The sequence below is a fragment of the Vicia villosa genome, linkage group LG7 (genome assembly GCF_029867415.1).
Source record: "Vicia villosa cultivar HV-30 ecotype Madison, WI linkage group LG7, Vvil1.0, whole genome shotgun sequence".
Taxonomy (NCBI): Eukaryota; Viridiplantae; Streptophyta; class Magnoliopsida; order Fabales; family Fabaceae; genus Vicia; species Vicia villosa.
The window spans coordinates 77,066,509-77,210,687 of record NC_081186.1 but is presented as its reverse complement, the minus strand read 5'-3'; the positions used below and the strand labels follow the sequence as shown (position 1 = coordinate 77,210,687).

The following is a 144,179-nucleotide window of genomic DNA, read 5'->3' as shown; positions in this document are numbered from 1 at the left end:
CGGTGCTGAGCTAAGCGATCTTCAGCGGCGACGGTTGTGCAACGGTCTTCGTCAACGGTGGTGATGTGATAGATCCGGTGTTGTTTGTAGACCGGTGGTGCGGCTGTTTCCAGCAGGGTGCAGATCAGAACACACTGTACACAGAGGCAGAATGAGACATCGTCGCGGAGGATGGACGGAGGTCGGTCGGATCTGCGGATGCTGTTAGAGAAAAAAAACATAAAGAACAAATTAACATAGTGTTTGTTTTTTCCTTGTGTTGTGTTTGTTGATTTGATTAAGAAAATTGTAGAATATATTTTATGTTATATGATGGCCATTGAAGTAGTGTGTTGATGATGTTGTTTGATTTTAAACAAATGATTTTGAAGAAAAATGAGATTATTGTTTATTGAAGGTGCGCTGAATTGTAAACAATATAATGATATTTTCTAATAACAAACACCATCAGACTAATACTTGTTATATGGTTAACAACAAAAAAAAAAAGTTAATAAAAAAAAATACATTGTTAGCATGAATTGTAAGACTGAATAGAAATTGGATAATTATCGATCAAAAAAATAACCAACAGATACATAATATGATTTGAACAGTGTATAAATAAAAATTAAAACAAACGATAAAATTGAAAATAAGAGGGTGGAGTTATTGTATAGAATATGGTTAATTGTTGGTATTTGTGGTAATGGTATAGTGATGAGTGTAAGAAAATGTATGTGAGAGGATGAAAAGTGTATAAGAAAATATGTAGAAATTGGTAACCATGAAAAAATTGTATTTTTGTTGGTATGTACAGCACGGAAAAAAAAATAAGGATTAGGGTTAAAATTTGTTAGTGAGAAAGGGGAGTGTAGAGATGTCCTTTTATAGATTGGAAATTAGGTCAAAACAATCCTAAAAAGGAAAAGATCCAACCCCCAAAGGCCCATGGACCTTCTTCGTCCCCAAGATTAAGAACTTGGACGTACTTGTGTCCAGGTGCGTCATGGTGCAAGAGTTGAACTCGTGACCTTTTGCTTGATAGTCTTACTTCTTAACCAACTCAGCTATGTTATTTATTTGAAATAAAGAGCCAGTTGAAAGTATGTGAAGCATTGGTCAACATTTCTATTTATTAAAATGTAATAATTTGATATTAAACTATTATATTTTAAAACAAATTTTAAATCGGATATTTATAAAACTCAGGATGTCAATGTAAATGAACCCAAGATTTTATAAAAATCCAATTTTGAAAATAAATTCAAAATTTTTTGTCACTAAAAAGTGTGGGCAAATTTTGGGGTATGACAATGGTCGTGGAAACCGCCACAATTTTCTTAAAATAACAGCCACAATTTACGCGCTTTTTTGTAGTGCCAATATGATGTTAGTCTGTATTTTCCACTTAATGTTATGTTCTCTTTGTCTGTGTGTTGGCACTGTAGGGCTTTGAATGCTTTTGTCGTACACTTGTGGCATTTGTGATAGCACTCCTAAGTCTTTGTGATTAGGATTTGAACGTTTTGGTCGTATGCGTATGGTATTTGTGACAACACCTCCGACTCTTCATTATGTTTTATAATCACAAGGAAAAGAGATACTTTATTAGAAATTTATTCTCTAATGTAATAAAGTTGTAGATCATAGCAGTGCATATAACTTTACATATTGACTAAATTAAAGTTAACCAAGTGGCTTAGCCACTACTTATTGACTTTTAAGGATGTGATAGCTGGCTTTGATTGGCTTTTTGAACATATGTGGCCAGGGTGATCTGCCTTACCTAGAGGGGGCTGAATAGCCATGTCTCTTAACTACCTGATTAGGGAAGCCACGTTGATATCTATAGTTTTTCCTTTACCCTTATTATTTTCCTACTGTTGCACCCCAATTTTTGACCTCTGAGATCCCATCATTTTTCTAAGTATCATGATCATTATCATTATCATTTATCATCATGCATATTTTTATTTACTAACAAAAAATAAAAAGAAAAAAAGTTTGTTGCTTGTGTGTTAAAAAGACAGGAGAATGATCAAGAGAAAGCTGAAGAATTCAGGGTTTTGAGGCCCACAAGAGGTTCAACATTCTCTCAAGATTCAAAGGTTCCTTCAATCAATATTCAAGTCCAAGGATGGCTCAGTTTAAGGCAGACAACTCTCAAGATCGCCAGAAGCGCCAAATTAGGGTTTTTGTTTTTTTTCCAGGAGAACGAGTTTTTGAGACCTCAAATGGATTTCATGGATCTTCATATGTCTCAAAGTACCACCAGACAAATTTTCAAACTTCAATTCGCTCGGACGCACAGTCAACAGCTCAAACAGTCAACAGACGACCAGTTTGACCAAAAAGTCAACAGACAGTCAAAAATGCAATTTTTTGTCAACATCCATATTTTGTCAAAAGATTCATCATGTGATCAATGGTTGATCATAATTCATCAAGAAAAGTTCAGAAATCGACAAAACTCAAAATTGCAAAATTAGAGTTTTTTTACCTAAAAGTCAACTGAACTTTGACCGACCATAATTCTCTCATAATTTATCAGAAAAATTCCAACCAAAGCTCATTCTCAAGGAAATTCAATTCTCTACAACTTTGATGTTGGGACCAAGGTCAAGAAATGCTTCCGCCTAGGAGATATAAGCCAAAACATTACAGGTCATTTTCAAAGTCAACAAAAAGCAGTTTTTTGTCAAAGCCCATATCATCAAGATAACTTCTCCAAATGCAAAAACGCTTCCAAAGTGGCTTGTAGAGGACATCTTGGGCTTTCCAAAAAGTACAAGAACACTTTCATAGGATCAAAATTGAGGGATATATGCCTTGATGAAGTTGACCTTTTTTGGAAGAATGCATGAAACAAGTAATGACCAAAATTTGATTTTTTTTCAAAAAGGCCAATTCTTTTGTGATTCAATCTTGATTCTCATATGTTTAAAGGGCATCCACGACCCATACATCATTCATGACATTTTTATTTCATTTTAATTAAATTTTATTCATTTAAAGTTTAATTAAAGTGAGATAATTCAAAGATATTATCAAAGATGCTTATGGTTGCCAATCAAGACCAATTCAAGATGCTTAAATATATTATTGCAAGATTGAAGAGAATAATACTTGAGTGTTTTAACCATGGTTAAGAAATACACTCATTGAAAATATTCCATTATCATATTTTTTCCACAAAATCAATCATGACAATTTCCACTTGCAAGGCTTCCAAGATCAAACTCTTTGCCTATAAATAGAGCTTCATTTTCTTCATTCAAGAGAGAAAAAAGAGGAGGAGGAACAAGAGAAGAATAACAACACACTCCAAAAGCTTAGCATAAGTTTTATATTTTTCAAAAGTTTCAAGAAACTTGTAAAAATCAAGGCTCATTCAAATAGCCACTTTCAATCAATTTCAATCACTCTATTCCACTCTTGGGACATCATAGAGTAAGTACAATGTAATTTTAATATGTAGTAGTGTTAGGAGTTCATGAATTAAAAACTCCATATTTATGCATATTTTCAATTTCTCAAAAAAAAATGTTTTAATTTTAGTTTTAAGTTGATAAAATGTTTATTTAATTTTTAACATAAAAATATTTTATTTCTTTTCATAATTAATTTATATTGCTTAATTAATTAGTAATTATGTAAATATTGCTTTTTAATTATTTTTAACCAATCAAAAAACTCTAAAAAATATTTTCCTTTTAGATTTAGGTTTATATTTTTTTTATAATCTAATTTTTGACATATAAAATAATATTTTTCTTGTTAAGTTTAATTATTTGTATAATTATTTGTTTAATTAGCTTGTTAATTAACTTAAAATCAATTCCAAAAAAAAATCACAAAAAGAATGAATTAAGTTTAATTTGTTTTATATTTATTTTTGTATATTATTTGATATTGTTTCTTATCTTTTTCCTTTGTCCCGAATCAGAATAAAAGATCAAATATGGCAGAGATTGTATGCAGTTGTTTTAAGACTTTTGGAAATTTATCGTGTAGTCGCTATGATTCTATCAAGCTTCTGATAAATTTTCATTAATTTTAAATCCGAGATCATCATTCACTCACCATCGATCTTCACTAACATCGTGAATATACTTGACTAGCTTCAAGATGATTCACGTGCTAACATACTAACAATTGACTTTAATTTTCGCATTTTATTATATTGTTCTTTATATTTCTTGCTTTATGCTTTATTTTATTATTTATTATTTATATTTCTGTTATTTTTTCTTTGTCCACTTGGACATATTATTTATATTTCTGTTATTTTTTCTTTGTCCATTTGGACATATTATTTATATTTCTGTTATTTTTTCTTTGTCCACTTGGACATATTATTTATATTTCTGTTATTTTTTCTTTGTCCACTTGGACATATTATTTATATTTCTGTTATTTTTCCTTTGTCCATTTGGACATATTATTTATGTTTCTGTTATTTTTTCTTTGTCCACTTGGACATATTATTTATGTTTCTGCTATTTTTTCTTTGTCCACTTGGACATATTATTTATATTTCTGTTATTTTTCTCTTTGTCCATTTGGACATATTATTTATGTTTCCGCTATTTTCTCTTTGTCCATTTGGACATATTATTTATGTTTCCGCTATTTTCTCTTTGTCCATTTGGACATATTATTTATGTTTCCGCTATTTTCTCTTTGTCCATTTGGACATATTATTTATGTTTATGCTATTTTTTCTTTGTCCATTTGGACATATTATTTATGTTTCTGTTATTTTCTCTTTGTCCATTTGGACGTATTATTTATGTTTATGCTATTTTTTTCTTTGTCCAATTGGACATATTATTTATGTTTCTGCTATTTTCTATTTGTCTATTTTGCTAACGTACAGGAAAGATCTTATAAATTGAGAGTAAGTAACTCCTAATTGCTTGCTCAAACACTTCCATTTTCAAACAACGTATTTTCAAAACTTCTCATCTATTTTCAAAACTTTCATCTGGTATTTGAAGGGCATTATTCCCGGTGAAACTCTTCAGAGACCTATGTGACCTATTGTCCATCTTCACTTCTTCTATTTTCAAATCAACAAAGCATTTAAAAAAGTGAGCTAAGCAATTAAGAGCCCATGGATAACCATGAATACAAAGGGTGCTTAAAACCTTCCCTTTGTATAACCAACCCCCCGAACCCAAAATCTGTCAAAAGGTCTTTTTTCTGTTCTTTTATGCCTTTCCTAATATAGCTGGATAAAATAAAAGTCGGTGGCGACTCTTGCAAAAAAATAAAAAAAATAATAAAAGAAAAAAAGAGCAAGGAGTCAGTTCGCCTCAAAAAACCGAGTTTACACCTACTACAATGCTTAGTATATCATCTTCGCTCTATATAGATTGGTGCTTATCCTCACAAGCTCATCGTGGACATTATGGTATTTCGGTTTGAGGTAGACCGAGGACGCCATTGCGTTTAGTTTCGTTACAAAGGGTATTCCCATGATACATTTTTAAATGCTTTTTCAATAAACTAGCAAAAATTTTGAGTCGAGCATCTTGGTATTTCTTCCTTCCTCAGAGTGACTGTTAGTTCAATGTATCCCCAAGGATGGGTTACTATGTCGTTAAAGACTTGAAGGTCATATCCTTCGTAGGGCCATAATTTCTCTTTCTTTAGCCCCAACTTTTAAAAAAGGTCCGAGTAGATGATATTCCAGTAACTGCCACTATCAAAGAGGACTCGAGAAACTTCGAAATTTGCAATTATGGTCGTGACTCTTATGGAAATACCAATACTTGCACTTTTCTATTTGAGACGATTCCTTGACCGATTATGGATTCCTGATTCTGACATCCTTGAACTCAACATTTGCTCACTACTTCCAAATATTCTAAAAGAAGTGTTATCCTTTACAGCCGCTGCTGGTCAGTTATATCAGGTGGAGGCGATGGTGACGGTGACACGTTGTCATACCCCAAAATTTGCCCAACATATTTATTCATATTTTAGTCCATCTAACTTTCAAACGCTCAAAGATACACAAGAAGGAAGCATGCAGTCTCTCTCCTCAACAATCAACCCGTAACTAGGGTTTTGATTCTCTCAAAGTAAAATCAAGTTCTAAGACCTCAAATGGATCCCATGGCCTCTCATATGCTTCAAAGGACCCTCATGCCAAGTTTCGAGCTCTGATTCAAAAGATTGCTCACTTAATGGCCCAAACAATCAATAATCGACTGGTTGACCTAAAAGTCAAACTATGGTCAAACCACAGTCAAAACTTCTGATTTTTGGTCAACATACTCATTATGAAGTATCATTCACCATTTGATCAAGGATTGATCATGGTTCATCAAGAAAAGATCAGAAATCAACGAATTCAAAAGTTTCTAAATTAGGGTTTTCTAGGTAAAAGTCAACCGAACTTTGACCAGTCATAACTCCCACATGGAACATCATAAATTTTCCATCCAAAGCTCATTTTAAAGGAAATTCGATTCTCTAAAACTTTGTCTCTCACATGCCAAGACTAAAAATGCTTCATTTGAGAGATATGGACCAAAACATTATAGGTCCTTTTCAAAAGTCAACCAAAAGTCATTTTTTTCAAAAGAACATACAAGGAGCATGGAAAATTATTTTGACATGAGACAAAAGACATTGGTTAGAGGACTCTTCAAGGTTTCTAAAAAGGCCAAAAACTTGAAAAAATGTGGAAGCATGAGAAAATGGCAAGGTGCACAAGTTCACCTATTTTTAAGGGCATGTATTAAAAGAAAAGGGCCAAAACTCCAAAAATTTCCAAATGGGTCTATAATCTTTTTATCCTAGCATTATTCTAAGCCCATGCACGCCCCAAAACAAGAGTCTCTTTATTTTTATTGTTTTAATAATTATTTCATAGTTTTTAATCACTTTAAATCATAAAAAAATTATATAAAATAATAACATCAATAAGAGATTTTATTTGCTTTGATTCCAATCAAATATAACTATCCAAATATCCAATATCAGATACAAATTTCGTGCAAGGAGATACTTGAAGCAAAAGATACATATTGAGCCAAGTTTAGAAAGATTGGATAAAAACCAAATCAAATTTTTCTCCTAATCAATGGTTGATTTTTTTTTCAATTTTATTGACCTAATTCTAAGCCCTATATATACAAAATACACTCAGCAAATAAGGACGATTTTTGGCAGCTATAGAACTAGGGTTTACCCTTCAAAATTTCAAGACAAAAGTTGCACCATCGGGTTTGGAGTTGCATCCTCTTTCAAGAGTTTTCAAGCATTCCATCGTCTCCCTTGGGTATCATAAGGTAACTCCAGGTAACTCTAAAACATTGATCACGCATGGAATGCATACATCATGAACAACAACTTTGCTCATATTTTCCAATTATGTATTTTACATGTTATCGCGTTTTGGTTAAACTTAGTGTTTATAACGTGTTTCTAAGACCATTTAGAGCAGGTTTGTATCATTAGTTCAAAGCTTTGAAGCCCTGAACGCACATCACCATTGTTAGGGCACAATGGAGAGAACCTTGCGTTCTCTATGATAGGGAACGAATCAATCAAAAATATTGACATATTTGAATTCAGGGGACCTTAATTAGTAGATCTGGGCTTTTCTTTGTTTTGGTTAAGGTTGTTTTGCAGGTTTTTTAAATTCAAAGGTTTTTCCGCTGCTGAATCCGCAGCAAAAATCGCGGATGAATCCGCAGGAAAAGGGATAGAGAAGATGAACAGTGTTGGTAACCAAGAACTGTGCGCGTGGAAAGCTGTAATTGGACAGTCAACAATACTCAAACCTCTCTCCAGACGTGGCTAGTCCCGATAAGCTGGTCAAAAAGTCTCCAGCCACTCTTTCGTTCCAATTGGTCACTCAAAGTACATTGGGCCCACGCGTTGACTGGTCCCATTTACTATCCTATTTTATATTTAATTTGTGTTTGCTATTCAAATGACAACATAATTGTGTAGTACACTTGGCAAAGCAACACCTAGATCGAGTATACAGACATGGGTTCGAGACCCAGGAGCAACACCAAATTTTTTTTACAAATAAAACATGTTGTACGCGTGATGATCCTGTATTCACACCTCACGCACGCATATGGTGCATATTCTCATCCTGGCCTTTTGATTCATCAAGCTTCAGATCTGACGTCCCTGGGAGCGCAGGACCACCATGGACATTCAGAAAATCACCACACCAGATTCCAGCTAAGTTTATTTTATTTTTTATTTATTTATTTCAAAATTACACATTCTTTTCTTTTCTTTATTTGTTTTTACTATAATTTATTTATTTATTTATTTATATTTACTTAATAAATTAGTATCTAGATAATTCTTTTTTTATAATAATTATTCATTTAATCGAAACTCGATTTTCGTTATAAACCTTTAATTTTAATTTTTATTTATACGCTTAATTAATTAAAATATTAGGTTTAACCCTATAATTATTAAATTATATTCTAGCTCATCTAGCTATCTTATCGAACTTTCATTTCCGTTAGCCTTTTAGGGTTTGTTCAATCCCATTCATTTATTTCATTTGCCCTTTGGGATAAAATAGGGTTTATGCCCATAGTTAACGAATCTTAAATGCACTAACGCTTCTCTTCTTCATGTCCATTCTTTTTTGGGTTAATCAGAAATCCTCCGACTACGCGCCACGCCAGATCAAAAAAGCTAAGCTTCTTATTCATTTCTTTATTTATTTTAACGTCATTTTATTTTTATTTTAAAATAGGGTTTGCCTCGAGTAATCAATGAATCATGCCTACACTCACCCTTATTTATTTTCCTCTTAATTTGTAGAGTTGATCAAGGGTTCGAGGAAGATCGAGTCTCAAGATAATTATTCATCCCTCTTATTTTCTTTGTCTTTTAATTTCCCCCATCCCCGCAGGTGTTTATTGTAATAGCGTAGGACATTTATTTTCTGCCTTTAATTCCCGTAATATTAATTGTTGTGGTTAGTAATCTTAGGGAGTGCAAGCCTTGAATTAAGGTAGATCACTAAATTATAAGATAATATATCTGAATTAACCACCTGATTGTGCCACACACACACCTTTAGGGTAATCCCTCTGTTGCCTTGTTGCCTTATTACTGTTGCCTTGTTGCTTTAATTTTCGTTGCCTAAAAATAGTCAAAGTCCCTCGATTCCGAGGATACGTAAAGCAATACTGCCTCAAAGTTATTGAAACTCCCTTGATGTTGCCTCGGTAAAATGATGATTTGTCCCCATTGCTAAGGTATCCTCGCATGATGCCTGAAAAATAAAATGACTATTATATCTTTCCCTTAGACTACCTGCCCTATTTATGGCAAGGGACAGTCTTGTGGCGAACGATTATTCTCGATGACCCGAACATCCAATTGAAAGACATCCTACCCTCGCATGGTATGGATAGACCCTTTCGCCTGAAAAAGCTAAAAGAACGATCTTTCAAAACTTAGGGTAGTTGCTACTAATTGCTTGCTCTAAAATTCAAATTACTTTTCCCACTCTCTTCAAAATCAAAATTCAAAAAGACTACGCTTATTTACAAGCTACAGTTATTCTTCAAAAATATTTTCAAACATTTCAAACAATTCAAAAGTGAGCTAAGCAATTAAGAGCCCATGGATAACCATGGATGCAAAGGGTGCTTTACACCTTCCCTTTGTATAACTTACCCCCCGAACTCAAAATCTTTTAAAAGGTCTTTTTCTGTTCTTTTAGCCTTTCTTATTGGATAAAATAAAAGTCGGTGGCGACTCTTGCTATCCGCACATTTCGATAAAGTCAGTTCACCGTATTACAGAACTGGCGACTCTGTTGGGGATGCTTTTGATTAAAAAGAGGGGTTACCTTAAAGTTTAGGATCACTTTAATTGTTTGATTTGTCTGCTTTATATTTCAAAGGCTGTTTTGGGTATTTACTTGTGTGAAAGATCCTAACCCGAATCTGAGAACCTTAGGTAAATGGCATGAGACCAAGGAGACTGCACAGCGTATACTGATGTGGTTGATATGGTGGCCATCGTTAGTGTGACACATTGGTTTGTCCTGGTGTTCCTTGGGATCCGACTCGAGGAAACACATGGTTGCTGCGTGGTGTCATTAAGCACTAATTTGCCCTAGAACCCTAGTTGAACTTGACTTTGGCCTACTAGAAAGTAGCGAGATGGCTGGCTTTGGTTCCGACTGCAGTTGGTTGATACTCGAAGCTACACTCATATGGACTGGACTTTCAGGACCTTCTCGGTTGGCGATTCGATTGCCGAGCTGAGATAAGCGCCTTCGAGAAAGGTCAATGATATGAGCTCCCTAGAACCCGATCTTTATATAGGACAGGTTGAACCGACTTAACTTCAGTGGGGAGGGTACTTACCTACAAACCTCATGCAAGCCTTTAAACCTAAGGATACGTGTGTGACTTGTCTGTGCTTGTGTAATACGGTGAACTGACTTTTTATCGATCGAAAATGTCGCGGTAAGCAAGAGTCGCCACCGACTTTTATTTTATCCAAACAAATTCGGAAAGGCAAAAAGAAACAGAAAAAAACCTTTTTAAAGAAATCTAAGTTCGGGGGGTAATTTATGCAAAGGGAAGGTGTAAGGCACCCTTTGCATCCATGGTTTTCCATGGGCTCTTAATTGCTTTGCTTGCTCGTTTGTTCAGAAAATGTAGATGAAAGAGATAGGGACTTTAGCTCGTAAATGAGCGTAGCCCTTTTGAAAAATTATGAGAAAGAATATAATGAAAGTTTGAGCATTGCAAAGCAATTAGGGGCAATTACCTTAAACTCAGATGATAGGTCTCTTTTTAGCCTTTCAGAATGAAAGGGTCAATCCTTGCCATAAGAGGGCAGGAAGCCTTTCGTTTGGAGGTTGAAGGGTCATCGAAGCATCCTTTGCCATAAGACTGTCCCATGCCATAGGAGGGCAGGTAGTCTAAGGTCAGGATCAGAATAAGCCATTTCGTAGGCAGCCAGAAGATACCTCAGCCTTTTTCCGTGGGCAACTTCCGAGGGTCGAGGTCATTTTGGTGTATCGAAGGCAGCATCATTTAGGGTCGTATGACCTTTTAATTATCGAGGCAACAGGCTGAGGTATCCTCGTTTTCGAGGGACATGGCTTATTCTGCAAAAAACACGAGGCAACAGGCAACAAGGCAACAAAGAGGGTTACCCAAAAGGGTGCGTGTGTGCAACAATCACGTGATTATGTTCAGATATTTATCTTTTAATTAGTTATTCTAATTCAGTTTAAGGCTTGCACTCCCTAAGATTACTAACCACACAATAATATAAAGCGGTAAAGGGGGCGGGAAATTGTAACCAGCGGATCCCTTATCAGGGTTTGACACAAATAATAATAAAAAGCATAAAATAAAATGAGGTTTAGGGTTACCAACAACGTAGCTTTAGCAATTGCTAAACCCTGAAAAGGAAAAAGACAAGACAGAAAACATATGGTGAGTGCATTATCAAATTCGAGGGCAAAGGGATTAACCCTAAAAGAAAATAGGATAATAAATTAAAAATAGAACAGGGATAAGGTACTTAGCTTGGCATTTGCCTGACAGGGTTGAGGGTAAGGGTTTGCCAGAAGCATTGATTCTGACCATTAGGAATGAGCAGAGAAACAAATAAAGTGTGAGTGTATTATCAGATTCGAGGGCGAAGGGATTAACCCTAAAAATAAAGAATAAATAAATATAAAAATGATAGTTAAAAAAGTGAGGGTACTTAGCTTTGTATTTGATCTGATATGGTTAGTAGTCGGGAGAGATCTCAGGGTTAACCCTGAAAAAGACACAGAAAGGAAATAAATCAGTGTATGGCATGCTCTTCATAAACCCTGATTAGGGCACAAAATTAAAATAAGAAAATACAAAAGATTTAATTAATTATTGGTCTCACGACCTAATTAATTAAATCGGGATAATTAAATCGAGTGTAAAAATAATTTTATGGAATTTTTGGAATTTAAATAAAATAAATATGATTTTTTTTAAGATTTTTAATAATTAAATCAATTTAGATAATAATTTTATAAATAATATGAGTATTATATTTTATATAATATAAATAAATAATCAACATGAATTTATTTATAAAAAAAATCTATATAACTTATATGTATAAAATTAGTTTTTGTTTGAAGAAAACATATATATATATATATATATATATATATATATATATATATATATATATATATATATATATATATATATATATATATATATATATATATATATATATATATATATATATATATATATATATATATATATATATATATATATATATATATATATATATTAAATGAAAAAGAAGTAGATAAAAGAATTAAAAAAAATTGTAAAATACTCAGCTGGATCGTATGCTTCGCGCGCGTGATGTGCATGGTAGACCTGCGGCTGTAGTTCGTTGGATTGTAAGAGCGTGAGATCTGATGGTGGAACGTGGAGGGAGCATGGCATCTGCGTGAAGCGTGTTGCACAGGATCCAGCAATTCCCTTCCCCAGATGTGCGCGCTTCCCATTTGAATCGGACCACTCGCGCGATGACACGATGTCATCTTCTACCTCTGTCCGTCGCCTTAGCCTCTACCTACGGACACCCCACCGTAGCTACAAACCTGCACTTACGAATAGGGCAAAACGCAACAAGAAATATTTCGCGACCCTATAGGCCTGATCGTCTGAGTCTCACGATTTCAATAGGACATGTAATTGGTTCTAATTTTGCTTAGAACAAAAAACCCTCTTTGAAGGTCTCAAACCCTAACAATGGCGTTAAGACCAAAACAGCTTATAAATACAATTAAATCTCCAGAATTATTCAGAGTGACAAGAGTAACATGAATATGCATCAAGGATATGTTAAATATGCGTGTATGATCCATTCCGATTCAAAGTTCAAAGGTTCAGAATTTCGACTTACAGTGGGGTGTTTTGGCGTTGTTGAATGCGTACGATGATCTGGATCGGTTCAGAATGCTTTCAGGAACGTGTTGGGATGAATTGCAAGCCTTGAATTGCCTTACACCAACAATTTGAAGTTTGACTTTTTTATGGACTTTTGGACTCGAATTAGGGTTCTTTTAGCTGCAGCCTCCTCCCCCTTGCCATCTGCACTTGTTTTGTATTTATATGAGACTGACTAGGGTAACTAAAACCTGACCAAATCTTCTTGAATCTTGAATTGCAAGTTTGAGAAATTTGATTGAAAATATGCTTTAGAAATTTCCAATTATGGCCGATATTGACTCAATCTTCTCCCAATCATATTTGCACGAAATTACATTGGATATGGGACATATTTTATGATAAAAATAGATCCCAATCATATCTTATACAAATATTTGATTTTCTCTTTAATTTATTTGATTTTAATCCTTTTTAAATGAATTAAAAATTCATAATAAATCAAATAAAACTTATAATTTCGTGGGAAAAGGTTTTGGGCCTTGGATGACTTGTGTAGCAAGATTGGATCAAGAGAACTTGGGCCCTTTTGCAAAAAGTATTCAATTCTTTCACATTTTCTTTCCAAAATAGTCCAACTTTAACAAGGCCTATCTCTCTCATTTTTTGAGGTATGGAAGTGTTATAAGACTTTTTAGAAACCTTAGAGAGTCCTCTAACCAGTGTCTTTGGTCTCATATCAAAATAATTTTCCATGCTCCTTGTGTGTCCTTTTGAAAAAAGTGTCTTTTTGTTGACTTTTGAAAAGGACCTATAATGTATGAAGCCATATCTCTTAAACCATTGACCTATGAGCTCTGATTCTTGGCCCATTGGATAGAGGAGTGAATTCCCTTCAAAATGGGTTTTGGTGGGAATTTTTCTGATGAAGTATGAATATTTGGTGAATTTTCAAAGTTTGGTTGTCTTTTCAGTTCATGCCCAAAATAGTAACTTTTGACTTTTGACTTTTCCGATCTTTCATTGCATCGTCATGATCAACCCTTGATCAAATGATGATTCTAGGGTTGTAAGGATGTTGTTGACCAAATATCTTGAACTTTGACTGTATTTTGACTTGAAATGACTGTTTTGCCCTTGAGAGTCGACTGTTGACCTAATCAGGATTTGAGGGACCAACTTTGCTCTATTTGACTGGAAACTTTACATGGGGATACTTTGGGATGTTTGTGACCCTATGGATTCCACCTTGAGCCATTGATTCAATGATTTTCTTTTGAATGACCTAAACCCTAATTCAGGGCCTTGTATAGGAGCGTGTATTTTGGAGCTTTGTGTTTTGATTTGATTTTGTGCAGGAGAAAATGTATGGGCAAATTTTGGGGTATGACAGCTGCCCCTGTTCAATTATCTTAAACCTGAAGATGTAGAGTGGTTTGTATGCCAGTCGGTATCTGAAGGTGGAAGATGATTGGACACTAGAATACCAAGAAATTTGCCCTAGCTGATGTAGGGACTTTTGTCGGAGATGGGCTTGAAGATGCCATCCAGCAAATCATGCATTAGATTCGGTTTGGAGTGTTTGAGAAGTATTTGTTAGAGATTGATCGTGTTAGCGTTGTTCGTGATGAGAGAAACGGGTCATACATTTAGACCATATATTAGACCATATCTGAGGAGGGATATCAGAACGAGTTATTCATTAAACCATATCTGAAGGTGAAGACCAGAACGAGTCATACATTAAACCATATCTGATGGATAATTCCAGAACGAGTCATACATTTAGACCATATCTGACTAAAAATACCGGAACGGGTCGTATATTAGATCATATCTGATGGATAATGCCAGAACGAGTCATACATTTAGACCATATCTGACTAAAAATACCGGAACGGGTCGTATATTAGACCATATCTGAGGGATAATGCCAGAACGAGTCATACATTTAGACCATATCTGACTAAAAATACCGGAACGGGTCGTATATTAGACCATATCTGATTAAGAATACCGGAACGGGTCATATATTAGACCATATCTGATAAAGAATGTTTGTTTGTTAGGGTCGATGAGTTATTTGACGAAGTTTTGGAATGTAAAAAAGACTTGTCAGAATGAATCTCCAGCTCGATTATATCTGAGAGGAATGATTGTCGAGGTAGAACCTGAAAACAAAGTATGCAATGTCATGATGCATGTAATGAATGAGATGGGATTCTCAAAATAAATGAGAAACTTGCATGAAGTGATGTATGCGATGTATGAATATGTTTATGACATGTGATATGCGGATATGATTTATGTTGTCCTGATTTGAGAAAATAAATCTCTATATCCTTGTGATTTTATTGTCGGATCTTGTCTTGAAGATGCTCAGCTGGTGATTTATGGTTTCTGCTTGGGGATGATCAGTAACTTGATATTCCCTGATTGGGGATAAAGGGAAACCATGTTGGGGAGCCGTGCCTTTGTTGGGATAGGAGTGTTGGAAGACATCTTCTTAGGGATTACTCTGTGGGGATATGATCTTGCGAAATCAGCTTTGTGGGAAGACGCGGATGAAAGTTGCCCTCAGTATTATAGTAACTACCATTCCTGGATTTGATTAGGACACACCGCTGAGTATTGATCAAGATGTCTAACTGGACTTGCATAGATTTGCCCCTGCTAGTAGGAACTTTGGAAAGATTCGCCTCGCGAGGACTTTATGAGATGTTTACTATGGGCGATATGCCCCCAGTAATCATAGGCTCGTGACAATGTCTCACGTTGATTGGGGAGTAGCTTTAGATATGCTTGGATGCATGCCCCTGATTGTTCGAGCATCCATGAGAGATTCTTCGATTCTTGACTTGATTGCCCCAGATTGATCGGGAAATAGTTTGAAACCCACTTGGGATGTACGCCTCTTGACTTTTTGGCATTTGAGAGATTCTTGACCGGATTGCCCCAGATTGATTGGGCAAAGCGTGTCGTGCCTCTTGTATATGTAGGAGACATTGCTTCTCGGAGTAATCTTGTCTGTCGGGATAGCTTTCAGTCATTAGTTGTACCCTGTGCAAGTTCTTTCTGATGCTAACATTTGAAATTATGTAGCAGAATATGTTTAATAATTAATTCATGAGATGCAATGCATATGTCTGTCTTGAGTTTGTTGAAAAACATTAAAATTGGATATGTAAAAGCATGATGTTTATAAAAACGTGATGTTTGTAAAAACGAAGTGTCAACTCAGCATTTGTGGTAAACCTTAAGGAGTCAGGATACCTTTTTTGTGACAGTATGCTTTCGAACTAACCATGCTTCAGTTAGGACTTTTAAGGGTTGTAACGTGGCTTGGTTCACGGTTTAAGAAACGAAGGATAAAGGCTCAAAAATTGATTGTACCCACCCCTCTTCGTGATGATCTTCGATCCTAAGCTCAGTTAATTCAACTTGTGCATTCAGGTTCCAAGAGACTTTTGGATTTGCACCTTTGATAATGATGATGGTTCACAAGCAAGGAAAGCTTTTGAGATGGCAGTCGCTTCTTCCTTTTGGTAGTCACAATATTGTGTTGTTCAGGAATTTATTGACTTCTCTTTTTTCTTTTTGATATCCCTAACTTTTGCCTGAACTGTCTATTTTGAGATCACAGTCAGCGGGACGCCTTGATTTTTACCTAAATTTTCTTTTTGATTTTTTTGACTTAGCAGGCTTTTGTATGTTTTTCATCATTTTTTTTTGTTGAAAGATATTGACTGCCTTACTTAATGATTGATGAACCATCATTGGCTTTTGATTGACATCTCCAACACTTCCTTGATGGGTGTGGATGAACGCTTGTGATTGAAACCTGTATTGAATGATTCTCTTAAAATAGAATGCACAGCTAAATTGACTGAGAACTACCCTGCCCCAGGTTATGATCAAGGGTTTTAACAAGAAAGAAACTTCTACTTCTTAGGCTCAAAGGGGTTGACGAGGGATTAACATCCTTATATCTCCACTGTTTAGGAATTGAAACAATGCCTGTACATCATCAGCATAGTCTGTTCAAAAGCATATTGTATGAGGTTGCGGTATCTTTTTCGTCATCCTCCCTCAAAAGGCTTACAACTTAACAGGAGTTGACACAAAACATATGCAAAGTAAAACGCAATTTAAAATGAGTGATAACGAAATAATGTATTCAAGACAAACATAGGCAATGCACGGGTGATAATTATTAAAACAGATAATGTCTGTCATAGGTCGAATGTTTTAAACAAACAGAATAGAAATTGCAAATGAAAGTAAATCTAATGATCTAAATAGTTCATCCTTCTAGCCATTCATAGTATTAACAAACTTGTTGTGATTGGGCATGGTTGCAGGGGGGTCGAACTCAATTTCTCCGGCGTCGATCATATCCTGGATCTTGTTCTTTAATGGCCAACAATCATTAGTGTCATGTCCAATACTATCAGAGTGATAAGCGCATCTTGCATTAGGATTATATTGATGAGATAAGGTGTTAGGCTTCAGAGGAGGATCCTTTAAAGTAATCAACCCTGCTTTAAGCAACTGTTGTAACGCTTCGGCCAAAGTTATGTTGATCTTTGTGAATTGCCTTTTAGATGCACCTTGTTTACGTTGGTTGCCCCTTTGTTGTGTCGGCCCTTGATTGGAGGCTAGGACCGTCCCCACAGTATTAGATTCATTCCTCTCATTGTGCGCTTTCTTTGAGGTATTAGCATACGTAGCCACTTGAATTTTACCGCTTCGAATACCGCTTTCAACACGTTCCCCAGTCAGTATGAGGTCAGTGAATCCAGATGACGAACTTCCCAGCAAATGGCTGTAGAAAGGACCAGACAGTGTATTCATGAACATATCAACCAATTCTCTATCATTCAAGGAGGGTTTGACTCTTCCAGCTAGATCTCTCCATTTTTGAGCATACTCCTTGAAACTTTCCTTGGGTCCCATAGACATGCTTTGTAGTTGTATGCGAGTAGGTGCGAGGTCAGCATTGTATTGGTATTGCTGGTAGAAAGCAACAACCAAATCTTCCCAAGTACGGATGTTGGTACTTTCCAGTTGATAGTACCATTCGAGTTGAGTTCCAGATAAACTCTCTTGGAAGAAATGGATCCAGAGCCTCTTATCAGCAGTGTGGGGCTGAATCTTTCTTACATAAGACCTCAAGTGCATCTTTGGACAAGAGACTCCATCATACTTAGCAAAGGCGGGAGTTTTGAATTTTGGAGGAATAACTACCCCAGGAACGAGTCCTAGTTCTTCAAAATCCAGCCCAGGTACCTTCTGAATTTCCACGCTTCTCAGGCGCTCTTCTAGTAGTCTATACTTCTCATCAGCATAATCCTCATCTTGAGGATACTCATCTTCCTCTTCTTCTTCTTCCTGGCCATCAGAACCTACATGGCTTCCCTGATTGTTCTTGACACTAAGATCATCTCCTTCCTCTTCCTCTTCCTCATCTTTAGGAACTGTTTCTGCAGCCTTCTTGGGACGACCCTTGAATCTTCTTCCTAGGTTGATCACTCCTTTGGGCTTCTTGGTCTTTTTCTCCTTCTTAGTCAGAAGGGTTTTCAGCTCGTCTTGCCCCTTGGATAAGTTCAGGATCAGATCTTGAAATTGGGCATTCTGAGCTTGAAGGTCTTTAACTGATTGCTCGAGATTCATGATGCTGAAATAAACAGCGGGGGAAGTAAGAAACCTGTGGCGGGAACCTATGATGCAATGTTATGAATGCAGATGCAATATTTTCAAGGATCTTTAGGAAATTTAGTTTGCGACATTAGAATGGTTTGGTCGCGTCTTTTTTTGAAGAAATCCGAATTTTGTCTTTGAACGTCTTTCTTTGAGAATCAAGCTCACCATATCGAGTGGGTCATCGCCTCTGATTCGGGATACTTCTGAGCTGGGAGGTATGTGGCCAGAGGAAAATAAATCCTCTTTCCCCTTGATTAGGAAATCAGTCCTTGATAGGGGTCCCTGAAATTGTGCGCCCTAAATCCCTGAGATCCTTGAAAGGGTTAGTTAAATCATGTTATGCTTATGATGTCATGATGTCATGCGAATGCATTTCATTAGGCATAGTGTGAGATAGTAAGGACAAACAAGTCCTTTCAACAAAACCTGCGAGGAAACGAAGGTTAGTAGCAAACACAAACAAGTCACGCAAGTCACACAATTTTTGACTTTAAGGCTTGCATGGAGTCTGATCAGGTGTCCTTCCCAAGGGTATTTCTATGGATAAGGGGATTACAGCAACGGGTTCTACCAAGTTACTCAGAATTGTCAGCCCTCCTAAAGCACCCTCGAACATGATACATACATACCATGCAATGATACTTTGAGAAAGAACCTATCTGAGTTGTAGTATCGGGTAGCGACTATGCTCTCAACATACATCAAGAGTAGTCCCCCCACTACGTTCCTAAAAGTCAAGATGGGTTAAAGGTAACTAAAGGTCCTTAAGCTCCGACTCACCCACGGACATCCGCACGAACCTCCCTCATACAAGAGAAGCATGCAAACACCCATAGAGGCCTAACTTAAGCGCGAACTCTCATATTGACCAATCCTCCACATACATGAAGGAGGTCGCCATGACTATGCCACTTCCTATCTTAGATGTACTTGAATCCGGGTGTAGGATTCGTCCTTCAGTTAATTCCCAAAACAGCCCTGAAAAATAAAGCAAGCAAAGCAAACAATAGAATACAATTAAGTGATCCTAAACTTTTAAGGTAACCCCTCTTTTTATCGAGAATCCCCAGCAGAGTCGCCAGTTCTGTAATACGGTGAACTGACTTTTTATCGATCGAAAATGTCGCGGTAAGCAAGAGTCGCCACCGACTTTTATTTTATCCAAACAAATTCGAAAAGGCAAAAAGAAACAGAAAAAAACCTTTTTAAAGAAATCTAAGTTCGGGGGGTAATTTATGCAAAGGGAAGGTGTAAGGCACCCTTTGCATCCATGGTTTTCCATGGGCTCTTAATTGCTTTGCTTGCTCGTTTGTTCAGAAAATGTAGATGAAAGAGATAGGGACTTTAGCTCGTAAATGAGCGTAGCCCTTTTGAAAAATTATGAGAAAGAATATAATGAAAGTTTGAGCATTGCAAAGCAATTAGGGGCAATTACCTTAAACTCAGATGATAGGTCTCTTTTTAGCCTTTCAGAATGAAAGGGTCAATCCTTGCCATAAGAGGGCAGGAAGCCTTTCGTTTGGAGGTTGAAGGGTCATCGAAGCATCCTTTGCCATAAGACTGTCCCATGCCATAGGAGGGCAGGTAGTCTAAGGTCAGGATCAGAATAAGCCATTTCGTAGGCAGCCAGAAGATACCTCAGCCTTTTTTCGTGGGCAACTTCCGAGGGTCGAGGTCATTTTTGTGTATCGAAGGCAGCATCATTTAGGGTCGTATGACCTTTTAATTATCGAGGCAACAGGCTGAGGTATCCTCGTTTTCGAGGGACATGGCTTATTCTGCAAAAAACACGAGGCAACAGGCAACAAGGCAACAGAGAGGGTTACCCAAAAGGGTGCGTGTGTGCAACAATCACGTGATTATGTTCAGATATTTATCTTTTAATTAGTTATTCTAATTCAGTTTAAGGCTTGCACTCCCTAAGATTACTAACCACACAATAATATAAAGCGGTAAAGGGGGCGGGAAATTGTAACCAGCGGATCCCTTATCAGGGTTTGACACAAATAATAATAAAAAGCATAAAATAAAATGAGGTTTAGGGTTACCAACAACGTAGCTTTAGCAATTGCTAAACCCTGAAAAGGAAAAAGACAAGACAGAAAACATATGGTGAGTGCATTATCAAATTCGAGGGCAAAGGGATTAACCCTAAAAGAAAATAGGATAATAAATTAAAAATAGAACAGGGATAAGGTACTTAGCTTGGCATTTGCCTGACAGGGTTGAGGGCAAGGGTTTGCCAGAAGCATTGATTCTGACCATTAGGAATGAGCAGAGAAACAAATAAAGTGTGAGTGTATTATCAGATTCGAGGGCGAAGGGATTAACCCTAAAAATAAAGAATAAATAAATATAAAAATGATAGTTAAAAAAGTGAGGGTACTTAGCTTTGTATTTGATCTGATATGGTTAGTAGTCGGGAGAGATCTCAGGGTTAACCCTGAAAAAGACACAGAAAGGAAATAAATCAGTGTATGGCATGCTCTTCATAAACCCTGATTAGGGCACAAAATTAAAATAAGAAAATACAAAAGATTTAATTAATTATTGGTCTCACGACCTAATTAATTAAATCGGGATAATTAAATCGAGTGTAAAAATAATTTTATGGAATTTTTGGAATTTAAATAAAATAAATATGATTTTTTTAAAGATTTTTAATAATTAAATCAATTTAGATAATAATTTTATAAATAATATGAGTATTATATTTTATATAATATAAATAAATAATCAACATGAATTTATTTATAAAAAAAATCTATAAAACTTATATGTATAAAATTAGTTTTTGTTTGAAGAAAACATATATATATATATATATATATATATATATATATATATATATATATATATATATATATATATATATATATATATATATATATATATATATATATATATATATATATATATATATATATATATATATATATATTAAATGAAAAAGAAGTAGATAAAAGAATTAAAAAAAATTGTAAAATACTCAGCTGGATCGTATGCTTCGCGCGCGTGATGTGCATGGTAGACCTGCGGCTGTAGTTCGTTGGATTGTAAGAGCGTGAGATCTGATGGTGGAACGTGGAGGGAGCATGGCATCTGCGTGAAGCGTGTTGCACAGGATCCAGCAATTCCCTTCCCCAGATGCGCGCGCTTCCCATTTGAATCGGACCACTCGCGCGATGACACGATGTCATCTTCTACCTCTGTCCGTCGCCTTAGCCTCTACCTACGGACACCCCACCGTAGCTACAAACCTGCACTTACGAATAGGGCAAAACGCAACAAGAAATATTTCGCGACCCTATAGGCCTGATCGTCTGAGTCTCACGATTTCAATAGGACATGTAATTGGTTCTAATTTTGCTTAGAACAAAAAACCCTCTTTGAAGGTCTCAAACCCTAACAATGGCGTTAAGACCAAAACAGCTTATAAATACAATTAAATCTCCAGAATTATTCAGAGTGACAAGAGTAACATGAATATGCATCAAGGATATGTTAAATATGCGTGTATGATCCATTCCGATTCAAAGTTCAAAGGTTCAGAATTTCGACTTACAGTGGGGTGTTTTGGCGTTGTTGAATGCGTACGATGATCTGGATCGGTTCAGAATGCTTTCAGGAACGTGTTGGGATGAATTGCAAGCCTTGAATTGCCTTACACCAACAATTTGAAGTTTGACTTTTTTATGGACTTTTGGACTCGAATTAGGGTTCTTTTAGCTGCAGCCTCCTCCCCCTTGCCATCTGCACTTGTTTTGTATTTATATGAGACTGACTAGGGTAACTAAAACCTGACCAAATCTTCTTGAATCTTGAATTGCAAGTTTGAGAAATTTGATTGAAAATATGCTTTAGAAATTTCCAATTATGGCCGATATTGACTCAATCTTCTCCCAATCATATTTGCACGAAATTATATTGGATATGGGACATATTTTATGATAAAAATAGATCCCAATCATATCTTATACAAATATTTGATTTTCTCTTTAATTTATTTGATTTTAATCCTTTTTAAATGAATTAAAAATTCATAATAAATCAAATAAAACTTATAATTTCGTGGGAAAAGGTTTTGGGCCTTGGATGACTTGTGTAGCAAGATTGGATCAAGAGAACTTGGGCCCTTTTGCAAAAAGTATTCAATTCTTTCACATTTTCTTTCCAAAATAGTCCAACTTTAACAAGGCCTATCTCTCTCATTTTTTGAGGTATGGAAGTGTTATAAGACTTTTTAGAAACCTTAGAGAGTCCTCTAACTAGTGTCTTTGGTCTCATATCAAAATAATTTTCCATGCTCCTTGTGTGTCCTTTTGAAAAAAGTGTCTTTTTGTTGACTTTTGAAAAGGACCTATAATGTATGAAGCCATATCTCTTAAACCATTGACCTATGAGCTCTGATTCTTGGCCCATTGGATAGAGGAGTGAATTCCCTTCAAAATGGGTTTTGGTGGGAATTTTTCTGATGAAGTATGAATATTTGGTGAATTTTCAAAGTTTGGTTGTCTTTTCAGTTCATGCCCAAAATAGTAACTTTTGACTTTTGACTTTTCTGATCTTTCATTGCATCGTCATGATCAACCCTTGATCAAATGATGATTCTAGGGTTGTAAGGATGTTGTTGACCAAATATCTTGAACTTTGACTGTATTTTGACTTGAAATGACTGTTTTGCCCTTGAGAGTCGACTGTTGACCTAATCAGGATTTGAGGGACCAACTTTGCTCTGTTTGACTTGAAACTTTACATGGGGATACTTTGGGATGTTTGTGACCCTATGGATTCCACCTTGAGCCATTGATTCAATGATTTTCTTTTGAATGACCTAAACCCTAATTCAGGGCCTTGTATAGGAGCGTGTATTTTGGAGCTTTGTGTTTTGATTTGATTTTGTGCAGGAGAAAATGTATGGGCAAATTTTGGGGTATGACAGCTTGCTACTAACCCTTTGGTCTTCTTACAGGTTTTTCTTGTGGGACTCACTCGTCTTTACTATCTTACGCTTTGCCTGATGCATTACATAACATCATGACATCATGACATCATACGCATAACATGATTTAACTAACCCTTTCAAGGATCTTAGGAATTTAGGGCGCGCAATTTCAGGTGCTCTTATAAAGGACTGAACTCTTATCAAGGGGCAAGAGGATTTACTTTCCTCTCGCCACATACCTTCCAATTCAGAGGCGATGTACCTATCAAGGGGCAAGAGGATTTATTTTCCTCTAGCCATGTACCTTCAAATTCAGAAGTCCCCGAATCAGAGGCGATGACCCACTCGTTATGGTGAGCTTGATTCCCATAGAAGAACATCCAAGAATCAGAGTTCTTTAAACGAAGACGTGACTAGATCATTTTCTAATGTTGCTAACTAAATTCCTAAAGATCCTTGAAAACATTGCATCTGCATTCATAACATCGCATAACAGGTTTCCTATAACAGGTCTCTCATCCTTCCTCGCTGTTTATTTCAGCACAAATGGATCTCGAGCAATCAGTCAGAAATCTTCAGGCTCAGAACAACGAGTTCCGAGAGATGATCCTTAACTTGGCCAAGGGGCAAGAAGAATCGAAGGCACTTCTGATCGAGAAGGAGAAGAATCAACGTAAGCATCAAGGAGGTAAAGATAATCGGAAATCCAAACCTAAGCGAGCATTTACTCCGTTGCACGTGCCACTGTCTCGAGTTTTGCAACAACTGCTCAATCAAAACTTGATAACTCTATTGCCTCCATATTCATTTCCTACCGATCCCACTCCTGGGTACAAGTACCATGCAAGATGTGCTTATCATTCGAATAGTCCTGGTCATGATACAGAAGATTGTTGGCAATTGAAGCGCAAGATTCAAGACCTCATTGATGACAAGATCATTGACTTTAACTCACTTGAGAAGCCTTACATGGCTAACGATGTGTACAATCTGAAAGAGCGTAATGAACACAACTAATCTGTGGGGGCAGTTCTGATCTCCACACCGACACCACAACAAAGTCGTCTAAACAAGCAAGGCACGCCTAAGCGTCAGTTCGCAAAGATCAATATGTCACTGGCTCAGGTATTGCAACATCTGTTGAAGAAAAACTTGATTACTACAAGGGATCCTCCCGTGAAACCCAATACTTCCGCTCCTAGCTATAAGCCTGATGCAAGGTGCGCATATCATTCCGATAGTCCTGGACATGACACCAATAGTTGTTGATCGTTAAAGAACAAGATCCAAGATATGATTGATGCTGGTGAAATAGAGTTCAACTCTCCCAAGACTCCTGTGGTGATCACCACTCCCATGACTAATCATGACAAGACTGATTGATGTCTAGACGGGCGAACTTTTGGATCATTAGTTTTACTTTCATTTGCGTAAATTCTATTCTATTTGTTTAAACATTCGACTTATGATAGACATTATCTGTTTTAATAATCATCATCAGTGCATTGCATATGTTCGTCTTGAATAAATTATTTCGTTATCACTCATTTTAAATTATGTCTTTACTTTGCATGTGTTTTGTGATACTCAACTCCTTCTAAAGCTGTATACCTTTGAGGGAGGATGACAAAAACGATACCGCAAATCCATACAGTGTGCCTTTGAACAGACTATGCTGACGATGTACAGGCATTGTTTCAATCCCTAAACAGTGGAGATATAAGGATGTTAATCCCTCGTCAACCCCTTTGAGCCTAAGGAGTAGAAGTTTCTTTCTCATACAAATTAAACCCTTAATCACAACCTGGGGCAGGGTAGTTCTCAGTTAATTTGGCTGTGCATTCTATTTTAAGAGAATCATTCAGTACACTTTTCAACAAAGGTTTCAATCACAAGCATTCATCCTCACACATCAAAGAAGTGTTGGAGATGTCAATCAAAAGCCAATGATGGTTCATCAATCATTAAGCAAGGCAGTCAATATCTTTCAAAAAAATGAAAAAACATATATACAAAGAAAAGCCTGCTAAGTCAAAAAACAAAAAGATGACTTAGGCAAAAATCAAGGCATCCCGCTGATTGTAAGCTCAAAATAGACAGTTCAGGCAAAAGTTAGGGATATCAAAAAGATGAAAGAAGAGAAGTCAATAAGCTCCTGAACAACACAATGTTGTGACTACCAAAAGGAAGAAGTGACTTCCATCTCACAAGTTCTCTTTGCTTGTGGACCATCATCATTATCAAAGGTGCAAATCCAAAAGTCTCTTGGAACCTGAATGCATAAGTTGAAATAACTGAGCTTAGGACTGAAGATCATCACGAAGAGGGGTGGGTACAATCAAATTTTGAGCCATTATCGTTTGTTTCTTAAACCGTGAACCAAGCCACGTTACAACCCATGAAAGTCCTAATTGAAGCATGGTTAGTTCAAAAGCATACTGTTACCAAAAGAGTATCCTGACTCCTTAAGGTTTACCACAAATGCCGAGTTGATATCACGTTTTTACAAACATCACATTGTTACAAATATCGTGTTTTTACAAATATCACGCCTTTACATATCATGTTTTAACGTTTTTCAAAAACTTAAGACAAACGTATGCATTGCATCTCATGAATTCATTATTAAACATAATTCTGCTACATAATTTCAAATGTTAGCATCAGAAAGAACTTGCACAGGGTACAACTAATGACTGAAAGTTATCCCGACAGACAAAATCACTTCAGAAGCAATGTAAAGGGGCATGGCACGTTTTGCCCAGTCAATCTGGAGCAATCAAGTCAAGATTCCAAGAATCTCTCAAACGCCAAACAGTCAAGTGGATCTTAAACTATTTCTCGATCAATCTGGGGCAATCAAATCAAGATTCTGAGAATCTCTCAAGGGTGCCAAGACAATTAGGGGCATGCATCCAAGTAGATCTGAAGCTATTTCCCAATCAACATGGGACATTGTCTTAGGCCCATGATTACTAAGGGAATGTCGCCCATAGTACACATCTCACAAAATCCTCGCGAGGCGAATCTTTCCAAAGTCCATGCTAGCAGGGGCAAATTTATGCAAGTCCAGTTCGACGTCTTGATCCATATTTAGTGGTGTGTCCTAATCAATATAAATCCAGGAATAGCAAGAGCTATAAACCACTAGGGGCAATGTTCAAATCATCCATGCCTTCCCACAAAGCCGGTTTCACAGGATCGTAGCCCCACAGAGTAATCATTAAGAAGATATCTTCAAATGTTCTCACAAAGACTCATTTCCTCAACTGAGTTTACATCTTCGACACTGCTAATTCCCCGACTCTTTTCTCTACTCCAAACAGGTTTATTCATCCTTTCTATCCCCAGTCATGGTATATCAATATCAATCGTTCATCCCCAAGTAGAAATCATAAATCCCCAGCTGGATATCATCGAACGAAAAACAGGAATCCTCTTTTCATTATCTCCAACGGCATACATGGATTTACTTTCTCAATCAACAGTTGCTATACAAGAGTTATCAATATGCTTCGACTATATAGTCCATCCCTGCATCATTCATAAATACATGCATAACATACAATACTATTGTTTATTTCGAGAATCTCAATACATGCATCATGATATTGCATAAAACTAATCTTTCCTTTTCAGGTCACTTCATAATCAAAAGAATATCATCATCCGAGTACGATGCAAATACAATCGTATCAACAATTCGATCTCAATACTCATCCAAGACAAATACAACTCTGACACTTAACTCCGGGTTATTCTTCACATATAATTCAGAAGCAATCAAAGAACTTCATATCCTTTCTAGGAGCCTTTCTAGGTCGGTCCTATTTAAAGCATATCACAACCTTTCTAGGTAATCTTTTCTAAGATGATTCATATCCTTTCTAGGAACCTTTCTAGGCAATCTTTTCTAAGATGTTTTATATCCTTTCCAGGAACCTTTCTAGGTAGTCTTCTCTAAGACATTTATCATCCTTTCTAGGAACCTTTCTAGGTAATCTTTTCTAAGATGATTCATATCCTTTCTAGGAACCTTTCTAGGTAATCTTTTCTAAGATGCTTTATATCCTTTCTAGGAACCTTTCTAGGTAGTCTTCTCTAAGACGTTTATCATCCTTTTTAGGAACCTTTCTAGGTAATCTTTTCTAAGATGACTCATATCCTTTCTAGGAGCCTTTCTAGGTAATCTTTTCTAAGATGATTCATACCCTATGTAGGAGCCTTTCTAGGTAGTCTTGTTTAAGACATATCATGTCCTTTCTAGGAGCCTTTATAGGTTAGTCTTATTTAAGACATATCTCAACCTCTTTAGGTAATATTCCTTTAAATATTTATCCAACATTTTCTAAAGACATCTACTGCCCTTTCAATGAGTTTTCTCAATTAATCTTCTACAAAACACTTTTTCCCGAGCTTTGTTTAAAGCCTAATCTCTTTTACCTCAGTCAATGATCTATCTATTCAGGAACTTTTCCAGGTAGTCTTCTGTAGACATTACTTCATCTATCCTTCAGGTACAATCAACAAAGCATCTGCTTTATACAAACATTTGATGGCATCCTCAAGCCCATCTCCGACAAGCGCCTTTCAAAACTTCAAGCCCGAATATAGTCTAACGTAATACTTATCCTGACTTTCGTATTTATCTAGATCAGATGGCATCTTTAAGCCCGTCTCATACATCTTTTCCAACACTTGGATGGCATATTTAAGCCCGTCTCTAGCAAAAGTCCCTGTTTCAGCTAGGGCAAATTCCTGGGTATTCTAGTGTTCAATCCTCTTCTACCCTCATATTCCGACAGGCACACAAGCCAATCTACATCCTCAAGTATAAGAAGATTGAACAGGGGCAGCTGTCATACCCCAAAATTTGCCCAACATATTTATTCATATTTTAGTCCATCTAACTTTCAAACGCTCAAAGATACACAAGAAGGAAGCATGCAGTCTCTCTCCTCAACAATCAACCCGTAACTAGGGTTTTGATTCTCTCAAAGTAAAATCAAGTTCTAAGACCTCAAATGGATCCCATGGCCTCTCATATGCTTCAAAGGACCCTCATGCCAAGTTTCGAGCTCTGATTCAAAAGATTACTCACTTAATGGCCCAAACGATTAATAATCGACTGGTTGACCTAAAAGTCAAACTACGGTCAAACCACAGTCAAAACTTCTGATTTTTGGTCAACATACTCATTATGAAGTATCATTCACCATTTGATCAAGGATTGATCATGGTTCATCAAGAAAAGATCAGAAATCAACGAATTCAAAAGTTTCTAAATTAGGGTTTTCTAGATAAAAGTCAAACGAACTTTGACCAGTCATAACTCCCACATGGAACATCAGAAATTTTCCATCCAAAGCTCATTTTAAAGGAAATTAGATTCTCTAAAACTTTGTCTCTCACATGCCAAGACTAAAAATGCTTCATTTGAGAGATATGGACCAAAACATTATAGGTCCTTTTCAAAAGTCAACCAAAAGTCATTTTTTTCAAAAGAACATACAAGGAGCATGGAAAATTATTTTGACATGAGACCAAATACATTGGTTAGAAGACTCTTCAAGGTTTCTAAAAAGGCCAAAAACTTGAAAAAATGTGGAAGCATGAGAAAATGGCAAGGTGCACAAGTTCACCTATTTTTAAGGGCATGTATGAAAAGAAAAGGGCCAAAACTCCAAAAATTTCCAAATGGGCCTATAATCTTTTTATCCTATCATTATTCTAAGCCCATGCACGCCCCAAAACAAGAGTCTCTTTATTTTTATTGTTTTAATAATTATTTCATGGTTTTTAATCACTTTAAATCATAAAATAATTATATAAAATAATAAAATCAATAAGAGATTTTATTTGCTTTGATTCCAATCAAATATAACTATCCAAATATCCAATATCAGATACAAATTTCGTGCAAGGAGATACTTGAAGCAAAAGATACATATTGAGCCAAGTTTAGAAATATTGGATAAAAACCAAATCAAAATTTTCTCATAATCAATGGTTGATTTTTTTTCAATTTTATTGACCTAATTCTAAGCCCTATATATACAAAATACACTCAGCAAATAAGGACGATTTTGGCAGCTATAGAACTAGGGTTTACCCTTCAAAATTTCAAGACAAAAGTTGCTCCATCGGGTTTGGAGTTGCAGCCTCTTTCAAGAGTTTTCAAGCATTCCATCGTCTCCCTTGGGTATCATAAGGTAACTCCAGGTAACTCTAAAACATTGATCACGCATGGAATGCATACATCATGAACAACAACTTTGCTCATATTTTCCAATTACGTATTTTACATGTTATCGCGTTTTGGTTAAACTTAGTGTTTCTAACGTGTTTCTAAGACCATTTAGAGCAGGTTTGTATCATTAGTTCGAAGCTTTGAAGCCCTGAACGCACATCACTATTGTTAGGGCACAATGGAGAGAACCTTGCGTTCTCTATGATAGGGAACGAATCAATCAAAAATATTGACATATTTGAATTCAGAGGACCTTAATTAGTAGATCTGGGCTTTTCTTTGTTTTGGTTAAGGTTGTTTTGCAGGTTTTTTAAATTCAAAGGTTTTTCCGCTGCTGAATCCGCAGCAAAAATCGCGGATGAATCCGCAGGAAAAGGGATAGAGAAGATGAACAGTCCTGGTAACCAAGAACCGCGCGCGTTGAAAGCTGTAATTGGACAGTCAACAATACTCAAACCTTTCTCCGGACGTGGCTAGTCCCGATAAGCTGGTCAAAAAGTCTCCAGCCACTCTTTCGTTCCAATTGGTCACTCAAAGTACATTGGGCCCACGCGTTGACTGGTCCCATTTACTTTCCTATTTTATATTTAATTTGTGTTTGCTATTCAAATGTCAACATAATTGTGTAGTACACTTGGCAAAGCAGCACCAAGATCGAGTATACAGACATGGGTTCGAGACCCAGGAGCAACACCAAATTTTTTTTACAAATAAAACATGTTGTACGCGTGCTGATCCTGTATTCACACCTCACGCACGCATATGGTGCATATTCTCATCCTGGCCTTTTGATTCATCAAGCTTCAGATCTGACGTCCCTGGGAGCGCAGGACCACCATGGACATTCAGAAAATCACCACACCAGATTCCAGCTAAGTTTATTTTGTTTTTTATTTATTTATTTCAAAATTACACATTCTTTTCTTTTCTTTATTTGTTTTTACTATAATTTATTTATTTATTTATTTATATTTACTTAATAAATTAGTATCTAGATAATTCTTTTTTTATAATAATTATTCATTTAATCGAAACTCGATTTTTGTTATAAACCTTTAATTTTAATTTTTATTTATACGCTTAATTAATTAAAATATTAGGTTTAACCCTATAATTATTAAATTCTATTCTGGCTCATCTAGCTATCTTATCGAACTTTCAATTCCGTTAGCCTTTTAGGGTTTGTTCAATCCCATTCATTTATTTCATTTGCCCTTTGGGATAAAATAGGGTTTATGCCCATAGTTAACGAATCTTAAATGCACTAACGCTTCTCTTCTTCATGTCCATTCTTTTTAGGGTTAATCAGAAATCCTCCGACTACGCGCCATGCCAGATCAAAAAAGCTAAGCTTCTTATTCATTTCTTTATTTATTTTAACGTCATTTTATTTTTATTTTAAAATAGGGTTTGCCTCGAGTAATCAATGAATCATGCCTACACTCACCCTTATTTATTTTCCTCTTAATTTGTAGAGTTGATCAAGGGTTCGAGGAAGATCGAGGCTCAAGATAATTATTCATCCCTCTTATTTTCTTTGTCTTTTAATTTCCCCCATCCCCGCAGGTGTTTATTGTAATAACGTAGGACATTTATTTTCTGCCTTTAATTCCTGTAATATTAATTGTTGTGGTTAGTAATCTTAGGGAGTGCAAGCCTTGAATTAACGTAGATCACTAAATTATAAGATAATATATCTGAATTAACCACCTGATTGTGCCACACACACACCTTTAGGGTAATCCCTCTGTTGCCTTGTTGCCTTATTACTGTTGCCTTGTTGCTTTAATTTTCGTTGCCTAAAAATAGTCAAAGTCCCTCGATTCCGAGGATACCTAAAGCAATGCTGCCTCAAAGTTATTGAAACTCCCTCGATGTTGCCTCGGTAAAATGATGATTTGTCCCCATTGCTAAGGTATCCTCGCATGATGCCTAAAAAATAAAATGACTATTATATCTTTCCCTTAGACTACCTGCCCTCTTTATGGCAAGGGACAGTCTTGTGGCGAACGATTATTCTCGATGACCCAAACATCCAATTGAAAGACTGCCTACCCTCGCATGGTATGGATAGACCCTTTCGCCTGAAAAAGCTAAAAGAACGATCTTTCAAAACTTAGGGTAGTTGCTACTAATTGCTTGCTCTAAAATTCAAATTACTTTTCCCACTCTCTTCAAAATCAAAATTCAAAAAGACTACGCTTATTTACAAGCTAAAGTTCTTCTTCAAAAATCTTTTCAAACATTTCAAACAATTCAAAAGTGAGCTAAGCAATTAAGAGCCCATGGATAACCATGGATGCAAAAGGTGCTTTACACCTTCCCTTTGTATAACTTACCCCCCGAACTCAAAATCTTTTAAAAGGTCTTTTTCTGTTCTTTTAGCCTTTCTTATTGGATAAAATAAAAGTCGGTGGCGACTCTTGCTATCCGCACATTTCGATAAAGTCAGTTCACCGTATTACACACGTCATTTGAAGATCCTCCATCGTGGCCTCGTGGGAAGGCCCAACATCATCTGCATGCTAAAAAATTGGGATTATCCGAGGGTGGGATACTCTAAAGTACCACTCTAAATAAACGTTGAGACTCGGCCCAAGAAAAGACACTCTAGCTACATTTTCTATAATAGCAACGACACTACTGATAATGTTAGACCTAAATCGTCTATCAATGCCCTCAGATGGCACATATGGGTCTGGTCTAGGGATGCCCTGAACATACCCAAAGTGGTGTAGACACCTCTCAGGTGAATATCTAGCCACAAAACTCTCCCATCACGGATAACTCAAAAAAAGGCAATGTCATCAAACTTCCTATGCATTTTGTGGTCTACGTAAGGTGTCCATATGATATCGTCAAAGGTCAGCGCATCGATCCTCCACCTGTACTCCTAAAGACCTCTTGAATGAGAATGTCCAGCCCTCCAATCTGGTGGCCCGTTGCAATCCATCACAAATTGACGAGAAATGTTCGTATATGTAACGTTGCACAAGAAGAAGAAATGACATATACAAAATGTCTTTGATAAATAAGAATTAAAGAAATAAAACATAATAATTATTCATACCTGAAATAAGCTCATTTAATCGGCAAGTTATCTCGTCTTAAATACAATTTTCTCTCAAAGGCAGTATATGATATTGTCAAAGCAGCACACCCCATGCCTGCCTAGTCGAGATGCTCAAATTCAGCAAACATGGATATGTATCTTGCATCAATGTATATATGAGACCTATCTGCTAAGATAGTACATCATACAAGATACAACAAGTATACCTCATGAGGTGAGAACCAGTGGAGACTACTCTACCCACCTTAAGATGCAACTGCTCTTTGTCATCTGCGATGTTCCCACTAGAAAACTCTACAACTGCTCTCTAACCATCGGTCAATGTATGAGCAATCTTGTGGTCTCTTCCTCTGATTCTTACTAGAGCAAAAAATATTAAAAAATACAAAAATTGAACTATCAAATATTTTTAAAATCCAAAAATGAACATATACATACCGACATTTTTGAAATGTCTGGTATTCTACATGCATTTTTACCGATATTATTTTGTCAATAATTTTAAAAATACCATTAAAATATATATAGAATATCGAATTTTTAAAAATACCGATAAAAAATATATAAAATAATGAACATTTCAAAAATACCGATAAAAATATTTGTTTTTCTTCTAAAAATTCGGTATAGATACTAAATTTACGATATGAATGCAAGAAATTTAATAAAAAAACCGCTTACTTTTAAGTATCTTGTAGAAGCTTAAAAAAAGAAAATTTCTTTATCCACCTCCCTATGGGGGTCACCCCTAGCGAAATCCCCAAATTACCCCTGCTTCGGAGATGCATCTCCGAAGTAATTTTTTTTTAGATTTTTTTAGACTTCGGAAATGCATTTCCGAAAACACCAAAAAATTGGTGTTTTCGGAGATGCATTTCTGAAATGCATGAAAATTTAAAAAATACGTTATTTTTTACAATCAGGTAATATTTCGGAAGTTCATTTCCGAAAATAATTCTTCATATACCATTTTCCCTCCTTCACTATTTCATCATTTTTCTCCAAAACAAACCCAAACCCTCTCCAAAACATCCATCAAAATCAAACCATTTTTCGTCTCAAAATCAAGTTTCAAACCGTTGATCACGTTAAAGAGAGCATAGAAAGCTAGAATTTGAGGTAAACATCTCTCATTTCATCCTCTATTTCACTACATTGATTGAAGAAATCTGTGCTGAAAACTGCGATGGTTCGGAAGTACATTTCCGAAATAAGTTACCTAACAAATTTCGGAAATGTACTTCCGAAATCATCCCTGGCAGTAAAAAAAACAGTTTTGCCAATTTTGCTAATTTTTGCATATGTTAGGTATGGTGCATCCGGACAACATTGTCGACGATGACGTAGTAGTTCCGAAAGTTGTCAATGTTAATAACGATCCGGTTATCGACGTTAAATCTATGATCGATGCGGTAGATGTACGACAACAATTTACAAATGATCGGAGCTTCGCTAGTCGTGAACAATTGCTTGATTGGGTTCGTAGCGAAGCTAGTAAACTTGGATTTGGCATTGTTATTTTAAGGTCCGACAATGGAAATAGTAGACGGAAAGCTTTTGTCGTTTTGAATTGTGAGAGGGGTGGGAGTTATGTATCAACAAACCGGGTGTTAAAACACGAAGACACGGGATCGAGAAAGTGTGGGTGTCCGTTTAAGTTGCACGTGACTCGGAGGGTTGATGATTTATGGCGTTTAAGCGTCATTTGTGGAATTCATAATCATGCCTTGGATGCCAAGTTACACGGGCATCCAATGGCGTGTCGTTTGTCCCGCGAAGAGAAGAATGTTATTTCAGATTTATCGATAGTCAAAGTGGCGCCTCGCAACATACTTGCTGATTTGAAGCGGAAAAAACCGGATAACGTTTCAAATATCAAGCAAGTTTACAATGAACGAAACAATCTTAAAGTCTTGAAAATGGGCCCTCGGTCGGAAATGCAACAACTTTTGAAACTATTAGGCGATAACCAATACGTGTCAAGCTTCCGAACGTCCGAGGACAAAGTTACGGTGCGTGACTTTTTTTGGACTCATCCCGAAAGTATCAAATTGTTCAACACATTTCCAACCGTTCTTGTGATGGATTCGACGTACAAGACCAATAAGTATAGACTTCCTCTTCTAGAGATAGTCGGTGTGACCTCGACGGACAAGACATATTCGGTCGGATTTGCTTTTTTGGAATGTAAAAAAGAAGATAACTTTAAATGGGCTTTAGGAATATGCAAGTCTTTGTTGGTTGATCAAAAGGTTATGCCAAGTGTCATTGTTACCGACCGAGACAATGCTTTGATGAATGCAGTCGACCGTCTTCCCGACATCGACCGCATTACTTTGCCGATATCACATAACGTGCAACGTGAGAAGTAAGCTCAAACCCGCGGTTGGCAAGAAAGATAGGTCGGATGAAAACGGTAAAGTCATCAAAGCCGGTGTTGTGGTGGATAGGATTATGGCCGCATGGAGGGAGATTTTAGATGCACACACCGAAGAGTTGTATACCGAGAAATTGGTACACTTTAAGTCTTTGTGCGTTTCCATTAAGACTTTTTGTCATTATGTCGAATCCATTATCCTTGACAAAGTAACGAAAAAAGTTATTTGTGCTTGGACGGATCGAGTAAGACATCTTGGTTGCACCACGACTAACCGAGTTGAATCCGCACATGCGGTGTTGAAGAGATGGTTAGGTGATAGCAAGGGAGATTTATGTCGGGGATGGGACACCGTGAACCAAATGCTCCAAAATCAACACAATGAAATTCAAACATCGTTCGGTCGGAGCAAGACGGTTATGGAACACCGGTTTAAGGGCAAAAATCTATTCTTGCAATTGATTTACAACATATCCCGTTCGGGTTTGAATTTTATGTTTCATGAAGCGAAGCGGGCGGAGACAACGGGTCTGGATAGTTCTAAATGTGGGTGCACCATTAGAAAGACATACGACCTTCCATGTGCTTGTATACTTTCTAAAAAAATGAATTTGAATTCACCGATACGCATGGACGAGGTAATCGACCATTGGAAGAAGCTCCATTTTGATGATTTTTACCCACCATTATAAGTCTATAAATACAACACACTCTTCTTCATCCTCTTCACACCACAAAACACAAATGACACAAACCTACCCCCACCTAGCATTCGTCTACTTCACCAGTGGCTACCCGATGTCGTTCCAATTCCGCTTCTCGCGCGACACGCCGTTTGCGGACTTGATAACGTCGCTCAACACGCTATTGCTATAGCCGGAAAATCGGAAGGTTGTCAAGCTTGAGTACCGCTCGCCATCGCTTAACGACGACAGAGACGTTGAGTACACACCATTCGAGGTCAAGAACGACGAAGATTTAGCGGTTTGTGGGCAACTTTCGACCGATTTTCTTCGAAGGGTCCGATCGAGTTGGATGCGAAACTTCAAAGATCGGGGGACGACGTTATCAAAATGTTGACTCATCCTCACCTACCCGTGTTTAACAATATGTAACTTTAATCTTATGTAATGTGATCGATGTAATCTTCATCCGTTAAATAAATCGAATCGTTGTTGTTTGTTATTTTTCTTCTGTCCCGACTTTATTTCGGAAGTACATTTCCGAATTCTTCCAAGGGGGTGAATTCGGAGATGCACTTCCGAATTCACCTTTTTTCTGGAAAAAAATATTATTTCGGATGTACATTTCCGAAATCAGTTTTTTTCATAAAAAAAAACACGTTTTCGGAAGTACATTTCCGAAACCACCTTTTTTCTCATAAAATAAATGACTTCGAAAATACATTTCCGAAACAGGGGATATTTTGGAGATTTCACCGGAGGTGACAAAGAAAGTAAGGAGGTAGGTAAAGAAGAGTAAGGAGGTGGGTAAAGAAGATTCCTAAAAAAATGCGTAGAAATTAAAACTTTAGCAACATACTGCACTCTGCTTCTTAATTAGGGATTCGCAATTTCTTTTTTTCTGTTTCATTCACGGTTTTCACAAATAAAAAATGCAATTTTTATTTATTAGGGATAGAAGTCATAACCATTCATAGATGCCTCGTTACAAAGACGAATCCCTTGCTGTTCGTGTCTACACTGTCTCCGACGAATCAAGGTCCGTTTCTTTCATCCTTTCAACTCACACCCTTGTATATGGTTGTCACAAGTTTATTTAATTTTCTCTTTATTTTCGAGTATTCAGATATTTGATTGTAAGGAACGTTCCAGCACTAGGTTGTGGCAATGATTTGCTGCAACTTTTTTCATCCTATGGACAAGTTGAGGAGTAAGTCCCTTAACAACTTTGCTGATTCCTTCTTGTTGTTGTGCTTGTTGATTTTTATGTGAGTGTTTATTTTGTTCTCTATTTAGGTGTAAGCCAATGGATGCTGAAGACTGTGAGCAATTCACTGATGTTTATTGGATCAAATTTTGTCTTTTCAGCAATGCCAGGTTTTCCCTTTGTTAGATAAAGTAGTTCTATTATGAGTTTGAGTCTAGGATTTGATGTAGGGAGTACATGCCATTCTTACAATTTTCAGGTTTGCGAAAAGAAAATTGGATGAGTTTGTTTTCCTTGGGAACCGACTACAGGTTTCGTATGCTCCCCATTTTGAGACTTTGTCTGATACAAAGGATAAATTGGAAGGAAGAAGAAGAGAGGTTTTAGCTCGATTGAACCGTAAGTGTAAAGCTTACTTACCATGGTTATTACATTTTAAATATTGGCATGCTATCTTGGACTTACAACTGCTTGTTTCATGAATTGTTCAGCTAGAAGATCTAAAGAGACTATAGCGTCAAGCTCTAGGCCCCTAATTACTTCAAACACCAGTTTCCTGTCAGAACCTTTACATACTAATTCAAGGTTATATATTTTTCTGAATGAATTTTTCAGTTCTTTCTTCCGTTGGAAGCTAAAGCAATGTGTGTAACCATAAGGTGTATAATTGATTTTTTTTTTCGTAAATGTAGGAAAACAGAATTTGAAGGAAGGCCGGACAACAGTATTCTTCCCAAAAGAACGGTCTCATCTAACGAGGTTTGTTGTTTCTTTTTAAAAGTATATGCATGTGAAGAATTTTACTCTTTTCTACTTACTATGTATCCTGTGACGTGGACGAATTGTTTCGTAGGATGAACAAAATCCTCTCTTGAAATTAATATTGCTAGAAAGTCTGTTAAAGCATTTTGATGCAACTGGAGATTTTTTTATCAACACGTATTTTAAAAATGTTCTGCTCTCTTCATATCTCTGATGGAAATTCATTTTTCATGGTTGTAATTTTTGTTTCTATCTGTTAGGTGCTGGATTGCTAGGTCTAATATTATAATTTACCATGATATTGTAGTTACTAATCTTGCTTTAACTAGTAATATAGGATGTTATGTGCGAAGAAAAAAGGTTTCTTGGTTTTTCGTATATTACTCTATGCTAACATGTTCGATAAACAGGATTATTTTTCCTCCCACTCCATGAATCAAACAGTGAGGATTGTCAGGGATAAGCTTGATAAGGTAATGCACCCTCTTCTGAATATGATTTGGGGTCTTCTATAGTGTTGAGCTTTGAAAAAATTTGCTCTTCTCATCCAGATTGAATCCAGTGGCGAACATCTACAAGATGGATCCACATCCAAAAAAGCACGAGTTGATAATAGGAGGAGGATTTAATGTGTAAGAGAAGTATAAAGTTTAATATAATTGTGATGTTCTCCTAGAGTGTGTTTGAGAGGTTTTAGGAAGGAAAGATCCCCCTCTCTCCTGTTTTCTTCCAGATCAAGATCAATCTCCTATTCGGGTTTGATGGAATTAGTGTTGTAAGGTAAAGCAATTCGCTCTCACTCTCTTTTCACACTCTTTTATCTCTACCAATGAAGCCTTATTTCTGCTTGTGATTTGTGTGTATGGATTTTAGTTGATGTTAGTTTCTTGTCTTTTGCACAGGGATGAAAGCGATTTATCAATTCCATTGGAGTGTATTGCTCCTGCATTTACTAACCTAGGGGTAGATATTTAACTTGTTCTTGTTAGTTTTTTGTGTTGTATGAAATTTGTGATTGAAAGTGGCAACTGTCAAGATTAAAGTACCCTGCGATTCTTATTTTTATCTACGTAATTACTGTGTTCTTGTTAGCTGGCTTCTGGCTGAGTTATGTTTTCTATTTTACGGAAATAGTTGTCTTTGCAAAATGAGACAAAAACTCTGTTTTACATAAATGTACAGATCAAAAGGTTAAGCATAGTTGCATTTGTTCATTTTACTCGTGTGCTGATTTGGTTTTCATGTAATTATGTTATTCAATAGATGCTTGTCCAAGTAGAGAGGTACTTGTAACTTTGGTAACTTTCGTCTATCTCTCATTAAATCAATCGATTTTAATAATCCATTCATCTTTGTAATTGCCTAAAGTTACAAAGTTGCGGTAATAGTAAAGTTATTGAATCCTTACCCGAGCAAAAGTGAGTGAGATTATATATTTTTGCTTGATACATCTCAGTAGTAACAACTTGAGCTCGTTTGTGCTTATATCCTCTTTATTTTGGTTTCAATTAGGGTGGGGTTGATATAGTTGGTACTTGGTAGTCATAAATAACTTTGTGTTCTTATGAATATCTGAGAGCTTTAAACATGCGCTTAAGGCTAAGAAATTAAATTGTTCTGTGATGTTTGGAACACTGCAATAGGCTCCAAATTGTTGTGTTCATACACTCAGATTAGGCTTAGTGTATTAAAATTATTCTGCATAGAATAACTCTCATGCTTAAATTATTAGAGTTTGATTTAACTCATCATTACAAAACCGGCTTATAAAGTGAGGGGTGCCGTTTTATATAGACTATTTTAATGTTCTATCTCTAACCAATGTGGGATTTAAGATCTTCCTAATACACCCCTCACTCCCAACACTCTTTTTGAGTTTGGTGCGAAATATTAAAGATGGGTGACCCATGGTCTGATCAATACAAAATCGGCTTGTAAGGCGAGACGTGTCGCTCTATATAAATTCTTTCAATGTCTTATCTCTAATAAATGTGGGACTTCTAACCAACATGGACTTAGGATGTTCCTACTAGGAATGGATAAGCCCGTATATTATAATTAGTAGCACTTACATCAGATGTGGACTTAGGATGTTCCTACTAGGAATGTATAAGCCCGTATATTATAATTAGTAGCACTTACATTAGATGATTGCTCGCTTTCTATATGTTTGAAGGTAATTTCTTTTCGCACCTTGTTACCTTCTCCCAAACTCTTGACGAAATGTAAAAAATGCTCCATGTTTTTGAAGATACATCTTTGAATGCACCATTTCTTCATTTTACCTAAATTAAATTCGAAGATGCATCTCCGGTTAAACCCTAACTTTTTTTAAATACAAAAAGGGTGATTTTGGAGATGAATAATATCCAAAAAAGGCCACTGATTAGTTTTTTTAAATACGTAAGGTTTATTCGGATATGAATATCTAAAAACATACCTAAACTAGAAGTAAATCAGAATTTTTTTTATCAAGAATTAAACCATCATTGTTGAGGTTATGTATTAGTTATGTATTAACTTAACTCAAGGGGTGAGAAAAGAAATTGCCATGTTTGAATATGCTAAAATTGGGGCAAATAAAAGTACTGTATTTGTGTAGATTGAACCATTATTCTTATATTGTAAGAAAGACATTTGTTGTAGTTTCTTATATAGAAAACATTATGTTTCCTATAAATTTGTTATAGAAAAACATTGTTGTGGTGTCGACCAATTAAAAGACATTTTAGTATCTACTGAAAAATTGAGTTTAGAGTTCCTTAATGATTATAAAAAAATATATATTCCTTTGATGATTTATTTTTTTCCCTATGTACAAACACTTTGAAATATATTTATAGGAAAGATAACATTCATGAAAGAAATAGAGAGAAAGTTTCCAACTCGTGTATATGGATAACAATCAAAATATCAATTTGACTACCTTAAGTCTATTTATAGGCACTAAATAATTAATAATTTACATCAATTAGTAATTAACTTAACTCTTATATCTTTTATATTGATCAATTTTAGATGATCAATATAAAAGTACATTAAATTGAAGAAAAATAATACAATGTGAGATGTCGTAAATACATATGTCGAAATCAAAGCCATAATACTATACACTTAACCATTAAACAAAATTCATAAGCCATGGCTTAACCATTCAACCGAAGTTAACAACGTTCAACTTATGGGGTAGAAATTAACACCAAAGTCAATTAAGGACACTTTACCATTAAGAGTACAAAACATTCAAGACAGAAATAAAATAGTAAATGTTAGAAGGTCTAATAGCTTCAAAGTTAAGCAACAATACTCAAGTTGTGTGTTAAAAGTGCCTTACACACTAGAGGACCAACAATTTTACTAGAAGACGATTAAGTAGCATGGTTGATGGGTAAAGACTGAAGCAAGAATATCAATATTGTGCTCAAAATGAAATAGTACATCAAAGATCAATCGAAAAACAACCAAATGCAACCTGCACAACTGTGAAACCACTACTTAAAATATTGACGACTTTCATTTTTGTTTCAAATACAAGAGATTTTTCATCAAGTTTCAAAATTCAAATCGAATATATGCCTTTCACTACTTCCCTTCATCACCGGCATCGAGAAATTTGTCTTTGGTTCCAACACAAGCTTTATAATTTTGCAAAAACCTTCACGAGGATCTGAAGTAGATCATGACACTTTCGAACAGATAGAAAAATAATTCGAAAATAGTTTTTTTTTTTTTTTTGCTTTCACACCGGTTTCGACCTACATAGTAGATCGATTAATCCGACTCGTACTACGGAGGCACGTGCACTGGCCAAACATTGTTTCTGTCAGGAATCTAGAAATTAGAATTTTGATCAAACATTTATTCCGTTAGTTACTTGCTATAAATTAAATTCTTTATTTTATTGCTCAATAAATATTTGTTTTAATTTTACTTTTGAATAAATATAGTAATAATAACTAAAAAAATTTAACGAATACAATTACTATATTTTGAATCTTTTTAAAAATTACTAATTTATAAATATTAATTATTTTAAACTTAATTAATAAATATAAGTTGAACCACCTCATTCATCCACGAATTCTATTTTCGAACATGCAAACTTTGAACATCGAACATGCAAAGTTAGTATCATAAAATTTGGAAATATGTTTAGTACAACTGCCGGAAAACAATATTGTTATGTTACACACTTTATTGGTTTTTTTTTTTTTATATATTACTCTTTCTCTTTCTTCTCTTCTTCTCAAATCACTCACATAAACTCTTTTTAGCTCTTAGGTTCTTCTGATCAACTCACTGTTTCTCATTCCACTCTCAAAAACATTGTGGTTTTAGAACAAAACCACAATGACTGATAAATACAATGTTGAATCCGCTGAAAAATATGCAAATGAGGCTCAGGTTTTTGACACAGTTCCTAAGTTTTAATCTTTTTTTGGTGTTTTTCTTTTGCAATTCTTTTACCTTTTGTTTTTGACCCTTCGTTCATATTGCTCGTTGCTAATGTTGTTTTGCTGTTGTTGTTTAGGCTTTGCCTATTGCCAAAGCAACGCCTATCTACGAGCAGCTTCTGCAGTTATTTCCAACAGCTGTGAGTGTTCTTGTTGAGTGTTTTGAACTTTTGATTATGTTATATAGTGAAATGCTTCTGTTAGTGCTAATAGTGAACTACAATAGATTTTAACGATTATTTTGATTTGTATCTAGGCCAAGTTTTGGAAGCAGTATGTGGAGGCTTGCATGGCTGTAAATAATGATGATGCTATCAGGCAGATTTTTAGCCGCTGTTTGTTGAACTGTCTTCAAGTTCCTCTATGGTATGTCGTTTGTTTATTCAGATTATGACAATGGTTGATATATATTAGTTTCTTTTACTCCCTTTTGGATATGCTGTTTGAAAGTTTTTGATCAAACGTGTAAACAATGTTGTTATTTTAATCTTTCACCTTGTTTCTTATCCTTGTTTATAGGCGGTGTTACATTCGTTTCATTAGAAAGGTCAATGACAAGAAGGGCACGGAGGGTCAAGAAGAGACCATAAAAGCCTTTGAATTTATGCTCAACTATATCGGTAAGTTGTTTCTCATTGTCCCATTAGTTTTGTATTTCAGTTTTCCTTGGATTATTGTAATACCTATTTAGGAGATGATGATAGAAACTCGCCTAAGGTGGTTCGGTCATGTGAGACGAATTCTAATATAAGTTACAGCGAGTGGAAGATTTATGAGGCCTCGTCTAGAAAAGTGAATAAAAAGATCGAAGATTGTGTGTTTGTATGCGTGTATATGCATGTATCTATTTATGTATGTACATTGATACATCTTTCTAATGATGTGCTAACAGGAGCAGACATAGCATCTGGCCCTGTGTGGATGGAGTACATATCCTTTCTAAAATCATTGCCGGTTAGTTAATATTGTGTTTTCCGCAATTCTTGTTGCATAATTTGGTGCCACTTTTCAACTTTTTTTGGGGTCAATTTCAGTTGCAGCCTGTACATGAACAAGAAGAATCATATCAGATGACTGTTATTAGGAAAGTCTATCAGAGGGCTATTATTACTCCTACCAATCAAATCGAACAACTTTGGAAAGACTACGAAAATTTTGAAAATTCTGTCTGTCGTCAGTTGGTAATATACGGGTCTTTATTTAATGCTCGATTTGTTTATACGTATTCATGATTACGTTTTTATTCAAAAGGCATACTTTCTAATGATAAGGTATTTTGCAGGCTAAAGGACTGATATACGAATATCAACCAAAATATAATAGTGCGAGGGCAGTTTATAGGGAACGGAAAAAGTATTTTGATGAAATTGATTGGAATATGCTTGCTGTACCACCAACTGGATCCGACAAGGCAAATTTCTGTTTTTTTAGCAAATATTGTTGACCATTGTTAGCAATCTATAAATGATTAAGATGTTATTTGAATAAAAAAGAATGAGTTAATGGTTTTTATAACTCTTATATTATCATAATTTTTTGAGTTTGTTACTTTTGACAGGAAGAAATGCAGTGGATGGCATGGAAAAGACTTCTATCTTTTGAAAAGTAAAAATCATGCATCCTTTTTACTTTCTCTTAAATTTAATTTTGAGTTTATCTGTTGATGCGGACCAAGATTCACCCTCAATTTGAGCCAGACCGACCTATGGCCACCCCTAAGGACAGCGAAGATTTTCACTTTGGCCGGACTTATACTTAGCTTATTCATGAAGAATGGAGAGATAATGATTGAGTTGAAACACTTGAAAGCGGATATTATTTGAATTTTGTACAATTCCATAATATACATGAAGTACAGAATTAAGAATCCGAAAAACTCATAGTTTGAAACCGATACTATTTCTGTTCTATCAGTGAAAGCTATAAAAACATATCAACGAAAACAGAGAAAATAGTGAATGAATATGAATGTTCTAGTTCTATTCTATGTATTTCATTTCTATATTCTTAATCCAAGATTCTAAAAAGAACTTTCGAGAGAATTGAGATACAAAACCATTTTTGAGACTCCATCGCAGCTTTTAGAGTTGATCTTTTACCAAACTTATCGTCTTGAAATGATTGCTTGGTTAGTCTAAAGTTTTGTACTCAACCATTATTCGTTTCAGAGGAAATCCACAGAGAATAGACATCCCTTCCTCCAACAAACAAGTTATATTTACTTATGAGCAGGTACTAGGAAATAAAATTACTCGTAAAGAAGTAGGATTCGGAGTATCGTCATCTGCGTGTTTTATTTACATTGGTGTTATTTATTTCTTATATCATTTATGGAATTTCTCACTGCATTTTACTGGTTGCAGTGTCTCATGTATATGTACCATTATCCTGATATATGGTATGACTATGCTACATGGAATGTTAAAGGTGGCTCGGTAGATGCTGCAGTTAAAGTATTTCAAAGGTCTTTGAAGGCTCTTCCTGGTTAGTGGCATTTTTCTTTTATTAATTCCACTTAATCTCGCCTATCTTAATATTTGTTGTTTAGCCTGTCTTAATCTTTGGTTAATACTTTATATTAGTTAAGGCGGCTCCAGTGTTATCCTTTGGTAAAGTGTGCTGTAGCTCTTAATTATACACTTTCATGTGTCTTACTCGACCTTACATGATAGGAAGATTCCTATCAAGACTATAAAACTAGGGTTTTCTAACTAAAGGGGAAGAACACTACAAGCTAAGAGAATAAAAGATAAAATAAACTTTGATTTTTCATTGATTTTTTTTGTAATGTGTCAATGACACTACATATATAATGTTACTAATGGGCCAATAATTAAAATGCCCAAATACTAGTGGAAACCCAATTCAATAACAATTGAACTAAAATACCAACTAATATAAAACCTTAACTTAATAATTCTAATTAAACTAAAATTATTAAAATATAACTAAATACTCTCGATCATTGCCGCGGGGTTCACTTGAACCTTGTCCTCAAGGTTCTAAAATAACTCCCGAATCTCATTGCTTAAACGGATGATGTCTCCCAAATCTAATATATTCAGCTTCAGAAAGCAGGAGTATACTGATCAAGTATCACATGAAGTCTAGAGATATTTCCATGATCATCAATATTAATACCAAAATATTCCTCTAGCATTGCAACCTTTTGTTTCAGCAGATCTGTGTTCATTTCTGCGATCTTCTCTTTAAATGTGTCATCATCATTACTTTCTGAATTTTCCTTCAGTGCCAATATAATCACGTCTTTCACGGGGGCTGGATCACTAAGCTGGATGGCATTGAAATGGCCAAAACGGCTCAGAACTTGCTGATACATACTCTCTTTGCTCAAGTTTACAACATTTGCAAGATAAAGATGAGTTTTATGCTGAAGCAAAGCAAAAATATCATCTTCCATTCCAACATATGTACAGTGCTTTACAATCTCCAATATTCCAGGGTCATAGGTCTTATTGATCTCTTCAAGAAGCTCTTCTACACTAGTGAGTTCTATAGAATTTTTTTGGATCCTTCTTTGTCTAATTGAGGACCTTACTGCACTCAATGTGACATTCTTTTCTAGTTGTCCACTAGGCATAACTTGCATGTAGGCATGTAATCTTCCTGCAGGATCTAATGAATCTGTTCTAATGAACTTATTCACTGGCGCTTTTGGTGCTCTTGAGCCTGGTGGGGTAGGGCTGGGATTATCCTCCTTGCTCTTATTGATACGAGAAATAGAAGATTGTCCAGCTGTTTGATCTTGAAATGTCCGTGCTTCATTGGAACTTCTCAATGTTGCTTCAATCACCAATTGTATCTTCTCAATGATAACTTCTTGATTTAATAGGCTCACCTCTCTCTTTGTTGGATGCACATTGACATCAATATTCTCAGGTGGTAAAACAATTGAAATATATATAAAAGGCTTAGATGCTTTAGGTAGTGTCGCTGCATAAACAATTTCTATAGCTCGCTTCATCGCAAACCACTCAACCAGGCTATCATTTATGAAAAGCACCATAGTGGTTTTCTTGGCAGCATAGTTAGCATTAGACACATAACCATTCAGCTCAAAAACTGAAGAAGACGGAGCATCGTCTGAAGCTTTAACTTCAACCAGATTGCGAGCAGCTGAGACCCCATAAACTGTTCTGATGGAATCGAGTGTTGAAGATGTGGCCATGGTGTGAACATCTGCTTTAACAGCTCCGTGCTTTCTGCAAGAGAAACTGACATTCGTATGATGAATCGCAAACCGACTGACAACGTTTACTATCTTTGAGTAATCATCCAAAGAATTTTGTAGTGTCTTCTTCCTTGCAGCCATGTTATAAAATAGATTCTCAACCGTGGTAGGAGCTGGTGGAGGCATGACGCTATTGGCATAGTCAAGATTGAAATCCGGTGATTTCGGAGGGACCAAAAAATCGACATCAATATGAAACTTGTCGTCGTTGAAGGGACCTGGATAGTAGGTCATGGCAATGATGCACAACAACTCTGCGGCGAAGAATCTGGCAGCAGCTCGTTCTGGCATTTCATCAAACAGATGGTCTCCAGAAGTATCAATGCCCAGAGAGAAATCAACAAAATTAGCAGCAACTGCTACTGCAGTACCATTAGACGAGTCACCCTGTACACGATTAAGAACAACAGGATTTGTAGATGTTCCAAAATGCGTAATTTCGCCACTGACTTCATAAGCTAATTTGTCAACAATGGTAGGTCCAATACAATTAGCACTGGATTCAACATGAGCAGAAACAACAAGAGACATAGAAGAAGCAGGTTCATGCGTCCTTTGTAAACCATTGAAGTACGCAGGCACAGTAACCACAACCTTAGTTATTTTATCATTCAAAAACTCTGAAGCACCATCGACAAGCTTTCTCAAGACTTGCGCAGAAATTTCTTCAGCTGCAAAATATTTACCGATAGCGGGACAATCGAGTTTAACGTTACCGTTATCATATCTGGTGGCTCTATAAGAGACCTTCTTTGACTCGTCGTCAACCTCAGACATCTTCCTTACGATAGACCTCTTGGCAGAGGAAAACTTGTTCTCGGGATTCACAACCGCTTGCCTCGTTGCAATTTGACCGACCAACCTATCACCGTTCTTGGTAGACGCCACCACAGACGGCGTGGTTCTCTGACCCTCAGCGTTGGTGATAATAGTCGGTTTTCCACCTTCCATGGCGGCAACAGCAGAATTGGTGGTTCCCAAATCGGTAACAATGACTTTCTCAGTGACGACTCTGAGAGTGAAATCCTTCTTAAAGGTTTTGCTGCTCAATTTAGGGAATGTGGCGCGGGTGAAGGAAGAGAAATTGCAATTGACTTGATTATCGAAGAATAGGGTTTTGGAAATATCAGAAAGGGACAAATTGAGGGAGGAGAGACGGTTTATGGATCTCACGGTGTTTTTGAATCTTTTCTTAAAACAAGACACTTGCAAATGTTTCTTAAAAGAGGGATGAGTTACTTGGAGATACTTATCAAAATCTCTTTTATTTTTTGAATAGGTTTGATATTGATGACAAAGTGTGAAAGAGGTGTTTGTTGGTTGGAGTTGTTGATGATAACTATTATAGTCATATGAATAAGAAGATGATGAATAAGATGAATATGGGTTAGGGTTAGATGGATGTGGTGAATATCCATGATTTGGATATAAACTTGGTGATGATGATCCATGAATGTAACAAGGTGTAAATAGTTCCCATGGAAATGATGGAAAGGATGGTGTGGTAGGAGTTGTGAAAGAGGGGTTTGTGGCATAGGTAGGAGGAATACTCCATGGATGATATGAAGGTGTATGATAAGGATAATCCATAGGAGGATTTGAGTACATGATGAAAGCACCAATTGATAGGAAGCTAATCCTACCAATTGATAGGAAGATTCCTATCAAGACTATAAAACTAGGGTTTTCTAACTAAAGGGGAAGAACACTACAAGCTAAGAGAATAAAAGATAAAATAAACTTTGATTTTTCATTGATTTTTTTTGTAATGTGTCAATGACACTACATATATAATAATTAGGGGTGGCAAAACGGGCCGCCCGCCCCGCCCGCCGCCCACCCCGCCTTATGCCCGCTAAAAAACGAGCGGGGCGGGCATGTCCGCATAGTAAAATGGGCATCAAAACCATGCCCGCCCCGCCAAGATGGCGGGTTGGCGGTCGGCGGGCTTACCCGCCTATTTTTATTTTAATAGATTAATATGCTTTTTTTACCTTTTAATTAAACTTTTCACTTATTTTTTAAAACAATTTTTTATAAAAGTAATTTTTTAACAAATTTACTCTAAAAAATATTACATATATTTATAAATATATGTATAAAATAAACCATCAAGAATTACAATTACTAGAATTAACTAAAAAAAGAGTGAGTTTTGAAGGAGGAGCGGGTTTTGGCGGGCGGCGAGCTTTGGCGGGGCGGGTATGGCGGGCGACGGGTTTTGGCGGGGCGGGCTTTGGCGAGCGGCGAGCCTAAAATCCCAACCCAACCCGCCATTTTTTGGCGGGTGCGCGGGCGGCCCGGCGGGCCCTGGCCCGTTTTGCCACCCCTAATAATAATGTTACTAATGGGCCAATAATTAAAATGCCCAAATACTAGTGGAAACCCAATTCAATAACAATTGACCTAAAATACCAACTAATATAAAACCTTAACTTAATAATTCTAATTAAACTAAAATTATTAAAATATAACTAAATACTCTCTATCATTACATTTCTTACCTCTCAATTCCTCGATTTGTCTTTTCATTTGTGAACAGATTCGGAAATGCTACGATATGCCTATGCAGAGCTAGAGGAATCCCGTGGAGCAATCCAGGTATTTTTTAGGCTTGATCATACTTTAGTAAAGGCCTCCGAATGGGTCATTTGATATCTTATTCCTTGTTTTTTCGACGGGTCTTCATTGGTTATATTAATCCTTAGGATTTCTATTTCGTTTTATTTCAGGCTGCAAAGAAAATACATGAAAACGTATTGGGAAATGGTGACAATGCAACTGCACTTGCACATATTCAGGTATGTGATTTTTGTTTGTTTAGTATGTTCAATAGTAGTCCATGAAAATGATATGACATATGTTTCATGCTACAGTTTATTCGTTTTCTAAGAAGAACTGAAGGTGTTGAAGCTGCTAAAAAGTACTTTCTGGATGCTCGCAAATCCTCAACTTGTTCATATCATGTTTACGTGGCTTACGCGTCAGTGGCCTTTTGTCTTGACAATGATCCTAAGGTCTTTACCATTTCCTTTCTTACATGTTCTATCCTTCATAAGATTTAACAAAGTACTTTCTATTTATGGAGCCTTACACTTAGTTTTTAACTTCTAGAAAATTAATTCAGATTATCTTTGCAGATGGCTCATAACGTTTTTGAAGAGGGATTTAAATGCTTTATGCATGAGCCGGTCTATATTCTCGAGTGAGTTCTACTTTTTCCCATCTATGATTAGTCTCGTCAGTTAACTCCTCCAAAATATAGTACTAGTTTTTTTAATCTTATACGCGTGTTGTTTTTAACTTGTATTTTGGAGGATACATTATCTTATCTCAATAGTTGTACTTTTCTTCATTTCTCGTAACAATAACTCTTTTCCTACCAAAAAATAGTATTGAATATTAAGAATATTTCCCCGATGTTTCAGATATGCTGATTTCTTGACACGTTTGAATGATGACCGAAATATACGTGCTTTATTTGAGAGGGCATTGAGTTCACTTCCTCCAGAGAAATCGGTTGAGGTATTTTATACTTATGAATGTTCCCTCATTGGTATGAAGCATTAAGCATCTCTGATAATATAATCATTTTATGTGCTTAATCAATTGAAGAATATTCAATAGTTGTTTTCTAGTGTTCAATTTGCATATAACTAATCTACTTGCAGATTTGGAAAAGGTTCATTCAATTTGAGCAAACTTATGGGAATCCTGCTAGCATGCTCAAGGTAGGAGTACTCTATGGATTGGATTAAAGCGATGCTTATACCTGTTTTGATAATTTATCCTTGTATCATACGTAGGTTGAGCAAAGAAGGAAAAAAGCGTTTGGTGAAGATGCAACAACAGCATTAGAGAGTTCTCTGCAAGATGTTGTATCACGTTATAGTTTCATGGATCTATGTCCATGCTCTTCTAATGATCTTGATCATTTATCCCGACGAGAGGTATCAGTTGCTTGAACCTGTAAATTGCTCAGAATTTTCCCATCTTTCACGAATTCTTCTTCCGTGTTTTATATCGTATTTCCTTTTGATTTCTACCTTTTTAGTGGCTTGCCAAAAATCTCAATAAGAAAGTGGACATGTCTATTATTCCTATCGGCACGACTCTTGCAGGTATTATACTCATTCTCGCACTTGGTTTCTCAATGTTTTTTATTATGCGGTTAATGATACACTATTAATGCAGATAAGGGATTTGCTGCAAACGTTTCAAATACGTCTTCAAAGGTTGTCTATCCTGATACTTCAAAGATGTTGGTATATGATCCAAAGCAGAATCCGAGTACAGGTTCTGGCACAAATGCATTTGATGAAATTCTTAAAGCTAGCCCTCCTGCTTTGGTTGCATTTTTAGCAAACCTACCCACAGTTTATGGTAATTTTCAATATTTCTGTTAACTACAATTTCACATCAATCACACCGTACATTCTTTTCACTATTTTATATGCAATCTAGAAACAGCAAAAGTATACTTTTTGGATATGTATCGAAAAGTATCAGTATCAGATAAGTATCAGACACCTATAGATACTTTTCTATTTTTAAAGTATATCTTAAAGCTTTCGAAAATTGTGTTTTGAAATATGCAGGTCCAACTCCAAATGTGGATATCGTGCTATCGATTTGTTTGCAGAACGACCTTCCAGTGGGACAAAGTGGTAAAACTGGGATTCAATCGCAATTGCCAGGAGGTCCTGCTCCTGCTACAAGTGAACTTTCTGGTAGCAACCATTATGGGAAAAGAAAAGAATTAGACGGTATGTGCATAATCCATTTTTGGACTTATTTCTATAAGCTCTCTAGAATAGACACAATCACACAATTCATCAAATAAACAAGAATGTGCTTTTAGCTTTTTTTATTCTAATGTTTTGACATCAAACTCCAATTTTAGCATGATTGATATTTGTTATTATAATGTTTAGGACAAGAAGATGATGACACTACATCTCTCCAAAGCCAACCACCTCCTCGCGACGCTTTCCGGATACGACAGTTCCTGAAAGCTCGAGCCAACAGCACATCACAAACGGGATCAGTTTCATATGGAAGTGCACTTTCTGGCGATTTATCTGGCAGCACCGGTAGATAACTTAAGTATTGCATTTACCAGTGGCAGGGCAATAAATTATTGGCTGTAGCAACTAGCAACAATGAATGATGTAATTCTTTTGGTCTGGAGTATGTAAATATGGATCCAAATCACATTTTCTAATAGACAATACAACTGTAAATATGCTTGAAAATTAAAAATATAATATAATTATTGACTACTACACGATGGTGCATGAACATTGTCATCACTGGAAAAAAAAATCCGTTTCATCAGGAACAGTTGAGTAAACTAATCAGGAAAATAGCCATGAACCCTCTCATTGAAACCATGTTTATATGAAGATGTAAATGTAGATTCATCCAAATATTGTGAAGCATATGGATAATGGTTAATATTCAGCGTTTCTTCCTGTTCTTCTCACAATTTTCAGTACCTTACTTTGGTCTACGTATTTTGTAACTGTTACCTTCTGATTTTTCCATTTCTATCTTCAAACTATCAACACCTGCGTGCATACTAGCTGTCAATATTATTATTTTTTTTTATTTTTTTTGTAATCAATACTATTATTTAAATTATATAAATAAATCAATAAACATATCATTTTTTATAAAGTATGTTACCATTTAGTGTAATATTTTTATTCAAATACACAATAAATTAGCTGATGTAATAACTATAGATGTCTAACATCTTATCAACACCTGCAATCTATTCCTTTTATTCTCCGATGAGTGATTTATTTGGAATAAAATGATATCTCAAAATGAATGATCCATTTCAATTTTCAATTATACCCTCTAATTTATAAAACTTCACCATTCCCAATATATGATAAGGGTATTAGAGTAAAAACAATATTCTCCCTTTTACTTTTATATACTTTTTTTAATCGGTGTGAAATGATGTGTTGGGTTACTCATTGTGGGACGGAAGGAGTATAATATAAAAAAATCATATGTTCTCGAAAAGACTTATTTGCCTCTCTGCCTTTATAGCATGCCACGTCATCTATTTTTCTACATTTCAACTACAACTTTTCAGTTTTTCAATTCTTCTTCCTATTTCAAATTTGAAATTGACGTCTCAAGTTTCAACTCTTATTCTGACTCTGTTTTTGTCCTTTCTCTCTCTCGCACGACTTATTTCTTCCTTCTTCATCTTCTTTTTCTTCCTTCTTCCACTTTTTCTTATTGAAATCGAATAGAAACAAGCGATAATTTGCGATATTGATTTACGATTCCAAAAAGAAAAAACAATTTCGCTAAAGAAGCCCTAGTCGAAGCCGAAAACCCGATTGATGTCATCCTACATATATCGCTTTGTATATTCTCAAAGCTATGGTTCTAGATCTTGAAGGTTTTAGAACTCCCGCTCTTGAATCGCTTGATGCGGCGTTGGGGATTTCTCTTGCTGAGGAAGAATGTGGTGATGTCTTGTTTAAGAGAGTTGAAAAAGCTCTGTTATAATATGGACTCAAATATTATTATTTGAGTTCCTCCCTAAAAGGATTTTTTTTAATTATTTTTATACAAAATACGATAAAATTTTATATTATTTTAAGTATAGTACATTTTTAAGTATTATATTAATTTTTATAAATATTATAAAATATTTTTAAACATAATATACGTGAAAACTGTATAGAATAATTCTCAAATATCTAACTTAAGATAAAATAATAGAATATGAGGAAATTATGAAATAAAAAATAAAATAATTGAATATTAATTTGTTATATTAATTTATAGTATTTAAAATATATAAAATTTAGTGAGGTGAAAAAAATTATTGTGTTTTAGAGAAAGAAAAAAAAAACCTTAAAAGACCATAAACCCTAACGGAATAATTTTAATGGATAGCGGACATTTTAAGATTGGGATCAAAAACCCTAAAAAATATGAACTATAATTTTGGCAATTTATCATCCTACCCTTATACACTCTCACAGGCCCTTCCCAAAATTCAAAAAATGCCCCTGTTTTAAAAAATGCATTTCCGGACATACCAAATTCTATTTTCTTGAAAATGAAATTCGGAGATGCACAACCGAAGTTATTTTAAGGGTATGTTTGGAGATAACATACTTTTTTAAAAAAAGAGAAAACTAGTTCGGAGATGCATCTCCGAACTAGATGGACATATTTAAAGGTCGCGTCAGACCTTCCCTCTTATCCTTTTCATTTTTCAGAAAAACAAAAGTTTCTCTCTACCTCTCAACCCATTACCAGTATACATTCAAAATCAAATTTAAAAGCTACATTTTCGTTGCGAGAGGACTAGTCAGCACTAGAAGGCTACGACCGTCCCCACTCTGCCTCACGACAGGGAAACATCGGCCTCTAGGAGTTGACATTCTCGGGGTCGGGATCACAGATCGTGCGACCCATGATGAGGATGAGAGAGTTGCACCAACATCATTTCCTTATACTCGGGATGGTTCGCATGTGGGACCAACATCATGTGCAGGTATCTACCCTAGCAGTGCATGCGGCAGTTGGGGTATGTGCAGATCATTCCCAAGTCACTCTTCCAGGCTGCTTCTATCTATACTGTCATTCTCGCAGATTTTGAGAATCATCTGATGCCGGTGGAGTATCAGACACATGAGGCCACATCTCAGTGGAGTTATGTTGAGGGTTACATGACATGGTTCTATAAAGTCACACCCTTACATAATATAGGATGCTCTTGGACGTCCACCTAGGCCTGCTCATGAGGAGCTTTTGAAAGATCAGCAGGCATTGGACGACAATGTCGTTGATTTGTTGTTGAGCAGTCAGAACATTATGCGGCTTACATGTCATGGCATCGACTCTGGAGTGTTTGGGAGAGGTGGAGATGAAGCGGTCGCCCTAACAGAGTTCATTCTTTCTGAGGCACAGTGCTGTGGCGTACCATAGGCAGATGAGGAACCAGAGTGTTAGGATTAGGAATACACAGTAGAGTATTTTGTTTAATTTTAATCAACTTTGAGAATAATGGTTGTACTAATATATTCGAGTTATATAATATTTGATTTTATTAAAGCTTTACGTGGTTGTATAGTATTCATTTTTATTAATCGTTGAAACAAATAGCGGCATTCTTAATGGAATTGAAATTAGATGGATTGAAAATACCACAATACTTGAAAAATTGATTCTGAAAATATTAAATAGGCAAGAATTCAGGTATGCATCTCCGAACTAATTTTCTTAAGGACAAAAGGTGACTTCAGAATAGCATCTCTGAACTGAAATTTGCCAAGAAATGATATTTTGTGCGTTTGGAGATGTATCTTTGAAGTAACCCAGGGACATTTTCGAATTTTCAGAGGTGCACCCCATAAAACAAGGGTGGATGAGAAATTGCCCTAATCTTAAGGTCTAAGCACTATCATTTTTCGGGCTTGACGGATCGGTCCATATGGACTAGTCTATTTTGATGGATGATTTCTTTATTTATTAGTTTTATTGTATATATTGTCTATATAATAAAATTCAAGTAATATAAGTGTCCACTTTTGCTTTTGGGGTGAAACTCTTTCAAACCTTTATTACAACAGAAATACAAGAGGAAAAGGACTATTACAGAATAGAAACACTACAATATAGTTAAAAAAGCAATAGAAATCCCAGAGATGATATTCTTATTTCATCTTTTCCCTTATTATAACCTATATCCCTCTGGTGATTGAGAATTGAAAATCCAAACCAACAACTTCTACTACATTTATGGAAGAAAAAAAAGTTGAAACAAGCCTCTTTCACTTTCATCTTTTGGCTTATATGAGATTGGAGAAAGTGTCAACATATCATGCATTCTTAATCTCATTCAAGTCCTGACATCTTCCTGAAATGAAGGACAAACTGATAAACCTTTTCAGGGTCAGGAAGAACTTTCTTCACAGATTCTCTTTCCAAGCTTCTCTTAATCCAAGCTGAGAATTTTGGTGAGTGATCTTCAATTTTGAAACCACCAAGTGTCTCATATGCCAAAAACCATGCAGAATGAGGAATGGCTATGATGTCAACAAAACCGAAAGCTTCACCACCAAAATAGTCTTTCTCTCCAAGAGCTTCTTCTAGATGCTTTATAACTTCAAGAAAGTCTCTTGTTCCCACTTCTCTCTCTTCTCCATTGCTAGCCCAAATGCTCCTCCCAGTTTCAAATACCTTGCATCACAAGTTATCATATCAAAATCATATATCTTACACAAATTTAAATAATTTTTCGAGTATTTCATCGCAACTAACCTTTTTGTCGATGAAATCAGCCAAGAATCTAGCTTGTGCAACATCATAAGCATTAGCCGGAAGCAATGAGTTGGAAGACCAAACCTCATCAATGTAGCTAACAATGATAGCAGATTCAATGACAGGTTTGTCATTGTGCAAAAACACAGGAACCTTTTGGTGAATAGGATTTGACTTCAAAAGAAGCTCACTCTTTTTTCCAAATATATCCTCTTCATTGGCCACATAGCTCACACCTTTCTCTTCCAAAGAAATTTTCACTCTAGCACAAAATGGACTAGCCCAAAAGTCCAAAACAACAACATTGTCTCCCTTTGACATGTTAACAATGAAAATTCTTTGGACTCTTACTCTTTCTTCTTTACTACTTGTGATGTCTTGAAATTGTGAGAGAATTATTGAAATTTATAGGAAGGTATAGTTAAAAAATTTAGACTACGATGTTTACTATGTGTTCTTTGTATTGTATCTTCCTTCAAAATTGATGTTACTACAATGTTGTAAGTGTCCATATCTATGTTATTGTTTGGACGTAGGATAAGAGGAGCATATACTAGAGATTATCAAATGGCCGGCAAAATGCTACTATGTTTTTTGTTTCATTTCTTGGCGATCTATCCAAACTAGTAGTACATAGTTTAATTTTCTAATTACAATTTATGTTCATTCTATTGAAAGTTCTCTCTTCCCATGATTGAATATAATAGAGACCCTTAGTCATAAATTATTACTAGTGGTTCAAATTTGAGTTTTAGGATTAGTTGTGATTTACTCAAAAGATAACTAACTTGGGTTAATAAGATTCAGAGTGTGTTTGGTTTTACGGTGAAAAGAATTGATTTTTAATAAATTGGTTATATAAATTTGATTCTAATTAAAATGAGCTGGAGGTAAAATAATTTATGTTTGGATAAATTTATGTAGAAGTGAGTTGAATAATAAATTTCAATATAAAAATCACGTTTAAACTTAAAAGTTATAAATTTTAAGTTTCAAGTAAAAGCAATTTTGGAGGCAGAATCAATTATATTTTAGAAAAATCAAACATATCAAAATCTTTTAAAAAAATCAATTATACACCTCTAAAATTATTTTTTACTTGTTTAAAATTTAAATCAAACATATATTTATGGTCAGTTTGGTTCAACAGATGGGAGAGAAAAGAAATTAATAGAGGGGAAGAAAGGGGAAAGGAGTGAAGAAAATTTAATTAAATATATGTTTGGTTCAAAGAAGGGGAGGGGAGATATTTTTAACAAGACGTATGTTTGGTTCACAAGAGGAGGGGAGGAATTTTAAAATCAAATTATATTTTTATCCTTATAAATATTATTATTTTTACTTAGTAAAAATAATTTTAAATAACAATATTATAGAGTAAATTTCATCAAATAAAAACTTATCATACTATAACAGTAAACAACACATATTAGTTGAAATTTAAGAGGGTTGGCCCAGCGGAAGGGAGCTTGGGTCCCAAGAATTTGTTCCCTTTGGAGTCTCGAGTTCGGTGGTGTCCGGGACCAAACACAAATCCCAAACCCTCAATCTAATCCAATAAAATAATTTTGATTAATTTATAAATATCCTCTCTTCTTTCCTCCCTTCCCTTCCTTCCAATCAGTAAAATTCTTTTTTTTTTATTCTTTTGGATTTTACATGTTCCCATTCGCAATGAGATTTTGTCTCATTCAATTTTGTTTGAATAAAGTAACATTCATTTGTTGGTAAGTTATTGTTAGTGGTTTCGTTTTTGCTAAGTTGATGGATAGGTTTTTTTTTTTTGTATGTATATAACTAAAAGACTTGGTATGGTTATGCAATTTCCATCTTTATAAATTTCTCATAAAGGAGTCACTGGCTCACTGCTTATTTAAATACTTATTGGATTGTGAAGAAGATAAAGGTGAAAAAATGATTTATTTTTTAATTAATTTTTTTCTAGGTTAAGATTAGTTGACTCATTATGTTCAATTTTGTCAACTAGATTGTTACATTAGCACAAGTTAATATTTTTTGGCACAACTTAATATAAATGATCAAGTTGACTAACACGATAGTTTTTTAAGACTGAAAAGTAATATTTATTAGATAAGCAAATAAAGTAAAATCTTAAATTAAAATAAAGTAAAATCTTAAATTAAATTTAAAAAATATGGGGCTAATTAAGCCTTATTCTTAATGATAGAATTAGAAGTTGCATTTTTCATTTTCTGATGTAACTAACTTTTGATTAAATGAAGAAAAAAGGGATTATGCACTGACAGTATAAAATATTTTTACACTGTCAACCAATCACCACTCATGTATCCAATTAAACCAATTTTTTATTTAAAAAAAACTTAATGACATGGCACATTTATGATTTTCTATTAGATGACAGTGTAAAATTATTTTACACTGTCAGTGCACTACCTTTTAACAGATAATTACAAATTGATGTAATTATTTGTTTTTATAGTAGTAAATTGTTTGACTTGCTATAGCAGGTTTTTATACACTTAAATAGATGTCAGTCTTAATGCTAGGCATAGATCTAAACTATTCTTACTCTAATGCCTCCCCGGTAGTAAGTTGTTGTGCCATAAATACTTCTTCTGTCATCATGATCTGAAGCTCAATTTGCATCATAGAAGACTTGGATAGATGGAGAGAAACTGGATGGAAGCGCATAAAGGTGGAGTCCATGTTCAATGGGGCCTTTGAGATACTTAAGATTCTCTTAACTGCAACTCGTTGTGACTCAAGAGGGTGTGACATAAGTTGGAATACTTTATTCACAGAATGGGCAATATCAGGTCTTGCTATGGTAGCATACTACATAGCTCCCACAACAGACATGTACATATAGGGATCAGGTAAGGCATGGGAGTTATTCTTAGTTAATTTACAAGTAGATTGCATGGGAGTGTGCACATGATTGAATTCAAGCATGTTTATTTTCTTAAGGAGTACCAAATTTATTTGAACTAAGTCAAGAGAAAGTAATTATGTGTTGCTTACTTCACTTCAGTACCTAGAAAATAGTCTAGGTCACCAAGATGTTTGAGAGAAAAAACCTTATTCAGCTTTGTGATGATGTCTTGCAAGAGAGATGTGGAACTGCCTATCAGAATGGCGCCATCCACATACACAAATAGATATATGGTGTGGCCATTGGAGAAATAAGTGAATACATAATGATCACACTTACTGGCTCGGAATTAAAACCGAATTTTAAAGCAGTTTTGAGCCTCTCAAACCACTGTCTAGGGGCCTGTTTGAGGCCATATAGAGCTTTGGTTGAGCTTTCGCAACAAGGATGAATTGGAATTTTTAAAGCCCTTAGGTTGTTTCATATACACTTCTTCATCAAGAACCCCATTAAGAAAGGCATTATTAACATTCCTTAATGTGAGTAGACTGACTCGTGAGAGTGCTCAGTTGGAGATGGTGACAATTGCGAGGATAGACCTTGTGATAATCTTGCTCAAGGTTATGAGAAGGTGAATGAGATGATGAAGAATAAGTGATGATATGACTCACTTCATCAGATGTAATAGAACTTGGTGGAACATGAGTGAGATTAAGGGAGATTAAGTCTGGAATTGGTTGGTTGCAAGTCAAAGTTCATGTGCCAAAAGCAGTATTTCCACCTCATCTAGATCCATAAGACCAAATTTTCCCTCAATAACTGATACAAATGGTGCAAACTCAGAAGTTAAACCTCAAGGATCACTTCTATGTGATGAGAGCGTGGAATCGCATCACCAATTAAAGCTAGGGAGTCAACAATAGTGCGAACCTTGAGAAGATATTCTTGAACAATGAAACTATCAAGAATTAGCACATGAAGCTCCGCCTTAAGATGACGTGCTCTCGTACGAGTTTGTTTTTGAAAGTAGTTGAATAAACGATCCCAGGGTTGATGCGCATAAGAACAACCAAGCACATTCGAGAGAATTTCATTTGAAAGTGGTGGCTGAAGTTAAGAGAGTAGCGTCTGATCTTTTTGTATCCAATGTGAGCACTCAAGATTCACAGTTCCAGTGTACGAGCTTCATCATCCAAAAATTGAAGACGGATATGAGTACATACCATGAAATCAATGAGATTATGAAGATTGATATATGATTCAATATGTTGGTGCCATAGATGAAAGTTCTTTTCATCAAGCTTATGTGGGATTCTGAGAGAGAAATGAAGACAACCAGAATCTTTAGTAGAATTCGTGATCACCGGTGTTAGAGTAGTCAAGATATGAGCAGAAGAGGAGCGATTGCAATTAAGGTGGTATCACAACCATAGAACGGACCTAGATCATGACCTAACAATCTGATACCAAGATAGAATTAGAGTTTGACCTAACTCATTCATACAAAAGCGGTTTGTAAGGTGATGAGTGTCACTCTATATAAATCTTTTGTAAGCTATATCTTTAACTAATATTGAACTTAAGTTTTTTCCATTACACCCTCTCACATCCAACATTATTGGATTTGGTGCGTGGATATAAATAGTGGGTAGCTTGAATTATCAATATGTGAAACTTGATTCTTTTAATACACCTCCTTACACTCGACACTATTGGACTTGATACGTATGTAAATGGACGGTCCAAACCAAATCGATAGGTTCGTGTTTTAATACACCTCCTTACACTCGACACTATTGGACTTGATGCGTATATAAATGGACGGTCCAAACCAAATCGATAGGTTCGTGATACCATAATAGATTAAAATAATTAAAGTTGCACTTTCCATTTTCTATTTTAACTATTGATTAAATAAATAGATAGTTACAAATTGATGCAACAGTTTGCTTTTATATTTGCAATCAGAGCTGCTATAGACTCAAGCTGACATTTGCTGTCAGTTTTGATGCTAGGCATAGATCTAAACTATTCTTACTCAAATACCTATCTAAAACAACTGATTCAACATTCTAAACTGATTCAATATTCTAAAGCTGTTGAGTGTATGTTTATTTTGAATGAAAAAAAATCAGTTAATGAAAGCAAGCTGAATGAGCGCATCATACTTACACTCAAATATATTTGGTCTAAACTAATTAGCTAACACATCACAAATGGATCAATATTTAGTACAGACCACCCACCCTTTACATTTACAAATAGTGCCCTTGATTGGATTTTTGGAAAAATATATCATCTGGTAACATAAACATATACTATCATTACACTTTGGAGTGTAAAATTGAAAACGAATTGGGAAATCAATATAATATGAAACCATTCTGTACATGTATATACAAAAGAATTGCATTTTGTTTTTTTTCAGTATAATAGAATACTAAAATAATTAAATTTATCCCTACTGCACAGCATTGGCCTCTGAAACTTTCAAACAAACACACATGTGAAGAAAATACTCAGGATTCATTAAGTTGTTAACCACCCAAGAAAAAGGTGTTTCCGAGCTCGGTTCTATTCCTTGAATGCGTACACACTTGATTTCTGCAATCTCAGGTGTTTGGCCAGATGATGCTGGATCATGTGTACATTCTCCCTCTTCTCCTTCACTTTGGTTTATGTTTGCATCTCCTTCGTTGACAAATGAACTTTCCGGAAAGTACTCAGGCAGAAGTCTTTTAACCGCATCAGTTAAGCTAAAGTATTTACCTGCATCCATTGACCATCATGCAACATTAAGAATGTGGATTACCACCATATCCATCTACAGATAAAATAAAGAATATAGAAAGACATGGAAGATATTCAACATAAAAACTTTATGGAGGATTTTTTTTTTCCTATGAGACGTGACTTACTATCTTCCTTATGAATCTCAACAGGTCGGTTGATATATGAGACTTTGTCCCAATTATCAATTTTTGGAGCATCTTCAAAATCATCAAAATCTTCGTTGACAGTCCACAAATATAAGCGAACAGGAATCCTACCTGACAATATAGTAAACGTTAACCAAAAGTAAGTTTAATATGGATGGGAAAATGTGTGAAACCAACTGAAGCCGCCAATGTCAAAAGTACGCCCAAAAAGCTGAGGTAAACATGAATCAGACCATAAATGAACAGGAAATGGGAGAAAACAGAACGCCAAATTGGCTTAAAAACAGGTTGATATTTCTCACTTGTCTTCACTTGTCCAACAGCTTCAGCATCCCCGGTAGTTTGTTCAGATTTAGTGGAAACTGAATCAATATTTTCTGTATATTGCTCGTCAAAAGTTTCAAGCTTAAGCTTAGAGGACACCCGTCTATAAGATTCCAAGTTACCTGTCATGCAAATGAGTGTTGACAAAAGCCCATGAGAGGAGAGCAATAAACTTATTTTCCAAAAATTACCTATGCAGATATAGACTGTGTTTTCCGGATTTCTTCTATTGAATTACATTTTGTTACTTATCCTTTCTGAATTGTATGATAAAATAGTGTTCATTCATATATGTGATTGATTATATATATTATGCAACTTGTTCTTGGAAGTGTATGTTATCATTAACCGTGTGACTTTTAATGAATTTTGTTGTCTCTCCTTAAATCCCTAAAATGAAATATTACCAAATTGCAACGGTTTTTACTTGTAGAATATGAACAGAAGAACAAAAATAAAAATGTATGAAGTATACAGGCATTAACATCAAACAATTAATAACCATACCATTTAAAACAGAGCCCCAAAGCTCCACCTGATCAGGTTGAGACATGTTCATGACATTCTTGCAATTTCCATTTATAACATATGCAGCCTACAGTAAAAATTAAAACCCAGTCAAGCTCGGAGATGATAAAAGCACTAAGCAACTCACATGTATTGCCATCGAAATGACATTACACATTTTCTTAAAAACTAATGGGCAATGGCTTAAATATGTTACGGGCTGCAAATATTGAAGTTTCTTCCAATATTTGTAAAAACAAATTTAAGCCAAAATTAATTCTTAAAAATGAAAGAGGAGAACAGTTGTACATAGATTTTAACTAAACCACCAATGGAGTAGTAAATGTGTGCATTATTGCAGCAATGTATTCAGAAAAACGCTAACTAAACTCACCAAAGCATTTCACAGCAAGGTTGCTCAACAACTATAACACTAACTTGGTCTCGAAACATTTCTCATTTACCTGAACGTAACCCGTCCCCAATAAATACGCCTGAAATTAACCAAGTTCTAATTATGCTATCTTATACTTCTAAAACCATAACGCTAGCAATTCACATCGTAATTCCCTTACTATCCTCATACTATACAATGACCCTTTTAAAAGACTAAAGTGAGACTGTTTAGCAGTGTTATCACCTAGCTTCTACAGCATAGCAGAATTTGAACATATCAACAATCGCTATTGTTCGGTGCTACGCTATTTAGTACAAAAAGCTGCCAAATAGAGGCTTTGTAACATAGGAGAATTTGAACAAACTGTTATCTTCCGCGATCAACAATATCGGTTTAGTGATTCATATGTGCAGATACTAACTATCAAATGCTATTTTGTCGTGTATGGGCATGAGGCATCATGCTATTAATCAAACAAGTAAATCGTAAATGTACATGCATTGAAATAAAAGATCACACAACTGACCTCTTTCAGTGAGTTAATAAAGCTCCATTTTACACTGTCTTCACCTTCACATGGAAGCAATAAATTACTTGGATATCCTCTAAAGTGTACCTACATATCAGAGAGTAAAGCTATTGAATATAGCTATGCATTGGAAAAATAATTTCTTAATGCCATTAAATGTTTGTACTTTGTAGTGAATCAATCTTAATAATTGCACTAGTACCTTTTGGAATTTCAGCGGAATATTTTTAACATATTAACCTTTTTATTTGATGATCCCCCTCCCAAAACAAATTCCATGCATTTTCTTCTTGATTGTTCAAGGAACAGCACAAACAAGATAAAATTTAAATTTGAAGTTTTCTTCCAATCCAAATTTCACTGAAGACATCATTTTACCCTTATGCTAATAAAAGACTTCATTTTGAAACATTTACATCAATGAGATGCTCAATTAAATTAACTAGAGGAAAATCAAAATAACTTACTGTTAAATTCCACGGCCTTTCTGGCTCCATACATAAAAGATCAAAAAGAACTCCGGTAGGTATATACCTGTACAAACCAGGGCAAAAAAAACTTTCCAAGATTAAAACTTTACTTTCCATGAGTTATATACTATGTTTGCTGCTGCAGACATGTTTCTTGTTGAGAAAATAAATAGTTAGTGCAATGTAACTCTTAGATTATATATTGGACTTAACTCATCCTTACAAATAAGACTTGTAAGGGGAGGGCCACCCGCCACCCAAACTTTATAAACACTATAGAGGTCATATCTCTAGGCAATATGGGGCTTAATCCACCCTTCCTCAACCAAGTTCCAACGCAATGAAGGTGTTGGAGTCTGGAGGCAACAATAAAAGTAACCCAAATGCCTCAATAAGTCAGCTAGGGGCGGACTGCAATGAAGGTGGAATTTCCGACACACACTCTCAAGCTCGAGCCCAATGAGTTGTAAGTATGGACAATGCTAGAAGCCCAACAGAAGATCTAGAATAGACTCTGACACTATCCTATATTTTAATTATATTAGGGTCAACTCATCTTTACAAAAATGGCTTGTAGATTGAGGGTTGCCCGGGCTTTATAAATAAAAAGGCCATATCTCTAGGCAACGTGAGACTAAACCCAACCCTTCATACCCAACACAGTGAAGGAGCTGGAGATTGCAAAGAAGGCAGCCCAAATGTTGTAATTAGGCGGCTAGTGGAGGACCACAATGAAGACAGAATTTCCAACCATAACTAATAACTGAATAACAATGATAAGGTAGCATTAACAACCATAAAATTTTTTTTTTTTTTTGAGCAAAGCAAAACTAACTTCTTTCATTATGAATTAAAAGATCAATACAAGGAGGAATATTATGAGTAACATTACGTCTAGCCCAAGAATTGGCCGCCTTTGCTAATGAATGAGCAACCATAAAATGTTTTAAACACCAAATAATGGGGATATTAAAGGGTAAACAAATTGATACTAGCATCGACAAAAGTTTGTACTATAGCAAATATCAAATTTGGTCTTTGATATTGTAGGACTGTATCAATCTAGTCCCTCACACTATCATATTTCAGAATCAACCCAAAAATTGTAAAACTTTATTCTAAATTCTAATTTGTCCCCCATTGTTATTTACAGAACTAGAATAACATTAAGTTGGTAATATCAAAGACAAATTCGAAACTAAGTGAATAATGTCAAAGACGCATTTGATAACACATTCACACTAAAGAACAAACTTTAACATTTTGGAACATTGATTGTTTGGGAGACTAGGTTGATTCAGCCCTACAATTTCAAGGACCAATTTGAGTACTTACTCTTCCCTCTATATCTGATCCAGGACAATGCCATATCTCTACACCAATTAAACATAAAAAAAGTATAAAAAAAACTACAGCATACCATTTGAGAGGCAATCCATTGTACTCAAACCAAACTGTGTCTACTCCAGGAGGAAGTGCAGTACTAAAATGAGGCTTCAACATAGAAACCAACAAAGGCAAGTACCCTATCCTAGGAGCCAAAACCTAAAACCACAACAAACATAATGTTAAAAACAACAATCAACTGCAAATAAATAAATACTCCAAAAAAGTTCAATTGAATAGAAGCATGTAGTGATTAACTATAAAGGTAACATTTTTAGGTTTTAAATGAAAACCCCATAATGTAAAAATCCAAGCTTGAAGTGGAAATAAAAGAGGAAAAGGAAAAGGGTGTTTCATACGAGAGCGGGTGATGGAGGAGGAAGAGTGGTGACTTCGGATTCATGAAGATGAATTTGAAGAGGAATTGCCCCTTTCCATGCGAACTTCTGCGCTTCACTCATCTCTTTCAGATCGATCTCTCTCTCTCTCTCTCGGTCGGTGCAGTCTTTGATGAACTTCAAACTCTTGCTGCAACCCTTCTTCTTCTTTTTTATTTTTCTTTCTGTGTTATTTTATTATTTATTTTTGTTGTTATTTAAGTTTATTTAAATTTACTTTTTCTTTTTATTATGGCTTTTTTTATATGTTAATCCAGCTTTGTTATTTGGAATTTTGTTGAATAAATTTGGATTAATTATTAGTGAACTGATTTATTTATTTTTCAGGAATTATTGATCCGAATCTTGCTGGCTGCATAACCTAAAAATCAAAGCAATCATATAAATCAGAGAATCTGTTTTTTACACGAAATTTGGAGATTCTATTTAGTAACTTATTCTCTTTGTTTCTTTTTACATATTATTTTAGATTTTTATATGTATTAATGCAATTAATAAAAAAGTATTTTAATATTTATTTTTCTCTAATAACTTTAATTATTTAATAAACCACTTCAATTCAATGTTAATAAATAACCTACGACTCATGTGTGACATATAATTAAGGAGGCTGAATTTAGATCAAGTAATTGATTATCGTATATGTTTAATCAATTAGGCGATGTTTGAATTTTAAACGTCACATAATCAATTCATCATAATAGTTTAATCGATTGTGTCTTCATTAAGTGTATGTCACCAGTAATCAATCATCAGAGTTTATGGCATTAATTACTCTAATCAATTATAAGGGATAATAATCTATTAGAAGCGATATTTAACTACTATAACGCATGAACTTATCTCATTTCATCTTTTGCTTTCTTCATATTTCTCTAGTTGCTTGTGTGTGAAATACTACTTATTATCTTCAATATCATCATGGCTCCGAAGAGGGTCAGCTCCTCTAGAAGCACTTCTTCTCCAAACTACTTCTCAGATACTTTTTCATTACAAGAGCAACAATATAGGTATAACAGAGATTGTGCAACACCGAAAATTCTTCATTCTTACTACTTGGTAGAAAAGATCTTTGAAAAGTGTGAGTTTCTGAAGCTCTTCGATGAAGCAATGTCGAAAAGTTTCATCTGAGATATTCTAGTAGAACAATATCCTACTTTGATCAAGATGTTCTACTCTAACCTCAACTATGTAGATGGAAATTTCACCAACGAGGTACGGAAACAACAAATCCGGCCATCTTTTAAAGAGTACGCGGATATTTGTAATATTCCTTGTATTAGATTTTAGTGCAAAGTTGATGAAAGTATAAACAAATTGAGCAAGTAATGATTTCTCTTATGTCCTTGTTGTTGTCTCCATCTTAGCAAATCCAAACTCTGGTATTCCTTTTTCCTTTACAGTGGGCAAAATGCACCTAGATATTCGACTCACTCATTATGTGACAACACATATTATTATTCCAAGGAAACACAACTTTGGAAAACTAACCAAAACTGATGTTGATATGGTTTGGTTACTTGCTAATAAAGTATAAACAAATTGAGCTAGTGTGGTGATCTATCACATGATGGGGAGCAAGAGAAAGAATATGCGGTTGCCATATGGTGACTTGATAACAAAATTCTTGGAGTATTATGGCTTTAACCTTGAAGAAGAGGAAGAATCAGACAGAGATTATACGGGGATAAGAAACAATGTAATAGGGCAAATGAGAATAGAAATTACCAATAGGATGTTGATTCAAAAGTCTCCCATGGCAAAGAAAGCTTCCAAAAGTTAACAAGTTCCACATCAGTAAGAGAATCTTCAAATTTGGAGTATTTTTATTATGAGATTCCTCACACTATTCCCACAAAAGCTCTTCTCTACACTCTCATCAAGAGGCATAAATGGCAAACGAGAAGATCAACTTCCTGGCACGTCTACTTGCTCATAATGGATTACATTTGCCTCTTGTATTGTTCACTAATGATGATGAGGATTTATTCCTCTGTTGTATCATTATTTTTTTCTCTTTCTACTAGAATGCTCAATAAAGAAGAACAAAGATAAAATGCGTGAATGCATATCTGATACAAACTTAACGCTTTTCTGCAATTCTGATACAACTCAAGTGTATTGTGTGCCTGATTGCATATTCGATACACACTTAACATATTTCTGCATTCTGATATGGCTTAAACACACTTTATGCCTGATTACGTATCTAATACGGAGTAAATGTGTTACTGTGATTCTGATGCGGCTCAAATGCACACCTCACACGGCTCCACATTTGAGACATATTAAATGCATTTCTGCATACCCCAACCCTGTAGTTATAGGCGAACTTGTATAGAGGTGAGTTGTTTGCATGCAGAGCACGTGTCACCTACAAGCCAAGTGAGATGGCGACTACATGTAAAGGATAAGAGAGGCGCCATTCAAAGTGGCATGGGACAGGCTAGGGTGCAGACCAGTGTGCATGCTAGAGAATCTAGCTAGTGTGTAGGATATGGTTGCAGGCTATGGAATTTAGCTAGTGTGCAGGCCTACAAGGGAATCGCCATCTCACTTGGCGCCTTAGGGCATTTTATAGTGGAGGCGCCATTCCACTTGGCTTTTGTTTGGCCAGGCAAATTTGTCTTGTTTTGTTCAACTACACCTATTTATTCTCTTGCACGAACCATATACTATCGACACTAAAACACCCAAACACTCAAACACGCAAACAAAATGTCATCTGCATCATAATATGTTATCAGTGCACATTTCAATGGTGAGACATACCATTGTGATGAATCTGGATTTTTATTTAGAAACACCAACAATATCTGATTTTGTTTTAATAGAAAAGCAAATTTCTTGTATTTCAAAAAACATCTAGAAGTCAAACTTGAACGAGGTCCAGTGTCACACATCTTCTACCAACATCCGATTTTGTTATGAGAACAAAATCAAATTTTATAAGATAGAGGTTCAAGATGACGAGGAACTTCAAAATATGTTTGCTAGTCATTAGTATTATAAGTACGACTCGATTGAGTTGTACATTATGCTCCAAGAGCCTTAGTTGCCACAACCAATTAAGTCACAAGTGGTTGATCCCATCGAAGACGAACTAGCTGAAGTAGATGTCGTTGACGAAGAAGAGGAAGATGAAGAGTTAGAGTTTGATAACATGGTCAACGATGATTCCGAAGATGATGGGCTACCTGATATACCTCCAAATGAAATCTACACACCACCTCGCACATAGCAAACTTCAACATGGGCGGAGATGAACCGTCATCGGATGTTTTCTGCAACTCTTACATGCAGTCAGGTGAAAATATAAAAGAGAAAGACAAATTTTCTTCAAAAGAAAATTGTGTGCGAGTTGTAAAAAAGTTTCACATGTTAAATTTGTCGATTTTAAGGTAGATCGAACAAATGCAGATAGGTAAAAAATCAAGTGTGTCCACCCAGAGTGTATGATTAGGCTAACCGCAACATACAGAGTGTATGTCAAAGAAGTTTCACATGACAACAAATCATTGAATCAATGAATGATGTCTTCAAAGGCATACGAAACCTCCCAGTAACCGCTTTGGTGAAATCAACATATTTTAGGATGGCTTTGTTGTTTGCAAAAAGAGGTGAAATGTGGAACGTTATGTTACAATCGGGACAACTGTGGAGTGAAAACAGCATGAAATTTATTAAGGCAGAAGGTGCCAAAGCCAACACTTATCATGTGACAAGTATCGACCGACATAACCGCAACTTCATTGTCAAAGAGACACTCGACCACAACGAGAGGCTGCCAAGACAAGAGTTTATGGTTATACTACCATCTGGTTGGTGCGATTGTGGAAAGTTTCAAGCATTTCGTATGCCTTGCTCTCATGTCATTGCGACATGTACGTATGCTCATCAAGATGCATTACTACTTGATGAAAAGGCGGAGACTTTGCTCAACATATACAACAATGGCTTTCTAGTGGTAGCAAAACCAGATTATTGGCCTACGTACGAAGGGGAAATAATTTGGCACAATGATCAAATGCGAAGGAATAAAAAAAGTTCTCCCCAAAGCAAGCGTATCACAACTGAAAGGGACTCCTTTGACAAGCTAGAAAGAAAGTGTAGTTTATACCGTCATGCCGGACACAACCAAAAAGATTGTCCCACTCGTGCTACTAGCTTGACAACATAAAAGTTGTATTTATAATATCTGCACTTTTTTATTATCTCAACGAAATGTTTTTCAGTACGAACATTTGTTACAACATACCAAACACAAACAAGACATTAAATGTCATAACGACTAAAACAACAACACAAACACCATATAAACTAACAACACATACGCCACATAAAGATAACATCAACAACGCAACAACATAGCTAAGAAATTACAACCGTCAAAACAATTTCATCGAATTCGTGCATCATCGAGATTACGTCTCTTTATGTTTTGACTTCCTCCAACCAACTATGAGGTTTTCCAATTGCAAGTGAGGTGGTTTTTCTTCTTCTCTGGATCATTCTAATTTGTTCACCATCTTTGATGTCTCAGTCTAACCATGGCATCAATTCTCTCTTTAGACGCTCCATTGAATGAATGTGCCAAATTTTCATTTTCATCAGAGGTTTGATGTCTGAGAAAATAACGTAACCATCTCTCGTAAAAATCAAAGGAGATGTCATGAAGCAAAAAAAAGAAGGAGAAAATGAGAAGAGAATGTGAGAAAATGTGAACAATGTTGAAGAAATAGATGTTTTATTTATAGAAAACACGATTGCATATAGAAGCCATCTCAAATGACGCCTCTTCCCACAATTAAATAATAGGCGTCATCTCACATGGCTTGAAGGAAGTGTATACGCCATGTGGGATGGCGTCTTAGGCCAATCTATAAATATATGCGTCATTTCACTTGGCTACTGCATGTTAATGTTTTTTGAAATATGATTATTTATGTAATTTTCTCAGAAACGTGATTATTTATGTATTTTTTTCAATACATGATTATTGAAATTCTCTTTATGACATGACATCTGTTAATATTATTAGGGTCTTGCTAACCAGTGTCCTCAAGGCAGTGATTAAGCATTCCAAAAAAAAGAAAATATTTTATAGAAAATTTAATATTTCAATTTTCAAGACATTAAATACGCATATTAGAAAGATAAATTTACTATTTTAAATTTCAAGTCTTAATCATTGTGTTGAGGATATTAGTTAGCCTTTCTCATATTATTATATTTAAATTGATTCTTTTATTCAAACAACAGAAATTTAGCCAAAAATTAAATTTGAATTATAAAAGAAAAAGTATAAAAATTAAAATTAGAAAAATATGATATAAAAATAATAAACATTGAACTGAGACAAAATAAGATGCAACATGACTCACAACATTGATAATCATTGGCCACCGATTTTGATTCGGACTGGCGTTGTGTTGTATTCCGTTGTAACTTGTAAGTAAACAATTCTTCTTTCTTCACATTTTCCTTTTTCAATTCATTCTTCTCTTGTTATCACGTTCCCATCACCACCACAACAATCACCTAGTTTTCCCCAAAAAAAATCAATTTTTTTTACCTTCATTCACAATCCACTGAATAATTCATCCCACCTACTTTCACTGTCACCCCTTTTTCCTGGGTGGAGAAAAGTTTCAATTTTTCTTCAGATCTCAGTCTAAAAAATCAACACCCTGAAAAACCCAATTTTGATTTGTGTAGATGTGAGTTTTGAGAAGGGAAAATTCCAACAATGTTTGGTGCTGTTCAATTGGGGCTATTTGCAGCATGTGTTGTGTTGTTTGTTCCAATGGGTATGGCTGGTTGGCACTTGAGTCGTAACAAAGTACTATTCTTTAGTGGTGCACTTTTCATTACTCTTGCTGTTGGTGTTCATTTAACTCCTTATTTTCCTTCTGTTTCTGATTTCATTACATCTGTTAAATCGTCTTCTGTTGTTGACGATGTTGTTGTTGTTGAAGATCGTGATTCGTGTGTTTCTTTGCTTCATGAAATTGCTTGGGAGGTTATGCCAAGTAAGGTTTTTGAACCTTTTTTGAATAACAATTCTTTGAACTATGACAAGTTTTGGTCTTGGAGTAGAATGAATTCTGTTGAATCGTGTGAGTTTCAGAGGCTTAAGAGGAATGATGTTTTGGATTTGCTTAATGGGTCTTGGGTTATGGTTGCAGGGGATTCACAAGCTAGAATCTTTACACTTTCTTTGTTGAGTTTGGTTTTGGATTCGGAGAGGGTCGAATCGGCTAGGAGTTTTTTGTTTAAAAGGCATAGTGATTATCACATTGTTGTTGATGAGTTGGGTTTGAAATTGGATTTTATTTGGGCACCTTATCCTAATAATTTGACTAATGTAGTTATGGAGTTTAAGCAGAAACATTTGTATCCTGATGTTTTGGTGATGGGTTCTGGTTTATGGCACATGCTACATGTTACAAATGCGTCTGATTACGGTGTCTTGTTGAGGTTGTTAAAAAATTCTGTGGCATCAATGTTGCCTGTTTCACCGAAATTCGGTAACGATGAACCTGCGACGGGATCTGTTTCGTCAGTTAGATCTCCGCATTTGTTTTGGTTAGGTATGCCGACTTTGATAAACTCTATGTTGAATACACAAATGAAGAGGGAGAGGATGAGTGATGTATTGCAAGGTGAGTATAAGAGGGAGGTTCATAAGAGTAGTATATTGAAGGAGCTCGGTGGTCCATTTCAACTACTTGATATAGGATCATTGAGTTTGAATTGTGGAATCAAATGTACAGATGATGGAATGCATTATGATGAAGCTGTTTATGAAGCTGCACTTCATGTTATGTTCAATGCATTGCTTATAGAATCTCATCAGAAGCTCTAAAGCTTACCGTGCTTGTGTTTCAAAACAAAAATTTATATAGTTGCACCGAGCGTTAAACAGGAAGCTACGCCTTAGAGAGTTGGCTGGTTGCGTGATGAGATGTAAACAAACATCTGCTATATGGCATTGATTCCTTCTTTGATGATGTGCTTGGCTTTCTATGGTAAGGGAGATATACATGGTAGGATACACGTAATGACTTTGATTATTAGAAGCAGAGTTTTTCTTCGATCATAGCTTGCAAATTTTTGCCGGGTTGGTTTAGGACCTTACAGTCATTTAGTTTTAGAGTGATTTTTATAGCAGAGCACATTTGAAATTCTTTTGTTTTCCTTTGTATTTTCCACTGTATGCTAACAAACAGCTCATGTATTATTTAGTCACCAAAGTTGGAAACAAAAATTTCTGTACAAACAATTGATACATGCTTTTAAGTAACCACACAATTTAAATGGGATTCATTTCTAGTTCTTTTTATGCTAACGTGAATGTAGTTGCATGTTGATATATAATGGTTTATGTTTATTAGTTTCATTTTGGGTCATCTTCATGCTGTGTTATGGTGGAACAGACTAGTTAATTGCTGAGATCAACCTTGAAACAACTGTTTGCTTTCTTAATGTGTAAATATATAGTAATCAATAAAAGGCTTATGAAGTTTTGCTGACATGAGTAGGAATAACCTCAGGGCTTAACAGCTTCATTGATCTATGATGTCATAAGGTTGAATCACTTTACCTCTGGAGTTTAGGCGATTTTTTCGTCAAAACTCGGAATGATCATTCATTTTTTTATACTAACGGTATGAGACACACCAAATTCTACAGTTTTTATTTAGTGGTGTAGAATAATGACTGTTAGGGAAGTATTTATATCTTGTTACCCACAAGTTCCTTCATTAGCTACTCGTCCTGCAGAGTTATAACTTAAAATGTTGCAGGCGCGGGCATACTTTCCGGCCTTATCTGTTTAGTCCGCGTGCCTAAACGGTCGAGCTGCACGTATACCCGACTGTAATGTAGTACTTTCTAGCAAAAACTATTCATTGTTCCCTTATTATATACAAAATTTTAGTAGGGATGTTTCAGCCATGACATTGTACTAGAGATGGCAATACTAATTGGTACCCTTTGTACTCAAGAAGAATATTGGAGAGTAGCATGTCATTAGTCTGATTAGCTACCAGCTTGTCATATTCATAATAGAGAAAAAGTATTTAGTTTGTTAAGGTGTTCTGAGATAAATACACTTGCTGTAATTATATTTCTCTTTATAGAACAATTACACTTGCTGTTATTATATTTCTCTTTATAGGACAATTAAGACCCTATCATCCCTTTGCTACTTGAATTTCATTAGCAGTAGAAAATGCTAGCTGTTTTTAGAAAGATTTTCTTCACAATATCAGCTCTTGACAGCAAAGAGTTCCATAGAGAGCAAAGAATTTCATTATCATATTTCTCTTTTTCTTACTCCTTTGATGCAAATATTCTCTAAACTACTAAAGTGAAAAACTGAAATATAAAATAGTTAAATATTAATTTATTATATTAGAATGTAATATTAAACATAGAAATATAAAAAATGAACTCTAATGGGTAGCGAGTTCTTAGGGTGATATTAAAAAAAGGCCTAATTGAAATCAGACTCTAATTTTAAGGCTATGTTTTTGGGAGTCTGGAGAGAGGGTGATATTAAAAAAAGGCCTAATTGAATTCAGACTCTAATTTTAAGGCTATGTTTTTGGGAGTCTGGAGGGAGGGTGATATTAAAAAAAGGCCTAACTGAATTTTGACTCTAATTTTAAGGTTATGTTTTTGGGAGTCTGGAAGGAGGGTGATATTAAAAAAAGGCCTAATTGAATTCAGACTCTAATTTTAAGGTTATGTTTTTGGGAGTCTGGAGGGAGGGTGATATTAAAAAAAGGCCTAACTGAATTCAGACTCTAATTTTAAGGCTATGTTTTTGGGAGTCTGGAGGGAGGGTGATATTAAAAAAAGGCCTAACTGAATTCAGACTCTAATTTTAAGGCTATGTTTTTGGGAGTCTGGAGGGAGGGTGATATTAATAAAAGGCCTAACCGAATTCAGACTCTAATTTTAAGGCTATGTTTTTGGGAGTCTGGAGGGAAGGGGAAAAGAGAACTTCGAAAATTAATTTTTTTTTTTTTAAAAAATATAGAGAAATGTTTAACTTTTTTTATAAAAAAGATTTTGTTTAGAATGATAAAATAATGTTTATCATTAATGTATATTTACTTTTTGAAATACTATAACAACAAAAATTATATTTGAATATTTTGTCTAAGCCCTCCAAAACCATCTTTTAATCTAAATTTTGAGTTCTCCCAAATTAGGGGGTTTTTGGTATTACGAAGAAAATCAAATCTTCCAAAACCCTCCAAACTAAAATCTATCTACTCTTTCTCCCCATCTCTTCCTATTTTTCAAAGTCCTCCCCTCCCTTCCCCTCTAAACTCCTAAACATAGCGTAAGGGAATCTCTTAAAATACTCTACATACATGAAAAACACCCTATGCAATTCTCAAAAAGCCTATCAATTTTCGGAGATGTATTTTTCGGACGTACTTTTTTTTATTTAACCATAGTTTGTTTTGGAGATACTTTTCCGTAAAGTGTTTGGAGATGTATCTCCGTATTTTATGCAGACGGTAATCACAAATTATTTTGTAAATGTTTCTCATATCAAATAGTTAAAAATTAAAAGGTATTCTAAGATTCAACAATACTAAAGTATGAATAAAACGACAATAATAAAGTTATAAGTCAAGATTACATAAATTCAATCTAAAAGTTACAACAAAGTCGATATATCTAATACAACCCAAAATGTATCAAAAGTACAAATACAACAATCTACTGCGTATGACGGACTATGACTCGACCTCGCCTTCGTGCCCCATGTTCCTACATTGTCTCATGTACTACAGAGCCTCCCAAGCCTTCGCCATCATGGTATTTACAACGCCTCTCGCCTCAGAGCCATATGGAAAGAGTCATCTGTCAATACCCGTCCGCTCAATCTGCATGATACGACAACACCTAAGCAGTACATCAATAACATGATATGCCCTAGCCTGTTTCTCATCTAGTATCTCATGATGAGTTGGCTTAGGTGGATCTCCTGGAGCATATTATACCATATAAGAATGTGACACCCGGAAGAATCATAACATGTAACCGTCTACGTAGCGATAGATTTAGGTTTAACATTCACAAGTATTGTCAATATATAATGCAATAATATTGATTAATTGATTGAGAGGTCATCAATTAAGCAATATGATTGATCTTGTGATACTATTCACACATGAATAATATTCGAAGAGCGGCAAGTGATAATATTGAATGATAGATAAACTATGTAAAACCGATCATTAGAATACATTAAAAAAAAGCTAAAACAGCCTAATCCCAATACCTTCTCATCATTGTTTATATCACATTTAGTTTATTGCTTTCAATAGTTTTATAGTTTATCTCAAAATCAATTCCCAAAACCATTTTCACTTAAAATTATAACAACTAATGAAAAGAAGTTTATCACACAAGTCCCATGATACGAGATATAAAAATATGATTTTTGATACTTCATCAAAATAGATTTGTTACTAGGGACTGACGTTTAGATATTACAAACATATCATAATCTTTATTATTTTAAGAAATTGTGCATATTTGTTTATATTTTTACAAATTTTATCTATTATCCAACATGTTTATAATTTTATTTCATTAGATTGCTAAAGTTTGTTTATAAGGGAAAACTCGAGAGGATGAATTGTTGTTTGATTCTAAGATAGAAATGGCTGCCCGTAAAAACAACAGGAAAACAGAGAAAAGAAAACAACTAGCTAAATAGATGGAGCGTTAATAAGATACTTTTGTTTTTATTTCTACAACTCTTTCCATACTTGAAAGCGCCATGACCAGTCAACAAAACAACAATGGTGACAATGATAACAACAATAACACCAATGGAAACATAAATAACAACATTGTTGATGGAATGTCATGGCATAATTGTTGATGGAATGTCATGGCATAATTGTCTTAGAAGGATAGCTTATGAGTTCTGAATTTGCCTATAAAGAGGAGGGTATAGTAGAACTGCATCAAAAGAATTAGTATACATTGGTGGTGTAATTTAGAGATTTTACATGGACAATTGCAATCCTACATTACCAAGTGTAGAAGGAATTTGAAGTCGGCAAAAGAAGAAGAAAAATATGTATGTGCTATTTTTTAAATAAATTTGTGGGACCTTTAAGATTCGTTTATAATAGAAGATCAGATATTACATTTGATGTTGGATTGGTGAGCAAATTCCTGAGTGATCCTTTTTGAATATGGGATCTCATATGATTGCCACAAAAAAAATCTTTATAAAAGGTATTCAAGAAGTTGTCATGGTGTTTCCCAAAAGAAAATGCAGTGTAGCAAGTGGATGCTTACTCAGTTTCAGATAAGAGTGGAGACAAAGTTGAGAGGAAGAGTACATGTATCTAGATAGTGATTTAGTGCTCTGAGTGCTCCTATATTTCACAGTTCAGAAAAACTAAATATATTGGTTATATGCATCTTTCAACATGCAATGCAGAGTATCTTATAGCATCACAGTTTGCATGCCAAGCACTTTGGTTGAGCTCATTATGTGTTGAAGCTTAAATGCAAGAGTCCAAAGGAGCTGAAAATTGACAATACATCTGCAATTAACTTGGCTAAACAGTTTCATGTTATTTTTGTCACCTTCCCCAAAATGTATAATGCAATTTAATGACTATAAATTATCATTAAGAGGTGTTGGATCATGTAGTATCACATATCCTTGTAAATGAGGTTAGTAGTATCACATATCCTAATAAAAGCCTCGAGCATTTACATGGAAATTCCTCTTTGTTGTTGACCAACAATGTATATTTTCATACAATAAACTCCTAAGATAATAGATGGAAAGTTACACCATCACATTGACAATATTACAAACCACCAAATCAATTACTATCTACCTTCTACAAAACCAAAAGAATCAAAATGTAAAGGAACACCACCACCAGTAAGTAGACCTTCTATAATATAAGGGTAAAACAGTCGGAAATGGGAAGAACACTTGTTACTTGAAACAAGTTTTCTTCATTTGACATTTTAATAATCAAATTGTTTTCCTTCAAAGGTTTGTCCAAAACTCCAATCCTTACGAGCAACATTGTATGATGTAACTGTTTTCCCATCGCTACTGGTAACCTCAAATGAAAGGGGTTGATTTTGTAGTAACGCATTTATATGCCAGTTTTGGCCCCAGTTCCGACCCATTGAAAGCCAACCCGTTCTCGACCCTTTAACCTTCACCGCAACTATGTCTCCATGGCCAGCAACATTACTGATCAGCACTGAAATGAAAATACCAGAACCAGTGACTGTAAATCGGATTCCACCTTCTCTTCTGCACTTTATCCTGCTCCAAAACAGAACATAACATTCAAAATAAATAATATAATTTCTACTGCACTCAAGTACAATATGTTTGTTTGTCTCTTTGAAAAGTAAATGGTGTAGACTAATGACTGTTGAAGGTGCATTTATCTTCTTTCCCACCATCACAGTATAAAACTATAAATGGAGCGGACATGTCCATACTTTTTTTGGACCGTTTGTTTTGTAGCCTTCTCCGGCCCAGTCCGTTTAGTCACGGGCCGAAACAGGCGAGCTACATGTATACAGTATACCCAGCTCTAATGTAATTACAAGCAAAATTAGATATTGTTGCCTAAATCTACAGGGATTTACAAGAGATTTTTCAGCAATAACATTGTATGAAGAGATGGCAAAACTAATTGTATTCTATGTATCCAAGAATGCTGAGAGTAGCATGTCATTAGTCCGAGCTCTTCTGAGATAAATAAACTTACTGTTATCTTAATTGTCTTAAGATCAACTAAGTCCCTATCATCCCTTTACTGCTAGAATTTCATTAGCACTGGAAAGGCTAACAAAAAAAAATTAAATATGTGGCTGCTGGGATTCGAGCCCAGGTCTCCACGGCCACAACGTGGAATTCTTACCACTAAACTACAGCCACATTATGGAATGAAGTTGTGAACCAATTAAGAAGCCAATGACAAAACACAAACTCCATAAAACTTGGGATATGGATTAGTCATGCAAAACTCTTGAAAAATTTGTTAACTTTTACAAAGGTACAACCAGAACCCTTTGCAGCCAACCCAATCAAATCTCAACCATCAGACTGAACGGCAGCTCAAATCCTAATACAAAATTTTTACTAGACAGTGGTCGAGGACCTGAGCTGTAGAATGCTTAATCCTTATTAATGGAACTAGCATCCAAGATTTCAAATATTTGGCTTCAAACTACATATAACTACAATAACCTGTATATTGTAATTTTATCTAGAATATTAAAACTACCTAAAAGACTCTTTCTCTCTTTTCCTCTAACGCATTTAGGCTTTGTTTGGATTGATGAAATTAGATGGAGCCGAGCACCAAGAGATGAAATGATATGATATTCCATTGTTTGAGTCATTTAAAATCGGATGGAGCAGAGTGAAATGGAATGACATGGATTCCATTCCATTCCATCAGTTACCACCGAATTTCTTTTCTCCGATTTGGGCGGAATGAAGAACTTGTCTTGTTCCATCCTAAAATTTCCAAACTTCCAAACAATATAATGAAATCTTCATTCCGCTCCACTCCGTTCCGCTCCGATATTCAAACATAGTCTTAGTTTCATCTTTAAACATGAAAATATTCAATAAACTTTAAAAAATAAACAAAAACATTCCATTCATAAACAAATCAGGCCAAAACATGAGACTGGACTCAATTGCAAACTAAAATTTCCAGTAAAAAGCGACATGCATTTCAAAAAATTGTATTAGCTTAAAAAAAATATCAAATCAATTCACAAGAACACTCTCAAAAACATAATCAAAACCTAACAGTGTCAGTTACAATTCAATAAGCTAAGCTAATAGCAATTTCCAAAAATGCAAACCAAGAAATCAAAGAGCAACTACAAATTTAGCATACCTACGATACTGAAGAGGCATGTTACCAGCTTTCCATATAGCGATCTTCTCAAACGCATCAATAGGAAGTACAAAATGCTTATTAGGCGGATTACAATGTCCACCTCCCTCCGACGTGAATCCATAATTCGGCGAACAGAAGTTAGTTGCAGTAACAATAATCGAAGTTCCAGGAATACACCACCGCAAATCCTCCACACACCGTAATTCAAAGCACGCGCCACAGATCTGACCTCGTTCGAACAAAGCCTCGCTAAGACCTACCGTAGCCATACCGTAACCGGCTTTTGTTAGGTCGCCGTAGCCGCACGCGCCGCCGACTGTGTCACGTGGATCGACGGCGGCGTAGTAGGTAGCGCGTGCGGATCGCCATTCGGTGAAAGATGGTGAGGTTTGTTGAGAAGGTGGTGATTGGGAAGATGAGGAGGAGTAGTGAGAGGTTACTTTTGTTGAAGAGAGTGTGAAGATGAGAAAGAAGGTTAGTGTTGTTGTGAAGAAGGGAGTAAGTGACATTTCTGGGGAGTATGAAGAAGAAGAAGAAGAAACAAAGTGAGGGAATGTGAGAAGTGAGAAAGAGAGTGAAATGAAAGTGATGGAGTGTGGTTTATGGGTTACAGTTTGATTATTTGAAATGGGATTGGGACAGAGACGGTGCTATCTGCTTTATTTTCTTTGCTTGCTAGGAGGAGTATTTTTGTTTTCTTTGTTGTTGGTTTTTGAGATATTACAGTTTGAATTTTGAAAGGTAAAGCTTCTGTGTCGGTATCGTTTCACATGGGGTAAAATCGAGATGATAGAAAAAGATTGCAGTTGAAGGCATTGGTGATTTTAATTTAGGTGTGTGTTAATTATTGGGAAGATTATCATTAAAAAGAAGGTTATGAATTAAGCAAAAAATCAAGACAATGGAAGGTTATGGACTAAGCAAAAAATCAAGAGAATGGAAGGTTATGGACAGTAAGACAAAGGTCAAGTCCATACTCCATATCAAATAGAAGAGAATTCAATATGTTACTCCTAAAGTTCAATATGGCACCCCTACTTAATTTTAAAATGCTAATAATACTCCTCGTAATTTTTATCTTTAAATTTTTACACCTAAAAGTCATGAAAAACTAAAAATCTGATAATCATAACTAATTTTTTTTTTTAGAAACTTGTAAATTTAAATTAAAAAAAGTATGAGTTTTTACCGTACATTTATTGTCATTCAAAAAATTTGATGGAGATTTATATTGAATAATCTGGAAATTTCATTGCGAATTTTGCACCCACAAAATATTTTGAAATTTTGGTGTACCATATTGAACGAGCAATTCACCCGCGGCAGTAGACCAACATCATCTGCAAGTGTACTAAGCTTCTATGGCATCTGCACGACAGGTAATTTCTTCATTTTCTGACCATGAGTGGGGGACTTTCAATGGGATGCGGTCCTATAACAGTTAAAGCATAAATCATAAGTTATTTTCAATTGACCACTTATACATAAAATTAACTTAAATTAAAATGTTTATACCTATCTCTCTACAATGATTTGAAAGCAACATGATCGACATACCCAGTCAGCAATGTAAGGTCAGAGGGCCTTCCAAGGAACCCCTCATCCCAGAACCATCATGATCGTCATTTACATCAGCCCGAGTATGCAACTCCCTCACGCGCCTCTGCCTCTTCATTGTTGCCTTTGGAGTAACCAAATCTACCTCATCGTACGTGGTTCGCGATAATCTTCCATCTTCCTGTGGTGAGAACCTGTGAGAACTACTCTACCCTCCGTAGTGTGCAAATGGTCGTCACCAATCACCATCATCTCTGCTAGAGCTCTCTGTAACATTCCTAAGAAGTATATCGCTCAATTTGGGTATAATTCTATCATCTCTTCCTGTTTGTCTCACCAATAAAAACAAAAAAAATCAAACAATTAAAAAAATAAATGTCTATTGAATTTTTAAAACTCTCGTTGTCACCCCAATATTGCTAGATTTTCTAAATATTCAGTGTCATATATTTTTTACCGAATATTTAAAAACGCTGGTATATACCATAACAATTCTACCAATTTTTTAAAAAAATGCGGTAAAATTTTAAAAATTTAGTATCGAATACAAATGCAAAAACATATACATTTATACCAGATTTTTCATGATTATAAAAAAATTAGTAAAAACTAATCAAATGCAAAAAAAAAAAAAATGCTTATTTGTGAATATCTGGTAAACTCGTCAAATATCCGAAATCTTACAATATGTTTTGAAAAATCTGAAATATTCGGTTTTACTTTTATAATTTCACTTTTTTTTGTCGAATCATCCTATGTGTATGGGGTACCCGGTAGAATTTTAGGGGTGTTAGGTTAAACTCTCCAAATAATAATTGCTATATTGACATTGGATCATGGCCTCTATCATTACACCATATTATTTTTCTAGGACTTCATAGAAAATTAAATTTTATTCATTTTTAGAAAGAAACTTTTGGGTGCACTCCGTCCAGAAGAAAGCTTACGGAGCGCGTGTGATCATATTTTAAATCTTCATTCGACACTTTATCTCGTATATTTTTAAACCCTCACAAAAATATATTCTTTTTATTTAATTATTGTATTTGATCATAAAATCAATATGTATTTCAACATCATCAACATCATCATCATTCTAAATTAATTATGGGTAATGTATATCTATATTTCTTTCTTCTAATTCATATTCTGATTTTTCTTATTTTGATAATGTTTTGATTACATCCTGAGGGAAGCTTTTAGATTCTTTTAAACCTTGTCCCAAAGGATCCTTTTGTGTTTGTTTGATTCGGTTTCTTTTACGTGCAAATGTTGTAGATATGGTGTGTCATGGTGTTGTCAACCCAACATATGAGAAAGCTGGAATTGTTGGTACGGATGCTAATGTACTAGAGGTTTATGAACCAATGTTTCCAAACTCAATGTTGCTAAAGTTGTTATTGGGAAGTATTTTATCACTAAACAAAACATTTATGTTACATGATCATATGCTTAAATGAGTCAATTTGGAAGTTGTTTAGTTATGTTTTAGAATAGATATCGAGAGATATTATTGGAATGGAAGACAACCTTATGGTGTGATGATTTGTGAAATATGTGGTTAGTATAAAGAAATAAATAGAAAGTTGAAACACGCTGACACCATATCAAGGAAATGTGGATATTCTTTTAGGTGGTTCGGTATATTGTTGTTGTACGATCGATGTAGATAACCATTGAATATTAAGTTAGCAGATAATCTCATTGTTATTCCTTTAGATGGAGAAGAAAAGAAAAATGTTGTTGAGATAACAAAGAACATGGTTTTGCTAAAAAAAAAACTCACAACTTTAGAAAGAAAGAAGCCCGACAATATCACAAATATTAAGCAAGTTTACAATGTTTGACATCGAAACAATAAGGCACTAAGAGGTCCAAAAACTTAAATAAGGCGGTTGTTGAAACTCTTGGATGAACATCATTATGTTTCTAGATATAAAATGTCTAGTAATGGAAATTTTACTCGAGATATATTTTGCACGCATCAAGAATCCATAGAGTACTTTAACACATTTCTCACTATATTGATAATAGATTCAATTAGAGTTTTCAAATGGATCGGTCCGGCCCAGCCTGCTTCGACCCGATGGACCAAGATATTTAAATGGGTTGATCCAGCCCAACCCGATTGCTTTATGGACTACATAAAATGAGTCTGGCCTATTTTTCAAAGGCCCGTGCACCCTAATGGGCCAGTCCCGCCCGTATTTCAATATTATAGTTTTAATTTCATAAATAGGATGTAATGAATAAAAGCTACATAACATAAGTGGAGAATCATCATAAACTTATCAAATTTTCACCAATACTTGTCAAATTTGTTCTTCATCTCACAACAATTTCCTCGATTGCATCATCTTGAAAATATATCTTCATCCTCTTTAACTTTTCTTTATCACTTGAAAACACATTTATGCAATCATATCTTATCTCAAATTTCCCCCCCAAAATTTACTAAAATATTTTTTAATGGGCTAATCTGAAGCCCACTTGGCCCCGCCCGAGCCGGCCCATGAAAAACATAGGCCTGATGGGCTGGCCCAAAAAAATAGGGTCGTATTTTTTAAGGTATTTTGCGACCCGGCTCGTGCTAAATTATTGGGCTTATGGGCCGGCCCGATGAGTCTGACCCATTTTGACAGCTCTAGATTCAATGCATAAGACCAACAAATATATACTACCTTTGTTTGAATTTGTTAGTGTTACTTCTACATAGATGACGTATTCAATTGATTTTACTTTTATGGAATGTGAAAAGGTGAATAATATAACTCGGGCTTTAGAATTATGTCGCAATTTGTTGGAGGACTCGCATAATATACGCCACAAGTAAATGTCATTGATCGTGATAATTCACTAATAAATTCGATTTCGGACAAAATTCCTACATTATCTTCTTTATTGTGTCAGTACCATATAACTAAAAATGTGAGAGATAGACTTAAGTCAAAATTAAAAAACAAAATTCAAAAGTTAAAATGGGAAAATGATCAAGTATAAATAGTGAAACCCCATGATTGAAGCTTGAATGATGTAATAAATTCTTCTTCAGAGAAGTTTTATAAATTTGTGTGCAGAATTTTCAAAAATTTTGGAATATATTAGAACTACACCTTAAACAAGGATTTATTGGAGGTGGGTAGTCAATTTCCTAACGCAACAGGTAACGCAACAAGTATGCTCATCAAATAATACATGTTGATGACTTCCCCACCTAATTCTATTTGTCTATTGATCCTAAGATTACCTTCTATAATAGAGACCACCTAGGAATACTCTCCCACGAGTATGGTCCTATAGTTATTAGCGTCCAAATGTTTAACTAGAATATAAAGCGAGTCTTGAAAGATTCCAACAGTTATGTAGACATACTTTACTAGGATGATATGAGCGATTATAATTTGATCATAAACACTCACAACCCTTTAAACAATTTTTGGAGTAAGAGACAATATGAAAAGTATTAAATTCAAGTATCTTGTAGTTAGAGCACTTTCATCATACAATATAATTGTGTGATGCTTGACACTTAACATGTTAGGAGCAGCCATAACATGAGGATTTATTAGAGATGGGGAATTAAGTTCCTCACACAATAAGTATGCTCACCAGATAATGCATGTTAATGACTTCTCCGTCAAACCTCATTTGTATACTACTCCAGATATTATCTTTTCTAATAGAGACCTTGTTAGAATCCTTTCCCGTGAATATGGCCCTATGGTTATTAACGTCTGATAAGTGCCAAAATGTCGATGTTTTGAGTATGTAAATAGTGGCACTTATCGATACTTTTGTTAATACCGTTTGAATAATTCCCCGTTTTATGTATAAATACGTATACTTTGTGAATAGTTGTATTTTCATATACTTTTATACCATTTGATAGTTTTTCCTTTGTTTTTATAGGTATTCATGCTTATTGGAGCCTTGAGGAATAAAGTGTCAAAGGCACGGCTTCGATTTCGCTATTTTGGTGAAAGCCCGCTTAGCCACCGTCAAGCGGACTTCCAAAGACTCAAAATAAGGATGACAAAAATCATCATTTTGGTTTCCATTCATTAATTATTGGATAGAGCATTGAATAAGCTTTCCAACGCTTCGAACCGGGCGCAATTCGGAGTTACGGTTCTCGAGTTATGGCGAAAACAAAATCTGATTTTTAGCAGACTCCGCTAAGCGGAGGGGGTCCGCTGAGCGGAGCTCCAGCGGAGCAAATCAGCGTCTAGATGCAATTTTGAGTCCGCTGAGCGGAGGGGGTCCGCTAAGCGGACCTGCTAAGACAGCAGCTCATTAAAAGGGGCCAAAATCACATTTTTAGGTCATGGTTTGGGTATTTTTGAGTCCCAACACCATCAACTTCATTCTTAGAGTAGAATTGGCTTAGAAAACATCTTCGGAGGTTGCATTTGGATGATCGGGGGTGGATTGAGCGTCGAACGGAGCTGACAAACCGGGAGATTTTCGGTTCATTTCTCTTCTTCTTTGTGTATTTCTCTTTGGTTGGGTTTTGTTTGTATATTTACTTGAATCTTATGTATATTTACCGATTATAATGTTATGTTTAACTTGCTTTACAAATCTGTGTTGATATTATCCTGGATTTTTGCTCTATGCTGGGGATTTGGGGTGCTTTAGAGATAAACTTCTTGAATCCTTATCTAGGATGATAATCTGTTGGTTCTGAACTCTAGAGATAGATTTAGAGCTAGCATTCACTGTTTGTATCTGTTCTTAATGCTTTCGTGTTTAAGCGGCGCGCGAGAGATCGCCGACGCGAGAATACGGATGTTCTCGTGACTTCGCGTTAGAGATAACCTTAGTTGTGAGATGATCTCGTTTGTGCTCCAGAGATGGACGCTTATGTGAGAGATACGTGATGACATAGATGAGTATCGTAGGTTGAGTATAACGGGTTGGTAAGTGTATGTTTGTGAAGAGTGAATATATTTACATTCCTGATAAGTTATTTCTCTTCTAAGAATGTGTTTATTCTTTTTCTGTCTATATCTTTGTTTACTTTTTGCTCATTCAAACCAAAGCTCGAAACCGTAGAAACTGTTGAATGGCATCTCTCCATCTCTGAGGACGATAATTCCCGGATCAATATTTCCAAAACTTTTTTGTTGCTTGCCCTATACTGCATTCAACAAAATGGCGCCGTTGCCGGGGATGGTTGTTTGGATTGCATCGCAATAGTTTTCATGGTTTTGAGCTTTGTATATATCGTATATATTGTATAGTTTCACTTGTATATATTTACTTGTGCATGTTTACTTGTTTATGTTCACCATATAAGTTTACTTGTATATGTTACATATAAGTATACTTTTATTGGTGAATGTTGGTGAAACATGTTGATCTCGGATGAGCTCTTTAATAACAAATCTTCACTTTTCAACTTGTGAATCCAACATTTAATAACTTTTCTCTTTTTGTATGATAATAGTTGTTTGTGTTCCATACTTGTGCATATGTGTTAGTTTGTGTACATAATTGTATACTTGCGTTTTCTTTTATGTTTGTTTAATCATTGTATATATTTGTACCCGTAACGTTTGTTGAGTGGTTGGTTAGGACACTTTCTTTAGGCTTGTGCGGTGAGACGTCACCATGGCATGACGAGAGGAGGCTACTTTCCAAACACCGAAACAATAAAGGCGTCGAGCTAACGACGTAAAACAAGCGCTTGTTGGGAGGCACCCCAACGGTTGTAAATGTTGTTTATATTTCTGTTTATGAGGTATTTAGGTGAAGTGGCGAGTGATTGAAACAGCTGGTGCAATTCTGATTTTTCTGAGTTTTGATGTGCCCGCTAAGCGAGCTCAGCTCCGCTAAGCGAGCATAGCAGAATTTTGTTTTTCTGCTCTGTACCAGTGGGGTTCCTATTCCACTTGGTTCCCTTCTTTTTCCCACTTTCACAAAGGCTAATTACTAGTAGATAATAATTTTGTTTTTCTAATTCTTTTATTGGTTGTTTGGATTCAAATTTTGTTCGGTAATTCGAAGATTTTTGAGGTGATTTTCCAAAGCTTGAGTGTTTCAACTTGCGTATGTATGGTAGGGTATTGTTTTTGAAGTTGTATCATTCAAGGTACTCATTTATCGCTTTCTATAGCATAACATGTTTAAGAAACTTTTCATTTGTACAATTACCATACAATTCATTCTTTTGCATTACTTGCTTGTTGATTGAATCACTTTAGTTCCCAAACCATAAATGTGAGGAAGCTTTCCATTATTCACATATGTTGGAGGCCACAATCTTTGTTTTAACTGGATTTTATTATGCTTAATCTTTTGTTTATGTTGATTTTATGAAAGCATGAAAAGGATCAAGGCATTTTGATTCATTTTGAGCACAACCACCATAACCAAATAGTCAATTCACCTTGTGAGTGTGTGATCATTTGTTAACCCTTTTGAGCCTTTTTGTCAATGTCCATGTTGTATTTGCTAAATACTTATCTTTGAGTGTTTAGTTCTCATTTTTGCATGGATGATTGATTCTTTGTTTTCTTGAACCCTCAACCATGATTTTTGGTATGAATTTTTACCTTGCCTTAGAAAGTATGGAGTATTCATATGATGGTGTGGTTGAATTCAAGTTGGGGAGAGAAATGGTTGCTACTTATTTGGTTGTTACTATGAGGTTGAAAAGAAAGAAAAAAGAAAAAAATGTGAAAAAGAAAGAAAAGAAAAAGAAAGAAAAAAATGTGAAAAAGTTTTGAAAAACAAAAAGAAAAAAGAAGCGAATAATTATAAGTATGGTGTTTTGGTTGTGGCAACTTGGAATAAGGAAGAAGTTTAATCGAGATTTTGTTGTTTGAATCTTTGGTGGATTGATCACTCCCTTAGGTTTAGGCAAGTTTTTGTTTCGATTAGCCTTAGGATATATCCCTTGTTTGTTAACCAAGCCACATTACAACCTTGAAAAGCCCTTGTGATTCTTGCTTTTATATCTTCAATGTGATTTTTGGATGAATGCATAATTTAATCTTTTGTTTGCAAGATTGTTGGATGAGTGTTAAAAGTCCTTCACCTTTGTGTGTTCTTCATCCATTGATGAATTTTTGCTAGTTGTGATTCATGATGTGAGCTTGTATTGTTTTAGAATGTTTTGTATGCTTTTTGTACTTAGGATTTGTTTCGTTTACATGTTGTCGTTATAGGATAGTGGTAAGTACTTACTTTGTTTATACGTTTTTGTGTTGAACCATACATTTGTTTTTGTTTTTCAAAACTTGTTGATTCACAATTCTTTGGTTTATTACTTTTGATTATTTGATTTATTTGACATTGTTTGAGGACAAACAAAGTTTCAAGTTGGGGAGAGTTTGATAAGTGCCAAAATGTCGATGTTTTGAGTATGTAAATAGTGGCACTTATCGATACTTTTGTTAATACCGTTTGAATAATTCCCCGTTTTATGTATAAATACGTATACTTTGTGAATAGTTGTATTTTCATATACTTTTATACCATTTGATAGTTTTTCCTTTGTTTTTATAGGTATTCATGCTTATTGGAGCCTTGAGGAATAAAGTGTCAAAGGCACGGCTTCGATTTCGCTATTTTGGTGAAAGCCCGCTTAGCCACTGTCAAGCGGACTTCCAAAGACTCAAAATAAGGATGACAAAAATCATCATTTTGGTTTCCATTCATTAATTATTGGATAGAGCATTGAATAAGCTTTCCAACGCTTCGAACCGGGCGCAATTCGGAGTTACGGTTCTCGAGTTATGGCGAAAACAAAATCTGATTTTTAGCAGACTCCGCTAAACGGAGGGGGTCCGCTGAGCGGAGCTCCAGCGGAGCAAATCAGCATCTGGATGCAATTTTGAGTCCGCTGAGCGGAGGGGGTCCGCTAAGCGGACCTGCTAAGACAGCAGCTCATTAAAAGGGGCCAAAATCACATTTTTAGGTCATGGTTTGGGTATTTTTGAGTCCCAACACCATCAACTTCATTCTTAGGGTAGAATTGGCTTAGAAAACATCTTCGGAGGTTGCATTTGGATGATCGGGGGTGGATTGAGCGTCGAACGGAGCTGACAAACCGGGAGATTTTCGGTTCATTTCTCTTCTTCTTTGTGTATTTCTCTTTGGTTGGGTTTTGTTTGTATATTTACTTGAATCTTATGTATATTTACCGATTATAATGTTATATTTAACTTGCTTTACAAATCTGTGTTGATATTATCCTGGATTTTTGCTCTATGCTGGGGATTTGGGGTGCTTTAGAGATAAACTTCTTGAATCCTTATCTAGGATGATAATCTGTTGGTTCTGAACTCTAGAGATAGATTTAGAGCTAGCATTCACTGTTTGTATCTGTTCTTAATGCTTTCGTGTTTAAGCGGCGCGCGAGAGATCGCCGACGCGAGAATACGGATGTTCTCGTGACTTCGCGTTAGAGATAACCTTAGTTGTGAGATGATCTCGTTTGTGCTCCAGAGATGGACGCTTATGTGAGAGATACGTGATGACATAGATGAGTATCGTAGGTTGAGTATAACGGGTTGGTAAGTGTATGTTTGTGAAGAGTGAATATATTTACATTCCTGATAAGTTATTTCTCTTCTAAGAATGTGTTTATTCTTTTTCTGTCTATATCTTTGTTTACTTTTTGCTCATTCAAACCAAAGCTCGAAACCGTAGAAACTGTTGAATGGCATCTCTCCATCTCTGAGGACGATAATTCCCGGATCAATATTTCCAAAACTTTTTTGTTGCTTGCCCTATACTGCATTCAACAACGTCCAAATGTTTAACTGAAACATAAAATGAGTCTTGATAGATTCCAACACTTATGTTGACATTCTTTACTAGGAGGACTTTGAGCCATTATAATTTGATCTTGAACACTTACAACCCTTTACAGGTTCTTTGATAGGATTCTTTGGCGAGTAAGCGTGGGTTCAAGGATTTATCTCCATCAAAACAATTTTTGGAGTGTGAGACAATGTAAAAACCATTAAAGTCATGTACCTCATAGTTAGCGCACTCCCATCATACAATATAATTATTTGACGCTTGTCACTCAACATTTTAGGAGAAACCTTATTCACACTTACCTCGTCGTGAAGTATCCTTTAGACACCATAACATGAGGATTTATTGGAGGTGGGAAGTCGAGTTCCTCACACAATAGGTAAGCTCGCCAAATAATGCATGTTGATGAATTTCCCATAAAACCTGATTTGTCTAGTGCTCTCGGGATTACCTTCTCTAATAGAGAATTAGTTGGAATCCTCTCCCACAAGTATACTCTATGGTTAGTTGAGCCTAAATGTTTGACCGGAACATGAAGCAAATTTTTGTAGATTCCAGTTGTTATGTTGACTTCCTTTACTATGACACCTTTGAGCGATTATAATTAGACCCTGAACACTTACAACCCTTTAAAGGCTCTCTAATATGGTTGTCAAGTGAGAAAATGTAGGTCCAAGGATACATCTCCATCAAAACAGTTTTAGGTTAGGGGTAATGTGAAAATCGTAAAAGTCAAGTACCTCATAGTTAGTGCTCTCTCATCATAGAATATAATCATTGGACACTTGACACTCAACATTTTAGGATAAGTCTTATTCGTACTTTACCTCACCTTGAAGTATCCTCTAGACAATTCACGAGGAACGATTATAAAAGGAGGTCAAAGGAGGTCAAAAGAGGAAATGTTATTAAGATGGTCTTAAGATAAAACTATAACTATAATCAACAATCGGCCACCAAGACCAGACACCCACATTGTCGACTTTATATATTTGGACTTGAGGGAGGCGTATTAAAAGACATTAAATTCCCATTAAAGACCTTAAAGAATTTCAAATCAGACCCAAAACTTTCAAACCACAAAACTTGACACTTCTTTAGTGGAAACCGAGGAGGAAGAGTTAGTTCGCCTAATGTAGAAGAACATAAATCTATTTTCCTGAAAAAGTGAAAAAGGTGAGTTGACTTCATTGACCTAAACATGTCATGTCCTAAGGATCCATCCTCTTTTTCCAACATTGATAGACTAATAGATGGCACTCATGTTAAAAATATTGAGTTTTATGAACGTCTACTAAAATACAACTAGATTAAGATGAATCCTTTGAACGCGTGCAAGACCACTTTCATGACTAACACCTACAAAAATTACTATGATGTGATGTATTTCAACATAAAAAATTCTAGAGCTACGTACCAGATGATGAACTCTGTATTCTCGAAATAAATAAGGTAAACCTCAAAGTATATATAGAAGAAATAGTGGTGAAGACGCTTGAAGAAGAAAAAATCATTGTGACGACCTGAAAGACATTCTACAACCTATTAGGAAATACACCTTTCTTTTTGTTGAATTAAATGAAGAAGTTTACATGTATTTTCCTCCTAGATATCCTATCATTGATTTGGGTACTTAAGTGTGCAAATTGCATAAATTCATTTATGGTTTAAAAGAGACCACTAGATATTAATACTCCAAACTTTCTTTTCAATTGATTTCTTTAGGCTATCAATGATTTCAATCAGATCATTCCTTTTATATAAAGTGTGGTTGAAATTTCCATTTATGAGATCCAAGTGGTTAAGAAACATTTAGACCAACTATTGAAAATCAAGGATCTTAATAAATTTAGATTTTTTAAGGCTTGGAAATTTCAAGATATGGTGCAGGAATCTTTGTAATCAAAGGAAGTATACTCTTAAACCGTTAAAGGACTCAAGTTTCTTAATTAACAACTAAGTCTTTTTGATATTTCTTTCAATCCTACTACCAGGTTGTCTAGTACTCAAGAAACGCCTTTGGCAGATTCATCTTCTTATAGAAGACTTATTAGAAAACTAATTTAGTTGACTCATACCAAACATGATATATGCTTCTTGGGGCAATTTGTTTTCAGTCCTCTTGCTCCTCATTATACAGATGCCACCAGAATTCTCAAATATCTAAAGTTTGCTCTTACAAAAGGCATCTTTTTCCATGTTTCTAGTCCAATAAAACTATTTGGCTTTGCTTATTCAGATTGTACAAGGTATCCTGAAACAAGAAAATCACTAACAAGTTGTTGTGTGTTTTCTTGGTTCATCTCTTATTTCATAGAAATCCAAGAAACGTGACATTGTGTCTCAATTTCCATTGAAGCTTAATATAGAATTTTGACTTCTCTAACTTGTGAGCTCCAATGGTTGTGATATTTGTTTAAAGATTTTAAAGTTGAATTTTCTATCCAGCAATTATGTATTGTGATACCAAATATGCTATGTATCTAGCTCACAATCCTACTATCCTATTTTTTATGACTGAAGTAAACACATTGATCTATTATTACCCATATGTTGCCTGTGTGCCCAGTACATCTCAACTAACCGGTGTTTTTACCAAGTCTCTGCTTTCCTGCTCTTTCTATTATTGTGTTTAAGTTGAATCTATGTTCAATCAATAGTCTAACTTAAAGGGGACGTTAATGTATATAATAGGACTAGTTTATAAGTATGTTAGTACGATTAGAACTAGTTAGTTATCCTAAATTTTATATAAATGCATTGTACATATACTAAGGGATGGAGCTCTTGTAATGTAATTAATTCATTTTTCTCATTCTTCAATTCTTATTCATCTCAATTATACAATATTATCACCATGTTATATCTATTACTGCAGAATATATGAACAATTAAAGCCTTTCCCAATAAGTAACCTTACACTTTCATGTCAATGATAATTGCAGAAAATATGAACAATTAAAGCCTTACCCAATATGTAACTTACACTTTCATGTCAATAAGCACACATAAGGGGGAAAACAGACATAAGCTAAAAAAAACTGGATAATTCACAGTAGGTAGTAGAAGAAAGAATTTGAAGAAATACAAAAGCCTAGCACTTGGCCATTGTAAAAAAAGGGAGGGGGGAGTTATGTAGCCCAATATGTCAGAAAAAGAAGGTTTCTAATGGATTTCCAATGCAGTAGAGATGACAAAATTTCTGCTCTCTTTTCTTACTACCCAGGTAATCCAGCAACAGACACAGCTCTATCATATGGTTTCAATTTACATCTATAAAATGGAAACAGCTTTAGAGAAAACCTCATTGGGAGGGAGCTATAAAGAAAGCCTTATACGTTGATGTTCCCTCCTCTCATCTCTTACTGTTGAACTATGGCTTTCTCTTTCTGCCATGCATCTTTTATATGGCACAAACCCTCTCCCAAATGTTCTAAGTCTCACTGTTTCACTTTGGCCAACAAGGTACTGCACATGATCACTTTTGGCTTGATCTTCAGATCTTTCATTGCTTTCTCCATCATTGATTGAACTAGTGTTATTAGAACCAGCGCAAGAAGATCCTTCCTTTTGAATTTCTTTATCTTCACATTCTGCGTGATTTGAATGTTGATGTTTCTCTTCTGGTTCTTTGTTAACGGCTGAACTGTGGGAAAGAGTCCACCAAGGAACAACAGTTGCAACACCAATATCAGAACTTTCACCCTGAAGTTGCTGATGCAAAGCAAGTATCGGCTTGGATGTGTCCGTTGATGCAGATGAAGGTTGACATGTATCTTTTACTACTAGAGTTGCTCCAAAAAGTTTGAGAGTTCGACAAGGTGATTCTTCTGTTGCTTCGTCGTTAGTAACGACACATTCTTTCAAGAAAGGCTCAGGTTTCTACACATTAAGAACCAATATAAGAATATAAAACCATGTGACCTCAAACATATTATCATAGTGACATTGATATTGAGGTTTTAAATTGCAGTTGCATGACAACTTTTTGTATTGCAAAGAATTGCAGTCAAATACATGATGATGCATCAAAAACTATGATGTTTCTCACATAATAGTGTTTGTAGACGGTTTTTAAAACCTAATTGTAATTGAGAAAATGAAATAGGTTAGGATTTAAGAAATACCATTATAGGTTGCTCATCATGTGCTGAATCAGCATTCAGTTCATCTATTTGCAGAGACATATCTTCTTCAGATGATGAAGATTTGGTCTCAAGAAGTGGAAATCTTCTGGTTTCGACGGCACTGATGGATGAGGCAGGCGACAAACTTCCGGTTGGAGTATCTGAATCCGAGAAACCAAGGGTCTCAGAAGCAACTGCAGATAGTACCGACTTGGGCGAGCTATTTTCTTGACCAAAATCTAACGACGCGAGAGAATTAGACATCAGTGGCTGTTCCAAGTTGGAGATTTCATTCTTCGGCATCTCTACTAGTTTACGAGGGTAAGGATGAATCGGCTTCCGCTTCGGTCGTGGAGGTGGAATTTCAATTGACTCCACCAATGTTGTGTCGTTCCCATTGGTGTCTCGATTGATCTGAAAATTAAAGTCGAAATAAAGAGTTAATAGTGAATTCAAGGCACACTTCTCAAGTTTCAACCTCAAGGAAGTTTGCATTTAGCACCTCCTAGGGTCATTCACCATAAATTTTCACCTAATATATATAGTTTATGGTGTATTATTCATAGGTATATATGATTGACATTAGAATAAATCAATAAACCTTAGAAAAAAACTTCTGAGCATGACTTCGAATCTGCACAGCAGTCTTTGTGCCAACATGTTCTGTGGTGAAAATAAAGGATCCAAAAACTCAGACCAAATTTTCTGATTCATTCATAAATTCAACCTCTTTTGCAAGAAGAATCTTTATGATATTATTCTCTAAGATATGTAAATTCGAAACTACTAATACCTTCGATTTTTCGCCAGGCTCGGCCATACAACTTTAAAGCTTCAAGGAACTTCTTATGTTCTTCATCTGTCCACTTCTCTCTCTGCTTTGTGATAGTATATGGTTTCCTTACCTAAAAAAATTTACAAAAATTTGATTAAAAACATATGTAACAAAATAATCAAAGGTTATAAAATAAGATTTTTTCACAAACCTTCAAAGCATGGTCATTTCCACATGAAAATTGATCAAGTAGTTTGTGTACATGTATAACAGAATCCATTCCGTCTTTTTGACCCTGCATCAGATCAAAATAGCAAATAATTAGTTAAATTATATGCTACAACCACAGAAAATGATTAAAAAATATATATAATTGAAAAATTAAATGAACTTAAAATCATAAATAATAACCAGAAAGAATTTATTAGCCAAAACCCCCAACCAGATTTTTTTTTTCATTGATAAAAAACAGCAGAAGAAAATTAAACTATGCTGACTCAGCAGAGTTAGTTACAAATCTAAGGCCTTGTTTGGCTAGCTATAAATATTTCTAATTATAGAAATCTACTCATGTTTGCCAGAAGAAAGATGTAAACCAAATCACAATTTTTTTCATTTTTCTAAAAATAGAACCTAACAATCAAACACAAATCAGAGATTAAATAAAACATTTGAATACAAAAATAAAATCAAATAAAAATAAAAATCTCAATCGATTCCTCAATAAATTGAGTATAGATTAAAATATAAAATAATATTACATTAAAAAACATAGAAGAAAGTTGTAGTTACATAATACATACCAGAATAGCCATGAAATCAAAATCCGGTGATAACAGAATCAAATATTCTTGTTAAACAAAGAGATTTAAAACAAAAACCAGAAGAGGAAAAAGTGTGAAAGAAAATGGTTGAGATTGGAAGAAGCTTAACAAGGAGAAAGTGTGGATAGAAAGATATAAAAAAGCGAAGTGAGAAAAAGACTTTTGAAGGTGGAATATAAAAGGAGCAACCAAATAGTGACACGTCAGATTTCAATTTTGTTTTCGATGAAGAAAAGTTTTCATTTTTATTTTCTTTAATAGAAATGTCGAGAACTAAATGGGATCTTGTGGCTCACATAAAAAGAGCGCCTAACCACGTGGCGTTAGGCTGCTTCATCTATTTTTAGTGTTTCAAAATCGAAATCAAGATCCAACCGTTAAAAGTTTTGTTCAGTTAAATCTAATGGTGGTAAAATAATGTTAGATTTTTTATTTATATTATCTGTTGTTGCGTTTTGTGATTGGGTGGACGGAAAATAATACAATACACAGCTCATTGTGGATAATTGGGGAAGGAAAGAACACTCGCGGCGAAAAATGTGGCAACGCTACTCGCAGTTTGTGTTGTGCTGTGAAACCTAATAAAGTGTCCAAATTTAATGCGTGGCTACTATTTTCCCAGCTACTACTGTAGAGATAAATGCTTTTTTTTATGTGGTTTTTGACTTTTTTGAAGAAATGTTCTCGTCGGTTCTTTTTCAATAATTGTTTATTTATTTATTTGTACCACATATTTTTTGTATATTGAAGGACTTGTTATTTAAAATGTTACATTTTTCTTAAAATAATAATTTCTTTTTTATAATGAAAAAAACTGATTGCGTTTTTCAGTAATTGGATTTTTATGTATAATGCAATATGTATGTTAAGTTAAGTTGATATTCTTTATTATAGCAAATCTCAACTTAGATATGGTAACCACTACAGCATTTATAAAATTATTATAACTTGATTATAGTACTTCTCTCTTTCCCATTGAGCAATATACTGATACTGGTAAAGATTTAAGTATCCCAAAAAAAAAAAAATGACTGTAGAATAATGTTCAAATTAAGGGGGTTTAATAAGTTAAGGATAAAATGTTTTTTTAATATATAATTGATCATTTCATGAGGATTGTTCCAGGAAGACGAGCAACAATGATTGTTCATATTGCATTTGTCTTTATTGAAGGTAGTTATGAGAGTGTTAGTGCATTAATGGTGTCGAGTTTGGAGACTAAGGAGGGTTGGGTCATGGACTCGGGTTGCTCTTATCACATGTGTTAAAAATCGTGAGTTTCTTCTTCATAATGTGAGGTATATTCCAAAGCTCAGTCAAAATTTGTTATCTATAAGCATGTTTGATGATTCATTCTATTGCACTAGAGTTGAACATGGGGTGTTGAAGATTTTGCATAATGAGGTGATTATAGTTAAAGGATCTAAAATAAGTGGTTTATTTATTTTAGAAGGTCTCAATAATGTTGTTCATTCATCATAGTCTAGTGAAGACTTTTATAATAAAAACATGTTGTGTGATTTGAGCTCAAGGCATGGTGGATGCCTGGAGATTGTTTCAAAGCACTTTAATGAGCTTTGTAAAATATAAAGGATAAAAATGCACGTGACTGCTTAATTGTCATTGAGTTTCTTGGATAAGGCTAGTGGCAATGTCGCTTACTTGATTGGCAAGTATTCATTTACAAGAATAAACTTCCAAACACTTACAAAGGTTTGTAGTAGGAAGACAATAACCTAATTTGTTTTTAAGGTCTTCAAAACTTAGCTTAAATTACAAACTAAGCTAATTCAGCTTGATGGTAAAGTTGTGTATTATGTCTATAAAGGATATCCAAGAGGTAAGAAGGGTTATGAGTTGTTCAAAGTAAAACCTAGAGACTTGAAGTTCATCAATCATAGATGTATTACTTTCAGTAAGTCTCATCAGGGGAAGAATGATAAAGACCTAAGGATGAAGATTTTAAAAACTATAGCGGAAAAAACTTATTTTGAGGTGGAGGTTTGTATTATGGATACTATTAGTATTAAGGAAATGATTACCAAGGTCTTTGATTATCATTTGACTTATGATAAGAAAAAGAGGAAAATTGTACCATCTCAAAGGAACGTTTATGCAAGTCTTAGGTGGTATGCTTTGAATGTAGTTGAATGGTTGCAAAACTCACAAATATAGACCTTTAGGGAGGCATTCAAAAGTAGGTGGAGTCAAAGATGGTTGAAGAACCATATTTATGAGCTTGTTTGACTACTAAATCAGAAAAGGTAGTTTCGAGCAAGTTGATGCAAGGGGCAAGATCAAGGTTCAAGTGTGACTTGAACTTGATCAATATTGTTGAATAGTCATCCAACATGGTTGATAATAACAAGGTGGTTGATGGTTAAATTGACATCGCCACAATTTTAATTCAAGGTAAAGATTGTTGAAGTATGTCTTAAAACCTTAAGTGATGAAAGGAAAGAAAATATATTTCGAAATTGTAGAAACCAAAAAGATGTAAATGCATCCAAGAGGTCAACAAAAAGTGTTGAAACCGCAGGGACGTGTTGTGGAAGAGGTTGTCATCAATAAAGGACGGGCGGCAAGTGGCGATTCAATTTAGTCTGTGGTAATGAGTTTCCACTCATTAGTTTGTGTGTTTTAGGCTTTTTCATGTAGGCTCATGGATTCGTTCGTTAATATGTTGAGTTTTGGACTTGTTATTAACCTATTAGGTTTCAACAATTATAAATATGGATATCTTTGAATTATTTTTATTAAAACCTTCATAACTTTTAAATCGAAGACAGAGATAAGGGTTTGAGAGTCCTAGTGGTAATCTTAAAACGATAGTGATAAAATATTAAGATCGTGTTCTTGGAATTTGGAAAATCCTTTGAGATATCTAAGGGGACTGAGAAACACTTCTAAACATGTTGGGCTTAAGTGATTTATATATAGTGAGTTGGAGATATTAAAAAATAATTGAGTAGAAAATAAGATTTTTTCTTAGAAATGTGGATGATCACTTTCTTGTAACGCATCTGTATTATTTTGTAACAACATTTGGTAGTATAGTGAACCAGAAAGATGTTATCACCCCATAGCAGATTGTTTGAACGAACTGGGTAAATAAGTTATTATGTTCATTATCTTTACTTTATCTTCTTCTGCCAAGTTAGATTATTGTCTTAATGCACAAAGAGATAATTTTGCTAATATTTTGATTCTCAATGTCTTTTGTCCCCATACATGTGAATAATTCTTTTGAAATGCTTTTAATTATTCTATTAGTTTTTCACAACAATTACTTAAATGTTTTATTCTTTGATTGATTGTGAGTAAAAGATTAAGATGATTAAGTGAAGAATTTGGTTATGTAATCACGATATTGTCATTCTATAACCATTACCACAATTAGATATAAGCATTTTACATATATTCACTTAATTTGTGAGCTTCAAGAGAGCGCTAATCTTTTGGTTCTTGAATTATATGTATTATTTCAATCTTATACATCCCTAAGGTGGAATCTTTCCATAGTCCTTATACCCTATAAATCATTTAGAGATATAGATCTTTTAAAAGACTTCATAGTGTCTGATAGATGATCCATCAAATTCTACCCCAATTAATTATGATGTGTCGGATAAAAGTAGATTAAACTATATCGCTACCATAACAATTTGAATTTATATTTTATTTTATTTTTCTACTTTTTAAAATGTTTTTAATTAATTGTTAGTTCAACAACTAATATTATGAAATACTTCTAATTCAAGTTCTTATTTTTTACTTATGTTTTATGATAGTAATACAAATTTGTATTTTATATTTATAAATGTATTGTTCAAGAATTAGAAATAGTTAATGACAGAGTGAAATAAGACTCGGGTGCAATGGAGCGTGTTTTCGGTATGACGGATTGAGTTGATCTGTAAGGTTAGAATTTCAACGTCTAAATCACTGAGTGAATGAATGAGGAGAAGTGTGAGTATAAGAATGAATAAAATATCACGATCTCAGTGTGTGTCAAGCCTTATATAGAGAGAGCGGACAGTTAGAAGTGCTTCCTCTTAATCAAGCGTCTTTACGAATTACTCTTAGATTAGATCTGAGGGTGGAAAGTTGACAAAAGGTCAGAATTTTGTGCTCCAAGCTTAAGTGAGGGCGTACCCATTTAGGGTGTTTTCCTTCATAGAGGTTGCTTTTGGGCCTTGATGTGTGGACCTTATGAGCAACCTATAACAATAATAAACATTTTCTCCTAGTTGGCCTTATAGATGGAAATTTAAATCCTACTCAAGAGTACGAACAAAAAATGCACAATTTAGATATAGTAAACATATGCAAAAATAGATATGGACATTGGTAATGAATACTTAAGTACTCATATGATACAAATATGAATATAAAAATTAATACATACAAGGATATAAACTTGAGTACAATTTTCTTTCTTCTAAGCATAGATATTAAGACAGGTACTAAAGTATCTTGCTCAAACTCGGTCAGTTGTCATCTTTAATTGGCTTAACTTAGCGGTGATTTCTATATTTTTTACTTATGTTTTTTTGTTATTTTCCTTGACATGCAATTATCTTTATAAGTATTTTGCCTGAAATTGAATGTATTGGGATTGGTTGAAAATATATACGTTGAAGAAATCCCACATCGTTTAGTTTTGTAAAGGAACATGGAATCCAATACTATATAATTAAGCTTGTATTTGACTTCTCTTTTTCGTTATCTTATAATCTTGTGTTAGAGTGTTGTAAGATGTACTCCCTCGGTTTCATATTATAAGCAAATTTTAATTTTTTTTTAAATTCATTGAATAATTGATGTATCCGATCTATATATAGACTAGATTCTTCGATTATTCAATGAATCTAAAAAGGTAAAAAATTTATGCTCCCACAAAGGTCTGTTGCTTAAAGGAAAAAGTCCGGAAACTAACAATGCTCCTCGCTCGACCCTCCCTGGATGTTGCGCTAACAAATGGTATCAGAGTCTTAGGTTTCGAGAAAGGGACCGGCTTACTTGTAGTTGAAGAAAGCCAACGGATACATATAGTTGAAGAGAGTCAACATATACATGTAGTTGAAAGTCGACAGATACGTGGAAGAGGAGTTTCCACTTGAAGAGGAGTGTTGAGAATCAAGTGTGAGTTAGAGTCCCACATTGGTTATATATGTGGAGAATTGAGCTCTTTTTCTTTTGCTTTCGCACCGGTTCCGACCTACTTAGTAGATCGACTAATCCGGCTCGTGCTACAGAGGCACGTGCACTGGCCAAGCGTTGTTTCTGCCAGGAATCGAACTCGATATTCCCCAAATGTCGTCCTTTGCAGAGACTCGTTTGTCACTCGACCCCAAGCGCTTGGTTGTGACTTGAGTATTTATAAGTGGGAGAACCCACTCACCTATCATCTCAAGGTTTTATGTAGACAAGTTTCAAATTATACTCTTTATGGTGGATTATTATAATTCTCTTTAAATTATGATTGTCGTAAAGACAATGAAAAATTATATATTATTTTCAATTAATGTGAATATTGTTGAGATTTATTGAAAATATATATTTTAGAAGTCGCGCATCGTTTAATTTTATAAATGAAAATAAAATTTAAAATTGTATAATAAATTTAAATTTTTAATTGCATAATATTAATCTCTAGTTGTGATTTGACATTGTAATTTTTTTTTTAGAACTTTATAATTTTCTCCTTATGTTCTCGTATCATGATCGTTTTCTTTTTCTTTTTTTTTCTGGAGGTTTTTCTTAACAGAAGTACCTAATACAAAATTGTATTGAAAATTTAACACTAAAACTCACACATATCAAAATCTAAAAATTAAGAATTCAAGATAACGTCTTGATAAACAAAAAATAAGCGAGTGGGAAGTGATTCTACAAAATAGCGTCACACACAAGTGGGGCAACGTACCAATCAAATAAATGAAAAAATAATCAATTATTACAACCTGTTATTGTCACCATTCATTCAAAAATAAAAAACACCAGGAGGATATTTAAGTGTACAAGAAAAAGTGTTTAAATATCTAGTGCTTTTTAAAAATTCAACGGATGAAAAAGCAAAAGCGAAAAGCGATGGTAAGCAAAACCAAGTTGTGGACTATAAAGAACCAAAATCGCTTTCTCCCATCGCGCTTTTCGCCACGTCATTGCCACTTGCCGCCAAAGCTATAAGAATCACGCCACGTTACAGTAAGGAAAGAGATAAACATCATTTCTCACCACATAATTTTCTTCTCTTTTTTGTTTTTTTTTTATCTCAAAATTTTGTGGCCACAACATTATTAGGTGAACACAAAAATTAAAAAAAGAAAAAAGTGTCATGTTCTTTTCTTTTATTGGACGAGTGTGTGTGGATTAGTTAGGTGAACACACTAATCTTGTTGTGTTAGATTTGTTTGGACCAAGATCTTCTACGACATGCAACAAGATATTGGGAATTTAGGACCATATATTTTTAAGATATCAGGTTCGAATTCGGTTAGATATTAATAACTTTTATTCTAAGTTCTTACAAAATTTTATTTTGATATTAAATAAGACTTCTGCAAACGGACGGTGAAATTAGTTTTTTTTATTTAGTCGGTTTTAGAATTAAAAAAAAAAATCAATTTTACTAATGAAAAATATCTGATTTTAATTTATCAAAAAGAAAATATTCACAAATGAAAATAATAGATGTATGAAGAAGGTTTAGAAATGTTGATGAGATATTAAACTTTATGAAGAAAAAAGACATTTCAAAACTTTAATTGAGTAATAGACAGAGGAAAATGTAACGTGGAAAGGTTGTAGTCTAGATTGAAATTGAATTCAATGTTGGAGGGGCCAATATGTCTATAGACAAAGATATTCTATATACGATGAATCCATTATTTGGTGGGGAGACATAGACAAGCCAAACCATATGTACTTGTGCTAGCTAATGCCCCATTTTCTATGGTGTCGGTTCACTAATAAACCAGATTTTATTTTGATTATTTGGTGAAAGAAAAAAGTTAACAATTTTTTCATACTTTGATTTACTTGAGTTTATGCTCTTAGATTTATTAATCTAAGTTTAGTTAGAATTTGATGATTGTTATTCTTAAATTGCATCAAGTGATTTAGGTTTTCGTTGACTTCAATTATCAACTAAAACGTTTGAATTGAGTAGGAATAGTGTGAGAAAACAAATCATAAATACACTTTGATTTTGCTAGGATAGAGATGTTCACAGGGATGAAACAACTATGTTAGTCATGCATAATTAAACTCATCACAAATCATTTTTTATTAACAATTCTGAGTTTGATCAAATATTAAAGAAGAATACTTGTAAATATTTGGACGTTCAAGTCAATGATCCTCAATAATTAGAGGAATTTTAAAGAAAATGTGTATCGTAATTTGACATTTCACTTTGTTTTTATAATAAGCTCATGGAGTTTTGGAAACTTATAATCTTTTGTGTAGAATATCTCTTAAAAGGGGCAAATGTATGAAAATTATTTATTATGTGATTTGACTGTGATCATTCAATCATTTGTTTTGATTAAGTACTTTACTAAAGTATATTCATGCTTGTTTTCGAGGTCTTAGAACCTTCTCTTTAACTATATTCAAAATGGTGACATCCTTAGTCTAACGGCGTCGGCTTGACATCATATTAATCATCGTCAAAATTCTCTTTACTCTTGATTGGACAATCCTCCGCTTTCTCATAAAGTTGTAATCTTTATTGAATTTCATATTATTGTTGGACAGTGGTTGTTTATGGGCCTAGTGTCCAGACCAAAATTTAGATAATTTGATGGCGTAATCCAAGCTTGGTCTAGTATCGAGGGAAGGTGGATCTTGCAAACACTCTAATGCCCAAGTCAGTAATCGTCGATAATGAGAGGTATTTTAATATAAGATTATGTGTATCGTAATTTAACATTTTACCTCCTTTTTATAGTAAAGTCTAAGGATTTTGTGAACTCTTCTGCGAGGAAACTAGAAATGTGAAATGGATCGATGATTTGACTTCTGTGTGGTGCACTGAACTTTCAAGTACGGAGGCACGAGAGTGTGTCCGCAAGGTTAACACTCTAATGTTCAAGTTAGTGAGAGAATGAGAGATAGAAAAAAAATAGAGATAGATTTGAATTATCAACAAAACGACGTTTTCTCCTCTTTATATATCAAAGGCGGTTATAATTGCATCACGTGAAATATGATGTATCGTGTTGGGGATCATCCCAATGATCTGGACGGTGTGTGATGAGCGGGGGGTTGGGATCATCTATGCTCGAGAATACAAAGGTCCTTCTTTCTATTGTATGGTTCTTAATAACGCTTAATCTTGGGCCTTCCTTATTAGGCATTCTAGGCGACTTAGAATAATTTCTCCCAAGCATTTTTCTATACCGAGCAGGGAAAGGGTTTGTCGTGCATGCCCCGATATCAAAGAGTATTTTAGGCCAAATGAAGGGTAGTGATGGGTCACCACTAGCATTGGAAATTGTGCATTAAATTCATTTCTTGTGCCACACGTCTCCCCGATAAGGAACACTTAACGTGTGGCCCTTCGCATGCCAATAATGATGTTCTTCTGGTCCTATGACACTTGAGTGTCTGGGACGACTTTCAAAGAGATCTGGATCATTGGTAGTGCTTGCTTCTCTCCTAGTTGTAGAAGATCATGTTGATCTCATGTTGGAAGTATCTATAAAGGCATATTTGTTTATTTTTCTACTCTTTTGTCGTTTGATGTTCTAAAGAGTTCTTCGTTCTTTCTGCTTTACATAAGATCACCATCAGAATTCTTGGGCTCTTAGATTTACTTAGCCTTTGTTCAGGTTGCAGTTTCCTCCAACATTTATCCGATTTGATTTCTTATGTGTAGGATTCTTATTATAGATATGGCATTTACCATGCACTGGAAAGTGAAGAATAACATCTCACAAAGATGGTCTTGATTGTGCCTTGGTTAAGGTGGAAGACTCCTATGATTGGGGGAGTGCTAACTCTTGAAAAGGATAATAGGATATGTAGTGAATATGACGTGTGTCATTCCTCTATATGAGTGCTTATTTTCCATCTTAGGTTTTCGCCTTCCGTTCAATGATTTTGAGTCTGACATCTTGAATCACATGATGATTGCTCCCTCATAGCTGTACCTGGTGGGCTAGGCGTTTATTAAGGTCTTACATCTTTGGTGTGAATATCAAGGGGGTTGGTGACTTTTCCGCTCTTCTTTCACTTCTTTGAGGCTCTTCACTACACGACTAACCACACATATGACCCGAGTTTGATTTCCTTGGGGCAGGTTTACCATTTCTTTGATGTCCACTCTAATAGCATAAAGCATTTCAAGGATTAATTCTTTTTAGTATTCCCCTCAATGTAATCGCCTAAGCTAAGTTTTTTGCCATAGAAATGAATCCATATAACAAATTTACAGATTTGATTCGAACATTTTGGAGTCAATGTCACTTCCTGACGGGGAACAAGTCTAATGTTTACAAATAAAACCACCTGTCTCAAGACTAGCTTTACTTGAGGAAGAAAGTGTTGGCCTTCGTCAAGGAGTTGGGTAACGTCGACAACGTCACTCCCCTGGATGCAACATCAAATAAACGAGTGAAGCGTGTAACTGAGACTTGTTTGTTGGTGGACGCCATCACTAGAGAGGAAAGTAAATCCATTTTTTTGTGACTATGATGTTGGACTTGAGACTTCACACACAAGAGGGGGTGAATTGAGTAATTTGGAAAAACATGATTTTGAAAAAAATTCATGATTAAAAATTAGAGTTTAAAAAAATACTTTTCTATACCTAAGTATCAGAAAATAAATATTGAAATAAAATGTTGAATTTAAAGAGTTTAAGGGAAGAATAAAAACACCGAGAATTAAAAAGATTCAGTCAAATCAAAATGCCCTACTCCTCCCCCTAAGAATTTATCTTGAGAGTTTCTGTAATATAACTGAGAGCTTTTAGTACGTGAAGCCCACGAACCCCCTTATACAAGGATATGGTGGTTGTCTTACAACCATGATAATACAAGAGAGAAGATATGATTGTTTGCTTATTCTCCATTAAAATGTTGAGACTTAAGTTGTCAAGTTTCCTTCATAAAAATCGATTGAAGCGGTAATACTTCTCTCCATAAATTGTTGAGGGGTTATGCCTTATTATTGCCCAAATTGGCACTATGGAGAGAGCTTATGCTCTGTTGGGAGAGAGCTTATGCTTTGTTGGTACCACATGCATTGAGTCGGGTCAGTACCATAACATGAAGATGAATGATTTGCATGTTGTTGAGTTGTATGGTTGAGGTATGAATTATATGCTCATATGAATGATGAATTGTGTATGCTTGTGTGATTATTATGTACTTGAAGTATTGCCGATGGTATAGAATCGTGAAGTTTGAATTGTGATAGCCCGCATGAGATATCTTTTGCATAGTTACTATTATATAACTTATTATATTGTTGTGATATCTCACCCTTACTGTTTGAATGTTGCCTCTACGTGGGTAACGTACATGTAATCAGGAGTAGTCAGAGGTTGCAAAGTATATAAGAGGTTGCTTTTCTTATTTTATGAGTCGGCGTCTATGCTCTGATACGTAACACCAGGGGGTGAACACTTGTCTGTTTTTGATATGTTAACGTTTTAATCTTGTTGATTTGTTGGAGTATTAAGAACTCCTTTTTATTGAATACATGTTTCTAGTGTTGAGAATTTTCAAAGAGAATAATATGTTTATTTCCGCTGCGTGAATGAAGTTAAAGTCGAGAAATCACTTGAATTATTGTCGGTTCATATACTTAATGTGTTATGTATCTGATGCATCCGCAAGTGCGCAAAAATATCGAAGTAATATAAAAGATTGTCGAACCCACAGAGACCAATGTCAACCTACTGTAATTTATTGTCGCTTTGTAAAGCTAAGGCTAATGAATAATTGATTTATGGGAAACTAAGAACTAAAACTGAAATAAAATAAAGATTTAGATAAATATAAAAAAAGAGAGACTGAAATGTGTATTCTGTGTACCTCAGGGACTCTGTAACTCGTTGGATTATAATAATGTTAAAAACATATTTAGTAAAAAATATTAGCTTAAAGACTAAACCTCACACTCTTGTGGTTTTGAATAAGGTCACGTTCCTTGACTATGGGATTTTGCTCTCGCTCCCCCATTCCAATCGAGGAACACATTTTGAAAATCGAACAAGTTCTAATTAATCCTAAAGCGCTCTCGCTGTGCCGGCTCGAACCTTAGTTAACTTTCCACTCTCGTGGAAAAATCGTGTTAAGTAACCTCTCACTCTTGTGACAAGGTTAATTAAATTAAGTTTAAAAACAAATACCAAAAAAAAAATTCAAATAAAGAATAAGCCAAAATTATTACCGAGTCCCGTCCTTTCACATACCGGACTCAAGACAATTTAGCTACACATAGAATTAAGCGTAAACAAACTAAACATGACAATTGCAAATAAAAACAGCATGGTAATTAAATTAAACAAAGTGATAAACAATAATAATAATAATAATAATAATAATAATAATAATAAATCAATAATAGGAAACTTGTAGAAACTGGAAATGAATTGCGATACTTGAAATAAAAATGAAATGAAACAACTTCTATTAATTCCGACAAGATTTGATGATCCAAGAGTACACAGATTCTAGGCCTAATACTAATGGTGTGGTATTTCCCCAATGTGAGAAACTAACACTTTTACAAATTTAATTTATGCCTAAAACTACATACAGCGCTTCCGCGCATAAACTTGGATCCCTTGAAATGTGAATGTTAGGTCCCTTTTGTAACACTTCCTTTCTATAACCCTAAAATATAACATATAATCAGAGTAATTTAGCATGCATACATAAAAAGGGTGTCACATCGACGTTCTCAAAAACTAAAAGCTTTCAAGAACCAACAAAACATATCTCAGACAACAGATACACCTGGTCATAAATACATAACACTTATTAAACATTACGTTTCTCACATTTATGCATACAACATCGGAATTAACATGACTCGTGTATTAGCAAAATGATCATATCCCATACTATAATCATGTCTCAAAATATTCATCAAGATCATTACCAATTACCAAATCCAGAATATTAGGCACTAAAGCCACTCAACAACAAACATTATCTCCAAGATACAAGTTAACTAACATATATCAAAATGCATCTCAATAACAAAACATGAGTTCGACACTATAAACCCCCAGGTGTTACATGACCAGAGCATCAACTCGCTACCTAATCAAATGGAAAATACCAAACTAGGCTTCTCCGCTATCCTCGTGTAAAGCACCAGTATCTTCGATACCTGAGTAATGTCGCATAGAACATCATTCCAACAGAAGGGTGAGAATTCACATCATCATAGAAATATGTAAAACTAAGCAATGCATAACATATATATATATATATATATATATATATATATATATATATATATATATATATATAAGAATTCATCACACCTTGCATAATTCATGAAAATAGCATTTCACATAGTCAAATATGCAACTAGGCTCATATTAGCATCCAAACACAATTATCACAAATCACATCATCACATAAAATCCACACAAACATAATGTATGTGACTCGACGATAACAAATGCAACTCATGCATGTGGTACCAATTTTGTTATCCTTTTCAGACATACCGAGTCCATCTCCCAGATAGATAAGCTACAAAAGCCCGTTCTCTAAGCTTTCAAGCCCCCTTTCTGAGTTTGGGACAAGTCACTAATCTCCGCGTGAACTAACGCCCATTGCCTCTTGACACAAATGATGCATGTGCAACTCAACAACAACATATGAAAATTAAGACCATCTCTCAATCTTAATTATACAAGCATATCACAATAATCCAACTCATATGAATTATCCATCAAAAGTTGCACAACATGCATCAAATAAACATCATCACCAACATGCAACTCATAGCATTTATCCAATCATATATAACATATAACAATCATAGCTCAACAACGTTATTATCACCCCACATCGATTCACATGTTACATAAATACAAATTTAAGTAACATGTCATCACTCACATATGAATCATACTCATAGTATTCACCAATTCAACACCTTATCATACATGTAGTAAACAATGCCAACACATTTTGTTCACATCCAACATCAATTCATTATAGTACACAGCACGAATAACATACAATGTACCATACCAACACATGTTATTCACATTTTTTCAAGTCATAACGCGCGCGCGCACACACAACATCTCGCAATAATCCAACTCATATGTATCAAAGTTGCACAACATGCATCAAGTAAACAAGTGCATTCAAATAACATATGTTCATTAGCACGCCTCATGAAAACATTCCACCAATTATCCTAAAAACATAGTATTCATATTTCATCAAGTCATCAACACACATATACATAAATACATGTCATTACACAATAACCTCATAATTAAGTTATCAAGTACCAACCATTCTAGTTATATCATAAATGTTATTCCATTAGCTTTCTAATGCTTCGAACGACACATAAAACGGAGTTACGGATCAAAAGTTATGTCCTTTAGAAAATTGGCAAAATAGGGCACATTCGCTCGGCGGAAGCTTTCTCTCGCCCGACCCTCCACTCCAGAAACTTGGCCACATTTTTACCCCTCTCGCCTGGCGGAAGCTTTCGATCGCTCTGAGAACGCTCGCCCGATGTCACAAATCTTTCGCCTGGCATAGCACACCAGAAACAGAAAAATCTGTGCATTTTCAGCACTCTTCCAACTCAACTCAAATACGATTTTTCACATGTTATAGGTTCAAAAACCCCAAATTAACACTATATTTCATTATACAATATCGACATAATGCATTACTCTTTATGAGTATAAATCTAACACATTAATTTCTCATGTTTCATCATCAAATTCCAAGTTTCATGTCAAAACCTAACTACTCCAAAGTTGGGGAAAATGGAACACCCATTCCTAAACATATATCCTAATCATTGCATAGAATCACATAGAACCATAATAATGGGAAGTCAAACCCTTACCTCTTGAAGAATCTCATTCTTCTTCAAGTTCCCTCTTTCTCTTTTCTCCTCTTTTTCTTCTCTTCTCTAGAGCTCTCCCTTTCTTTCTTCACACGTTCTCTTCTCTTGTTTCCACAAAAATGAGTTATGAGACTAACCTAATCTCTACTCTTATTCTCTCTATCCTTAAGGGGCTTACCCACTCATAAAACCACTATTTAGGCCAAAGATGTTATATCTCTATAATAACTTAATTAACCCAAATAACACAAATTCACACATAATTAAATAATTGAATAATTATTATACCATATAATAATTAAATAAGTAAATAATTAATGGAAACACCAATTAAAATAATTAAATAAATAACTAATAAAATCAAGATATTACACCTTTTATAGTGAAAACTAGTGGAAGTTACTTTAAGCATCATGTGAGAAGTAGTGGAGATAATGGGAAGTTGGAGAAAGTGGAGATAGTGGGAAGTTACAGAAAGTGGAGAGAATTTAGGGTTTGTTGAGAAACCTGGGGGATACTTGGTTGATGGAGAGAATATAGGAAGTGGGCATCCGTTTGATATTGACGTGGTTAATTTAAGTGAATGTTATAAACAGTTGTGGTGAGTGCATGCATTGTGTGCCAAGGGGCACACAAACTTGACCTGTGGCGGGCGACATGGATGATGTGGCGAGCGCCACAGTCTTCTGTGCTGAATTATTTTCTTTTCTGCTACTTTCTGCAAGTATGCAATTTCCATGTCGTTTCTTTGCCATTTCTTCCTCTTTTCTCATGCAAGCTTGGTTGAATCAAAATACCTGAAATACAATAGAAATACTAGCATAATATGACATAAATAAATAAAAATGATACTAAAAATGCACACGAGTCAAGTCAAATAAACGATATAATTTCGCGTTATCAGTATCTACCTATGCATGATTAAACAAGTTTTTAAAAGTTGCGAAGTGTGGCATCCTAATTGTTGTATTTTATTTTGAAAAATAATTTACTCTGATTTTATTAAAGGGTTAATAGTAGTTTACCTCCCCCCCCCCCCCCACCGTTGCCAAAGGCAGCTTTTGACAACGATTTTTTTTTTTTAAAAATCGTTGCCTAAAGGTAGGGAGGGGGGAAAGCAAAATTTGCTAACATTACAGGGGGTGAATTACTATTAACCCTTTATTAAATTACCGTTGGGGAATTAGGGTGTTACAACTAGTGGTATCAGAGCAGGTCGGTTCGTCCGGCCAAGCTGTTGAGTTGTTAGAGTAGTGTGACAATCGAGAATTGTCAATATGTATCTTCTAACCATTGTTTGATGTTATGATGCAGAACTAAGAAATGGCTGGATGAAACAATGTTGCAATTGCTGCTGCTCTACAGGTTGTTGCTTAGGCTGTGCAGAATCAGCCTAACGCGGGTGTGGTTGATGAGTCTCGTACTTTGGGAACGTTTCAGAGGGAGAATCCGCCTATCTTCAAGGGTAAGTATGATCCTGATGGAGCATAAAATTGGATCAAGGAGATTTAGAGGATCTTTCGAGTGATAGACTTTACAGAAGCACAAAAGGTACGCTTTGATACACACATGCTGGCAAGTGAGGCTGATGACTGGTGGATTAGCATTTATCAGAGGTTGAATGGAGCAGATGAAGAGATTACATGGGCTGTCTTCAGTAGGTAATTCCTGAGGAAGTACTTTCCTAAGATGTCTGCGGGAAGAATAATATATCATTTATGGAATTGAAACAGGGTGATTTGTCATTGATTGAATATGTTGCTAAGTTCGAGGAACTGTCAAAATTCTATCCTCATTATAGTGAGGCAACTGCATAATTTTCCAAGTGCATTAAGTTTGAGAATGGGTTGCACCCAGAGATCAAGAAGGCAAATGGGTATCAGCAGATTCGTATATTTCCTTAACTGGTGAATAATTGCATAATTTATGAAGAGGACAGTAAGGCTCACTACAAGATCATGAGTGAGAGGGGAGGTAAGCAACATCATAATCATGGAAAAACTTACAATGCTCCAGCTGAAAAAGGTAAGCAGAGAGTTGTTGATGGTAAGAAGACCATGGGGAGGTGCTCCTACTGACGTCGTATGTTACAAATGTGGGAAACCTAATTATAAGAGTAATGCATGTACTAGGGAGGTGAAAAGGTGTTTTCGTTTAGGTAAAGCTGGACATGAGATAGCTGATTGTAGACACAAAATAGCTGTATGTTTCATCTGTGGCGAGGAAGGACACGTCAGTACTCAATGTTAGAAATAGAAATGAGCTCATACCAGAGGAAAGTTATTTGCTTTAGCTGGGACTCCCACACCCAGTGAAGACCGTTTGATCAAAGGTATATGTTTCATTAATAGTTCTCCTTTAATCACTATTATTGATATCGGTGCTACGCATTGTTTTATTGTTGCTTATTATGTGAATAGGTTGGGACTTATTTTATCCTCCATGAAGGGAAAGATGTTCGTCGATACTCCAACTAATGGATCAGTGACTACTTCTCTTGTATGTCTGAAGTGTCCTTTGTCAATTTTTGATAGAGACTTTGATGTGGATCTAGTTTGTTTACCATTGAGTGGTCTGGATGTGATTTCGAGTATGAACTGGTTGGAATGCAACTATGTTGATAATAACAGTTACAATAAATATGTGTAGTTTTCTACTTCTGATGAGGAGGGAAATTGGGTTCTTATCTGCTAGGCAGTTGAATGAGTTGATGAAGGATGAAGCTCAGGTGTTTGCATTTATGGCCTCTTTGTCTCTTGAGAATCAAGCTGCAAATGATGAGTTAGAAGTGGTGTGAGAGTTTTATGAGGTTTTTTAAGATGATATTTGAGATGTGCCGCAAAACGAGAAGTTGAATTTACTATTGATCTTGTCCCTAGTACCAGACCTATTTCTATGGCACCATACATGATGTTGGCATCTGAATTAGTAGAATAAAAGAAGCAATTGGAAGAACTACTTAAAAAGAAATTTGTGAGACCATGTATGTCACCTTGGGGAGCTCTAGTGTTGCTAGTCAAAAAGAAGGACGGTAGTATGAGACTTTGTGTTGATTACTGATAGTTGAATAAGGTGGCGATTAAAAACAAGTATCCACTTCCAAGAATAGATGATTTGATGGATCAATTGGTGGGTGCATGTGTGTTCAGCAAGATTGATTTGAGGTCGGGTTATCATCAAATTCGAGTAAAAGATGAAGTTATTAAGAAAACAGCTTTTAGGACTCGATATGGACATTATGAATATTCGGTGATGCCTTTCGGTGTTACTAACGCGTCGAGAGTATTTATGGAGTATATAAATCGTATCTTTCATCCTTATTTAGATCAGTCCGTAGTAGTATTTGTTCTGGTCTGGGCCGAGCAAGCCCAACCCTTGTTACCAGCCGAGCAGGCCCAATTCCCTTGGGCCCAATTACTGGACAACAGATAAGGGCTGCCCTTCGCGAAGACCCTGGCCGAGCAGGCCCAAACCTTTGGGCCCACTTACTGGATAACCGTCAAGGAGTTATCCACGCACGAAGACCACGCGTCACGCCGCGAGGGATTCGGTCAACCACCTCCGAACCCTACGCTATGATCATCCGGAACGTGAGTCTCCTGCTGACTCAGCCCTAGCATGGGACGTTCTGGCAGTTCCCTAGCACGTGGGCCTCCAGTTGGATTTGGCCCAATTAGGGAACCTTGGCCCAGCGCTGGGGGTTATAAATACCCTCTTTCACTAGAGGGTCAGGTATTCTATTCTTAACTCTAAACCTCATTCTCTGATAGCTATTGACTTAAGCATCGGAGAACCTTGCAGGTACCCCCCCCCCATCTTGCTCTTCCAGCCAGATATTGCGCCTTGACGATTCTCCTGATCAGGTACGATCAGTGGCGCCGTCTGTGGGAACCTTGCTCCCCCTTCTTTAACAAAGATCAAAGCATAACCTTTCACCATCGTCATGGCCAACAACAACATACCTAGTCCTGATCCCTTCGTCCTGGAACAACTGATTGAAGATTCCAGCCGCGAACTGACGAATCGCCGTCGGCAAGAACGTGCTTTTGCCGGACAGAGGCAACAGATTCAGCACATTCAACATGTGCACGACCTTCAACAAGTCCAGAACGTCGAACAAACCCATCCTGAAGGACAAGTTCAGAACGGGGAAGACGGGCAGACCCGGCCCCAGACTGAACCAGACCAGCTCCAAGTGGTGAATGAAACTGATACCCGAGACGGGCAACCCGCTTCCTCGTTCACCCACACCTCTGGCAGACGAAGAAGCCGTAGCCCAGACGAGGAGGAACAGATCAACATTCCCGAGGGCGCTGATCCAACCGCCATCCTCCTACTCAAGGAGCTGCAGAAAACCAACCGCCTCATCCGCCTACAGGGCGACCGCATCCACGACCTGGAAAGGAAGCGACGATATCGCTCCCCCCAACGGAGACGCCATCGGTCACGTTCCTATTCCTCTTCGCGGTCTCCTCCGAGGAGAAATCGCAAGCGCAGTCCATCTAGGTCTCGCTCCCCCTCGAGAAGAAACCGGCGCCAGCGGTCTTATTCCCGCTCTCCACCTCGAAAGACTCGGAAGAATCAGAAACCTGAAACCACTGAAGCCAAGAGTCTCTCACCCGAGCAGGAGCACCGAGGCCCCTCCAAAGCCGTGCAGAAAGTCCGCGAGCATTCTCCAAAAGACAGCCGCAAAATCTCGGGCAAAGCACGCACTAAATCCCAGCGGGGCAGACATTCAAACTCCCCTGAGCCTAGCGACGAAGAAGATTTCCGCAGTCCCTTGTCCGAGCAAATCCGGCGTGTTCGTCTCCCCCGGGGGATGGAAAAACCACCAGCCTTGGACCACTATGACGGGACCACCGACCCCGATGACCACATAAGGAGCATCGAAGCTGTCATGGACTACCATGTGGTACGAGGATCCATCAAATGCCGCATCTTTCCGACCACGCTAAGGAAAGGCGCGATGAACTGGTACAGGAATCTGCCCCCTAACTCCATCCACTCCTGGACTGAACTGAAGGATCTTTTCCTAAGCCACTTCACCGCGTCTCGTCGGCAACCGAAATCAGAAGCGAATCTTGAGGCAGTAATCCAAGGTTCAACGAATCTTTGAGAGACTACCTCGACAGGTTCAACAAAGAAGTTGTCCAAGTGCAGACCGCGGACTACATGAAGAGGTACCTACTCGAACGAGGGCTCCTCCCCGGGAGCGACTTCAAAAAGGCCATCAAGATTGAGGAAGTCCACTCCATGAACGCCCTCCTTCGCAAGGCTCAGGCCTTCATCAGATATGAGGAAGCAGAAGCTGCTACCACGAGAGCGTCACGGGACAACGACGCCGCTCGCAGTTCAAACCATGAGCCCTCAACTTCGAGGCGCGGGCACGAGAGAAGGAAAGACGACAGGTCTCTCGACATCAAAGAACGCCGGGGACCTTCTGGTCGTTTTAACGAATATACCCCGCTGAACGCCTCACGGGAAAGGATCCTAGCCGAATGCCAAAACACTGACTTCAAAAAGTAGAACATCAGACCCCCGAAGTCAAACCCCGCGAGGCCAGGAACCGACAAGTCCAAGTACTGCAAATACCACAGGAGCCATGGACACATGACCGAGGATTGCATTCACCTCAAGGACGCTATTGAAACACTGATCAAGGAAGGTCGCCTTTCAAAATACACACAGAAAGGGGAACCTTCTCGAAGGGACGACCACAGAAACTCTGACGAAGGGAATTCGCCGGACAACAGGCCCCTACAAGTAGCCCTGTCAGTGACCCGACCTGAAGATTTCATACCATCGGTCGGGGCACCTGCCGCACTCAGCAAATGGGAAGGATTCCCATTCGCCATGGTCGTCTCCAACGGCGGAGATCCGGGCTCCCTCACCATCAGTTCAGTGAAGAGAAAGTTCGATGAGCTGCTCAGCGCCAACGCAGACCTCGGCCCTACACTGAGAAAGTTCCGAGGGAAATCTGAACCAATCACCTTCTACCTGGAAGAAATACCCGGCGGAGCTCCAAACGCCACAATTCCTCTGCTCGTCCGAGCAAGAATGGCGAACTTCGATGTTCGACGGGTCCTAGTCGATGAAGGCAGCTCGGTCGACATCATATACTCCCATCTCTTCCGGGCACTCCAGCTGGACGACTCACACCTCACTCCCTACGTGGGTTCAGACCTTCAAGGCTTCAACGGAGCTACCACTAAACCATGGGGTTACGTCGAGCTGATTGTCACCTTCGGAGAAGGGGAGGCTTCTAGGCAAGTCAAAACTAGGTTCTTGGTGATCGACTGCAAAACCCTGTACAACTGCATCATCGGACGCCCCACTCTGGCCGAACTGACCGCCGTACCCTCCACTGTCCACCTGAAGATGAAGTTCTACACGAGGACAGGACGAGTGGCCACCATCAACGCCGATATTGAAGTAGCCAGAAGAATCTTCGACGCCTCCGTCAAAGGATTAGAACTGATCGCTCCGCCGACCAACTCCAACAAAAAGCCAAGGGCCGAAGACAAGCATCCTCGAGGAGACCAGCATCAGACAACCAACGTCAGCTCAGTCGACCTGGATGCCCGGTTTGCAGAGGAAGAACTAAAAACCGGGGAAGAGACGAGGTCGAAGTCACTTCACCCCTTCCGACCAGTTCCAGACGGAGATTTCGAGCTGGTCCCCTTGGGCGAAAACCCTGACAAAACAGTGAAAATCAGTAAAGGGATCCCAGACCTTCCGAGGAAGCAACTCATAGCCTGCCTTCGAGCCAATGCTTATCTGTTCGCCTGGAGCGCCGCAGAAATGCCCGGACTCGACCCTGAGGTCGCCTGCCACCACCTCTCCATCGACCCAGCCGCAAAGGCCGTAGTTCAACGTAGGCGTCGGCAGTCTCCCGAGAAAGCGGAGGCTGCCGAGAAAGCTGTAAAAGACCTCCTAGAGGCAAATTTTATTTCCGAGGCCAAGTATTCAACTTGGCTCTCAAACGTTGTACTTGTTAAGAAATCTAATGGAAAATGGAGAATGTGTGTTGATTATACTGATGTTAACCGGGCATGTCCAAAAGACGCCTATCCTTTACCAAACATTGATAGACTGGTCGACAACTCGGCCGGCTATAAATTATTATCTTTTATGGATGCTTATTCAGGTTACAAACAGATCCCGATGGCGAGGAGCGACAAGTAGTACACGGCGTTCATGACCGAGTCGGGCAATTACTACTACAACGTAATGCCCTTCGGCCTCAAAAACGCGGGCTCCACGTATCAACGGATGATGAACAAAGTGTTCCGAGGGGAGATCGGCGACACCCTCGAGGTGTACATGGACGATATGATCGTCAAGTCTCGAGGGGACACCGACCACACCTCCCATCTCGAGCGCGTATTCGAGCGGGCCAGATCCTGCAAGATGCGCTTCAATCCGGAGAAATGCACCTTCGGCGTCCGAGCAGGAATATTCCTCGGTTTCTATCTGACCGAACGGGGAATAGAAGCCAACCCGGATAAATGCCGAGCGTTCTCCGAGCTCCCCATTCCTAACAATAAAAAATCCATCCAAGTATTAAACGGGATGCTCGCTGCGCTGTCACGTTTCGTCGCGAAATCCGCCCAGCACGCCCTCCCTGTCTTTAAACTGCTACGCAAAGAAGCAGCCTTTGAGTGGTCCGAGGAGTGCGAGCAAGCACTGGCACACCTCAAGCAAGTACTTTCCTCGCCGCCCGTCCTTTCTCGACCCGACGACAACGAGCCTCTGTACCTTTACCTGGCCGTCTCAAACGAGGCAGTCAGCGCGGCTTTGATCCGAGAAACCGTAGACGGGCAAAAACCTGTGTATTTTACCAGCAAAGCCCTACAGGGACCCGAGGTACGATACCAACAGATCGAGAAAGTCGCCATGGCCCTAGTAATAGCGGCCAGGAGGCTACGATACTACTTCCTCGCTCACACAATCTTCGTTCGGACGGATCAACCCATCAAACAACTCCTCAGCCGACCAGACATGGCCGGCAGAATGTTAAGATGGTCCCTCGAGCTTTCGGAATTCGACGTACAGTATGAGAGCAGGAAGGCGTTAAAAGCTCAGGCGCTAGCGGACTTCGTAGCCGAGATGACCTCTATCGCCGAATCACCCAACCCAACTAAAGACAAGTGGACCATCTACGTAGATGGCGCCTCAAGCAGCTCGGGCAGCGGGGCAGGCATTATCTTGGAAAACGGCGAAGGTATTATCATAGAAGTATCTTTAGTCCTCTCCTTCAACACGTCGAACAACCAGGCCGAGTATGAAGCCCTCCTCGCGGGACTGAGGCTCGCCGAGGACATAGGGGCACGAGAGGTCAAGATCTACACTGATTCCCAACTCGTCGCATCTCATATCAGCGGCGAATACCAGGCCAAAAACGACGTACTGGCCGAATATCTCGCGCTCGTCAGAGATAAGATGAAAAAATTCGCCAAAGCAGAAGTCGAGCATATCCCCCGAGAACACAACTCGCGCGCCGACATACTGTCCAAACTTGCGAGCACGAGAAAGAAAGGGGGAAACAAATCGGTTATCCAAGAAATTCTGCCCAGGCCAAGTGTAGGCGAAAACGCGCGAGCTCTACAGATATTCGCCATCGGGGACGACCAATGCTGGATGACCCCAGTGTACAACTTCCTCACAAAAGACGAGCTCCCCGCCGACGCGAAAGAAGCCTCAACAATTAAGAGACGAGCGTGCTCATACACTATCCTCGAAAACAAGCTATACCGACGAGGTTTCTCCATCTCCCTCCTTAAATGCATCGATGCCTCGCAAGCACTAGAGGTACTCCAGGAGCTCCATGATGGAATCAACGGCCAGCACCTCGGTGGACGGTCACTAGCTAGGAAAGCCCTCAGAGCCGGCTATTACTGGCCGACCATGCAGCAGGACGCCAAAGAGTATGTCAAGAAATGCGACAAATGCCAGCGTCACGCCGACATGCACCTGGCACCACCAAACGAGCTCAAATCTCTCTCCTCACCTTGGCCTTTCTCTACGTGGGGAATGGACCTCCTCGGACCTTTCCCGGTCGGCTCCTACCAAAACAAATACCTGGTGGTCGCTGTAGATTACTTCACAAAATGGATAGAAGCTGAAGCGCTCGCTAAAATCACATCCCAAAACGTACTCCGATTTTACAAGAGGAACATACTCGCTCGATTCGGGGTACCACAGGCGATAATAACCGACAACGGCACCCAGTTCACGGACAGAAAATTCCAGGAATTCGTGGCCAAACTCGGGACAAAGAAACACTTCACTTCGGTCGAGCACCCCCAAACCAACGGACAGGCTGAAGCCGCCAACCGGGTCATTCTCCGCGGATTGAAGAGAAGGTTGGGCGAAGCGAAAAAAGCTTGGGTCGAAGAGCTACACAGCGTCCTCTGGGCATACAGGACGACCCCACATTCAACCACGGGCGAAACACCATTCAGGCTAACCTATGGCACCGAAGCCGTGATCCCCGTGGAGATCCGAGAACCGTCTCGTCGGACTGAGTCACCTCTCGAGGAAGAACTCAACGACGAAGTCATGAGAGAAGAGCTCGACATGGTCGAGGAGATCCGAACAGGATCCTCCCTGCGAGAAGCAAAATTGAAACAACAAATAGCGTTAAGACATGACACCAAAGTTATCAAGCGCTCCTTCGAAGTCGGAGACTTAGTGCTCCGTAGGAACATGAAAGATTCACGCGAAGGCAAACTAGCCCCAAACTGGGAAGGTCCGTACCGAGTGTACGATAAGACCGAAAACGGTGCGTATTACCTCGAGAACCTTCTCGGCGAAAAACTAGCTCGACCTTGGAATGCTGAAAAACTCAGACGCTACTACAGTTAGAAACAACCTAACGCTACCCGGCCGCTCGTGACGAACACGAGGAAAGCTGGGCGAGGACTCGCGCCATGGTACAAGCGCGTATGCTCCACGACAGCTTCAGTCGGATAACCCTACCAGGAGGCAAAGCCGACTACGCGGCGGGCCTTACACGCAGACCCTCCGCGGAAGTACCTGCACGGTAGAACCCCAGCTCGCGATGGGATCGTTCACGTCGCGAGCACCTGGCCCCGACCGCGGCCTCGAGCTCGCTTATAGCGCACACCTGCTATGCGCACCCGGACCGTTCCCCACACGCCCGGGCCATAAACCTCGGTCGAGCACAAACATAATTCGAGCATAAACATAAAGCATACTTATTAACGGCAAAATCAGATAAGCAATAAACATTGGAGCATAAAACGGAATATAAAAACCGACCAAGTGGGCCGTAGATATCCAAATGTTACAAAAATTATCCGGGCATCGCCCAACTAGCTACCTTGGCGCGCAGGCCACAAAATATCGGCACACAGGCCACAAAACATCGGCACGCAGGCCATAATCATAAAAAAGAGACTGGTCAAACATCGCAATCTTCGTCCTCGGCACCGTTATCCTCGCCCTGGGGCTCCTGCTCGTCTTCCCAGTCCTCGAACTCCGGGTTTGATTCAATTCGCCCGTCCACGACCTTATGGTATGGACCAATGCCCTTCGTCACCAGACACGGGTTGAGGACTTTCAGTTGATCCACCGCAGCTTTGAAACCGACCCCCAGGGTAGCAACACAGTCAATCTCCAACTCTTTCACCTTGCCCAGAAGCTGAGAACGCGTCACCAAGGCCTTCTCATCATCATCCTCCTCGGCCGAAGGGAGATGAGCCCTCTCCAACTCAGCAATTCTCTCGCGGAGCCTTTTCCCCTCGGCCTCCAAGTCCGCAACCTTATTGCGCTCTTTAACGAGATCCTCCACTATGCCGCTCTGGACCTCATACTTGTCCTTGTACTGTTCGAACTCGTGCTCCAGCTCGTCGTATTTGATCTGGAGAGCATTGTAGTCCTTCTGAGGACAGACTTTCTGAGCATTAAGAGCCAAGGCCAAGGCAGCCACCCTCATCATCCCTTCGAGGTCCTCGGACAAATCCTTGTCTCGAGCCACCCGGTCCCGCCTGACGATGTGCCTCACCTCCTCGCGCTCGAGGAGCACATTCTTCCTTGAAAAGATTCCCCTATGCAGAGTACAAGAGGGCAGCACTATGTCCTCCTCGGAGGGGTTGTCAATGATAAGAGGACGAAGCTCCGCGGTCCCGTCATTCTTTTGCTTCTTTCCGGCCGGAGAACCACGCGAGGTCGTTCCAACCGACGAAGGAGAGCCACTGTCGGGGGCACTCGCGGCAGCCGCCTTGACCTCCTCAACCCGCGATCGTTTCACGGACACTTTGATGGCCCCCTTGTTCTTGGCCCGCATCTTCGTAACTTTGTCATGCAAGTCGGCCATTTTTCCTGCAAAATAAAGAGTTAGAACCAAAAAGATATTGTTCAAACAAATAATAGCTAGCTCACCTAACAAAATCATAGCATCCCCGTAACTGCCGCACTCGAGGACAGCTTTTGTGTTGATGTGCCGAGGCTCCAGCATGGGACTTCCGTCTTCCTCGAATAGGGGATCCCCGTTGGGATACGTACATATTGCCGGCCTAAACCCGTCCACGTAGGAAGCGAGCCGTTGATACCCCCCAGTATCACGCTCATTGAGGTCCTCGTCACGGAAGATGAAATAATCGGTCCCCCGCTCGAAGTGGTCAGGCTGCCACTCCAACGGGAACCGGGCAGACGGACCCACCTTCCTCACCCCATCCTCGATATACTCGCGCTCCTCGAACAAGTGGTTCTCGGTGTCGGGGGTAAGTGGCTTAACCAGAAAGTATCGACTCTTGAAATGCTTGATAGAGTCCTGGTAAATGGCGAACAGCTTCTTCGGCTGCTTAAACGACACCCAACTCCACTTGCCGTCCCGATCACGCAACCTCTGCAAGTGAAACACTCTGAAGAAAAGAGGCAGGGTCGCTTCCACCTCCAAGTACCCACATATGATCTCAAAGGCTCTTAAGAACGCTAAAGCATTGGGATGAAGCTGAGACGGGCATAGGCGCAGCCAACTGAAGACACTCCGTTGCAAAAGAGTGAAGGGAAGACGGAGACCAGCCTCCTTGAAGACGAACTCGTACATTGCGAAACGAGGACCAGAGAATCTCAAGCAGATCCTCTGATGAGATTTAGGCACAAAGGCACCCCAAGAAGGCTCCTCGTCCTGCTCAAGATCCTCGATCACGTTAAAAGCTTCCCTAGGACGCGTCGTGAAGCGCGATGCGATCATCCTCGGAGCAACGGCCACCCATTCTTCAAGTGCTCGAGGGGAGGTCTCGATGACGGGAATGTCCTCTTGCGAGCCAACAGCTTCCTCCCCATCTGAAATGTCGAAGACGACATCATCCTTGTTCTCGTCGGCCATTTACCTGAAAAGCAGAGGAAACCGTGAATTCGACTGGTCAAATCCACCCTTCCACCGCAAGTCAAGTGAAAGGGCGAGGAAAAGGGACGAGGAAAACTCCCCCAATCGTCAAATGGCCGACGAGCTAAAGTGCCCTCAGAGCATATACGTCGCACGCAGCGGAGGTCGGCAAACTCATGCCCTCACCGAGACGTGCAACCTCCACTGCTCGTGGCCTTCATACTACTCTCTAGTAATCCTAAAAGCTGGACGTCTCATTCAAACGTTCTAGCTCCGTTCACTCAAAACTCACTCGGCAAACGCACGGGAGAAACGGTTATCTTCTAGGTTTACTCGGCTAATTAATAAACCTTTCTCGTCACGCTCATCAATCATGCTCGCCTCACTCAAAACTAATACATAAAACTTAAATAAAAACATGAAGGAGACGAAGAACTTACTTGGAGAAAGCGAAGAAGATATGAACGAGACGAGGAGGAGAGCAGTGAGCGGATCTTGAAGGCTTGGAAAATGTTAAGTGCCAAATGAGTGACCTCCTCACTCCTTATATAGGGAAAGAAGGCCAAAGGGTGTCATGATGGCCTAGGCAGCCTAGGAGACGCCATCATTGCCTACACCCCAAAGACGGCTCCCTCCACGAAAAGCTGCCACGCGTCCCAAAGATCTTGAGAACTCCAAAAGACGCCGTCTACTTCCATCCCTAGAAACGGCGCAGTAATGATTACAGCCTGTACAGCTGACACCTGTCAATCACGCTAACGAGTGACAACCAATAAGGTTAAAAACCGAGGACAACAGCCGACAAAGCCCTCGAGGAACCCAGGACTTGGAATCGCTGCCCGTGCTCGGCTAAACCTCCTCGTTAAAGTCATCACCCTTATAAGGCTAATGACTTGGGGGCTCCTGTTCTGGTCTGGGCCGAGCAAGCCCAACCCTTGTTACCAGCCGAGCAGGCCCAATTCCCTTGGGCCCAATTACTGGACAACAGATAAGGGCTGCCCTTCGCGAAGACCCTGGCCGAGCAGGCCCAAACCTTTGGGCCCACTTACTGGATAACCGTCAAGGAGTTATCCACGCACGAAGACCACGCGTCACGCCGCGAGGGATTCGGTCAACCACCTCCGAACCCTACGCTATGATCATCCGGAACGTGAGTCTCCTGCTGACTCAGCCCTAGCATGGGACGTTCTGGCAGTTCCCTAGCACGTGGGCCTCCAGTTGGATTTGGCCCAATTAGGGAACCTTGGCCCAGCGCTGGGGGTTATAAATACCCTCTTTCACTAGAGGGTCAGGTATTTTATTCTTAACTCTAAACCTCATTCTCTGATAGCTATTGACTTAAGCATCGGAGAACCTTGCAGGTACCCCCCCATCTTGCTCTTCCAGCCAGATATTGCGCCTTGACGATTCTCCTGATCAGGTACGATCAGTATTCATTGATGATATTCTAATCTATTACAAGTCATAAGAGGAACATGCTAAGCATTTGCGAGTTGTACTGCAAGTGTTGAAAGAGAAGAGATTATATGCTTCGTTGTCGAAATGTGAGTTTTGGTTGGAAAAAGTTAGTTTTCTTGGTTACATTATTTAAGGTGATGTTATTGCTGTAGATCCTTCCAAAGTAGATGCAGTATTACAGTGGGAGGCCCCAAAGATGGTTACGAATATTAGAAGCTTTCTAGGCATGGCTAGTTATTACAGGAGATTCATTGAAGATTTTTCTAAGTTAGCACTTCCGTTAACCCAGCTGACTTGCAAAGGCAGGGCGTTTGTGTAAGATGTTCAGTGTGAAGAAATTTTTACCGAGTTAAAGAAGAAATTGACGACTACTCCAATTTTGATATTTACCTAATCCTGAAGAATCATTTGTCGTATATTGTGATGCTTCTAAATTGGGCTTAGGTGATGTGCTTAGGCAGAATGATAAAGTAGTGGCTTACGCATAAAAACAATTGATAACTCATGAAAGAAATTATCCTACTCATGAATCTAGAACTAGCTGTTGTGGTTTTTGTGCTAAATATTTGGAGGCATTACCTTTATGGCTCCAGATTCAAAGTGTTTAGTGATCTTAAGAGCTTGAAGTATTTGTTTGACCAGAAGGAATTGAATATGAGACAACGAAGGTGGTTAGAACTATTGAAGGATTATGATTTTAGGTTAAACTACCATCCGGGTAAAGCTAATGTGGTGGCGGATGCCTTAAGTCGAAAGTCGTTACATATGTCGGCTATGATGGTTAAAGAATTAGAATTGATCGAGCAGTTCAGAGATATGAGTTTGGTTTGTGAACTCACACCGCAAAGTGTAATGTTAGGGATGCTAAAGATTAACAATGACTTATTGAATAATATTAAAGAAGCTTAAAAGTCGGATGCAAAATTAGTAGATTTGATGATTGGAGATAATCGGCCCGAAGATAGTGATTTTAAGGTGGACGGGTAAGGTGTGTTGAGATTCCGAGATAGAATTTGTATTCCTGTTGACTCTCAGATGAAAAAGATGATTCTAGAGGAAAGTCATAGGAGTAATTTAAGTATTCATCTAGGTGCGACTAAGATGTACCAAGATGTGAAAAAGTTATTTTGGTAGGCAGGTTTGAAACGCGATGTAGCACAGTTTGTATATGCATGTTTGAGTTGTCAGAAGTCGAAAGTCGAACATCAGAGATCTACAGGATTTATGCAACCGTTAGATATCCCCGAGTGGAAGTGGGATAGTATATCGATGGATTTTGTGACGGGTTTGCCAAGTACACCAAGTGGACATGATGCTATTTGGGTGATAGTTCATAGACTAACGAAATCAGCTCATTTTATTCCAATCAATATCAATTTTCCAGTACCAAGTTAGTAGACATTTATATCCAGGTAATTATGAAGCTACATGGTGTGCCATCGAGTATTGTGTCTGATAGAGATCCAAGATTTACTTCTGTATTTTGGAAGAGTTTGCAGGATGCGTTGGGTTCTAAGCTAAAATTGAGTTCAGCATAGCACCCATAGACAGATGGACAGACGGAGATAACCATTCAATCGTTAGAATATTTATTGAGAGCTTGTATGATTGAATAATGAGGTACGTGGGATAGCTATCTTCCATTGATAGAATTCACTTATACCAATAGTTTCTATTCTAGCATTGAAATGACACCTTTCGAGGCATTGTATGGTCGGAGGTGTAGGACTCTGTTGTGCTGATATGAATTTGGTGAAAGCATAGTACTTGGACCTGAGAATATCCAACAGACTATAGAGAAAGTGAAACTAATTCGGGAAAAGATGAAAACTTCACAAAGCGGACAAAAGAGCTACCATGATAAGAGAAGGAAGGATCTTGAATTTATGGAAGGAGATCACGTATTTTTGAGAGTCGCTCCATTGATCGGTGTTGGACGTGCGTTGAAATCCAAGAAGCTTACACCTCAACTTATTGGTCCGTATCAGATTTCGGAGAAGGTAGGAATTGTTGCTTATCGGGTGACCTTGCCACCTAATCTGTCAAATTTTCATGATGTTTTCCATGTTTCCCAACTTCGGAAATACATTCCATATAAATCTCCTGTGATTTCTATGATGACGTACAAGTGCGGGATAACCTTATGGTCGAGACATTACCGGCGAGGATCGAAGACCGTGAAATGAAGAAGTTGAGGGGCAAGTACATTGCTCTCGTGAAGGTAGTTTTGGGAGGAGCTGCCAGAGAAAGTATGGCGTGGGAATTAGAGAGCGGGATGCGAGAGTCTTATCCAAAATTGTTCGAATGAGGTAATTTTTTAGGACGAAAATATTCTAAGTGGGAGAGAGTTGTAACGCCCAGAGTATTTTATTTATTACTTTAATCGGTTATTTGTGATATAACTATGTGGTAATTGATAACTGTAAGGTATTATTGGTGTTTTGGAGTATTGAGCTACCTTTGTGTGAGCTAGTGGCCTTAAGGATAGAACTAAGGTAATGGGGGTGGGAACAACAGTGTAGAAGTTGGTGGTGTAGAGAGTAGAACTAATTGAATTATATTAGTCAATAATTATTTAGTTATTTAATATTAGATGGATATTATCTAATTAAATAATTGGTGGAAATTCTTGTTATTATTTTAATTTGATAGAATTAGTGGTAATAATAATAATAGAATAAAATAATAGAAAAGGGGAAAAAGAGGAGAGAAATTGTCAGTACCCGAAAAAAGAGAAAGAACAGAAGAAAGAGGAAGAGGAAAAAATAGGGCTCAAGGAAGAACACCATAGTAGAGGTCGAAGCACTCATCATTAGGAATATCAAGGTAAGGGTGGAGTTCTGACTCTATAATAGGTGGTATAATTGTGGGTATGTAAGGATTGTCGAATGTTAGGTTTGGGGTGTACGTTGTTCATAATTTGATCTCTATAATTGATTAGAATGAATAAATTTGATGTATATTTGGTGTTATGGAATGGTTGAATATGTTGTATAATGTGTAGTGATAAATTGTGAAAAGTGGGAACCTATTTGGATTCAATTTTCGAAACAATCTGCTGCATTTCGATCTCACTCATTTTTCTTGAATTAAAAAGATAAAGTGATTTGTATTGTATGAAAGATAATAAAAATTAAAAGAATAAGTACCATAAAAATTTAGGTCACGCTTGTGATCCCAAACGTCAACGCCTTTTCCAACGATGACCAAAAGCATTACCTCTGCTGTCAATAGTAATTTGAAATGTGTGGTATGTGGATGCAACAACGGATTGGCAAAACTGGAGGTTCCATAGGAATTGAAACGGGGACCAGAAAATCTGCTGCAACGTGAAGTATACAGGTTTCTCCCAAAGGGCGGCTTGGCTTGCTCTCAATGCTCGACACCCTTAATTATTAATGATCAAAACAGTCAGTGACGAAGAAAAAAATAAAACACTACAAATTTATATGTACTTTATTTTGTGTTTTCTTACCCATGTCTTTTCCTTCACTTCTCTAACCCCAACATCATAAATATCCTCACCCTTAAATAAAATTTCCAACAAATGTCACATTAACAACAACAATAAAACATCAACAACAATAAATCTGAAACCGAAAAAATAAGAAAGAGATTGGTTTGGAAAGTTAAGAGTCTCAATCTTACCTGAAGAAGGTCAACATAAGATTTCCCCTCGTGCTCATCTGACAGACTCCTCGACCAAATTTCAACTGTTTTATCAATATTTCCAGCACATATATAAAAGAGAGTTGCAGCTAATGTATTGCCAGCCCCCATGAGTTTTAAAGCAAGTGTGTCGCAAAGCATAGTCCATTCATCTCTCTGAGAAAACTATTAATATGTGATGATAAGAATTATACCAGTGTACTATAAAATTATCTGATCATCAAAATTGATGTCCCATTAAGGCGTTCATAGCTTATGCTACAACAAGTTCTAGTTTCATAAATTTATCCAATCAAAATCCAAAACAGAAGATAAATCATCCCATAAACCATCCCTTTTAATCATTATAATAATTATATGAAGATTAATAATGTCAGTAGACTTCTCATGGAGCGGAAACTGTGAATTCTTGGATCAAGTGACTGGAAAAGGCAAAGCAAAAAGTATCATGGGTTTAAATTGAAAATATTAAATTGAGGTAACTATAAGCAAATGTGGCCGATGCTGATGCAGACGCAATTTTGGTCGTATTGCATCCGCAATTGCCGACCGAGAATTGAGGAATTTCCACTCCCAAATTACAATCATAACAAATTTCAAACAAAAAACTAATATCCGATTAGTATTACACATAGATCTATTACCTGTTGAATTCTTTCAGCAACATCTTCTTGAAGACACTTTTTCCCATTTTGATCAATAACATGAAAAATTGAAAATCATCAACAGAAAAAAAACACATTTTTAATAAAAAATCAATGGTGATTAACTAATTAATTGATGAGAAATCAAGAATTATTGTAAAGATTATATTATACCATCCATAAACCATGAAATATAAGCTCTTCTAACAATGAGATTCTTATTAGTAAGAACTTGAACAACTTGCAACAAACTTCCACGCTTATTAGCACTATCAACCTACCACACAATTCACATCAAAATAATCGGTAAACCAAAATGACCCTTCTGAAATTAACGAAAGATTAAGACCCTATAATGTTTAAATTTCCAAACTTTATCAAAGTGGTTGTTCTACTTGAAGAATTATCCACAGTCACTCTGCGAAAAAAACACAAACATGAAATTCAATTAAGTTCCAAACAACAACAATAGAAGATTCATAATTCATCATTAGGGTTTATGTGAAGGAATCAGAATTTTTAAGGGGAATGATTCAAATCATATTGGCAAGTTAAAGGCCTCATACAGTTTCACAGAACAATCATGGGCCTAATCTTTACTATAAATCACAAATAAACTTTGGTTCACAGTAAAGAGAAAAAGAATAAGTTAACAGTTGAGTCACATTTTTTCACTGCAGCAAATCAACAACAACATCACAGTTACTGTTCAGTACTAGGGGATTACGATTCACACAAGATCAGAATGAAACATTAGTAAAGCCCAATACAAAATTTCCTCAGGCCTGCTAACAGTAACAGAAAATCCTAAATCTATCCACATAAAAAGATTCAATGCACAATTCCCAAAAAGGAGACTACTGTTCACCATCTGCATAACCCATCCGCAGAATACAGAACCAAAACCCTAAAATTCCATCATCATCATCATCCTCATCGATACAAATTTTCCAAAAACAATAAGAAGAAAGAAAAAGAACGCAGCTCACGAAAATACGAAAACTAACGTTCATGAAACCCTATTTCATCATCATCTTCCTCATTTTTTACACAAACCCTTCAAAAAATATTGAGAGAAGAAGAGAGATTACATAACTCAAAATACGAAAAACAAAGAAAGATCTCACCGATTTGCTGTGACTTTCAGCGTCACCAACATCATCATCAATTTTCACGACCGTAACCCTCAGCAACAACCATCAACAGTTCGAAATCATTATCATGATATCATCAGCAAACGTGTTCACCGTCACCATCAACATCATAAACATCATCGCGAACTCAGAAATAAACCCTCAACGAACAACAAACCTTTCAACCAATAAACAGTGTCGTTTCATCGGAGAAAGAGGTCGCACCACCATTTCATTGGAGCAAAACCCTATTTGCAAGCCATCCTGAAAAGTTGAGCCAAAAAGAGTTGATTGGAAAGGTTGAGGCAAAAAGAGTTCTTTGAGTGAAAATGTGAATACAATTTTTCGAAAAAAGAGAAGCAGATAGTTGTTGCATAGTTGTAAGAAAAATAGAGAAGTGAAGTAAAGTCTATTTGAAAAGAGAAGGCAAGTTGCTGCAAAGAGAGACTGTGCACGTGGACAGTCTAAATGAAGAGGAAATGAAAAAAAGGGCATTATTGGTATTTCAAGAACAATTAACTTTCTTATATGATAGATATATTAGTCATAATTATTACATGAAGCAATATATTATTCATTCTTATCGTGCCAAAAACATCCTAACTAACTTACATATTTACAACTTATCATAAATGGTGAATGATGTGACCATCTCATCTGTCCCAAGATAATGATAACATCTACCTTAACCTTTTTTTCTCTCCATAAAATGAATATTTTCGTTCTCTTGATAACATCTACCTTAACCTTTTTCTCTCTCTCCCCCCAAAATCAATATTTTCGTCTCTTTAGCCATATATATTTTTACTAATGCATTGATAAGTCTCATGTTATTTCAACCTATCCTTTTAGTATATGTAAAGTTTTATATTTCATCCAATACATAGTTAAAATATATATTTCTCATCTTTCTAGTAGTTCTAATAGTTATTGAGAGTTACAAATTTATGATCACTAATAAAATTAATATTTTTGATGTATTTATTATGTCAATTTGCATATTATTCACTAACATTATTATCAGAATAATTTTTATTTTTGTGTGTATTATATTGTTCCAGTTAGAAAAAGTGGTAATAGATAAAATGTCTACAAATTATAATTTCGTTCACTAGTGTTATTGAAATATGACATTGAACAAAGTTATTATCTCCAATGTATTCTTCTCATTTACAAGTAAATACACAATTTAGATTTTTTATAAATCATATAATATACTTTTAATTTTAGTTTCTTGCCAAAAAAATCAAAAAGACCGTAGTCTAAGCATATTTATTCTATAATAATCAATAAATTAAATGAGACCCGAGACTTTGAACTGCATTTTGTATTACTCCATTAATTTAGCATCTATACGTTTTAAATTTTTATTTATAATTATTCTCTATTTTAAATTTGTATAATAGCTGAAGAAAAATTAGGAAAAAAATATATCTTTGAGGAAGAGTATTTTTTAATTGTGATACACTTAAAACATAATTAATAATATTTTAAAAATTTTAAAAAACAAAATTTTTCATTTATATACCCGACTCTTAATATTTATGCACAATACTATAAGAATAATTTATTTATTTTCAAAAATAAATAAGTCATATATAAATACTATGAGAAAATTTTATTCAAATTACTGAAAAAAATAACGAATAAACTGATTCGTAGAGATTCAGTGTGTTATTTAGGAGAGAAGTAATTTACCCATTTAAATACTTAAGATGCTAACTTTCAAGAGAAATATAATAAATTAATATTAATATGACAATGTATATAAAATTATTCTCTCTTTTATATTTATGTAACGACTAAAGAAAAAAAAAATAAAAGTAATATATTGAATGAAGAGAAATTTTGTTTGCAAAACTTTGTATATGAGTTCATATAAATTCAGATTTTATTCAGTGTCATTGTAATTATTAAAATTGTCTGATGGTTAAAAAATTGAATTTCGCCTTATATACAATTTCAATATTTCAAATGTAATAAAATTCAATGAGTCACAAGAACCATCCCCATAATTTAATTTGATTTAAATTTGTTTCATTTTAGGTAGCTTTCTATCATGAACCTTCCTTATCACCAAATTCAATTGTTTTCTTTTTTATCTTTCTTTTGTTTCATTAATTTTTTGTACCAAAGTTAACACCATTCCTATTTCATAATAGACTTTTCATCAACATTCTCATCATGAACCTTTCCCTTTGAAATCAGAAGATTTCACATCAACACACCGAACATAACTTTCCATCAGTCTCTCATTATCATTTGTTGTATGGAAGAAACTTGTTATTCAACAACATATAATAATGGGAGAAGAGGGCAAACCGAGTTGCGGTCATCATACACATTATAACACTAGAAAACAAAATTTACATAATTAGTTATGCGTTAAGGAGAAAGAAGAGAATATATAACAAGTCTATATAACAAACAAACTTTTTTAAAATCTTTAACTTGAGAACATTATTGTGAACATCAACATTTCCTTTCTCAAACTCAACAATTTTTATGACACAAACATTTACAAAAAAAATAAACATAATTTATGATAAAGATTAAACCTTTAATCACTTCGTCATGTAGTTTGCATTTAAATAGCTAAGAGATTGGCAATATGAGTGCCGATCCGCAAGGCGCAACTGAGATGCTACCAAGAGGATGAGCATATTAATAAGATATAATATAAATATTAAAAAAAAAACTAATACATGTTCTTTCTTCAATTTTTTTGGAGTTTTATTTGGCGGATTGGTGTGCTGAACGAATGTCATCTTTACATCGCACAAGGTGATAACACCGAAATGTATCACGTATTTGACTCGATTTGCACATGTTTTATCGTAGTTTTAGTGTTCTTTCTATTATTATGTTGGTGGTTTGTGTTTTTTTTCCAGGTATTTGACCTTATGAGAGGCTTGCGCGAAGAAACCAAGGAATTTGACGGAAAATAGAGAAGAAAGGACTAATTTGCACTCAAGGCGTTTAGCATGGCGTTTGCTATGGAGAAAGCCAAAAGGAAAATGACGTGTCCCACCCACTAACGATCAAGAAGACCAAATCTTCCCCATTTTAGGAAGGTGGTGTTTCCCACATAGGGCTGGTGTTCACCATCCTTTGTTTTTTCCAGGTAGTTGAAAACTGGGATTTGGCCTAGTCTCCATTCTTTGTTACCTTTCCTCACATGAAGTCAGTAACCACCAAGTTACATTTTAGGGTTTCTAAGCATTACAAATAGTAGGAACATCTCACTTTTCAATTTATCGAAACTTAGGCATAAATTTACATCCAAAAGACTTTAATTCTTCACACCGGAGAGTTATCGCATTGTTGTTGATGTCGGGTTTGGAGCTCCTCTACTTTGAAGTCATTTATCTTCCCGCATTTATATTTAGTTGAAGTTTATTTCTGCCATTTACATTCTGTCGAAGTTTATTTCCATTATACCAGATTCAAGTCTCCGTTTGGAGCAGGTCCTTAATTTATTTCACATTATTTACTTTTTACTTGCCTTGTTTATTTATCTTGCACGTTTATCTTCCTTACTTTACTTTCCCGCACTTAATTTACTTTCATCGCATGTCCTTTACTTTAGTTTATCACACTCTTAACATGTTTAATTTCGCATTTCAATCAAAAGCGTTTACTTTTACCGTAAGCATGTCCAACTAATTTCTTAAGTGTTGGAATGTGAGGATCGTCGATTCGACGATACTCTTTATGTTGTTTCTATAGGATTAAAATTGAGGGTTGTTTTGGTTTGACACTATTTTTCTGAACTTAATTTGATCGGTTACTACGAAAATAGAATCGTGAACATGCCAGGTAAGATCGAAAGCCGTATGATACTAAAGACTAAAATTGGTTTGTTTTTGGATAATAAATACCTCAAAGGAAATTTATTAATTGATTAGGAAAGCTTAATATTTCTAGAAAGTGATTTTGAAACTATTTGCGGACGCGTTTATAGGTTTAGGATCCGGTTATCCGAGTAAATTCTGGAAACCCTTTTAAGTTAAACTTTCCAATCAAAACTACTTTTCAACTAAGTAAAAGACTTAATTTCTTAAAAAAGGATTTACAACTTTAACGCATTACGCAACCGTGGAACATGATAACTATGGTAAAGATTAGAGAGTAAAATTCGGTTATGAATACGCGAAAGTGATGGTTAAGAGAATTTGTACCGGATAACTTTGTACAATGTTATCCAGTTAAGAGAATTTGTGTACCGCAAAACTTGTGGTTAAGTTATCTAGTGAACTAAGTTTTGTTTACTAGAAATCTTAATGGTAAGTTATCTAGTAGTTATTTTCCTAAATTTTTTTAAACCTTTTTTTATGTTGCAACTATAGAATTTCCTTAATAAATATGCGATAAAAACCAAATATGTGTAGATACCTCTAACGCATTCTCAAGTACACAAAGATTTGATACACGAGAAGAGGTGAAAGGTGGATTAAAGAGGTTAGAATTAGAAATAAAACAATTGTTATCATCACTAGTTCAGATATCGAAACAAGCAAGAGAGGAAGAAGCAACAAAGTAATATTTGATTGTGATAAAGGTGGGAAATACAAAATGCAGCTCAAAGTCTCAGGTCTCATTTAATTTATTAATTATTATAGAATAAATATGCTTAGACTACGGTCTTTTTGATTTTTTATATGATAGATATATTAGTCATAATTATTACATGAAGCAATATATTATTCATTCTTGAGTAATGCTATTCTTACACCCAACACTTACACCAATACAACTCAATTGATAGTGGGAATGGATTGAACATGTACTTGAACCTCAGGGTACATGGTTCGATTCCCACGAAAAGGAAAAATCTCTACTAGTGAGGGGGTAGAAAAGATCATGAGGTGGCAGTGCCGGGAGCGCCTTGCGAGGGGTCCGTATACTGGTACCAATAGATATTGTTCGTGTTTATTAGAAGAAACTAAAGATGGAAGTTGAGTTGGAGGTAGATATTTATGATGGGTCAGAGGTGGATATGAGTGGTGCAATATATAAATTATGGAAAAGGTTTAGATCACTAGATGTTGTTGGGAAAATAGCATTAAAATGTAGGGTTTGTGAAATTTCTTACCCACAATGACTTCAATGTGCCCACCACCTGAGAATTTAAAAACCAAAGGAGGGTTGATGAAGAAAGGGAAGAAACCAATGGCATATGATGTTTATAGGAACCCTTCATATCATGAGTATGTTTTTCAAGCATCTCAATCTTTAAAGAGGCCATGTACACATTTATCTCAACCATCACAGACCTCTAAGAAACGATCAAAATCAAAGAAGCAACCAACTTTAAAGAACCAATTCATTTTTCAATTTCCTAATCATATTAGGTCATATATTAAAGATGTAGTTAATGTTGCATCATAGAGTAATTATGGATTTAGACGAATTGCATCATTGCATAGATATAGTGAAGATGGTTGGCCAATGGTTCGTCGAGACTTGGATAACAAAATAAGAGACGAAGAAATATCAAGTTTATACAAGAAGTTATATGGAAATATATTATCAAAAGTAAGAGAATATATGATGATATCAACTTTAGGTGCTAAGCCACCAGAGAAATGGACGACGTTACCATAAATGGGTTATTTGTTAGCAAATCGTATAATGTTGTTCTTGTCTGTTTAGGCAATTCGTGCATGACTTTCTTTCCTATGACAAGTTCGCATTCACAAAACGACTTCATTTATTATGTTGGTTTTGTAAACTAAAAGCATTGGGTCTGGGTACTTACTTTATTTATGTTTTTTTAAATATATGACTTGCTTTATTTATGTTTATTAATATTTGCATTATTTTTATAATCATGTAAATATGAAAGAAAGGTTTTCCATTGCCATAAGTCACATTGGATTGGAAGAAATTTCATTCCCTAATGGCAACGTCTTGGATGTTAGGATTTGCAGGATGTCTACAATATTGACAACTACTTATGCTTGTTGTATCATATAGGGTTAGGTTAGCATAATTCTATGTAATTAAAACATGAATCACAATTTAAACTTTTTTATTGACTTTGAATGCGTATGTCTCAAGTTAATACATAAATGACAAATTAAAAGATAAGTCGCAAGTTAACAGGCCCGACCCTGTGCCTGTGCAAACAGTGCCACAGCACAGGGCCTCACATCTATAAGGGGCCTCAAAGTATCTATACATACTACATAGTATGGGATCCATATGATTATTATTTTTGTTGAGAAACTACTACTCATTATCCTATATAAAATAATGCAATGGGTTAGTGATTATTGTTTTAAGACAAGCTCATTTAATGCTTTGCAGACTTTTCAAACTATTCCAATTCACCATTCTAGTATTTGATACAACTTATCAGGAAAACATTTAATATATGGTATATTCAATTTATTTAATTTTGTAAATCATTCTTTTTAATAAAATGTTTTATATTATTATTGTATATACATTGTATCAATTTAGTCTATTTTATTTTTAAATAAATTATTTTGATTAAATAATAATAAATCAAATTGTTAAAGGTGAATAGATGAAATGTAATAGGTTATTAAATTATTAAATTGTTAAAGAATTTTATTTTTATAGATGAATAATTAAGATGTCGCGCATTTGAATTCACACTTTATATCTAATATATTTGTACTACTATCAACTGAGTTGCTTTAACTTTATATTATATCATTTACTAATAAAATTTTTATGTAGTATTTAAAGAGAAATTTTAGTATATATGTTATATTTTATTTTATTAATAATCTATAATAAAAATTAGAACAGGGCCTCCAATTTATTTGGGCCGGCCCTGCAAGTTAATACATATGCAAAGTAAAACATAAATCAACTACTATGAGAAATATGCAATGCTTCAAACAATTCAACAAACTATGAGTCATCCTCCTTGGCACTTACTCGTGGGAGGTAATGATGAAGCAAGGTAAACATGTGTCCAACTTGGATCAGATGGTTTTGCATCATAAATGGGAACTGACACCTCTCTCACCTCATCCTGACGGGGTGGTACTAACCGAGGATGTGAACCACGATAATAACACTCCAAGTATCCAACATATGTATCATATAAAGTGGTAACCACCTCTGTCATACGAATCACGACAAGGACGCTGCTACAATTCCAATCCACTCAACATCAACATGATGCGTCATATAATCAGGAGGTAAGGGTGGAACATACTGCTTGAATCCAAACTGCATATACATCTTCCAAGGGTGTATGGAACAATTGTTTCACCCCACAATAAACACCCCCTATACAGACATATATTGTCAAATGGACACACTACTTTATGATCCTCGAATAGGTGTCATACGACACCAGTAGGTGTCATCTCATCCAGTACAAGTCTCAACTCATCCACCTTCAGCGCTTCTTGCTTATACAACCATCTCATAGTTCGAGGAAGTCCACAATCATCACCTGTTTTCCTATTCTCTCCTCTTTTTTCACAAGTTGGAAAATACTCATGAATCCAACACAATTTAAAAATTCATACTATGAATAAAAAATTTAATAAAAAAAATACTTATATCAGAGTAGCTTATCCACCAAGTTTCTTGCAAGTAAACATGGAAGCATCTCCAATATATATTAACAGTAACAAATATCATGCCTCGACAAGCGTAAAAGTCTTTTCGAATTTTTTTGGAACCTACCAACATCATCATACAAGCTCTGGTTGCACAGTTTTATCTAGAAGCAGATCGATGACATGTGGATAACTCGTGCATCCACTCCAACTTATAATAAGCACCCATGCAATAACATACATGTGGTGTTGTTTCAGTAAATGACACTCTCAATTAATTAAACAAGAGCAATAACATCTTCTTCAGTGACATTTAGAGGGGTCCATAATAAGCCCTTGATAGGTAGGTGAAGCAAACAAGAAACATCATCTAGTGTAATGTTTATCTCGCCAAATGGCACGTGGAATGACGATGTCTATGACTTTACATGCAAACTCTCTACAAATGTTGATACCATGTTTTGGTCTATCCTCGTCAAATTGGTTATCTTGAGTGAAGATAGACCACACTCATTCATCCACCTTTGCATCCCGTGTCCAGCAATCTTCAGTTCTTTCTTCGTACATCTCTCTTTAAAATAATTAAAACTATATATTATAAAACATAGATTTAAAATTTATTCAAAATAAAGTGACATCCATTTACTTACCTTGTCGAACCATAATTGACGAGCAATGTGATGCTCGTACTTTATCAGAAGAGAAGTATCGCACGACCCTCCTGAAAACACTAACGGTTGTAGAGCAAATGCAGATCCACCTATATGTTCATCCTCGCCAACCAACGACTCACGAGTGACCCCGTCCTACATCAACATGTATTGGTTTCGACCGTCACATCCTCGTGTTCGCGCGAGTGGCAAAAAAACATATTGAAAAATTTAAAAAGCGAATTCAAACTGGAAATCTAGCAGAAAATTGTACCTAACCTGAAAAATTTCTCAAAGATATTCGGTGTTGTTTCCCAATTATCCAGATAACTGTATAAGAAATTTCCCTTGGATTTCAAGAACCGGGTAACTTTTCCTTAGACTTTCGGTGACTTTCAAAAACATGATAACTTATTAAATGATTTTCGGTTTGGTGACTCTGGACCGGAGAACTTGGTAAATGTTTTTCGATATGAACTTTTTTTCTCTCGAGTTTGGAGAACTTGAAAAATGAATGAGGAAAAAGGTGAAATAATTAAAAATAATTATGGGAAATGGTAACGAGTGCCCCAAGGACACTCTTTAAGTGCTTAAAGTGGTAAGATTTTTTGAAAATTCATGTATTTGATGCATTGGAAATTGAAATAATTGAATTTTCTAAGTAATATTTTATTTATTTAGTATCCTTAAAGAGTGCCCCCGGGGTACTCGTTAACATGACCCATAAATTGTTTATATAGGTATATTTTGGTCAAAAGTGATATAATGTAGGAGTAGGGGGATAAATGTTTGAGCATGGGATAAAATTTTCTCCCACGAGTCAACGCAAATTAGGCACAATGGCCCAACTACAGCAATGTAGCAACGCCCTTACATAGTGGGGTGCACCTCTGGAAACCTCAGAATATCCTTGGGTTTATTCGGAGATACATCTTCGAACGCACCAAATACCATTTTTTGTAATTTAGTTCGGAGATGCATCTCTGAATAAATTCAATGTTAACTTGCAGATACATCTCCGAAGTCACCTTTCGTCCTTAGTAAATAAAGCAGCCACCACATTTCTTAGGAAAATAGTTCAGAGATGTATCTGCGAACTTTGTATGGACTAAATTCAGAAATACATCTCTGAAGAATTGCCTGCATGTTTCTTGTGAAGAAATAGTGTACTGAGATTGTAGTATTTTCAATTTAAGGTAATTTTAATTCGATTAACATTGCCATTATTTGTTTCAAAGATTAATAAACATGAATATTGTATAACAGAGTAATGCGTTAATTAATCAGAAAGACAATCATAGTATAAAAGTTATTCTTAAAGTATGGAGAAATATACAAAATACAATCAAATGCATAATCTACTGAGTATGCCTAATTGTAACCCCGACTCCTCCTCTGCCTACAATAACCCAAAGCATTTTGTACCTCGGTAAGAATGGAACGTGCTAGGGTAACCGATTCATCGCTTCCTCTCTCAAACAGCCCAGACTCGATGCTCGCTTCTGTCATCTGCATAATGTCCTGATAGATCGACAACACATTAACGACATGATCATCTATGACCTACTCATTCTCCAGGATCTCCTCGTGAGCGGGATTAGGTGGACGTCTAGGAGCGTTTGGTGTTATGTAAGGGTGTGACATATAATAGAACCAAGTCATGTAGCCCTCGGCATAATGCCACTCAGATGTGGCTCCTGACTCTGATACTCCCCTAGAACCAGGCGACTCTCAAAATCCGCCATAATGCCATCCAGTTGTCTACGGACAATACTCTTAGTAGCAGCTTGGAAGGGGGACCTCCGAATAATCTGCACGCAGCCAAACTGTCGCATGCACCGCTCTGACAGATACCTGCATATGATATTAATCTGATATGGTCGAATGAAATTTCATCCCGATGATATTGTATGGCATCCATACGATGTCATCATGCTAAATGAGAAACTTACTCAAAATGTGTTGATGAGGGTGTAAAGTGTTGAATGCAGTAGTTAGAGGGAGTTGGGAATGGCAAGATACAAGCAAAGGATCTGAAGTTGCTTCAAAAGTTGAGGTAGAGTGTAAACTGAAAATGGGTAGAGGGAGGGAGAGACAAAGTTTCTGAACTAAAAATGAAGAAAGTGAAAAGAGGGAAAGTCTGACGTGCATTTAAATACATTTACCTAGTTCGGAAATGAAAAATATAATGTTAAATCAAAACAAATGAAAATCTTTAGTATCCTACAAGGAAAATTTCTTTACCCACCTCCCTATGGGTGGTCACCTCCTGCGAAAAACCAAAACTACCCCTGCTTCGGAAGTTCATTTCCGAAAGCGTGTTTTTTTAAAAAAATTGACTTACTTCGGAAGTTCATTTCCGAAACAATTATTTCGGAAGTTCACTTCCGAAATACTGCGATTTCTGCAGATTTATCAAAACACTCCCCCTCCCCCAATCATTTACCCTAAATCAAAACAAAAAGTGGCAAAGGCGAAAATTTGTGCAAACAGAATTCCAAAGCTCCATCAAGGCTCCAATCACACTGCTAAACAACATTCAAAAGCCCTCAATCCTAACACTTTGTAAGTTTTGAAATTTTTAGATCTATTATTCAAATGCATGTTATTTAGGGTTTTAATTGTATAAATGATATATGGTTAGGTTGTTAGTAGTATTTAGGTTGTTTAGAAGCATTTTGATTTGTTTTGAAGTTTGGTTTAGGGGTCTGCCATGGAAGTTGCAGAAAATCCCATCGCAGGGGTGTTTCGGAAGTTCATTTCCGAAAACACCTCCATCCCAGTTTTCGGAAATGAACTTCCGAAATGTATCAGGAGTTCAAATTTTTTAGTTTTTTATTTTGTCTCGCAAATTAATCGATTTCAATTGTTTACAGGAACATGTCAGGCAACCAACCAGCACGCAGAACTGACGCTAAGGGAAGAAAGGGTTCTTCAAAGAAGGAGGTGAAAGAGGTGAAAGAGGTGAAGGAGGTGAAGGAGGTGAAGGAGGTGAAGGAGAAGAAGGAGAAGAAGAAGCTTTTGACTGGTTCTGCTTCGCAGCCTTCAGGCGTGATCAACGCTGATGGTTCTGATACTGAGTGGGATGAGGATTGGTATAATTATCTTCATTCGGAGGAGTTCGCTCGTCGGGAAGAATAACGTGTTTTTATTTTGTTTGATGTGTATTTTGTAACGCTCGTCGGGCAGAATAACATGCTTTTGTCTTGTTTGACGTGTCTTGTTTTGTTCTGATTTCGGATTGTATCGAATAATGTTTTTGTATTGGATTTATCATCTTAGTTTTTGGAAGTGGTAACCGGGGCTGGAACATATGACGGAGGAGGTGGATGTCCGGAGGAAGAAGAACCGGAGGTACGTCCACCGCGAGACAAATGAGCCAATCAATGTAAGCTATAGTTTATCATTATCATCTGGGGAAGTCATTTCTAAAAAATCAAGATTAAAAATAATAAGATTTTTTTCCCAATTTTTTGTAATGACGTCCCCTGATGATAATGATAAACTATAGCTTACATTGATTGGCTCCTTTGTGTCGCGGTGGACGTACCTCCGGTTCTTCTTCCTCCGGACATCCACCTCCTCCGTCATATGTTCCGGCCCGGGTTACCACTTCCAAAAACTAAGATGATAATATTATCGTTGTAATCTTCACCCGATTAAATAAAGCGAATTGTAACTTTAATTTTCGTTGGAAGTCTTTTTTTCTCCCCACCACTCTCTCATCCCCACTTACCCGTGTTGAACAATATGTAACTTTAATTTTATGTAATATTATCGTTGTAATCTTCACCCGATTAAATAAAGCGAATTGTTGTTGTTTTTCGTTTTATGCTGTCCAGACATATTTTCGGAAGTTCATTTCCGAATTCCCCAGGGGGGTGCGTTCGGAGATGAACTTCCGAAACACCACATTTTCTGAAAAAGTCACTTTATTTCGGAGATGCATCTCCGAAATCAATATTTTATATTAAAAATAACACGTTTTCGGAAGTTCATTTCCGAAAACACCTTTTTCAAGAAAAAAAGTACAGTTTCGGAAATGAACTTCCGAAACAAGGGGTATTGTGGTAAATTCACCGGAGGTGGCCAAGAAGGTTGGGAGGTGGGTGAAGAAATTCTCTCCTACAAGTGACCCAAAAGAAATTTATTTTAATGTAATGTCAATGTAAAATTTTGGCAATTTCTGAAAATTCCAAAATACTCTTGGATTTCTTCGGAGATATATCTCTAAACATACCAAATTCCATTTTTGCCAAAATTTAATTTATAGATGCATCGTCGAATTTTTCTTAGGTTAATTTAGAGAAATATCTCCGAAAATACACCTAAAGTGAATAATAGAACTAGTGTTATTTCTAGAACAAAAATTTCCAAGCAAATGCTAGCCTGTGTAAAACTGTAACTGAAGAACGCTAAACCTACAACAGCAATAGTTGGCACAACCACAACTGGGTTGATTAACCTACAACAAATTGTAAAATTGTAAAGAATTGATATTCAAGACTGAAAACGTGAATAACTATTTTTTGACGAAAGTTCTGTATTTTGTATAGCTTCATTAACAAATATCATGCCTCTCTTTATTTCACATGTTAAACACATCGTAAATTTTCAACGAGTTAGCAAAACAGCATGATCATACTAATACAATGTATAAATTTACTAAATTGAGCACACGATGAAAAATATTTATAGTGGATAGAATGAAGGTATGACGTAAAATTTCTTGTTACTTGAGTAGGATAGACACCAAGCCACTAAATCCCAAGATACTTGGAACATTGAACCAACTATTATACACCTTGAAGTTCTCTCTTTATTTGCCTAAACTTTTGCAATTGAAATAAGCAGGATTAAGAGTCTTTGAGTGTTTTTGATGAATTAAGATTTTTTGTTTTTAATGAAGTATGAACTTACATGTTCGGTAAGATTCTGAAATTCTTGAGCATTTATAATGACTCACGCCGATTTTAAATATAAAAATGAGCTCCCTTGAACTAAAGGCAATCACGTACCAAAGTAAGCGTGATGCCAAAAAGAAACAATGTTGTAGAAATTACGGTTGTAGAAATTACGGTAGTAGTATCCTTATGTTATTAGAGATTAATAATTTAAATGCGAAAAGATAAAAATCCGAAGAGCTATCAATTATTTCGGCATAGAGAATTCTACACATCGTTATACGGGGAAAAAGAACATTTTGATGCAATTCATGATGCTCTTATTATTTGTGTTAGCGGGCGCACCAGAGTCAAAATACATGGCTTCAAATGTATTTTCAAAAATACATCTCCGAATTAACCTCAGAAAAATTCTAAGATGCATCTCCGAACTAAATTTTGACAAAAATGAAGAAATTGTACGTTTGGAGATGTATCTCCAAAAATATGAGGCATTTTTGACATTTCGCTAGAGGTCTGGGAGAAAATAACTGGGTGTGAAAAGAAATTGTCAAAATGTTTTACACTATCGAGACATTGATATCAGTGGAAAAAATATATACATGGGCTGTGTTTTGTAAGTCCAAACCAGTAGCTTATATTGCATAGGTTTATAGCAAATAAGCTTGCATGATCAAAGTAGAGTTGTTAGATGACAAACTATGGCGTTGCTACTTCATATAGCACTTTTCAAATAGAATTTTGAGCTTACAGTAATAAATGCAACGCTTACAGTGTTTCCATTTACAACTCGGAAATTGATTTCACTTTTGGTAGCAGTATCTGCAATAACTTTGGCATTTGAAGTCTTAACTCTTAGCCTTCACAGTGTCAAAGAACGCAAGATCTTGAACTTCCACTATTCCGAGTTTCTTTTAGTCAAGAGCAAACACACCAGCAAGACCATGAACCCTTTGTGCAATGGCTTTAATGCCTTTGGGTCTATGTGTATGATATGCAGCATACATAGCAGCCATGTTGGCAAGTAGTGCCTAAACAAAACCAACGATAATGAAATGAAATCCTCAAAGGACTCACTCATGCAAAATCAAACTCTTCTCCAGGAGCGCGGCAAAACAAAGGTGAATCCATCCTCAACAGGATGTTCAGAGTGTCACTTTTTTTATAATCATGTTATAGGTAAGAAAGAGCATCCTTTTGCAGTGACTAATCCCTGTCTTGAAACAAAAGTCACCTTGAAAATATATATAAACTCCCAGAAAGGATAGGATATATGGTTATTGCTGTATTCACTCTCTACATGATGAATTCAGTATCCCCAATAGCTAATAGTTGCAATCAATAGAAAAATTGCATTTCGTTGTTACACAATTGTAAAACTACAAAGAAGTATCTGCAAAAACGAAATATAAGAGAAGAAGTAAAATTGTCTGATGTTATATGACAGTACAAAAAGTGACACAGCAATATAAGTAATCTTACAAGCAAAAATTCCTCATCAATGAGGAGAAAAGATGTATAATCTGAGTGAGTTGGAATAATATTTGCAAACCAAAAGAGGAGGGTGGCCTGGGTGTAAAACACATCGGCTATTTTAACAAAGCACTATTGTGTAAATGGAAGTGGAGAATCGTGAATGAAGATGGTACCATATGGAGACAAATTTTGGGAGCTAGATATGGTGATTTACATCAAGCTGTGATTATGGGTTCTGAGTTTAAGTCCAAAAAGAAAGCTTCTGTATGGTGGAAGGATAAGTTTGCGGCCAGTTCGCTCAAAACTATCGTGTTTGATTGTTTTGCAGCTAATGTTAGTTTTGGTTTAGGCAAGGGAGACAAAATTCTGTTCTGGTATTGCAGCTGGTTTAGGGGATCACCTCTAAAGACCACTTTCCCTACTTTATTCAGCATGCCGCGGCGGCCACTGGACAAGGTTTGCGACATGGGTTGTATGCAGGCAAATGTTTGGCAGTGGGATCTTTATGTAGCAGCAGATGATTTACTAGGAAATCCTGT

At 36.3% G+C, this 144,179-nt stretch overlaps 9 protein-coding genes, 1 non-coding gene and 1 pseudogene across 11 annotated transcripts in view; 4 read left to right on the top strand and 7 right to left on the bottom strand.

Annotated features, from left to right (window-relative positions):
* The first annotated feature begins 36,795 nt into the window (after positions 1 to 36,795).
* LOC131617524 (uncharacterized) lies at positions 36,796 to 39,122 on the top strand. Its single transcript, XM_058888802.1, has 9 exons — positions 36,796 to 36,978; positions 37,066 to 37,149; positions 37,236 to 37,316; positions 37,406 to 37,545; positions 37,638 to 37,731; positions 37,839 to 37,905; positions 38,319 to 38,381; positions 38,460 to 38,688; positions 38,811 to 39,122. The coding sequence occupies exons 1-8, from the start codon at positions 36,917 to 36,919 to the stop codon at positions 38,535 to 38,537; spliced, it is 669 nt and encodes a 222-aa protein (XP_058744785.1). The 5' UTR covers positions 36,796 to 36,916; the 3' UTR covers positions 38,538 to 38,688; positions 38,811 to 39,122.
* Positions 39,123 to 42,013: 2,891 nt separating this feature from the next.
* Positions 42,014 to 51,921, top strand: LOC131617523 (cleavage stimulation factor subunit 77-like; annotated as a pseudogene).
* On the bottom strand, positions 45,430 to 46,713 carry LOC131616849 (DNA mismatch repair protein MLH1-like). Its single transcript, XM_058888307.1, has one exon. The coding sequence runs from the start codon at positions 46,693 to 46,695 to the stop codon at positions 45,430 to 45,432; it is 1,266 nt and encodes a 421-aa protein (XP_058744290.1). The 5' UTR covers positions 46,696 to 46,713.
* A 3,570-nt stretch (positions 51,922 to 55,491) lies between the features above and the next one.
* LOC131617522 (probable glutathione S-transferase) lies at positions 55,492 to 56,238 on the bottom strand. Its single transcript, XM_058888801.1, has 2 exons — positions 55,918 to 56,238; positions 55,492 to 55,836 (listed from the first exon to the last, which is right to left on the bottom strand). Exons 1-2 carry the CDS (start codon positions 56,236 to 56,238, stop codon positions 55,492 to 55,494), a joined length of 666 nt encoding a protein of 221 aa, XP_058744784.1.
* Positions 56,239 to 61,115: 4,877 nt separating this feature from the next.
* Positions 61,116 to 65,861, bottom strand: LOC131620906 (autophagy protein 5). Its single transcript, XM_058892092.1, has 8 exons — positions 65,683 to 65,861; positions 65,358 to 65,482; positions 63,935 to 64,001; positions 63,465 to 63,554; positions 62,542 to 62,629; positions 62,013 to 62,156; positions 61,690 to 61,821; positions 61,116 to 61,540 (listed from the first exon to the last, which is right to left on the bottom strand). Exons 1-8 carry the CDS (start codon positions 65,782 to 65,784, stop codon positions 61,233 to 61,235), a joined length of 1,056 nt encoding a protein of 351 aa, XP_058748075.1. The 5' UTR covers positions 65,785 to 65,861; the 3' UTR covers positions 61,116 to 61,232.
* Positions 65,862 to 71,084: 5,223 nt separating this feature from the next.
* Positions 71,085 to 73,811, top strand: LOC131620905 (protein ALTERED XYLOGLUCAN 9). Its single transcript, XM_058892091.1, has one exon. It carries the CDS (start codon positions 71,471 to 71,473, stop codon positions 72,587 to 72,589), a length of 1,119 nt encoding a protein of 372 aa, XP_058748074.1. The 5' UTR covers positions 71,085 to 71,470; the 3' UTR covers positions 72,590 to 73,811.
* A 3,638-nt stretch (positions 73,812 to 77,449) lies between these two features.
* Positions 77,450 to 80,481, bottom strand: LOC131620904 (expansin-A13). The gene is made up of 2 exons (XM_058892090.1): positions 79,665 to 80,481; positions 77,450 to 78,064 (listed from the first exon to the last, which is right to left on the bottom strand). The coding sequence occupies exons 1-2, from the start codon at positions 80,174 to 80,176 to the stop codon at positions 77,755 to 77,757; spliced, it is 822 nt and encodes a 273-aa protein (XP_058748073.1). The 5' UTR covers positions 80,177 to 80,481; the 3' UTR covers positions 77,450 to 77,754.
* On the bottom strand, positions 78,617 to 78,688 carry TRNAH-GUG (transfer RNA histidin (anticodon GUG)). The gene has a single exon. It is a non-coding gene; the product is annotated as a tRNA-His (tRNA).
* A 12,399-nt stretch (positions 80,482 to 92,880) lies between the features above and the next one.
* On the bottom strand, positions 92,881 to 95,868 carry LOC131620903 (protein REVEILLE 1-like). Of its 2 annotated transcripts, XM_058892088.1 has the most exons (6): positions 95,702 to 95,868; positions 95,110 to 95,193; positions 94,917 to 95,028; positions 94,725 to 94,786; positions 94,124 to 94,537; positions 92,881 to 93,878 (listed from the first exon to the last, which is right to left on the bottom strand). In XM_058892088.1, the coding sequence occupies exons 1-6, from the start codon at positions 95,711 to 95,713 to the stop codon at positions 93,315 to 93,317; spliced, it is 1,248 nt and encodes a 415-aa protein (XP_058748071.1). In that variant the 5' UTR covers positions 95,714 to 95,868; the 3' UTR covers positions 92,881 to 93,314. The 2 variants fall into 2 exon arrangements, with proteins under 2 accessions (XP_058748071.1, XP_058748072.1); XM_058892089.1 differs by lacking the exons at positions 94,725 to 94,786; positions 95,702 to 95,868.
* Positions 95,869 to 113,744: 17,876 nt separating this feature from the next.
* On the top strand, positions 113,745 to 114,917 carry LOC131619391 (uncharacterized). The gene is made up of 2 exons (XM_058890494.1): positions 113,745 to 114,713; positions 114,825 to 114,917. The coding sequence occupies exons 1-2, from the start codon at positions 113,745 to 113,747 to the stop codon at positions 114,915 to 114,917; spliced, it is 1,062 nt and encodes a 353-aa protein (XP_058746477.1).
* A 27,939-nt stretch (positions 114,918 to 142,856) lies between these two features.
* Positions 142,857 to 144,179, bottom strand: part of LOC131620902 (uncharacterized) — a 3,426-nt gene continuing 2,103 nt past the window's right edge. Inside the window, exon 3 of the transcript XR_009289343.1 lies at positions 142,857 to 143,557. The gene's annotated coding sequence lies outside the window, so the exon portion shown is untranslated. The remainder of the gene's footprint in view (positions 143,558 to 144,179) is intronic.

Excerpts from the sequence above, each read along its gene's own strand:
- LOC131620904 (XM_058892090.1), bottom strand. The coding sequence starts at position 80,176 with ATGTCACTTACTCCCTTCTTCACAACAACACTAACCTTCTTTCTCATC. Across the intron at positions 78,065-79,664 it reads ATGCCTCTTCAGTATCGTAG|GATAAAGTGCAGAAGAGAAG; the intron begins GTATGCTAAATT and ends GTTTTGGAGCAG.
- LOC131616849 (XM_058888307.1), bottom strand. The coding sequence starts at position 46,695 with ATGGCTGCAAGGAAGAAGACACTACAAAATTCTTTGGATGATTACTCA.
- LOC131620906 (XM_058892092.1), bottom strand. The coding sequence starts at position 65,784 with ATGAGTGAAGCGCAGAAGTTCGCATGGAAAGGGGCAATTCCTCTTCAA. Across the intron at positions 61,822-62,012 it reads TGTTGGACAAGTGAAGACAA|GTAGGATTCCTGTTCGCTTA; the intron begins GTGAGAAATATC and ends CTATATTGTCAG. Across the intron at positions 61,541-61,689 it reads TGAGATTCATAAGGAAGATA|GTAAATACTTTAGCTTAACT; the intron begins GTAAGTCACGTC and ends CAATGGATGCAG.
- LOC131620903 (XM_058892088.1), bottom strand. Across the intron at positions 94,787-94,916 it reads AGCCTGGCGAAAAATCGAAG|AACATGTTGGCACAAAGACT; the intron begins GTATTAGTAGTT and ends TTTTCACCACAG. Across the intron at positions 94,538-94,724 it reads CTCAGAAGTTTTTTTCTAAG|ATCAATCGAGACACCAATGG; the intron begins GTTTATTGATTT and ends TTTAATTTTCAG.
- LOC131617524 (XM_058888802.1), top strand. The coding sequence starts at position 36,917 with ATGCCTCGTTACAAAGACGAATCCCTTGCTGTTCGTGTCTACACTGTC. Across the intron at positions 37,317-37,405 it reads TGTCTTTTCAGCAATGCCAG|GTTTGCGAAAAGAAAATTGG; the intron begins GTTTTCCCTTTG and ends TACAATTTTCAG. Across the intron at positions 37,546-37,637 it reads GGTTTTAGCTCGATTGAACC|CTAGAAGATCTAAAGAGACT; the intron begins GTAAGTGTAAAG and ends TGAATTGTTCAG.
- LOC131617522 (XM_058888801.1), bottom strand. The coding sequence starts at position 56,238 with ATGTCAAAGGGAGACAATGTTGTTGTTTTGGACTTTTGGGCTAGTCCA. Across the intron at positions 55,837-55,917 it reads CTGATTTCATCGACAAAAAG|GTATTTGAAACTGGGAGGAG; the intron begins GTTAGTTGCGAT and ends TTGTGATGCAAG.
- LOC131620905 (XM_058892091.1), top strand. The coding sequence starts at position 71,471 with ATGTTTGGTGCTGTTCAATTGGGGCTATTTGCAGCATGTGTTGTGTTG.
- LOC131619391 (XM_058890494.1), top strand. The coding sequence starts at position 113,745 with ATGGCCAACAACAACATACCTAGTCCTGATCCCTTCGTCCTGGAACAA. Across the intron at positions 114,714-114,824 it reads CTGTCATGGACTACCATGTG|GATCTTTTCCTAAGCCACTT; the intron begins GTACGAGGATCC and ends ACTGAACTGAAG.